The 135,926-nt window shown below is 49.1% G+C and overlaps 11 protein-coding genes and 3 non-coding genes across 17 annotated transcripts in view; 5 read left to right on the plus strand and 9 right to left on the minus strand.

Moving 5' to 3' along the window:
* Positions 1–1,198: 1,198 nt before the first annotated feature.
* On the plus strand, positions 1,199–38,378 carry LPCAT3 (lysophosphatidylcholine acyltransferase 3). Its single transcript, XM_054591472.1, has 13 exons — positions 1,199–1,406; positions 32,247–32,354; positions 32,840–32,946; positions 33,537–33,630; positions 33,790–33,827; positions 34,244–34,422; positions 35,190–35,298; positions 35,994–36,080; positions 36,171–36,337; positions 36,913–37,060; positions 37,139–37,297; positions 37,713–37,849; positions 38,048–38,378. The coding sequence occupies exons 1-12, from the start codon at positions 1,256–1,258 to the stop codon at positions 37,827–37,829; spliced, it is 1,464 nt and encodes a 487-aa protein (XP_054447447.1). The 5' UTR covers positions 1,199–1,255; the 3' UTR covers positions 37,830–37,849; positions 38,048–38,378.
* On the plus strand, positions 25,229–25,363 carry LOC129085169 (small nucleolar RNA SNORA70). The gene has a single exon (XR_008530669.1). It is a non-coding gene; the product is annotated as a small nucleolar RNA SNORA70 (small nucleolar RNA).
* A 12-nt stretch (positions 38,379–38,390) lies between the features above and the next one.
* On the minus strand, positions 38,391–44,238 carry EMG1 (EMG1 N1-specific pseudouridine methyltransferase). The gene is made up of 6 exons (XM_054591473.1): positions 44,066–44,238; positions 40,121–40,222; positions 39,868–40,009; positions 39,484–39,542; positions 39,257–39,406; positions 38,391–38,931 (listed from the first exon to the last, which is right to left on the minus strand). The coding sequence occupies exons 1-6, from the start codon at positions 44,231–44,233 to the stop codon at positions 38,818–38,820; spliced, it is 735 nt and encodes a 244-aa protein (XP_054447448.1). The 5' UTR covers positions 44,234–44,238; the 3' UTR covers positions 38,391–38,817.
* A 218-nt stretch (positions 44,239–44,456) lies between these two features.
* PHB2 (prohibitin 2) lies at positions 44,457–48,058 on the plus strand. Its single transcript, XM_054591475.1, has 8 exons — positions 44,457–44,753; positions 44,889–44,973; positions 45,242–45,321; positions 46,228–46,412; positions 46,730–46,859; positions 46,961–47,064; positions 47,508–47,585; positions 47,959–48,058. The coding sequence occupies exons 1-8, from the start codon at positions 44,627–44,629 to the stop codon at positions 48,037–48,039; spliced, it is 870 nt and encodes a 289-aa protein (XP_054447450.1). The 5' UTR covers positions 44,457–44,626; the 3' UTR covers positions 48,040–48,058.
* Positions 47,143–47,414, plus strand: LOC129085141 (small nucleolar RNA U89). The gene has a single exon (XR_008530647.1). It is a non-coding gene; the product is annotated as a small nucleolar RNA U89 (small nucleolar RNA).
* Positions 48,059–53,575: 5,517 nt separating the features above from the next.
* PTPN6 (protein tyrosine phosphatase non-receptor type 6) lies at positions 53,576–68,318 on the minus strand. Of its 2 annotated transcripts, none has more exons than XM_054591476.1 (16): positions 68,263–68,318; positions 63,331–63,453; positions 62,911–63,105; positions 60,228–60,417; positions 59,952–60,068; positions 59,732–59,845; positions 59,272–59,368; positions 58,802–58,881; positions 58,444–58,593; positions 57,064–57,195; positions 56,788–56,942; positions 54,956–55,023; positions 54,704–54,855; positions 54,514–54,605; positions 53,989–54,130; positions 53,576–53,753 (listed from the first exon to the last, which is right to left on the minus strand). In XM_054591476.1, the coding sequence occupies exons 1-15, from the start codon at positions 68,274–68,276 to the stop codon at positions 54,016–54,018; spliced, it is 1,794 nt and encodes a 597-aa protein (XP_054447451.1). In that variant the 5' UTR covers positions 68,277–68,318; the 3' UTR covers positions 53,576–53,753; positions 53,989–54,015. The 2 variants fall into 2 exon arrangements, with proteins under 2 accessions (XP_054447451.1, XP_054447452.1); XM_054591477.1 differs by lacking the exon at positions 68,263–68,318 and adding an exon at positions 63,542–63,672.
* A 645-nt stretch (positions 68,319–68,963) lies between these two features.
* On the minus strand, positions 68,964–70,838 carry CUNH12orf57 (chromosome unknown C12orf57 homolog). 3 transcript variants are annotated; one of them, XM_054590971.1, is made up of 3 exons: positions 70,740–70,838; positions 69,972–70,148; positions 68,964–69,189 (listed from the first exon to the last, which is right to left on the minus strand). In XM_054590971.1, the coding sequence occupies exons 2-3, from the start codon at positions 70,093–70,095 to the stop codon at positions 69,038–69,040; spliced, it is 276 nt and encodes a 91-aa protein (XP_054446946.1). In that variant the 5' UTR covers positions 70,096–70,148; positions 70,740–70,838; the 3' UTR covers positions 68,964–69,037. The 3 variants fall into 3 exon arrangements, with proteins under 3 accessions (XP_054446946.1, XP_054446944.1, XP_054446945.1); XM_054590969.1 differs by lacking the exon at positions 70,740–70,838 and adding an exon at positions 70,450–70,696; XM_054590970.1 differs by lacking the exon at positions 70,740–70,838 and adding an exon at positions 70,450–70,708 and having other exon boundaries at positions 69,166–69,305.
* On the minus strand, positions 70,783–70,845 carry LOC129085166 (U7 small nuclear RNA). The gene has a single exon (XR_008530666.1). It is a non-coding gene; the product is annotated as a U7 small nuclear RNA (small nuclear RNA).
* A 792-nt stretch (positions 70,846–71,637) lies between these two features.
* On the minus strand, positions 71,638–83,340 carry ATN1 (atrophin 1). The gene is given in 13 exon segments (XM_054591478.1): positions 71,638–72,186; positions 72,367–72,547; positions 72,873–73,016; positions 73,837–74,533; positions 74,877–75,099; positions 75,331–76,103; positions 76,105–76,126; positions 76,128–76,507; positions 76,509–77,339; positions 78,249–78,362; positions 78,514–78,651; positions 78,802–78,996; positions 83,173–83,340. Coding segments are annotated over 12 exon segments (3,564 nt in total). The 5' UTR covers positions 78,829–78,996; positions 83,173–83,340; the 3' UTR covers positions 71,638–72,152.
* A 5,058-nt stretch (positions 83,341–88,398) lies between these two features.
* On the minus strand, positions 88,399–95,537 carry ENO2 (enolase 2). Its single transcript, XM_054591479.1, has 12 exons — positions 95,451–95,537; positions 94,304–94,403; positions 93,224–93,319; positions 93,012–93,070; positions 92,636–92,705; positions 92,061–92,194; positions 91,614–91,836; positions 90,570–90,767; positions 89,666–89,867; positions 89,013–89,121; positions 88,791–88,849; positions 88,399–88,517 (listed from the first exon to the last, which is right to left on the minus strand). The coding sequence occupies exons 2-12, from the start codon at positions 94,386–94,388 to the stop codon at positions 88,448–88,450; spliced, it is 1,305 nt and encodes a 434-aa protein (XP_054447454.1). The 5' UTR covers positions 94,389–94,403; positions 95,451–95,537; the 3' UTR covers positions 88,399–88,447.
* A 1,104-nt stretch (positions 95,538–96,641) lies between these two features.
* Positions 96,642–101,233, minus strand: LRRC23 (leucine rich repeat containing 23). Its single transcript, XM_054590972.1, has 6 exons — positions 101,056–101,233; positions 100,862–100,971; positions 100,162–100,415; positions 99,505–99,635; positions 98,683–98,819; positions 96,642–97,070 (listed from the first exon to the last, which is right to left on the minus strand). Exons 1-6 carry the CDS (start codon positions 101,179–101,181, stop codon positions 96,803–96,805), a joined length of 1,026 nt encoding a protein of 341 aa, XP_054446947.1. The 5' UTR covers positions 101,182–101,233; the 3' UTR covers positions 96,642–96,802.
* A 17,002-nt stretch (positions 101,234–118,235) lies between these two features.
* On the plus strand, positions 118,236–120,511 carry SPSB2 (splA/ryanodine receptor domain and SOCS box containing 2). Its single transcript, XM_054590973.1, has 3 exons — positions 118,236–118,351; positions 118,490–119,237; positions 120,165–120,511. Exons 2-3 carry the CDS (start codon positions 118,574–118,576, stop codon positions 120,290–120,292), a joined length of 792 nt encoding a protein of 263 aa, XP_054446948.1. The 5' UTR covers positions 118,236–118,351; positions 118,490–118,573; the 3' UTR covers positions 120,293–120,511.
* Positions 120,512–120,652: 141 nt separating this feature from the next.
* On the minus strand, positions 120,653–124,067 carry TPI1 (triosephosphate isomerase 1). Its single transcript, XM_054591480.1, has 7 exons — positions 123,845–124,067; positions 122,579–122,702; positions 122,381–122,465; positions 122,174–122,306; positions 121,802–121,887; positions 121,404–121,491; positions 120,653–121,275 (listed from the first exon to the last, which is right to left on the minus strand). Exons 1-7 carry the CDS (start codon positions 124,059–124,061, stop codon positions 121,157–121,159), a joined length of 852 nt encoding a protein of 283 aa, XP_054447455.1. The 5' UTR covers positions 124,062–124,067; the 3' UTR covers positions 120,653–121,156.
* A 911-nt stretch (positions 124,068–124,978) lies between these two features.
* USP5 (ubiquitin specific peptidase 5) overlaps positions 124,979–135,926 on the minus strand; it is a 12,700-nt gene continuing 1,752 nt past the window's right edge. The window contains exons 2-20 of the mRNA XM_054591481.1: positions 134,738–134,863; positions 134,426–134,492; positions 134,102–134,235; positions 133,802–133,947; positions 133,351–133,535; positions 132,823–132,917; positions 131,956–132,149; positions 131,122–131,193; positions 130,723–130,810; positions 130,469–130,594; positions 129,812–129,965; positions 129,317–129,491; positions 128,613–128,701; positions 127,864–127,986; positions 127,154–127,297; positions 126,932–127,077; positions 126,561–126,714; positions 126,216–126,300; positions 124,979–125,615 (exon numbers count right to left, since the gene is read on the minus strand). Of these exons, the coding sequence (XP_054447456.1) occupies positions 125,522–125,615; positions 126,216–126,300; positions 126,561–126,714; positions 126,932–127,077; positions 127,154–127,297; positions 127,864–127,986; positions 128,613–128,701; positions 129,317–129,491; positions 129,812–129,965; positions 130,469–130,594; positions 130,723–130,810; positions 131,122–131,193; positions 131,956–132,149; positions 132,823–132,917; positions 133,351–133,535; positions 133,802–133,947; positions 134,102–134,235; positions 134,426–134,492; positions 134,738–134,836 (2,370 nt within the window). The 5' untranslated portion in view covers positions 134,837–134,863 and the 3' untranslated portion in view covers positions 124,979–125,521. The remainder of the gene's footprint in view (positions 125,616–126,215; positions 126,301–126,560; positions 126,715–126,931; positions 127,078–127,153; positions 127,298–127,863; positions 127,987–128,612; positions 128,702–129,316; positions 129,492–129,811; positions 129,966–130,468; positions 130,595–130,722; positions 130,811–131,121; positions 131,194–131,955; positions 132,150–132,822; positions 132,918–133,350; positions 133,536–133,801; positions 133,948–134,101; positions 134,236–134,425; positions 134,493–134,737; positions 134,864–135,926) is intronic.

The raw sequence follows: 135,926 nt of genomic DNA on the forward strand, positions 1-135,926 counted from the left end.
CTTCTTTTTTTAAGGCCTGCTAGTATCCCATTGTGTAAACATACCACAGCTCTTTTATACACTCATCTACTGATGGACACCTGGGCTGTTTCCAAATCTTTGCTATTGTAAATAACATTGCAATGAATACAGGGATGCATATATTCTTTTGAATTGGTGGTTTGGGTTTCTTCGGATATATTCCCAGAAGCAGAATCGCTGGGTCATAAGCCAGTTCCATTTTTAGTTTTTTGAGGTAACTCCATACTGCTTTCCACCGTGGCTGCACCAATCTGTGTTCCTACCAACAATGCACAGGGGTTCCCCTTTCTCCACAGCCTCGCCAACACTTTTGTTAGTGTACTCTGAGCAGTGATTACCTGTAGGAAATAAGGATGAGAAGCAGTGTGGGAAAGAAGGACTTTTATTTTCTGTTTTATAAACTCCTCTACTGCTTGAACTTTTATGATAAACCTGTATTAGCGACAAAAGTGATTTAATTTTTAATGTCAATCAACGATTAAATCGACCTATCTTACTTTCATTGCCTCTCAGGGGAAGGTAACGTTTTAATATAGGAAATTACATGAAAAGAGGGTGGATGAAATAAAAGCAGCAGGCAAACAGTGTTCTGGGGCGCTAGGCTCTCCCGAGAAGCTTTAGGAGTACAGGCGGCTTGACTAACGGTTTAAGAACGACCCGGAGATACCGTTAGGAGGCGCTCGCGAAGTTGCAGCAGGATTTCCCGCCCTCTCCGTTACTTGCCCCAGTAACCCCGGCGCGCCAGCGACCGACGGTAACCTCGCGGTCTGGGGAAGGACACCCCCCTCCCGCCCCGACTCTCGCCTGCTCCTTCTCAGCCAATGGGAAGGCACCGCACGAGCCAGACGGCCACTTGCCCTCACCGACTCCTCCCCTAAACAATTAAGACCAGTGTACAATCACCTTGCCGAGGGCTTTAGACTTTTCCAATCACAACTCTAGTTCCTGATTCCAGGCCCAGCCCTCCCTGGCAGCCCCTCGTTTTTTCTCGGCGGGAGTCACCTTTGCATTACAAACGTTCCGCCCCGCCCTCTGCCTACCTTGCTGCGTTAGACCCCGCCCTCTAATAGGACCGACCAATAATCGGGAGCGCCTGGAGCCCCTGGGCGGGTCTGCAGCCAATACGCACGCCGTGGGCGGGCTTCGGGCCGGAATTGGGGGTTAAGCTGTAGCGCTGTGCCCACATTCGGGGCGCAGGGAGTTGAGGGGTTCCCTGGGGGCACCCGGAGCTAAGATGGCGTCCGCTGCTGAGGGGCACATGGGAACGGTGGCAGAGCTGGCAAGGGTGCTGCGGTGGGGTTTCGAGGATCTGAGCCTTAACAAGTTGGCGACGTCCCTGGGCGCGTCAGAACAGGCGCTGCGGCTCATCATCTCCATCTTCCTGGGTAAGGACCCTCGTGCCTCCTTCCGCCTTCTCGTGGAGTCCGCGGGGAATGGGAATTTGACCTCCTTCTCTATCCAGAGCCAGCCAGGAGGGCTTTGTGGGGTGCGGATGTGAATGCTAAAACACGCCATCCAGCTATTGAAAGACAAGTCTTGTTTCGAGTCTGGGGGTACTGTGCCCTCTGAACCTCTTCACCTTTTCACCTTTCTTCGATCCCTGTTGTACCCTTCATTTGACGGCACCACCCTCCTCTCAACATGCCTTGAGCTACCCCATGTCCCCATGACCTGTCCTTATTTGTCTCTCTTGAGTTCTACTCTTTGGCCATGTGCACTGCTGTCTGTTATTAATACAGGGGTAGGCAAAAGTAGTGAGTATGTGAAACAGTTTGTTATTATTTATTAATTATTGTATTATTTTCCATACAACCACCTGTAAACCTACTTCTGTTCACCTCTGTACCTGACCTCACAGACACCCTTCTTACTGGTAGCATAGGCCCCCTAACTTAAGTATTTTAGCCCTGTGGGCTTCTGCAGCCCCACATTGAGTGTCTGTTTTGTTCATTGTCAGCTTATATTATACTTTCATCTCTTTTTCATCTCATTTCTAATATTTTATTCTTATACCATATGGCTTTTTTTTTTAAGCACCCACCTGTCGTTTACACTGAAAATCGTTTAATACTGGGCTTGGGAAACAGGACTGACAACCTCCTTGTAAATTATCCATGCTACCCCACGCATTCATTACCTGTATGCTTCAAAGGATGTGGTGTATGTGAATTTGTGTCATAACAATCTGTGTTATAAATGGTTTATAGGCTTTTTTACTGCCTCCTTCCTGCATGGTTTTTTTAAATTTTTTAGTATGTGGAAGCAGCATGCTGCTTAGAAACTGAGACCCTGGGCAAGCCACTTAACCTCTGTAGACCCCAGTTTTCTTAAATATGGCATGAAAACAATACTGTCTATCTGACAGGATTGCTGTAAAGTGCTGTATGAATTCAAAGGTCAAGAACGGAAATATAACTATTTGAGTAGTTGGAAGATTTTATGAAGGTTATGGGACTTCAGGTAGGAGAGTGGGGCGGGGAGGATTAAGCAAACAGGACTGGGACAGAGCAAAGGCTGAGAGAACAGAACAGTAGGAAGTTGCAAATAAAGTTGGGCAGTTGTGGAGGTCCTAAATACCTGAAAGAAGTTTGGAATTTATCCAGTTGTCAGTAGAGACATTGACATGTAATATCATCCAAGAATGTTAACCAGATCTCGATAATGGGAGAGGCATTAATTCATATTTAAACGACCTTTGCTAATATCATTGCCATTTGCCTATCACATATCAAACCAAGATGATCTTTCTTCCAAGTAAAGGTTGCCTTTTCCCTCCTGTGTAGAACTGTAAAATGTTAGAGGTGGAAGGGACCTTACGTTATGTGACTTCCTCAGTATCACCCAGATCTAACCCAAATGTATCAGCACCCCCATCTAGGGTTATTTGCACCACATTAGCTTTCAACTTCCCACTCCTTCAACTGCTGTTTCTGACCCACTTACTTGCTGGGCTTGTGATTGACAATTAGGAATGTTTACATTAGTTAGGAAGCTCACCATTGATTTCTCAACTATAAATTAAGAATGTAACACAAGTAGCAACAGTTTATAATGGGAAGCTTGTTAAATGGAACCAGGGCTGGAATTAAGATTTAAAATTCATCCTTTTTGTGCTGCCAGTAAAATACTACCTGTGCGGTACTGATGGGTAACTACTATGTACTGTCATAGGGCATACAACTGACCGGGAGATTGTTCTCTTTATATCCTCCCCTCTTGAGTCCTCTTGCCCATTCTACTGTTTCTGATATTTCCCCTTCCTATCTCACATGTGCCACTGCCTTAAGTAACTCATAGCATTTCTCATTTTTAAATCAACTTAGGTCTTCGTGTTGCCTCATATCAGGCATAGCTCTTCCGTGTGAATACGGAGGATTGTATTTTTTTAGGAATAGTTAAATACATACAGACAGACATAAATTGATAACCCTGACATGGGCATGGAAGATGGACTGCATTCTGTTTGTAAATCTGTTTCATATTATCATTTCTGTATGTTGTAATCTAGAGACCAGTACCTTTCAGCAATGGAGTTCCTGGTTCCAGAACTCAACTCTCTTGGGGAACTCCTTGCTATAGGTATCAGGAAGACCTGTAGTCCAAAGTTATTTCTGGCTCACTTTCTTTGACTTCAATATTAATTTGGGTTAAAAGCACCTAAACGCAGATGCCCTGAGGGAAGAGTTAGGTATATCAGACATTCACATTTTAAGGTGTGAATAGTTTTGAATTAGATAGTCTCCTAACTATGTCCTTAGCATCTTACTTCCCTGCTTGAATTCTGTGTGCTGATGTTGGGGTGAGCTGGAGAACATTAAAGCACTAGCTTTCAAAACTTTTTGACTGGGACTGACGGTAAGAAATATGTTTTACGTTATGACCTAGTGCATACATATGTGTAGACACATACTTTCAACAAAAGTTTCAGGGAACACTACTTATCCTTACTGTAGACAGTGTGCTTACATATTTTCTATTTTATTTTTAGTATTGTTTATGACCCACTAATTGATTTCATGACCCATTAATGGGTTACAACTAGTAGCTTGAAAAATTCCGAGTTAGCGGCTGTTATTTTTAATATTCAGTATCTCAAGAAACAAGTAAGCTTATGAGGACTGCTACATTGGAATATTGTGAATAGCCAGAAAACTGTTAAAGGAGGGTGTGTACATCTTGTGTATGATTGCAGGAAATTTGGTGGAAGATGAATTTTGCCATGAGCTCTGGGGCTGGCAAGTGCTACTGGAAAACCTCTCCTCTTCCACAGCTCGGGTTTTGTCACTCCTTAGTATAACAACATGAATCGATCCAAATAAATTGAATAAAATGCACCTACAGCGAGTAAAGCCTTATGCTTGACCCTGCAAGGGCAAGGGCAGAGGTGCAGTAGGAGTAGCAGAGCTATGCACTCAAAGCTACTCTGTACAGTCTATTAGGGGGTAGGGAATGGGCATGAGACAAGTACTCTAATAACCACAATAAAAGGCAGTTATCTGAGGGCCATAGAGAATTACTAAGCTTTATGAGATTTAAAAATTGGATCTTTAATGAACTTTGAAAGTTGTGTAAGGTTTCAGCAGATTGCGCTGATAAGACAGAAGCAATAGCATGAGCAAAAGCAGTGAGGTAGTAATGTGTGGTGACACTTTCGAGGAGCAGTGAGTAGTCCAGTTTGACTCAAACAGGACTTAAGTAGAGAAGTGGTAGAAAATGAAACTGAAAAGGTAGGTTACAGAGCCTTGAAAGCCAAGGTAAGGAGTTTGTACTTAATTAAGTAGATGATAGGGAGCCATTGGAAATATTTGAAAGGGGAATAATGTGACCACAGCTGTAATAGGAATATAATACCATGAAGGGTAATTTGAAGCGGACATAGACAAGAGGGAGGAAATCTAATGAGAGGGAACATAACCTGAATAGTTATAATTACTTGGAAGCAAGGTGGTTGCACCAAGAGGGCGAACGAGGGATCTTGTGTGAGGTATATTTGGAATACAGAATATTCTGAAAGGTAGATTCTGTAAACAGTTCCCCCTGCACAGTCCTCATGCCAGAAACCCAAGAGTCAGACTTGTCATCTCCCCACCTCCCAGTCACCAAGCCCAATCAATATTACCTCCAAATTGTGTCTCAGTTTTTCCCCATCCCTTTTTCTCCATCACCACAGCCACTGACCATCTGTCCCCAGAACCACCCAAGTAGCCTCCTGACTGGTCTCTAATTCTGTTCTTGTCCCCTCCAGTCCATTCTCCAAAAGCAGCCAGAGTGGCCCGATGCTGTGCCTCTCCCGCTCTGAGCCCTGCGGGGGCTTTCACACCCGGCTGGGAAGCCCCTGCCCGCTGCCCCAGCCTCCTCTCAAGCAAGGTCACAACCTTTCAGCCCCGTGGCCTTTTTTCAGTTTCTCAGAAAAAAACATCAAGCCCTTTCCTATCTCAAAGCCTTTGGACCTGCTCATCCTCATGGCACTGCCTAGAATGCTTTTCACTTGTTATTCACCTGACAGACTCCTTTTTGCCTTTCAAGTCTTAGTGCAAATCATCACTTCCTCAGAAAGTTCTTTCCTGATACCCTCTTCTTACAGTATGTTCTTTGTTGTACTTCCTCATACTTACTGAAATTTCCTTACAAGCATATATTCTAATTTTTAATTATATATTTGTAGATAAGGGCAGAAACAATGTAAGTTTTGTTTACCACAGTATACCTAGAGTTTAACATGGTACCTGGCTTACAGAAGAGGCATAATAAATATTTGTTGAAAAAGTCAATGTGTGAATGAATGACTTGGCAGCTGATTAAATGGAGAATAAAAAGTAGTTTAAGTCCTGGCTGGTGTGACTCAGTGAATTTAGTGCTGGCCTGCTAACAGAAAGGTTGCCAGTTCGATTCCCAGGCAGGGCACATGCCCAGGTTGTGAGCCAGGTCCCCAGTTAGGGGCATGCAAGAAGCAATCAGTTGATATATCTCTCACACATCAGTGTTTCTCTTCCCTCTCTTTCTCCCTCCCTTCCCCTCTCTCTAAAAATAAATAAATAAAATCTTTTTTTTTTTTAAGTACTAGTTTAAAAATAAAACTCAGCCCATCTTCCTGGATAGGTGAAAAGGTGACAGTGTCGTTCACAAATGCAGAGTCAAGAAGGAAGTTAGATATTTTTCAGTTTCCAGGTAATGATCTAGTTTTGGATTTGCTTTAGGTTCCAAGGACACCTTTAGGTGTCTCGAGAGTTATGAAGCCATTAGGCTTAAGCTCAGGAAAGAAGTTGAGCTAAAGATACAGCTTTAGGAGTCCATATTGATATCATAATTGAATCAGGGAGGGAGTGAAATGCCATGGAAAGGCTTATAGGAGAGACTAGAGCCTACTTCGTGTTGGAGTATGTTGCTACCCCCTTGTTGATAATAATAGCTGGCATTCACTAAGTATTTGCTATGTACCAGACATTGTTAAAAGTGCTCAACAATACCCCAGCTAAACCTGTCAGTTGCCCTTAAGATAATTACAGTACTGTTCTCTCTCTTGCCTAAGGTCACACCCTTGTCTACCTCACTCTGGAGTCCTTGCTTTTTACCTACTGCAAATTGGGAGGAGCGTGTGGTGGGGTGGAGATAAATGCCCTTGATATCCTTTTCTCTCTTCACTCTGTGTTTAAACCCAGACGTAATCAGCATCTGAGATATCTCTCAGCTTCCAAAGCTGGAGGCGGCCAAATGGAGCAGATGGCCACGCTGCGTAGGATGCTTGTTCTCCAGCCTGGGCCATGGCTGTGGTTAGACTGGTCAAAAGTGTACTTGGGAGTAAAGGTTCATTCCTCAGAGGTTAAAAATTAGCCTCACGGTGGTTATTAGCAACCTTTAAAATCAAAAAAGGTTCTGCAATTTAAATCCCTTTGAACCAAAGTCAGGTCTGGCCCTTCAGCACTAAATCCATTTTTTCAATGCAAAAAGCTTTCTTCAGGTAGCATTGCAATGAAAATATAAAGTATTTATTTTTAAAGAGAGGGGAAGGGAGGAAGAAAGAGAGGGGGAGAAACACCAATGTGAGAAACATCAATCAGTTGCCTCTAGTTCTCCACCCAACGAGGGACCAAACCCGCAACCTTTCACTTGACAAGACAACGCCCAACCGAGCCACACCGGTCAGGGCTGGGGATTTCTTTTTCATATAGTTTTCCAGTTACCTATCTGTACTCCAGTATCTTACATTGCACAAAATTTCATGTTTTGAGTGCCAGTTTAACTTTAATGTCAAATAGAATCATTTCTTTGCAGAGCCGTGAGTGAATTAAAGCCCATGAGATTATATGCACAGGCTAATTTAACAAATATAATTACATACCCACTGACATTAAATCTGTCTGGGCAGCGATGGGAACTCACTGGAGGTGTTCTGTCCAACAAACTTTAAAACATGGGATTTGGTCTTTAGAAAGAAAATAGCATTTCCACTGAGCCTTAACGAGAATGAAGGTTCTGGTCAGGTAGAGATAAAAAGGGGAGCTTTACAGCTGCAGAGAACAGTGAGCATATGTGTGAAGATCAGGAAAAGTGAGACACATCTGAGGAACAGCAAGCAGTCCATTTTGGCTAGAACAATAAAGGATCCATAAAGGAGTAGTAGAGAAAACCTCAGCAGACCTTTCAGGTGTGGGGAAGTAGGGGACAGTGTAAGGTAGGATGTGCATTGCCTTTAGAGACCTTCAGGCCTAGATATCTAGGTGCACATTCTGGATTAAATATTTTTACCACGTGTTTCACCTTAGGTAATTACTAAATTTCAGCTGTTCATTTCTTAATATTCCCAAAGACCAAACTTGCTAAAACATTGAGGTCAAGAATTAGACAATTTATCATGATAAATAATTTTTAAATTACCTTTAATTTGTAACAAGCAGCAATATTTTGAAACAATGCAAAATTTACATGATTTTTTAAAAATCATATAGTTATCAAAGAAATTTCTTTATTTCTAGAGAACCACATTCTTTAAGCAGATATGTTCATTCTCCTCTGCCCTGGAAAAGTTTGAGAAGCATTTCAGTGCTCATTGGGATGCTGGGAGGACTCGATGAGATAAACTGTGTAAACTGTTGACCAAGCCTGACCCAAGGTAGTTTTAAATAATTGTCCTCTCCTTTCCCTCAATAAGTATTTGTCTCCTTCCTTTCCAAGGAGACTCAAAGTGTGGTCTTGGCACCAGCAGCATCAGCATCTCCTAGGAACTTGTTAGAAATTCAAATTCTCAAGTCTACCCCAGACCGACTGAATGAGACACTCTGAGGATGGGGCCCAGGGATCTGTTCTAACAGGCCTTCCCGGTTATACTGATTACCCTGAAGTCTGAGGATCACTGGTTCAGTACACAGTCATGCGCCGCGCAACAATGTTTTGGTCAAGGCAGACTGCACATACAACAGTGGTGGTCCCAAGAGATTATAATGGAGCCGAAAAATTCCTAACAATGTTGTAGCCCTCATAACATTACTGGCACGTCTGCGGTGATGCTGGTGTAAACAAACTACTGCACGGCCATCATAAAAAAGTATAGCACATGTAGTTAGGTACAGTACAGAATACTTGATAATACACAACTATGTTACTAGTTTATGTATTTACTATACTATACTTATTATTTTAGAGTGTACTTTTTCTACTTACAAAAATAGTTTTCTGTGAAACAGTATGTTGTGTGACGCGGCCAGCCTCCTGATACTCTGCTGTTTACCATGTTTACTTTGTCTCATGATTGTATCATTGTCTTGTGCTTGATTTAATCATGTGTTATTTTGTGCAGCAATAAACTGTACCATCTGGGTTTGTGTACGTACGTGGTGCTCTCCCAGTGAGGAATTGCATCATAATGTATTTTTTAGAACGTATTCCTGTCATTAAATACCACATGACTGTATTTCTTCAAGTATCTGTTTTGTAAAATTTGATGTCTTAATAGTACCATAAACTTTTTGAAATGTCATTATATCTTGTGATTCTTAGAATAAACAAAATGCTCTCAGGTTCTTTATACCTTAGTTTTTCCCATTTGCTAGCATACCTTGCTATTCTTCAAATATTATTATTACTGAATCATTAATATCATTATAGCATTATTACATCATCATTTTATTATCATAACTATCATGATTACCTACACCACTTGTTTCACACTTTCTGTGTTAAGATTTTATTTTTTTATTTTTAGAGAGAGAGAAAGGGAGGGAGAAAGACAGGAAGAGAAACATCGATAAATTGCCTTTCGCACATACCCTAACCAGGAACCAAGCCCGGACTCCGGCACATTCCCTGACCAGAAGTCAGACCACAGCCTTTCACTTTGTGGGTTGGCACACGTCTGAGCCACACTAGTCAGGGCAAAAATGCCTCTATATTTAATCTTCTCATCAAATGTGTGAAACAAGCCCTGACTGGTATGACTCAGTTGGCTGGGCAGAGTCCTGCAAAGTGAAAGGTTGCAGGTTCGATTCCTGGTTATGGCACGTGCCTAGCAGGCAGGTTTGGTCCCCAGTTGGGCTACAAACTAGAGACAACTGATCAATGTTTCTCTGACAGCATCAATGTTTCTCTCCCTCTCTTTCTCCTTCCCTTTCCCTCTCTCTAAAAATAAATAAAATCTTGAAAGTGACCAACTTAAAAAATATAGAGAGGCATTTTTTTCATAAGGTTGTTGGACAAATGGCTCCGTCTTTCCTTTTCTGTTCTGCATCAGTCACCTTGAGCAATATAGAATTCTTCTAATTGATGACCTCACATTTCTTAATATAGTTAATAAATTGAGACTAGTAGCTTTAACAAAAATTAGGTGCCCTAGTTAAGGCTGCCAGGGAGAACTGTTCTAAGCAAACTGTCCTCCTTGTAGAGTTTTTAAGGTATGGTTGTGTATGTGTGTTGATGTTTTTTTCCAGCAGTTGCTGAAGTCAAGGGCCAGAAGATTTAGGGCCCACTTGGAGTTCTCTTGGTGAAGCAGTGATAGCTTCTTGAAGCACTGCAAAGCCTATCTATAATTTGAGTAACCCATAAGATGTTATATACATCTTTATTTCTCCCTATTTTCAAAATGAGAAGGCAGTAGGGAGGGGCGTTGGTCAAGTAAGACACTAAAAATAAGACTAAATAATTGCTGGATAAGAGCTTCCCTGTGGCCTAAAATGGACTGGTTTCAAATCTAAGTTCCTCCCTATTCAAACAGTGGTTATGAAGGTAAGTGAGGTTCATGAAACTCTGGACACCTTAAATGGAAGAGTCTGCCTAAGAACCACGTACCACAATTCTTAGCAATTGAGGCTTCTAACAGATATGCCATTGCATAGTAACATAGGGACAGCTTGTCAGAAAGTGAGTAGAAGATCAGGCCAAAAATAATCAAACCCAGGCTTTGTTCTTGACTCACATGAAGTCATCAAGTAAACTATTAAAATGACCCACTCTAACCATAGGCTAAGTTTAAAAATAAAAAGCTCTTTAGCCCTGCCTGACGTGGCTCAGTGGGCTGAGTGCTGGCCTGCAAGCCAGAGGGTCGCCAGCCCTATTCCCGGCCAGGGCACAGGCCTGGGTTGCGGACCAGGTCCTCAGTGGGGGGCATGTGAGAGGCAACCACACATTGATGTTTCTCTCCCTCTTTCTCCTTCCCTTTCTCTCTCTTTAAAAATAGATGAGTAAAAATCTTTTTAAAAAATAAAAACTTTTGTCAATTAAAGTTGCTTTCAGTACAAGTATCCATGTTGCTATGACATTTTCGTAAGAAAAGCATACATAGTCGTATCTGCTATATAACATTACTAATGTAAGATAGTAATTTTGCAGGCAATTAAGAATTCACTATAAAAAAATGAGGATTTATGTGCATATATTGTATAAAGAACTGAGGTCCCAGGAGGTTAAAGTTTTAATTGCTATATATTTGTTTATGCTCTAATGAGAAGTGACATCCATATAGACATGGAAAATAGCTTCTAGCTCTCGAGGTTTTCAGTTTCTGCTATGATAGCAATTCTAAACTTAGGGACTTGGACACCACTCTGGATTACTGTCCATAAAAATAAAACTTCTGTTTGCAAGCCAGCAAGAAAAGGCCAGCTGGAACAGTGTGCTTTAAGGCTCCGATAGCCTATACCTCAGGTAAAAGTGAAAAGACTGGTTATAATTGGAGTACAAATATACAGGGCCCCTGACTGAAAATATTGAACCACAATGGCTAACTAGAAATCCTCAGTCTTTAGCTAAAGAGTAATCTAACTCCACTTCTTAATTTTTCGTTGGCCCTTCTGAAAAACTAGACAACAAAAGCTAAACATAGGAACTCCTAGAAAGCATGCATTTCTATTACTTACACCAAGAGCCTAACAGAGTAATTATGGGACCCTAGGTCATCATCTCACCAAAAGCTCCAGATTTCTCCAAGTCTTACCCTTTTGTTTTGTATTTTAAAGTGTTCATATTTTTATTTTATATTAAAATATATTTTTTTAAATATTCTTGAAGATTATTCCCAAGTCTTAAAGTAATAGTGAGGTATTGATACAGAAAGGAGATTATTTCCAGTTTCAAAGTCAGGGATAAATTAGACTTCATCAAAATTAAAGACTTTTGTGCATCAAAGGATACTGTCAAGAAAGTAAAAAGATAACCCTCAGAATGAAAAATTATTTGTAAGTTATATATCTGATAAGGGTCTAGTGTCCAGACTATATCAAGAATTCTCATAACTCGATAATAAAAAGACAAATGATCCAATTTTAAAGTGGCTGAAAGATATAAATAGACATTTTTCTGAAGGAGACATACAAATGCCAATACGCCCATGGAAAGATGCAGATAAACAAACATTGGTAAAGGTGTGGAGAAACTGGAACCCTCATGTGTTGCTGGTGGTAACGTAAAATGGTGCAGCCACTGTGGAAACAGTTTGGCAGTTTCTTAAAATTAAACAGTTTAGAGTATGACCTAGCAAGTCCACTCCTGGTCATATAGTATATGTAAATAAATTGAAAGCATATGCTAACCACAAAAACTTCCACATAGTGTTCCTAGCATTATTATATTAATTAAAAAGTGGAAACAACCCAATTGTGCCCCAGCTAGTGAATGCATAAACAAAATGTTATATTCCTACAATGGAATATTATGCAGCCATAAAAAAGAATGAAATACTGATACATGCTACAACATGAATGAACTTTGAAAACATTAAGCAGAGTGAAAGAAGCCAGACACAAATGACCACATACCGTATGATTCCATTTTTATGAAATGCCCAGAATAAGTAAATCCAGAAAGTGGATTGATGGTTGCCAGGAGATGAGAGGAGGGTTGAATTGGGAGCGGACTGCTAGGAGGTATGGGGTTTCTTATTAAGGTAATAGAAGTGTTCTGATACTAGATAGTGTGGATGGTTGCACAGCACTGTGGATATGCTAAAATCCACAGAATTGTACACTTAAAAAAAAAAAATGAAGGGGGACTGTGTATGATCACAGAGGTAGAGAGGAAGAGCGATTCCGAACAGACAATTAGAGGATATGATGCTGTTATCTTTTCTCTTAGTATCTTAACTGGGTGAGAATGAGTTTATTCTTTTATTTGCTGAAATACCTGCTAAGAAAAAGAGGTCTTAGCTACCTTGTGTGTATGTACAAAGGTTAAATTTGCAACTCTAAAGAAAGTTATCAGGACAAGTATTTGGGCAGCAGGGGTTGGAGCAAGAGCAGCTCATTAGTCACTTGGCAGTGCGACAGGGCAACCATTGGGCTGGGACAGATCTGCCCTCGGACAGATCAAGTCACAACAGGATCAAAGAACCAAAGAACCATTTTTTCCACTGGGAATTCTGAGAGTAACAGAATTTTCTGGCATATGCCTACTTTTGTTGTAGTGGTTGATTTTACTTTATTTTTTTTTTAATAATGATTTGTAGGACCTGAGGTTTATATAATCTTGGGGACCTTCTTTAAGGGGAGGGGGGAGCCTTACAAGTTTTACAAAAATATAAGTTGTGAACATGTTGCTCTCTCCCACCTCCACCTTCATCCCTGCCCCCATGACTTGAAAAGGGGCCTATGTAAATAAAGGGCCTTGAAACTAAAGCTTTAGTAGCTTCTTGGAAAATCAGCTTCCTGGGAGTACAGGATGCAACTCACAGGCCTTTATTTTTGAAAGTTGCTGTAGGCTTGATTTAGCTAAATCAGATTGAGGTGGGCAAAGGCCAAAATTTCCCACCCCTGGATTAGAGGCTTGAGCCTGGGACTTTAGATTTTAAAACCAGGTAAAAGAATACTCAGATTTTAAGAAATCAGGTATAGAAGGGCTTATATAAAATATTTGCCCACACATGGGATAAATATTTTTAAAGTGACCTAAAAGAAGTACATGTATGATGCTTTTACAAATATTTTCTCTTCTAATATGTGCAGTGGCCTATGAGATGGCTGGTATTTTCCCAGTTTCACTGATGAAGAAATTGAGGTACAAAGAATCTTAAGTAATTAGCCAAAGCTGCCGAACTGAATTTCTTTCTATTTTTTAAAGGTTTGTTTGGGTGTTTTTTTTTAATTCTCACCCAAGGACGTTTGTTGATTTTTAAAGAGTGAGAGAGAATGGGGTGGGTTGCGGGGAGAGGAACATTGATGTGAGCAATAAAATCATTCATTTGTCTCCCTTACACACCCCAAATGGGGATTGAACCTGCAAGATCTGTGCCCTGACCAGGAATCTAATCTGCAGCCTTTTGATGGACAGCGCGACACTCCAACCAACTGACCCATCTGGTGTGGGCCAGAACTGAACTGCTCAACTAGATTACTCTTGAGCTGAGCCCAGGAGTGTTCTATAGGTATATCTTGGAGATATTGCAGATATCTCCAAGTTCCAGACCACTGCAATAAAGCAAGTTGCAATCTTTTTGCTGGTGGAGGGTCTTTCCTTCAGTTTATTAAAAAACACAACACCCGTGAAGTGCAATTAAGCGAAGTGCAATAAAATGAGGTCTCTTATACTCCATCAGATAATCTAACTAGAAGTTGCTAACATGTGGTTTACTAACTTAAAAAGAATAAAAGTATGATAAAATGCACTGAATATAGGCAACAAGGGTGTCATTTTATGCCTAGTAAAGGCATGTAAGTGTCTTAAAGCACCTCAAAGTCAGTCTGGATATCTCTTATCCCTGTTCCACTAAAATGAAGACATGCCAGTCATTAGCCTCTTTTAGCTTTAACATTCTTTCGATCTATAAATTTTTGTAGAATTTTTTACAAAAAAAAAATTATCTAAAATAACTATGTGACCATTTGAACAAACTCTAGTTATATAGAAAAATATAATCCAGGTGTTCAAACATAAGGATAATATTCTCGATGTCCCTTTTGCCCCTTCATCAGACTTGAAATACTCCGGCAGGGTTGCCACTGATGGATGACTAACTTTTCCTGGGCTAAGAAGCTAGTAAGAACCTATTAGTTCTGATAGTGAGTGTCTGATTCCTGTGGCATGACAATAAAGGGGATTGGTGACACCAAAGTCAGTCTGGTTGTGTCTTAACCTTTTAGCTTTTGCAGCAGGTTTCACCAGTCAACATGTGTATATATCAGTCACTAGCACTAAGCTTAAGAAGGCCTTGTTTATTAAGAGCACTTGGCTGAAATGGAGCAAAGAATATTTTTTACTGATTTATTTGAGAGAGAGTAAAACATTAATTTGTTATTCCACTTTTTTATGCATTTATTGGTTGTTTCTTCTATGTGCCTTGACCGGGGATCAAACCCACAACCTTGGTATATTGGGACGACACCAACCGACTGAGCTACCCAGCCAGGACTAAGAAATACTTTGGTAGGACTGTGGGGCAGTTTAAATTTAGGTTGTTTGGTTGGGTTAAATGACTAAAAACTATTATTTCTTAACATTCATAACAACCCTTTCTCACAACTAACATACACTACGTTTTTGTTTTTTGGGGTTTGTTTTTTTTTTTAAGATTTTATTTATTTATTTATCTTTAGAGAAGGGGAGGGAAGGAGAAAGAGAGGTCAAGAAACATCAATGTGTGGTTACCTCTCGAGCACCTCCTACTGGGTACCTGGCCAGCAACCCAGCATGTGCCCTGACTGGGAATCGAACCAGTGACCCTTCAGTTCGCAGGCCAGTGCTCAGTCCACTGAGCCACACCAGTCAGGGCTACTCGTATGCCTGTAAAATGTCCTCTCTCTCCTTTTATTCTCAGGTCATTTTTATTCATTATTTATTTATTTATTTTTAGGGAGGGAGGGATAGAAACATCGATGTGCAATTGGTTGCTTCCCCAACTGGGGACCTGGCCTGCAACCCATGCATGTGCTCTGACCAGGAATCGAACTGGTAACCATTTGGTTTGCAGGACAACACCCAACCACTGAGCCACACCAACCAGGGCTATTCTCAGGTCATTTTGATCACTTATTTCAGTTATCCTAAATTTTATACCACAATTGCCTAAATGTTTGAGACACTCAGCTGGACTTAACTTTGAGAAGTAAACTGCTACATTCTTACTACACAGTATGAAGTTAGGACATGGTTTCCCCCAAGGATTAGATTAACAAAGAAAGCATGGGAAAGCACCTGTATTTAACATTAAAATGAAGTCTTTAAATGCTTTTAGGTAGGAAGATAGGCAAACATAAACATGGGTGTGCACATATCTGTACGCAGGTGCTGGAGTATACAGATGGTTATTAAGAAATCAAAAGAATAATACAGCTGTGGTTTTAAAAGTACATAGCTTGTTAATACTGATTCACTCGCAGGTACTTGCCAAGTGCTAAGGCATGTGGCAAGAATATCAGTGGAAATCCAGTGATGTGGATTCTAATTTAAGTTGTGCTCTATTAACCTTGGGTTAACCAGTTACCCCCTTTGGGCCTTAGTTTCTTATCTATCTCATAAAGGGTTTGGAGTCTGTGATTTCTAAGGTTTGTTTCTTCAGTTCTAAAAATCGGCATATCTAGTAAATAACCATTCAGCATATGACTCAGCTCTAGCTAGAGAGGATTGTCAGAATGTAAAAGGTGTATTGGCCTGTTAAGTGCCTAATTTGTTACTTATCACTTAAATAGTATTAAGCAGGGCCTATTTGTCTTTGTCCTTTTCTCTGTATAGGTTTTGAACACAAGGAATTTCCACATTGGTGAAAGAGGAGAAAAAAATTGAGTGACAGATTTTCAAAGTAGAAATAATAAGAAAATTATCATGTGAAAATTTTAACTACAAAGAACTACAAAAAATCCATGTTCAAAACATCAGCAAGCAGTCCTATTTTACATTCTAGTCTGTGATTCTTGGAAAAACTTAACTGAAATTTGATAAAAGAGCAGACAGACCCTGAATGTGGCCTTCTAATATTGCCCAAAGCAAATACTCATTATCTATGGTAACATTCCACAGTCTAGAAAAATCACAACCTCCAGGTGAGACTCTTTTAACTAGAAATTCCGTAGAGTGGCTTTACTCTTATCAGTAAACAATTCCTAAAACAGTGACAGGCATAACCTCTTTTTGAGATTCTGTGTCTTCAATCCTTTATGCCCAACTATAAGCATAAATTTTGAGTTTGAGATGAGTTTCAGTTGCTCTCCTTTAAGGAGACCATTGGCCATCTAAACCAGGTCTTCTCACAAGAAGTGAAGGTGAAGTTCAGGGAGGTGACGTGGGCCACATAGCTGAAGGCTAAGGAAGAAATGAGCAGACAAGAAATAGAGGTGATGGGTTAGACCAAGATTCTAGGAGACTGACTGCAAAAGGAATAAGTGAAAATGAGCCGTAGCCAGAAGCAGCAGCAGAGGGGCGGGGGGCGGGGCGGGCTGGAGGGGTAACACGCAGGGCCCGTGCGGAGCCAAAGGGAGAAGAGGTCCTGTGCTGAGGGGCCAAGTCACGGACTTAGAGGTGAGAATACGCGTTAGAGTCCAGCTTCATCAACTACTAGCTAATCAGCACAGGTTAGAGAACTACTTTGATATGTTTGCTCATTCATAAACTGAAGAAGAATATTTATTATTTACCTCATATAGTGGTTATGAAGATTAAGTGGGATAACATGTAAAGTATATTAATTCAATGCATGACTTGTAAGTGTTCAATAAAGGTTAGTTTCTGATATTGAGGATAATGATAGTTATTATTGAAAAGAAAAGAATAAGGAAGTTAGCAAGGAAGATCATAAAAGAAGTTCCCAAGTATGACTGGTATGGGTAGAATTCAGAGGATTGGGATCAAAGGGAAGGAGGAAGTGTTTAAAAACAAGGGAGGAACATCTTCCTTTGAATCTGGGGGAAGGGATAAAAATACGGATTTTGAGCAGAGTTTCTTAAGTTTTCTCATGGACAGTTCCCTATTTAGTTCTCCACGGTAGGAGACTAAATAAATGTATAGTCTCAGGGGCTCCAGGTTCTTTAGCATAAAGTGGCTGTGAAAATACAAAGTCTTGAAGTCTCCTGTTATATCTTTAAAATGCAGGGGAACTTTGCATTCCATTTTGTATCATCTGTTTTAATACAATTAAGTTACTGACCAGTTGAATTACTTAAATTTTTCCCTCAAAACATCTAGTAGATATGCTATGTTTGATCTTGCAGCCTCCATCAACTGCCCCAGTTTGAGCTGCTCATATTTGATGTCCGTAAATCGACAGTGATGTTTTAAATCAAAAGTCAGGGCTCTCTGCTATGTTCCTATATAATGCTAACTAATGAAGAAAGAAGAATGAATAATGTCCCATAGCTCAGGAATTGCCCGCTTATATTTTTGGTGACTTTTGCAAAAAGAGAGCATTATCCCTGGTTGATTAATTCTCTGAGGTCCAGCTGCGTGACCCCGCAAGCCCCCGTCTCATTCCGCTTCCCCCACACTGCCCTTCTTCCCGAGAGATGGCCCACCGTGCCCGTTCACTGAGGAAATTAAGGGTCTTCCTGTCAGCCTCCTCATCTGCCTTTCACGTTTCTGTACCAGCCTCCTTGCCTTGCCCTCCAGGCTCAAGGAGAGCCAGGTGTTCCTTCCCCCTGAGGAGAATCCCCCTTCCTGTGGTGCAGATACAGTCCTTTTCCTCTCTACCACTTTTCTTACATAAAACAGATATGGATAGGACATCTCTGTCTTAGAGATTTTCACTACACACCCTGTCCAAAGGCTTACCTCCCAACTCCTTGAACGAATCGTCTTCATACCCGGCCTACAATTTCCTCTTTATCCACTCCCTCCCTTGCGCTGCTCCCCTGCCCCTTTTCTGGTACCCATATTCGTCATGCTCTGCTGTTTCCGATTACTGATGACTTCATTTTGAAGTTCAGTGTTGCTGTCCTCTTCCTCGCCCTTCGTGGCTTCTGTAACACTCTATAACTCCTTTCCTGCTGAAATATTCTTCTTCCTTTCTCACATGTGTACTATCCTGATTTACCTTCCTGGGGGGGTTTTTGTTTGTTTGTTTTATCTCAGCTTCTTTTGCTTACACTTCCTTAAATACAGGCATTTTTCCAAGACAGCCCTGGCCTGCCCTTTTGTGGCCTGTCCCAATGAGAGCTTATCTTCTTTCCTGGCTTCAGCTGTCACGGGCAACCCCGCCATTCACACGAGCTTTCTCCTCCAGTCCCTGAGTCTCTGCAGTGACACCACCTTCTTTCTGACCTCGGAGCCGTGGAACCTTGAAGTCCATGGTCTTCACATTGGGGTCCATGTACCCTAGGGGTACACAAAGACTTCCAAGGGATACATAGGCATGGATAAGGGAATCAGTTTCCAGATTTTCAACTTCTAGATGTACTGCTTTCTAAAATTGATATGCTTGAAACTGTCTGCTCCAAAGGTTCTTTCCCAGTTTTCTTATAGTCACCTTTTACCAGCCTGAAAAGGGAAAAAAGATGTCATGGGTTGTTGCAGGGTATAAAAATTCCACAGGACACCAGAGAAGTAAAGCAAAGAGGAGCAGCCACTTGTTTTATTTAAACAACAAACTCATGGCAACCCTCTGCATATCTATCCATCTTAAAAGTAGAATTCAGAAATAAGATAGCTGTCATGAGGGAGAAGTATTAACATACTTATTTGAGTTTAAAAATGAAGTTAGCCCTTGGCCAGGTTGGCTCACTTGGTTGGAGCATCGTCCTGTTACTGAAAAGTTGCAGGTTCGGTTCTCGGTCAGGGCACATACCCAGGTTGTCAGTTCAATTCCCAGTCTGGGTGTGTACAAGGAGGTGACCCATCAGTGTCTCTCTCTATCTCTCTCTCTCTCTCTCTCCCACTCTCTAAATGCAATGAAAAAAATGTCCTCAAGTGAGGATTAAAAAAAAAAAGTGAAATTAGACCTTCTTTGACAGAAAGTAAGACTGATCAGACTGGTTGGTTTGCCATTTGGATTACATGACAGACATTTTCAGTATGTACTTAAAGCACATCTTCCATATACTTAGCAAAAGCACACATCATTTGCTATTGTTTATACTTACAACTGTTAGGTGGCAACCTAACAATGTGAAAGGGGATTATATGGTTTTCCAGAATTCTTTTAGGGGCTATTTCAGGGAAAAAAAAAAGTTTGAAAACCATTGCAGTGGCTTAACCACCTTTAATTCATCCTTTTCCATCATCCCCACATCTAGTCAGTCCTACTGAATTTTTCCTGTTAGATCAGTTTCAGACTCTGCCTATTTTTCCAAACCATTTAGTTCATTTTTGTTACTATTTCCCTGGGGGGGAAATAGTCTTGAGGTGACTATTCCATGCTCTTTCCTGCCCCTGTTTCTTTTACTACATTATTCCCCTCCCTCGGAATAAAATGCCCTTTTCTTCTGTCTTCTCTGTTTATTCTAAATGCTTTGGTCAGAATTGATTTCAGTCTTCTCTAACCACTCTAATCTTGGTTATTCTGTGCAGTTAGCACTTAGAGAACACCATTGTTTGATATTTCTTCTCTATCTAAAAAGCTCCTTAAGAGTTAAGCATCTCTTACAATTTCTAACATATCCCCCTTTTTGCCTAATGCAGTGCTGACCACATAATGGATGCTTAATAAATATTTTATTGGCTGTCTATAATATTAATTTATTAATTCTTTCATCCATTCAACAAACAGTTTTTGTACCAAAAACTATACTAGGTACTGGGGCACTAAGGAGGGAAATAGGCAAAAACCCCTGCTTTCAAAGACTGATAAATAAGTAAAATATATAGTATATGAAAGAGTAATAAGTGCTGAGAGGAAAGCCTCGCAGGAAAAAAACAGGAAGTGTGATTGGTGGCAGGTGGGGAGAACATGTGCAATTTTAGATCAGATGGTCAGGGAAGGTCTCACTGATACGGTGACTTTTTAGTAAAGATTTAAAGTGAGAGAGGCTATAAGGAGTGACTTGAGCACATCTGTGGAAAGAGCATTTCAGGCAAGGAACCTGTTACGTGAAGGCTACACACCTGGACCTGCTTGATGTTCTAGGAAGGGCCAGCTTTATGGCTGGGGTGAAGCAGAGATTAAAAGATGAGCCAGAGAAAGGTGGGGTGGGGAAGGGATGAACAGATTAGATTCTGGTCAGACTTTAGCTTTTGTTGAGTGAGACTGAAGGCGACCTGAGGGTTTTGAGCAGAGGAATGAGCAGATCAGACTTATGTTATAATAGATTCCCCCCAGGGTCCTGCGTTAAGGATAGACAGAAGGGAGGCAAGAGCAGGGGCAGGGAGACTGGTCAGGAGGCAACTCGAACTATACAGGCTAGAGGTGGTATTGACTTGCACACATGGGAAGAAGTGATTAGACTCTGGGTTTATTTTTGAAGGTAGAACAAGCAGGATTTGCTTACTGATTGGGTTGAGGGTGGAGGGAAGGGAGGTCAAGAAGGATGGCAAGGTTGCAGGGTTTCAGCCCAGAGAGAACAGAAGGGTAAGTTGCTGTTTGCTGAAATGGAGAAGACTAAGGGAGGGGAGGGTTTCTTGAGGGACATATGTCTGTGGGTCAGTTTGGGATTTGTTAAAGTTGTGATATCCACTAGGCAGTTACCAGAGTCAAGTGGGCTATACAAGTGTGGAATTCAAGGAAAGGTTTAGGCTAAAGATGAAAGTTTGGGAGGCATCAGCAAACAGATGGTATATATTTGAAGCCATGTGACTGGATGAAATCACTGGGTACTTCACTGTTAAAGCAGAGGTGAAGCAATCTCACATTTATTGAGCGTCTAATATGTACTAGGCTTAATATACAAATCCTAACGTAGTTTTTTATTTTACCGATGAAACTGAGGCCCAAAAAGGTTAACTAATCAACCAACCTGAGGTGACAGCTAGTAAGTAACAGAACCAGGCATTCAAACTGAGATCTGTCTTAACACCAAACTCATGTTCTTTTAACCTTCCAGTGCCTTAATTTAGTAATGCATTGCATTTTAGAAAAAGCGCTCTTGTCATGCCATAATCAATACCCTTATTTTTTTAAATATGATATGAATCCTCTTTTGAAAAACAGATGAAAGGAAAATCCCTTAGTCATTTGATTGTCACACAGAACGAAGATTAGATTCAGAAGCTTCGATATCGACTTGCCCCAGAATTTCTCAGAGGCCTGCTTTATCTCCCTCTAATTTTAGGTGAATGTGTGTTTGTATAATTTTGTGAAACTTAGAACATTTTGGACCCTGTGCTAATTACTTCACATGCCTTATCCCCTCTGGTCCTTACAGCCATTCACTGAGTCAGGTACTAGTAATAATCCCCATTTCACAGGTGAGGAAACAGACAGCCAGGATCACACAGCTATTATGTGTCAATTACTACTAGTCAGTCTGTCACAAAAGGTGTACAGGATATATCGTGCTGTGGGAAATCCAAAGATATTAGTGGGCCTACAGGAAAGGGGACTGTAAACATGAAAATTTTAATGCAAAACAAAAACGTACAGAATGACATATTGTGTAGTAAATAATAATTGGCCAAATGAGAGTCTTAGTCCTAAATGCCATTCATTTAAAGTATAATACACAGGATTATGAGTTCATTGTGGTCAGAGGCAGCCTTAGGGAAGGAGACACTTGAATTGGGTTTTGAGGAATGGGTAGCATTTCACTTGGTAGAGGTGTGGAGGAAGTATTTCACCCAAAGTAATTGGCATGAGCTAAAGTTTAGGGACAAAAGTACAAGACATGTTTGGGCAAAAACACAATCAGTTTTAGTCAAAGTGGAGAAATGGAAGCTTTAACTAGAACTGTAGTTTAGAAGGTAGACCTTGAATCTTAAGCTTCGGAATTGGTACTCTGTTGAGTAGTCAGTTGGGAGTCAGTGATGGTTTCTGAGCAGGAACTGAAGAAGAGTTCTCTGGTGGAGGATTACTGGGAGTATGAGGCTGCAGGCAGAGATCAAGGAGGAGGCAACTGCAAGAGTTTAAAGGTCAGTGCTTGAGGGCCTTAAATGCACATGTAGCACAGGAAAATGGGGGTGATGGTGGTGAGAGACATTGCAAAGGAAGAATCAGCAGGATTTGATGACAAGATACAGAGGACCAAAGAAACAGAAGAAGCAAGACAACTTCAAGCTTCTGAATGTGGTTGAATTACACAGAGAATGCTAACGCTATTTCATAAACAAAGAAGCCAAGAGAAGGCTGATTTAGGGGGAAAGTCATGTTTTATAGAGTATAAGATTGTATGAGATAGTAAACTAAAAATGTCCAGCCAGGAAGTAGGAAATGTGGAACTGAAACTTGAGAAGTTAGGATTAAAGATGTGGATTTGTTTTTGGCATAAAGATTGCATTGAGTTACATGACAGTAGATGTAGTTTCCAAAGCAGCAGCATAGCAATAGTAATTAAGGCCAGGAATGAATACAGGAAGTCAGCCATATTTAAGAGCCAGAAACAAGCCTTCACTGAAAGAGGCAAAGAAAGATATAGATTGGTACAACCTATTGAAATTGCAGTTGGCCACCATTTGCCAGTGAAAGTAAACACAGAAAGTAAGAGTAAACATTTAGGAACTTCTATAGCAATTTGACAGTGTCGCATCATCCAAGCCTGTGACTTTGTATTTTACAAAAGTATTGGTCCATCCTGACCAGGTAGCTCAGTTGGTTGGAGCATCAGCCTGATGTGCCAGGGTTGCAGGTTTGATCACCAGTTAGGTCACATGCAGAAGTCAACCAATAAAAGCATAAATGAGTAGAACAAAAAAAAAAAAAAATCAATGTTTCTCTCCCCCTCTTCCTTCCTCTCTCTCTCTAAAATCAATAAACATATTAAAATAAAAAAATAAATAAGATTAAAAAGTATTGGTCCACAATGGATGGGAAATTTTTTAAACTGTCTATACCACTGAGAAGTGCTGGGTTAGAGAACAAAAGAATAATCAAGGAGTGGCATACTAGGGGAGACAAAAAAAAAGAAACAACTGGAATTATCTTCTGCAGGGCAGGCCCCTTGTAGAAGCTTCCCTGGCTTGGTGAGTTTTCTAGGAACCCATCTGTAACAGTGTACCAGCTGGTGCCCTGAGAGGCTTCAGTCAGCTTCAGTGAAAATTTTTTTTGAAGACTCTTTCAATGTGTTTACTCATTTCATGATGGGTAATTTACAAGCACACCTGCTGAATGTTCATCAGTTTTTGACCAAAAAATGACATGACCCCCATGCCCCACCCTCCCTATTCATTTGATCTCTCCCCAAGCCTCTTTTTTTTATTTTTATTTTTGTTTCTCCGGGTGAAAAAAGTCCTCAAACGGAAATGTTCTGCCAGTGTGGAAGAGGTGAAACAAAAAACGGGAGAAGCACTGAAAGGCATCGAAATCAGCGAGTTCAGAAACTGTTTTGAGCAGTGAAAAAAAAGTCTCGATAGGTCTATTGCATCAAATGGAGAATACTTTGAAGATGACTGAAGTTTAAACATGTAAGAATAAATATAAAATTTTTAATAAGTAAATTCCGATTTTTGGGGGGTCCCCCCTAGTATATCCAAGAGAACTCAAGATATATGTTCACACAAAAACTTGTACACAAATATTCATAGCAGTCTCCTTCGTAATACCCAAAAAGTAGAAACCACCCAAGTATCCATCAACCAATAATGTCGTTTGTCCACTTTGGAATATTATTCAGCCATTAAAAAGAAGGAAGAATCGGACTTCCAGTCAAGATGGAGGTGTATGTAGACACGCTTTGCCTCCTCACACAACCACAAAAAGAATTACAACTAAATCTCAAAACAATACCCAGAACTGTCAGGAAACTGAACTGTATGGAAGTCTGACAACCAAGGATTTAGAGAAGCCACATTCATCCAGTCAGGGAGAAGGGGCAGAGACTCAGAGATGGCTGAAAAGATAAGGAAACAATGTGGCACGGAGAGGCGGCAGCATAAGAACAGGCACAAGGAGTCCCACATTCACATGTGGTAGATAAAAATTGGGAAGGATACCTTGGGAGTGCGCAATCCCAGCTGAGGGCCAGACTGCACAGCCCAGGGTTCTAGCACCAGGAAGATAAATACCCATAACTTCTGGCTATAAGAACTAGCTGGAGTTTGGGTGCCAGAAGAAATTGCTGGATTTTCAGGAAACTCTGCTTAAAAAGCCTGCACAATCTTAAAACGTAAGCAAACCCACCCACTCTGGCATTCACCAGCAGGGCACAGCTGGAAGGGAGCCAGCTGCATACGGGGAGGAGGTAAAGTGACTGAAACGGGGAGTGCCAGACAAACCTCCAGAAGCCAGGCAGCAGCACAGTCCCCTCACCAAGGCCTCCCTACACACAGAGCCACAGCTCTGTGTGGGTTGTCCCACCCTGGTAATTACCAAAGGCTCTGCCCCACACAGTTTACATGTGCTTTTTCAACAGTAGACCAAACTACTAAGGCAGGGAGTCAAAGCATCTCTACCTAATACACAGAAACAAACAGGGAGGCTGCCAAATTGAGGAGACAAAGAAATAAGGCCCAAATGAAAGAACAGAACAAAACTCCAGAAAAAGTACTAAACAAAACGGAGCTAGCCAACATATGAGATGCAGAGTTCAAAACACTGGTAACAGGGATGCTCAAAGAACTCATTGAGTATAGCAGCAACATAAAGTAAGAAATGAAAGTCACACTAAGAGAAATAAAGAAAAATTTACAGGGAACCAACAGTGACGGGAAGGAAGCTGGCATCTGAATCAACAACTTGGAACATAAGGAAGGAAAAAACATTCAATCAGAACAGCAGGAAGAACTGCAGCCAATTAAGCCGACCAAGCTCTTTTACCCATGAGGGCCTGGTGTGCAATGTCTGCAGACAGTAGCATCCTTGGTAGTGTACGCAGCCTATTGCTAGTATGGGTTGCCTTAAGGGACCTTGGATACAGCCCTCTCTGGGGGGGAGAAAAAAAAAAGCAGCAGGAAGAAAAAAGAATTCAAAAAAGCAAGGAGAGGCTTAGGAGCCTCTGGGACAACTTTAAACGTGTCAACATCTGAATCATAGGGGTTCCAGAAGAAGAGAAAGGGCAAGAAATTGAAAACTTATTTGAGAAAATAATGAAAGAAAACTTACCTAACTTGATGAAGGAAATAGGCATACAAGTCCAGGAAGCACAGAGAGTCCCAAACAAGTTGGACCCAAAGAGGACCACACCAAGACACATCATAATTAAAATGCCAAAGCTTAAAGATAAAGAGAGAATCTTAAAAGCAGCAAGAGAAAAGCAGAGAGTTACCTACAAAGGAGCGCCCATAAGACTATCAGTTGTTTCTCAAAAGAAACTTTGCAGGTAAGAAGGGAATGGCAAAAAGTATTCAAAGTGATGAAAAGCAAGGACATACAACATAGATTACTCTATCCAGCAAAGCTATCATTTAGAATGAAAGGACAGATAAAGTGCTCCCCAGACAAGGTAAAGCTAAAAGTGTTCGTCATCATCAAGCCATTATTACATGAAATGTTAAAGGGACTTTCTAAGAAAGAGAAGAAGGTCAAAACTATCAACATTAAAAAGGCAACAAATTCACAACTATCAACAACTGAATCTTTAAAAAAAACACTAAGCAAACAACAGGAACAAAGTCATAGGTATGGAGATCATTTGGAGGGTTATCAGGTGGGGGGGAAGAGGGAGAATGAGGGGAAAGGTGCAGAGATTAAGAAGCATAATTGGTAGGTACAAAATAGACAGGGAGGTGTTAAGGATAGTATAGAAAATGGAGAAGCCAAAGAACTATGCACTACCCATGGACATGAATGAAGGCAGGGGGGACTACTGGAGAGAAAGTGGGTGCCAGGTGGAAGGAGGCAAAGGGGGAAAAATTGGGACAACTATAATAACATAAAAATATATTTTTTAAAATGAATAACTGATATGTGCTATAACATAAATGAACCTTGAAAACATTATGCTAACTGAAAGACACAGACACAACAGGCCCACATACCCAGCATAGGCCTATCCATAGAGACAAAAGAGAGATTGATAGTTGCCGGGGTAGGAGAGAATGGAGAGTGGCTACGAACAGATATGCAGTTTCTCTGGGGGGGATGAAAACATTCTGGAATTAGTGGGGATGGTTGCACAACCTTGTGAATATACCAAAAACCACTGAACTCTATACTTTGAAATGGTGAAGAGTATGTAAATTATCTCAATAGAAAAATAAAAGGAACAGGGACACTGTATTTCTCAAAACCAATGAGAGAGAATCTTTAAAAAAAAAAATCAAGCAAGGCAGTTGAGGAAACTAGGGAGGAAGACAATACTGTAGGACTTGGGCATTATAAGAAGGCAGATGGAGGCAAAACATCAATCCATGTATCAGCAGTTCTCAAAGTGGAGTCTATGAATTCCTAGGGGAGTCCCTTAGAACCCCTTAGGGGATCCATGGGACAAAAATTATTTTCATAGTAATACGAAGATGTTTTCTGCCTTTGTTACTGTGCTGATGTTTGCACTGATGGTGCAAAAGCAATGGTGTGTAAAGCGGCTGGGGCCTTAGCACCGATGAAGGCAAGGGAACAAAAGTGCACTAGCAGTCACTGCCATGCACTCACGGGCAAAAAACAAGCCGGTGTCACTAAGGAATGTCTTTGATGAATCACTAAATATTATGAATTTTATTAAATCTCAACCCTTGAGTACACATCTTTTTAACATTCTGAAGAAATGAGGAATACGCCCAAATCACTTCTGCATTCTGAAGTACAGGGCTGTCTGGAGGCAGAGTTTTGCTCTTTTGCTTGAGTTGCATGTTGAATTAACAGCTTCTTTTTTCATGGAACACCATTTTTACTTGGAAAAAAAATGACTTACAAACTTAGACACAGATTATTTAGACATGCGCATTTGGTGGATAGTTTCTTAAAAATGTACAGTGTGAGCCTGTCACGTCAAGGAAAATAATTGACAGTATTTGTAGTCAATGATAAAACTCCAACTTTTAAGTGAAAATTAGAATTTTGGAAAACTTGTATCCACTGCCATCAGTTTGACAACTTCCCAATACACAATGACTTTTCTGCTGAAAAGCAATGGTAATATTAAAAGATGTGATTTTTTTTGATACTGTATTGTAATGATGTATTGTCAGTATTTGGAAGATCTGCCTAAAAAACACAACCAATATTTTCTAGATGACCAGTGCATGATGTTACAAAAGTCATGCCTGGGTAAAAAATCCATTCAGAGCACATGACAGACCACTGGATTTTAACCTAAGAGTATGAAAAGCTCATTGCTATGGTTGCTGCAGATTCTACCTCACAACTAACCTTTAAAAACTACTTAACTTTCGAGTTTTGCTATAGTATCAAAGAAGAATACCCAAACTTATCTGAAAAGACTATTGATTCACTTTCCAACTATATATCTGTGTAAAGCCAGATTTTTGTCATATATTTTAACCAAAACAATATATTACAACAGATTAAATACAGAAGCAAGTTTGAGAATCCAGCTATCTTCTAAATATTTAGCTACAGAAAGGCCAGAAATTTGTACAAATATAAAACAGTGCCACTCTTTGCATTAAATGATCTTGTTTGTTTTGGAAAATATAGTTGTTTTCATTAAAAGCGTGGTATTTATATTAACATATAATAGTTTTTTAATGAATTAGTAATTAAATATTTTAAAGTTTTCTTAGTTTATTTTTGAATACAGTAGACATTGATAGATAGTACCCACACTGACAAAGGTGTTTGAGGTCCTCAGTAATTCCTAAGAGTGTAAGATGACCCTGAGACCACAAAGTTTGGAAACCACTATATATGCTGTGGATGTTATATCAACGCTTTGAATGGTGTTTGAGGTGGTTTTCTTTCCTGTAAAACCGGTACCAATATCCTGCTAAGCCCACATATAGCAGTTCTGATTCCATATTCTCCTTCACACTTGCCAAAACATGATCTATTTTCCCTTTTTTTTTTTTTTTAATGTATTGATTTTAGAGAGAGAGAATCATTGATTTGTTGTTCCACTTATTTATGCATTCATTGGTTGATTCTTGTATGTGTCTTGACCCAGGATCAAACCTGCAACTTCGGCATCTCAGGACACTGCTCTAATCTGCTGGGCTACCTGGCCAGGGCCAAAGCATGCTCTATTTTCTTTCCACCAGTCTTATAAATCACTGACTAATCAAATGAGGTCATATCCTATTCCTACAGAGCCCAGAAATAGTTCTACTGGATGAAAAGGCAAATTTACCAGACTTTAATGAAAACAGCTCATTTCTATTTCTTCAAATGAAACCTCAGAACCTCTAAGATTAATAAGTAATTTCACAACGATTATACAGAGAATAAGAAGTTCCACTAGCAACCAGGTTGTGGTAGATCCTAATCCCTGACTGCAGCAGCACTCTGACCTTAGTAGATGTCTAGTATCTGACTGGAAAACACAGTGGGATACGCTCCATGTGCTCGGAGACCTGAACCCCTGAACGGAGCCAGTTTCCATGTGTCCCAGCCGTCTGCTTTATGATCACAGCATTTGAAATGCCCCAAGTGTTGCTCTTGAAATGCTCCCATCCTAGTGTGTGATCCTCAGGTTTAGGAGATAGGTTAGATCATCATTGTACATGTGCTAATAAGTTTCTGAGGACCTTCCTTTAAACAAACAAAAAAGAAAGAGTTACAGTACTGCCAGACAAGCTCTTAAAGACCTCCCGACCAGGTTTATAAAACAAACCGATGCCCATTAGGTTGCTATTAAAGGAAAGATAGCAACTCTCAGTCATCAAGCTGGGAATTTTATTCTCAGGACCTAGTAAGTACCACTGCCTTCCACTAGGATTTGAGTAAGGCTGTGCTGCTTAGCCCTGGCTTCACGTCAGATCCCTCAGACCTACTGAATCACACTCTGACTGGTGGGGAGGAGAGGGAGGACGTACTTCTGTTGTTTTTCCAAGATTCTTCAGGTGACTATGGCCACCATATTAAGCATTGACTCCCACAAAATAGCATTAACACTGAGAAACACCTTGTGGGACAACACTCTTCCCCGCCGCGCCCCCCGCAGCAAAAAACCCCAGCATATCCCTAAAGGAGTGGCTGGGCAGCCAGGCTCCAAAGCCTGCTGAGCTGAGCAGCAGCCAAGAGCAAGGTTTGGTGTTTACACACTCAAAATCAGCACTGGTTGTCACAGCAACTCACCCCAGCACAGTTCCTTCCTCTTTGTGGCGTCAGTCCAGGCTTTGCTGTTCTCTGTTATGATCTTAATGTTCTTGGTAACCTGAATGGCCTGCTGAATTCTTTTTCTTTTTCTGCCAATTGCTCCTCCTTATCATGTGTTTGCTAGCGTGCAGTAATACTTCACCTGCCTGTGTGGACCTCAACAACCTCCACTCCCCCAAAATACACCTGAAAACAGGAAATTCCACAAAGGGCCTTGAGTGGCCAGAACAGATGTTACCAGACTAAGCAGTAAGTCTAAGGAAAGCACCCAAGACCCTTGCTCTTGTCTTATATCTTTTTTAAACATGTAAAGCAAAGTTATGGTTTCTAAGGCCTGCAGTAAATTAGAAGTAGGGAAAACAACTTTTCTTGGCTGGCATACTGAAAGCTCAAGAATTGACTACTGATCCCTGAATAGGAAGGAAAGGGGCAGAAAAGCCATAAAAAATGGATACAAAAACTCAGAATGCAAGACAGTGTAGGCCCTAGTAGAATCAGAGCAGTTTTACACACCTCAGCAGCTCATAAAACCATCATGACTTTTAGAATAATTATGACCCAGATCACCCAGTGAGTGTTAAATTATACTCAGTTTAAAGGGGCAGAGTAATGTGTGTTGAGTTTTTTAATTTCAAGTATTCCAAATGTTTCAGGGTTTTGGTGATTCCAATTGGTTAAAGGTTTTACTCCTTAAAAAGGTTAACTCTGAGCTCTCCAAGATTTATTTATGAGTACTCTAGCAAATTAAGATATACCCTATTTATTACTTCTATTCATGTATACCCCAACTTCTAAAACATTAATAATAAAAAGCAAAAGATTTAAAGCAGTCAGATCTTATTCCATGTGTTTTCTAATACTTGGCTCTGGCGTTCAGTACTGCTTGCTGGTAATGCGGCGCCCTGTCCCTGCCAGACTTGATACGTGATGTGCATGAGACTTGATCCTACGTCTTTGCTCATTCATCTGACTGTGAAAGGGTCATAGCTATCTCTCTCTCCCTTGTGCTAGTAATCCTATATCACTTCACCTTAGTTAGCTAGAAAATAAACCATTACATGCCACCTTGTCCCTCATTATGTGATCTATAAACAAAATACCTGGCACAGAGTAGGCATTTAATAAGCATTTGTTGAATGAATGAATGAATGAATGAATGAATGAACCAGTAATTCACAGGACATCTATAAAATTAGCCACTTGCATGAAGCTATAAATTTGATGAAGAATCTAGCCCATTATGAGAAAAGCAGTCCAAAAAAACACTGGCAAATCCTGGCCGGGATACACTGTAATTTGAAAAACTAGGTTGCATAAGTACATAGGCTGATCATAAGCTTTTTTAAAAAGTATGGGGCCCTGGCTGGTATGGTTCAGAGAATTGAGTGCCAGCCCGCAGGCTGAAGGGTTGACCATTTGATTACCGGTCAGGGCACATGCCTGGGTGGCAGGCCAGGTCCCTGGCTGTGGGCATGCGAGAGGCAACAGATGGACGTCTCTCACACATGGCTGTTTCTCTCCTCTCTTTCTCCCTCCCTTCTCCTCTCTCTAAAAGTAAATAAATAAAATCTTTTTAAAAAATAAAAATAAACTATGTGGGGGGGAGACTATAACATAAACCAATTATACAACAGGATTATCCATTTACTTAATAAATAATTGAGCACTTTGTGCATGACACTCTTCAAAGCAGAATGCAGAGTTAACCAAACTCGCAACTATATTGCCAGTGATAAAATAACTGCAACTTATCATTTAAAAGCAAGAACTGCAGTAACTATAAACCATGAGTGCTAGGCTCTAGAAGACATTTTGCCATCATACCTAATGGAGGTATAACTCCATAGATGCCCAGGCCTCAGTATGAGGAGCATCCACGCATATCCTGTAGGTGCTATGCAGCCATATATGCAGTCAGCAATCCCAGTTTGTAACCTTGTGTTCATTTATATTTTTCCTCTTTAAAAATCTGACTGATTAAAGCCCTGGATGGTGTGGCTCCGTCGACTGAGCACCAGACTGCGAACCAAAGGGGCGCAGGTCCAGTTCCCAGCCAGGGCACAGACCTGGGTTGCAGGCCAGGTCCCCAGCAGGGGGTGTGCAAGAGGCAACCACACATTGATGTTTCTCTCTTTCTCTTTCTCCCTCCCTTTCCCTCTCTCTAAAAATAAATAAAATCTTTTTTTAAAAAATCTGACTGATAATACTTTACTAGCAGGACAGGGGCTAAAATTATAATAGATCATAAAAGTGTAAAATAGTGTTTCTGAGCACAGTTGGGTACCCTCAGTTCTTTCTATCATTAAAGAAAAATGCAAGAGAAAATTCCTAGCAATATTTAATAGGCTATGAGAGAAACCTAGCCTTAGGACCCAGGTTTGTATTGACTCTATAAAACCACTATCTTCAGTTTTAAATGTGTTTTTACAGAGACTTTGGATTCTTGGGGATATTATTATCATCTCTGTTGACATCCATATAATGTATGTTTTTTTTCCTCTCTGGGCTGAGTTTCATGCCAAAGAAACTTCCAAAACAAAACTGGGAGAAAGCACCAGCCACAAATAACCCTCTTCTGATCTCTCCTCAGGTTACCCTTTGGCTTTGTTTTATCGGCATTACCTTTTCTACAAGGACAGCTACCTCATCCATCTCTTCCACACCTTTACAGGCCTCTCAATTGCTTATTTTAACTTTGGTGAGTAAACTGAGTTAGAAGTGGCACTGTGATTAGAGGGAACCTGGGAAGGAACAGACTTGAACAAAACTTCAGGAGAGAATTTGATGGATAGGGAAATTATAATGCTCTGCTTGCAAAGGGAGGTTTGTACGGAGAAGGACACAGCTTAAATTCTTTTATGTACAATCATCTTCCAGATAAAACAGTTTGAGAGCGGTTACCTTTGCCAGACCCCCTTAACAAGGAAGCATCAGTTTCTCTCTGCTGCGGCTCTCACTGGGTGACAGAGCCAAGCACTCTCCTCAGGAGCAGCCTTCTATTTATACAATTAATTTACTTTCCTTCCTCCAGAACATGAGGCTCTTTTGACAAAAATATCCAAATACATACCAAAATAGTTCTTTCTTTATGTATTCTCTTTGTGTTTAGAAGTCTCAGAATGGGTGAAACTGGGGGGCAGGGCGGGGGGACACAGTCTAAAATTTGATCTCTTCTCCACCCAGGAAACCAGCTCTATCACTCCCTGCTATGTATCATCCTCCAGTTCCTCATCCTGCGACTAATGGGCCGAACCATCACTGCCGTGCTCACTACCTTTTGTTTCCAGATGGTAAACATCTTTCCCTTGGCAGCTCAGGTCACAGCTGACAGCAGTTCAGGGCTGGGGACAGGTCAGGGCTGTGGTGTAGAAAAAGCAGTGAACTGGGAGATCCAATTTCTAATCCTTTCTCCCGATAACACTTAGCAGTATGACTTTACGTAGGTCACTTTACACAGGCCCCAGGTGTTTCGTGTGCAGGCGGCAATGACAACACTTTACCTGCCTCAAGGGAGGGGTGCCAGCTAGTCCTTTGCACAGGATTGTGCATTAGTTTCTTTGGTTCTGACCAGGATTAGCCCAGCTACCCATGCAGGGAGTCACTTGAAGGCAAGGCAGAAAATAACTTAGAATGAGCTATAGAACCTAAGCTTCTAAATTCTCAATTTAGCCCTCATTTTGCTGAGAAACCTGAGGCAAGTCTCTTCCCCTTTACAGTTTAAGTGTCTCCCCCTATAGGAACTTCTTAAGGCCTTTAATGATGAGAACAGGAGAAAGGAAAAATGAAAAATACATTGGGGAAAAAAAAAGAATACATTAGATTTCAGAACAAGGAGAAAATAAATCATAGCGATAATAGAATAAATACTTCCCTCTCCTAGGCCTACCTTCTTGCCGGGTATTATTACACAGCCACTGGCAACTACGATATCAAGTGGACAATGCCTCATTGTGTTCTGACCTTGAAGCTGATTGGTAAGTGATGGGTCGCTGCCTTACCCTTTACATCTAGGCTCCTCCCCTTCTGACCATAAACTCACTCTGTGCTGTCCCCCAACACTCCTGCTACCCTCAGTCTGCAGGTCACATCCTCAGTGTCCTCTCCCTCTACCCACACCTTCTCTCTCTGCTCAGGTTTGGCTGTTGACTACTTTGATGGAGGGAAAGATCAGGTAAGAATGATTCCTCCACAGAGAGGTTAAGGAACTAAACCAGAAGGAAGGAGAAAGGCTGTTGTTACCAAAAGACTGAACCCAGATGCCAGGGGCAGAGCCCCTCCCTCATCCCTACCCTGTGTGACCTCCGTTTCAGTAGCACTGAGCAAGGATCAACAAACCTAATTTCCCTGTCCAGCTCTTGCACAAAGTCCAGAGATCAATGCCAACGAGGCATTGAAAAAGCAACAGCAGCCAACTGTTGCTACACACGCTCGTTTCCACGTGAAGCAGCTGCTTTTCTCCATGTCATCCCCTGAGAGATGGCTATTTGAAGAACCAGTTCAGTGGGCCAAAGGGTGGGGAACACACAAACCGGCTCTTGCAGGGAGATTCACGCCTATCCTGAACCGTTCGTTCTCTTCTCGGCATAGAATTCCTTGTCCTCTGAGCAACAGAAATATGCCATACGGGGTGTCCCTTCCCTGCTGGAAGTTGCTGGTTTCTCCTACTTCTATGGGGCCTTCTTGGTAGGGCCCCAGTTCTCAATGAACCACTACATGAAGCTGGTGCGGAGACAGCTGACTGACGTACCAGGGAAGATACCAAACAGGTAACTGCCCCTCTTGGTTAAGACCTCTGTGTAGGTGTCCCAGCCACCCTAAAGCCACTTCTGAAGTGACCTCCCCAAAGACCCGCCCTGGCTCCCAGGCCCATGCCACACAGGCCCCGGACTGCCAGAACAGGGAACTCTGCGCCTGCTCACTGCGGGCAGCGGGCCCTTTTCACCTTAGGTCACTTCCAGCCATCCATTCTGACGCTGTAGTACCAAGACAAATTCACTTCCATGCCACGGGATTTTGCCTGAACCAGTCATGTCCCTGCCTTTAAAACCCATTTTCACAGTTTAAAAAAGATCTTAAATACATATAAAAACATATCATAGTAGAAAATTTTAAAGTCACCAGAGAAATCCCTACACTGAGAATGTGTCCTGCTTGTGTTTGAACATCAACTCAACCAGGAGAGGAGGGAGTGGATTCAGAGCTGGCCGTTACCGTCCGTGCATTGGGTTTTCAGTCCCACTGTAGACTGCGAACACTGGCGAGACCTTGTGACCGGCAGTATTCCTGAGGGGACGCACCGGACGCAGGCACACCACCCCTCCCCGGCTGCCCTCCCTCCCCTGGGGCTCACAGGGGTTTACATTCCCCATTCTCACATCCAGGCATGTAGAGAGTCTTTCCCTGAGACTGAGGATGACTTTGGGCAGTGGAGCTATACTTCCCATCCCAGATGGATAGCTCCCCTCCATGATTTAAGGTCAGAGGGTGAAGGGAGTGGCGCCTGCGCATTGTGACCCCATCTGTTTCTTTCCAGCACCATACCTGCTCTCAAGCGCCTCAGTCTGGGCCTCATCTACCTGGTGGGCTACGTTCTGCTCAGCCCGTACATCACAGAAAGCTATCTCCTCACCGAAGACTATGAAGTGAGTGGCTACTAAAGCTAAAGCAGTGTGATTGCATCCGAGATAGAAAATACACAGGCAAGGATCCCTGTAGATAGCCAAGGAGTATACCATCGACAAATGCGTGTTGGTTTTGCTCTAGATCTGTGACAGTTGGTGTCAATGCCAGCCGGGCCTGGACATGTTCATCAGCCGGCACTGAACGACCTCCGCGGGCACAGGGCTGTGCCAGGTGCACTTTCAGCACCCCTTACCTTCCTCAGGAGCAGCTCTGAGCTTGCTGTGTTACAGCCCAGCACAGCAGCTTCTGGTCCTCTCCAGCCTGTTTCTTCTCTTGATAGACTGGGGGCTTCTAGGGTATTCAGAACCCGAGGGAGGGGGGAAGTGCTGGCTTTTGCTCCTGCCCACCTGAGGGGCTTACAACAGTTCCACACCCACCCTAGGTAGGCTGTCTCCTTAAATTGAGGTGAATACATAGAAGTCCCTCAGTACTCAGTGTCCCCAGTGCTCAATACTTCAGAAGAGGAGTTAAGGACAATGCTGTTTCTGGGACTCTCCAAGGGAAAGGAGGTGAATGGATGTTCACTGGCCTCCCTGCTCATCCTCTCAGCCTGTTGTAGGGACAGTCAGGCAGACCTGAAGCAGGCAGCCACAAGTGCGGAGAGGAAGGACATTAGGGAAGTTCACCTGGCCTAATGCGCATTTCTTCTCTCAAGAACCACCTTTTCTGGTTCCGCTGCATGTACATGCTGATCTGGGGCAAGTTTGTGCTGTACAAATACGTCACCTGTTGGCTGGTCACAGTAAGTAGAAAAGATGAAATAGGGTATAGACAAGCTGTGGGGGACCTGGGGAGGAGAGTGGCAAGAGCCCTGAGTCGACCCTTCCCTCAGGAAGGAGTGTGCATATTGACGGGGCTGGGCTTCAATGACTTCGATGAAAATGGAAAAGCAAAGTGGGACGCCTGCGCGAACATGAAGGTGTGGCTCTTTGAAACCACCCCCCGCTTCACCGGCACCATTGCCTCTTTCAACATCAACACCAATGCCTGGGTGGCCCGGTAAGCAGCAGCGAGGGGAGGCCTGGCCCTGAACTTCCGCCTCCCACACTTGCAGATCGAAGGGCAGAGGTGTGTCGTCTCCTCTGCATTTTCTCACTTTGAGTAGAACTTAATGCCCCTACCTGTTCCCCCACAAACCATTCCTGTCATTAACTGAAAAACAAGAGCAAGATATGTAAGCACCTTGAGCCCTGGGATTTAACCCAACCCAGCCACAGGTTTTATGTTCACCACTGCCCTGTTTACAGACATCTTTATCCCACCATGAGAGTGTTAGCAGCATGAGTAGAAAACTGGTCTGCCCTGTTCACTGCAGTTCAACACCACGCACTTGGTAGGCACAAGGCAGCTAGTGGCTTGCCCAAGTTCACCCAGCTAAGCCGTAGGTCTGTGTTGTCTCTTAACTGAGACAACTTCACTGTCTTTCATCTCCAAAGCTGACCAGACACCACTGTCCCCCTTACCCCAGGTGGCCCCAAGAGGGAGCCATAACCACCACGACTGCACTCCTCAGGGCACCGAGAACCCCAAGGCAGGATAGTGGGAGTGAGGCTTATCCTTACCCTTTTCTCTAGTTACTTCTTCAAACGACTCAAGTTCCTTGGAAATAAAGAACTATCCCAGGGTCTCTCATTGCTATTCCTGGCCCTCTGGCACGGCCTACACTCAGGATACCTGGTCTGCTTCCAGATGGAATTCCTCATTGTTATTGTGGAAAGACAGGTAGGCCCTAAGCATGGTGGGTGAGAGGGGACTAGGAGAAGAGGCAAGACACTGATTACCTCTGCCCTTCCTCTCCAGGTTGCCAGCCTAATTCAGAACAGCCCAACCCTGAGCAGCCTGGCTTCCATCACTGTCCTGCAACCCTTCTACTATTTGGTGCAACAGACCATCCACTGGCTCTTCATGGGTTACTCAATGACTGCCTTCTGCCTCTTCACATGGGACAAGTGGCTTAAGGTAAGTGAGGGTCTGCCCTCAAAGATGGGAAGGGACCACTGACACCTCAGATAGTAAAGGATATACCATATTTTGCCACGTATAATGTGCACTTTTTTGCCCAAATTTTTGAGGGGGGAAATAAGGATGTGCATTATACATGGGTCATATGAAATACCTTGTATCTCTTCCTGTTTTGTAATTATGTTACATAAAATTTCTTGTACTACAGTATGTTCAAAAATAAATGCTAAAATTCCTTTATAATATAAAAAACAAGTATCTAAATATAAATGAATTTTAAAAATTAAAGATTTTTTCCTGAAAGTTTGGGCCAAAAACGTGGATACGTCTCACCCATGGGAGTGCATCACACAGAGCAAACTACGGTATGCCGTGCCCTTGGGCTGCCTCAGTGGCCTGTCTCTCCCCACAGGTGTACAAATCTGTCTATTTCCTTGGCCACGTCTTCTTCCTGAGCCTACTATTCATATTGCCTTATCTTCGCAAAGCAATGGTGCCAAGGAAAGAGAAATTAAAGAAAATGGAATAATCTATTAATGTATTTCCCTGGTAAGTTAACATCCCTACAGCTAAACTGAAACTATCAGGTTACAGAACTGAGCAATAGATTGGGGGGGGTGAGTCTCAAGGTAGCCTGGCTTCTAGGAGACACAGTATGGGACACCAACTTAACAAGAAGCTGGAAGGGCTGCAGATCAGGGACTGGGAGTCACTCGGACCAACCTTCCCATCCAATTTCTTCCGCAGGTGGCCTAGAGCAAGACTGCTGCAGGACCAACCGGTCTCCCTTTCTACACTCCCTCACCGCAGAGCACACGGTGGCCAGGGAGCAGGAACACAGGGCGCTCCCAGCTGTGCCTCCGCTGGCAGCCAAGTCTTCATTTGGGCCAAAGGGGAAACTCCTGTGGGCGGAGTACAGGGGCCCATGTCGCCCTCTGGGCTCCCCCATGCACGTTGCCTTATCTCTCCCCCTCTAGCCAGGAATGGTTGTGTTTTTCTTCTGCCAATTTACTATGATTGTATACGTGCCGCTGCTGCCACTCCCCCCATGGGGGGGTGGGGAGGGGCATTAGGCCCTGCCTGCTCCACTTTTTCTACCTTGGAACTGTACCAGATAAAATCACTTGTTTGTTCAATTTTTCACTGCTAGCCCTCCTGGCTCTCTTTCAGGCACATTCTCTGTGCTTGCCATTGCCCCAGTGATCAGGGACCTCTTCAGACCACAGTGACCACACACGTCTGGAGCTACAGCCCAGAACCAAACTGCCAACACTGTAACCTCACACCTTTCCCTGACGTTTAAGGAGAATCAACAGTTTACACCATTAGAGACTAAGCGTACAAATCCCCAAAGAACAACCAGGTTTGCAAGAACAGTGTGTATCAAATAAACAAATAGCAAGTGTACAGCCTTGGCATCCACTAGCTCTACGATCTGGTGCAGGGAGGTCATCTTCAGCAGTGAGTTGGCAGAGTCAAGGGATGCAATGTCAACAGTTCAAAACAGGGTCCTATTGTCAAATGACCCTCCACACTTCTTCAAAGGCTGTGGTAAGTTTCGCACAGGTGAGGGCAGCAGAAAGGGGGTAATTGCTGATGGACACCATCTTCTCTGTATACTCCACACTGACCTGAGGAGAGAGCAGTTCTGTCAGCCAACTCTATCGCTCTAACAGGTTCAGTCCTCCTTTAGGGCAGGAATATTGGGCTGAGCTCATATTTCACAGTGCTATTCAATATCAGATTCATAGAGAGGATGCTGAAGCTTCTAGGTTTGACTATTAGAGTCCTCCAGGGACATGTCCTGGGGCCGGTTAGGGAACCTATGCTTATCTTCCAGCTTTGTTCTCACCCTCTCTTTCCTAACAGGTAAGAACAGGGATCATGGAAATGCTCTTGGAATTCTGTACTAAGCTTCAGGTCTACAAAGGATCTAAGAGTTGAGCCCAGCCTTACCTTGCCATGAGCAAAGGCCCCCACCACAAAAACAATAGGGTCACTGCTGGGCACCAACTCTCGCACATCACTGACGACTGGGATGGAAAAAGAAGTGCCAATTTTCATACATCCAACCGGGAAGTGATCTGATACTGGATTCTTAATTACCTAAAGTAAAAGAGAAAAATGAGCCCCCAAAACATTCTCAGAACCCTACCTCCAACCAGTAGGTGTCAACACCTCACCTTCAAGAGCTTCTGGGGGCCATCAGCTGCTCGTACACTGAGTTTGTGTAAAAGCTGAACTAAGGCAAAAAAAAAGAAAGTTCAGAGCTAGGTGGAGACTGCCCAGTAATCTAACCAGAAAAACCCACAGGGAAGGTGGGCTCCCCATGTCCTTTAGAACTAATACTGCTAAAATGTTATGAACAAGCAGTTGTCAAGCTCATGCCTAGCTGGGTACTGATGGGTTCACATTCCCTTTTCACTCAGCTAGAACTCATGCAGGCTTCACCCCTACATGTGGAAAATAAGGGAGAGTCTTCATTCTGGGCATCAGCTGTGCTCCCTCTCTCCCCCTTCCTTACTCCTGCGAAGTTTATTCTGAACTTTAAGTCCTAAAGATCTCACCCATGAGGCCACAAAAACGGTCAAAGGTTCTGGGAATTCGAGTCTGGGGGTTCACTTCAATCAGAACGTTCTTCTGTGTGTGGATATAAACCTGCAGCAGGCCGGCACGGTTCAGGGGGCTGTCCATCAGCATCAGTAAACTCTGAGGGAGGCAGATACCGAGGCACAGTTAAGACGGAAGAGAAGTAGCATGCTGCTGCTGCGCCTTCCACGGAAAGGCTCGAGGTGTTCTGAGCTCTGTCCCTGGAGTTACCTGGTGAGCTATGTCTGGTCTCACTTCCCCAGGGTCCCGTCCATTCTTCAACAACATAGACTTGTGTTTGTCACAGTTTAGTAGCTCATATGTCTTCCCTACCTGAAGAAGAAAACACGACAGAGAACAACATAAGCTGCTTTTACCTAGCCCAGCAGTTCTCAAAGTATGGTCCCCAAACCAGCAGCAGCAGCATCTGGAAACCTGTCAAATTCTCAGGTTCGCTCTAGATTTCCTGAACCAGAAACTACGGGGGTGGGGCCCAGCAAGCCCCTCAGGGGTTCACTGTGTGGCCACATTTATCCCCCCTTCCCTTCCCCCAACCCTCCCATCATAACTGATTTTAGAGGGAAAAGGAAAAAAGGCACAACCTGTGATTTCAGATTATTTTAAGCTGGATTTACTTTTAAACCCTGTGGCTATTAGACAAAGCTGGTGAGGGATTCTGGAACCAGGTGGAGTAAGGTTAATGAGCAAGGCTGAACGTTTGTTTATCACAGGAGCGCTGTGATACACCAGGCAAAATATACATGTCACTACCCTCAGTGTACTTACAGCAAATGTGCACTTGGTGAAGAACTGCAAATCTGAATGAGAAGGGTGAAAATTCTAAAGATGCAGGAGATAGTTTGATCACGGAATACTTGTCAGAAGTAAAACAAGTAAGAAGGGTTTTGCTAGGTTTAAGACATGTAGGCAAAGGTATAGATGGAATAAAGAAAAAGCAGAAATGTGAAGAAAACTGAAAAAGTGGGAACTGAAACAGTGAAGGGCAGTGATTACACGTGAAACTTCTCTGTAAACTGCAGAATCTCCAAGTATCCAGCACAAAGAAATAATTCTGCAATAACAGACATAAGAATGACTGAGGAATGTTATCCTGGCAACGCTGTGTATACTGGAAAATAAACCAGGTAGACGTTCGACACTAAAGATCTGTCTGGATCCATCTGTAGCAGCTAAAAGAAATAGGTGCAAATTGCAACGTGGAGTCCTAATGAGCATGAGGTGGTCAGTAAAAAGTGTAAAAACATACTATTAAGTACAAATACAGATTTTGAAAGGCTAAGTTTTTATGTACCAATAGAACGTTTTATGTCTGAGAATACGTTAAGACCTACAACTCCAAAAAGTGGGGAAAGAGGCATGTGGACTTTGAAATTAAGTAACTGAAATAACAAGAATGTCACAAAGTAAGCACAGAGAAAGAACAAAGGCCGAGAATTAAGAACATGGGACACTCTCAGTTGTAGAAGAAAAAGAATCTCTTCAATAAAAGGACCCAATTTTAACCCATTAGTAAGTTATAACCAGAGTTTTTAATGAAATACAATATAAAACATCAGAGTACTTCACATGTAGTAATGGTAACTGATGGTTTATGAAACTTGATTTCATACAGTTGAGTGTGGGTATTAGCTCACAGTGTAATTTTTTATTGTGGGTTGTGGTTAAGCTTGAAAACCACTAACTAGAATAATCAGGATGAATATCATGTGCATTCACTTTCTATAATAAGTATTGAAGAGAGAAGAATTTTTAAAAGTTGGTTCTCTACCCCCATAGAGCCAACTAGTGGAAGAGACAAATAGTAGACAACCACATGACTAATTACCTCAAATTGTGATAAAAATTATGAAGGAAAAGTAAGTGGTTCATTAAAAGAATATAACAGGAGGACTTGATTTATACAGAGTCATTTCTATGAGGAATTAACATTTAACCTATTAAAGAATGAGCAGCATAATCGACTCAATAACTGCTAAATAAATGAACATAAAGTAGGGATTAACGAAGCAAAGAGCTGAATAAAGAGAGCTTCCAGTTAGAGAACATTATGTGCAATGGCTTTAAGATATAAAAGAACCTCATGCCTTCAAAGAGTTTAAAGAAGGCCAGTGAGCCTGGAATATAAAGAATAAAATGGATGAGGGGGAATATGCTGAGGTGCCTGCCACGCACTGTCTGCGCCCCACAGCCATGCCTCACGAAATTAAGGATTCAAGGATTTCCTGCTCACAGCCAGGAGAAAGGATGCCAAATCTGTCAAGATCAAGAAATATAAAGACAATGTGAAGTTTAAAGTTCGATGGGCAGATACCTTTATCCTTTGGTCATTACAAAGAGAAGGCCGAGAAGCCGAAGCAGTCCCTGCCCCCAGGTTTGGCAGGAAAGGAGCGGAAATGAACCAGACACACTTATCTGTATTAAAATGTTAAAAATTCAAAAAAAAAATAAAAATAAAAAAATAAACAGCAGGCCCAGAGAAGGCTGGCACAAGCAAGAGGTACCGGCACAAGGACGGCATAAGATAACAGTAGAGAAGATTTCAACCATCTATGAATTCTCTCACCCTTGGAGTACCATTAATGACAAGTTGGCCTAAATTTTTCCAGAGCATTGTCCAGGGATTTTAATTTGGCCATGAGCTGTTAAACTTCCATATTTTGCCACGTATAATGCACTCCCATGTATATTGCACACCCACGTTTTTGGCCCAAACTTTCAGGAAAAAAGTATTTAATTTTAATTCTTTAATTCAATTTTTACTTATTTGTATTTAGAAACAAAACCAATTATCATATTCCAGGGTAGTATTTTGCATACGAATATCATTATTGCTTTCTAGAGTTACACTTTTAACGCATAAGCAAGAATAAAAGAATTAAAAACATTTATATAGATATGGAATAAGTACTACCCATGTATAATGCGAATCCTTATTTTTCCCTCAAAAATTTGGGCAAAAAAGTGCACATTATACACAGGTAAAATGTGGTACTTAATAGATAACATGGAATCAGTAACAGTAATAACCAATTCCAAGTGGCAGACATTATTCTAAACCCTTTACACATATTAACTCCTTTAATCTTCCCAACAATCCAGTAATGTAGGCACTACTATCATCCCCAAGGAACACAGGAAGAAATGGAGTGGTTAAATAACATTCAGAATTAACAGGCTGGAAAGATAGCAGGCAGTTAAGTGAGGGATGAATGTAAGAACCTGTAATTAGGTTAGAAATATCAATCACAGGAGAAAACCAAAAAAGATGGAGCGGGTGTGAAGTTTCTAGCTTGCAAGCTTAACGAAGTGCCATACTGGCTCTTGGAGAAAACATGAAAAAGAATCACACAGATTACTATGGAAATGTACTCCTTTTAAATGTCCTTTTTTTTTCTTTTCTTTTTCATTACATTCTCCCTGTAAAGTATTACTAACCTCCGCTTTTCAACAAACTAAGAACAAATTGTTCTCAAGATCACACAGTTAAGATAAGAACCAAGATTAAAATCCAGGTGTGACTCCTAAACCAGTGCTATTTATTCTGGGCCTACTCATTGAACAAATTTAGTTCTAAATGGTAAGAGCAACAAGAAAGTCAGAGGAAATGAGAACACAGCTCAAAGTTTTAAGCCAGAACGCCTAGATAATTCTGGAAAAGAGCCAAATGATAGGTAAAAATAAAAATATTAAAGTATTAAATGATAATCTGATCCAGTGTTTCTAAGTGGATACTAACACGGGGGAAGGTGACAGTAGACACCTTTTATAAAACACTAAGTCCCTACGAATAAAACGATGGGTCAACTGAGCTACAATACCCATCTTTCTCCTTTCTTAGTAACTTGGCGTGCGATGATGTGGGACACAGCCGTGGACGAAACTCCCTTCCCTTTAAACGACTTAACACCACAGATTTCTGGTAAGTCAACTGGAAGCAAGGACATGACGGTTGCAATGGGATTCAAGAAGGTCCGGGGAAAAACGAGTACTGCCAACCCAGGACGTTAAACTAAAGGATATGTCAACAAAGCCACTCTTCCTCCAAAAGCATGTTTCACCTCTTGGCTTTCTCCATCCACTCTGAGCCACTCATCCTCATCCCATGAGATCTCGTTCTATCGCTTTACTAGATCTCCACTTTCTTGTCCACATTACCTTCACTGTCTCCAGACTGGCCCCTTCCAGCACCACAATGAGCCTACGGCCCCCCATCTTGCTCCCCGCCCCAAATCGGGGCCGCTTGGGCTCCACAACATCCCAGTCCTGTTCCTGGTCCTCACGCCGACGCTCACGAGGTTGAAATCCATCACTGGGCGCAGCCATCTTGCAACCGGAAATTATGCTAATATCCTGAAATTAGAAACTGACGCTTTTCTTAATCGCAAACGTACTTCCGGCTACCATTTTGAAAGTGGGCGCTTGGAAATGGCGATAGCTTGCTGTCTGGCACTACCAAAGTCTATCTGGGAGGACAGGGTTTCAGAGAGAGGCGGGACTTCCGTATGCGCAATTCCTGTGCGCGAAATTCAGGTCCTCCGTGGAGCTGGGGGGTGTAGGGGGAGGGTTTACAAGAGAGCGCACTTCCGGTGCCCTTTCTCCTGCGAGCACCTGGGCCACGGACCCTCGTGTGAAGGGTGCGGTTTCTAAACTGGAGTGGGGTAGAGGCGGGCCGGCACCCCCTCCTGACCTTTGGTGCTGCCGGCCTCGGGATCGGACATGGCCCAGAACTTGAAGGATTTAGCGGGGCGGCTGCCCTCAGGGCCCCGGGGCATGGGCACGGCGTTGAAGCTGCTCCTGGGTGCCGGCGCCGTGGCTTACGGGGTCCGCGAGTCCGTGTTTACCGGTGAGCACCCTCCGCCCGCTCCCGGACTCCTCCTGTCCCGCCGGGCCCCCGAGTGCACTCAGCCCCTCGCCCCACCAGTGGCTAACCCGTACTCTGAGCAGTGACCTGGCCTGATCCCCACCCCTCTCCCCACAGTGGAAGGCGGGCACCGAGCCATCTTCTTTAATCGGATCGGTGGCGTGCAGCAGGACACCATTCTCGCCGAGGGCCTTCACTTCAGGTAATGGCGGGCAGAGCGGATTGACCCTGACCCTTCACCCTTGAACGCCAACCCACCAATGGCCGTAGTGGGACGTTCAACGGATCCAGCTCTGGGCCTTCTCTCGTCTCCTAGGACAGTGGGTTCTTCCCATAAGTGCCGTGGCACATAAATGTTCGCTAAAGAAAGAGAATTTCTCCTAGTCTCTGGTCGTTAGGAGAAGGAAACACGTGAGGAAAAACTAGTGAAACTGAAGTCTCCCAATAACTATCCGTTCCCTCTCCTCCAGGATCCCCTGGTTCCAATATCCCATCATCTATGACATTCGGGCCAGACCACGAAAAATTTCCTCCCCAACAGGCTCCAAAGGTAGGTTTGGACATTTGGAAGCCACCAACACATGGGCTACCTGAAGTTGATAAGGGCGCCTGGCCAGACCCCTGGGGAAAGTGGTTGTGTCACAGCTCTTGGGCCTTGGTTTTCACATCTGCAAAAGAGATGGAATAAAAATACCTGCTTCTGGGGTTGAAGTAGAACAACTGGACACACTGTGTGTTTGCACTTTTTTTGTTAACCTTTTTTACCTTCTAAAGTAAATTCAATGAGAGTGCTGTTTGCCCCTTGTCTTACTGCCTGGAGCAAAGCATTATTTTAGAGCCTTTTTTTTTTTTTTCTTTTAACTGTTTGTCTTATTAATGCTATCCAGTAGTACACCCTGTCCAGGGGACACTTGGCCCGTCTCCCTGGTGCTCCTGGTTCCTCCTAGACCGTATCTAGAAACTGCCTTCGAGATTCCCCAGACCCCTTCTTCTCACTGGCACACACAGGCACATGCACACTGAGGCAAGTAGCTCACCTGTATCGTGTTTTTTATACTAAATTTTTTGTGTATGGCACTTAACATTCTCTAAATAATTGGTCCTGAGAATAAAGAATACATAAAACAGAGTCCTCATCCTCCAGTCCTGATAGTCTAGTAAAGAAGACAGGTGATTATTTGAAAAGCCCCCTGTAGAGTTTGCACACAGTGCAGTGGCAAATAGGAAAAGAGAATTTAGCTTTATTGGTGGAGGGTTTGCGGATAGAGAAGACATCACGGTGGACAAGGTTGCATGTGGCCTGTGCCAGGTCACATCTGATCGGCCTGATTACTCTCCTCCCTCCAGGGGAGTTCCAGGCTGAACGACATAACATGGAGGAGACAGTGCTTGGGGAAGGGTATTGGGCCATGAGACCCCCATGGCCTTGCCCAGCCGCTGCTGACCTCACTCTTAGACCTGCAGATGGTGAACATTTCCCTGCGAGTGTTGTCTCGACCCAATGCCCTGGAGCTTCCCAGCATGTACCAGCGCCTAGGACTAGACTACGAGGAGCGAGTGTTGCCGTCCATTGTCAACGAGGTTCTCAAGAGTGTGGTGGCCAAGTTCAACGCCTCACAGCTGATCACCCAACGGGCCCAGGTCGGACCCAGCTCCCATTACCATCTGCATAATGGCAGCATTTTCCTCCTAGGCCCAGGGCACTGGGTATTAGGAAAGGCAGCTTATTAGAAAAGGGTTATGACCCCAGTTCCACTTGTGCCTAAATGCTGCACTAATGGCCACTGTGCAAAACGAGAGCCAAGACTAGAGCTCGATAGGCACTAAGAAAGGGTTGGTGAATTTCTTGCCTTTTTCAAAAGATCTAGTATTCAGATACTCACAGCAACACAACTTCCTTTCAGTGCTCCAGTCCCCTCAACCCACCTCTCCCTTCCCCTCCTCCCCCCTCCCCCCAGGTGTCCCTGTTGATCCGAAGGGAGCTGACGGAGAGGGCCAAGGACTTCAGCCTTATCCTGGATGACGTAGCCATCACAGAGCTAAGCTTCAGTCGAGAGTACACAGCTGCTGTAGAAGCCAAACAAGTGGGTGAGTTACCAGGAGAGTAAGTCAAGGGTTTCTGAGAATGCAGGAGCAGTTTGGGGTTCCTGGCACCTCCCATTTGTGACCTCTTGACTGTCCCACCACAGCACAGCAGGAGGCCCAGCGGGCCCAGTTCTTGGTGGAAAAAGCGAAGCAAGAGCAGCGGCAGAAGATCGTGCAAGCAGAGGGTGAGGCCGAGGCCGCCAAGATGATATCCTTCTGCTGGAGACATCTCAGCTCACCCCTGGGGCACATTGCTTTCCTCTCCTCCCTTGTCCTCCCTCACAGGCTGGCTGATGAGACAAAGGCGAATGCGATTCCGTGCTCTGACTCTTAGCTCTCGCCGGGGGGCGGGGGGTGGAGGTTTCTAATGGGATCTGAAATCTTAGTGGGGTTCCTGAGCTTGGCTCCTCACTGTAAGGCAGATCAATAGCACTGCTGGCCTTGCCTCTGTTCCTGCTGCTACCTCCAGTTCCTGGCAGCTGCCTGCAGGGGGGCCCACAGGTGAGGACCAAAGTAAGACTAGGCACGAGCTACCTGAGCGCAACCTTGGATCTGACAGCCCTGAGGAGGGCTGGTGTGACGGGAGTAGCGAGGATGGGTCCAGGGACTGAGACCTGGCCTTGTGTGGACCCTTAACCCCACCCTGCTCACCTTGGCGAAGCACTGAGCAAGAACCCGGGCTACATCAAGCTGCGAAAGATCCGAGCGGCTCAGAACATCTCCAAGACGGTGAGTGTAAGAGCCCAGTATTCCTCACAGGGCTTCCTGGAGAGTGAGAGCGTCTTCAGCTAAGGCACACTCAAGTGAAGTCCTTAAAACTGTGCTCGTTCAAGTTTCTATACAAACTGGCTTCTCTGACACTACCTTTCATCAAAAAACAATTCCATGGGTTCCCTTAAACTTATCTTCACGCTTCTGTTATGATACTAACTCAATTACAGTTTACTGCTCTGGATCATTCTGTGAGGACCAAAAGTGCGTCTTTCACATTTGGATCCCTGTTCCTAACCCCTATGTGTTCCGTCGGTGGTTATTGAATGAGAGGATAGAAATTGAGGTCTTTTGCCTAATACGAGCATCTGTCTTGTTTCTTTCCCTGTAGATCGCCACATCACAGAATCGTATCTATCTCACTGCTGACAACCTTGTGCTGAACCTACAGGATGAAAGTTTCACCCGGTGAGAGATGTGACCTACACAATGCGGTGTGACAAAGCGTGGGATCTGAGTCTGGTGGCTTGGGCTCTGCAGCCAGTTAGTAGCTTATTCATGTGACCCTTGAAAGACACTGTTTCTCTGAACCAAAAGATAGAAAAGCATAGGTAACTTGAACATCATGACTGGTTTTATGAGAACAGGATTATTCACGTGAAAAGCACTTTAAACATAAAATTTTGTCTCACTGAAAAGTGGTGAAAGATGATACCGAGCAGTCTTACCTAGGAACCCTGTCGTTGCTGCTGTGGGCACGGAAGGGTGCCAGGCGAGGAGAGGGGAGGAATGGCCGTGACCGGGAGAACAGGAGACCAGAGCGCAGCCTCCTTTCCAGAGCCTGAGACTCCTGGCTTCCAGCCTGGAGCCTGTTTGTCTTTTTCCCTTGGGAGCAAAGGAGGGTTTGGAGCTGGGTGGGGACTGAACTGTAAGTCACCCCTGCGTTTTTCTTCTTTCTATGTTTCCTATTCGTCTGGTGACCTGGTGTCCACAGGGGAAGGTAAGTTGCTGGCGCATCCATCCTTTTTGCTGTGGGATCTTGCAGCTCGCCTCTCAGTGCCTCCTTTTTCCCCCACCAGTAACCTTTCTCACCTCCCTACACATTCTTAATCAGAAGGGAGCGCTGTTGAGAAGGGAGTGGGCGTTATGTTCCTCTCACATTCATGTCCCCTAATGTCATTCATCTGTTTCCTTTTTCCATCTCCTTTCCACAGTGACAGCCTCATCAAGGCCAAGAAATGAGCCTAATGACCAAGACCTCCACCCCCAGAGGAGAAGTGGATCTGTTTCTGCCCTGGTGTTTGAGGAGCCAGCTCGGGGATCCAGCACACCCCCACCCCGCCCCCACTATCATGTGAAGCTCCCCTCTGCATCTGTCCCCCTAGCCCTTCTCAGATGAATGAAGACTGACTCATTTTCAAGGGAATGACTTTCCTCCCCTGTGTTGGCCAGGGTTGTAGGGACAGTGTGTGATTTCTTAGTGATTTCCTGCAGTGTTGGTTCCTCTCTCAAGGTTGGGAGGTGATAAACACCATCCCAGGAATTCTCAATAAATTTTTATTACTTAAGCAGAAGTCAAGGCTTCACGTGTCTGAGCTGGGTTGGGGAGGTACGCATGCGCGTGCTCACATAACACGCCTGAGTCCTCATCTTCGCCAGCAGGGGGCGCGCAGACTCTGGCCTGGGCCCTGCTGCTCTCACCCTGGAAGCCCGGCGGAGTCAGAAAACAGGACCCAAACTGGAAATAGGCCCAGCTGCGCTTTCTGCCCCATCCTCCATTTAAGGCTGGAACAGCTGTGGCTTTGCTGAGCTAGGCCAGAAATGTGATGACCCCAGCAGGAGCTGCTTCCTCAGCAACAGGGTTCCGTGCAGCTGTGGTGGGGACCGCACGTGCCTACCAAGGGGCTTAGGCCCTGTGGGTCATGCTGCCTCCTGTGAGCTGCCCACGTGGCCACTTTCACAATCCTCAGGTGTAAAGGAACCAATGCAACACAGGGCTCTACCTACAGAGATGAGCTCTTCACTCCTGCAGCTCGAGCCCCCCAACAAAACAAGTGCCAGTTTTCAGTCCCTACTTAAGCCGCCTCATCTTCCCAAGACAGCCCTTGCTGAATCTCAAACACCAGGGAAATCAAGCCACTGCTGCACCACCTGATGCCACTACGGCCCGACTCCCATCCCTTGTCCTTACAGGAAGGCAAGGAACATTGGGAACCAAAAGCGCTGGGGGCAAAGGCATGTACAGGGATTACAAAGTGTGGTAGGGGAGGAGGTGAGTCTTACAGGGTGAGGGACTGGGTTCATCTTCAGCTTAGATTTTTGAAGAAGGTAGGTTGATTTTCCCCTGCTCTGCAGGTTGACTGTCGTAAAAGGGACAGGGAGGTGAAGCAGATGGGGCAGCCCCACTCAGGAGCTGGGAGCCTATGACAAGATTGATAATTAGACCAAAAAAATAAAACGAGTCCAGCGACCTGAATCAGTCCGCGACAAGGTCCCATTCACACTTTATTTTGTTCGTTTCCCAAGGCGGGAAGGGAGTGAAGGTGCCTGGAGAGCAAGTATGTTTTCAAATCCTGCTATGGCCCTAGAGGCAGCCATTTTGTCTCTTCCCCATTGTTCCCCTTGTCCTAGTGATTTATACCACCAGCCACAGGGTAACGGTTAGAGGTTGCTGGTCAGAAGGGCTCCACGGTCTTCAGGGCTCCCTGAAGGTCACTGCAGAGGGAACCGGCCCGGGGGCCATCTTTACCAGACAGTGTTAGGAGCTTCACAATTAGACCATCCAACACTGTACTGGAAGATGGACCCAGAGCCGGCCAACACGCAGCTCCAGGCTAGAGCTGACCAGTTGCTACAGGGACCCTGGCTGCAGGCCAGGTGAGGTCTCTTGAGAGTACCTGAGCCAATCCCAAGCTCAAGGTCTGCTGTAGGTTCTGGATCCACCAGATGACAAATCACTCCAGGTTGGGGGAGGGGCTCGGAACCATTGTGGTCAACTCACCAACCAAGAGCCACTTCGTTTGCAGCACCCTCCACTCAAGATGAAGGGGATTCCAGGGGGCATGGGGGGGGTTCAAGAAAGGGGGGTGGGTGGTGGCTGCAGCCTGCTGGGGGCCTGAAGCAAAGGATGGCGCTGACACAGGGATAGGGGCCTCCATCTTTACCCGGCAGTATTAGAGACTCCCAACCAGCACCCAAACACTGCTGGGTAAGACGGGGGCCCCCACCCAACCTGCCTATCTCCAGGTCAGGCGGTCCTAGGCCCAGGCTCCCTGTGGAGAGGCTGCAGAACCCTGGCTCCCTTCCCCCAACCACCCGAGTCCCTGAGGACACTTCCGGGTGAGCCCTGCAGCCCGCCACCAGCTCCACCCCGAGTAGTTGAGCCACTGAGGTGCAGGCAGCCCCCTGCCCACCTGTTCTCTGCCTCTGAGCCCCTTTCCTCACCACCCACATAGCCTGTCCCAGCCCCCACATACCAATTCACGGGCCCTTATCATCGCCCCTCTGCAGCCTCCAGCTCAGCCCCAGGACCCCTCTCCCGATGGCCTTTACCAGGTCAGCAGGCCACCTGCCCCACAGAGAGTGAGTGCTGAGGAGAGGAAGCGGAGTCAGGCCCAGGATTCAACCGCCGCCCTAGCCTCCACTCTTCCTTCTTCCTTCTCCACCGGCAGGCAGCGCAGGCTCCTCACCTGGGCCCCGCCCGCCGCCCCTGCCTGCGTACAGGTGTGTCCTCCTGCCATAGGCTGCCCCCCCACTGCCTTAACCCCTTGCCTCCCAGCGCCAGCCCGTGCGCCTCCTCTGACTCCCAGCCACCTTAGTAGGCCTCCCACCATTCCTAGCGGTGTCCTCTCTCTTCCCTGCCACCTCTGCCCCCCAGGCCTAGATCAGGGAGACTGGTCGGTCTCCGGAGGAACAAAAGAAAGAGCTTGTCTTTGGGCCCCTTTGCCTTCCTCCTTGGCCTCTCGCAGCAGCCACTCCTGCTCCCAACTACCTTCTTCTTCTGAGGCCTCTGACCCTGCCCACGGCCAGACCTGGAGGGCCAGAGATCTCTGAGGTTAGCTTGGTAGGGTTGTTGGGTTGTTTCCAGGCCTACTGCCCAACCTGTGCCGGGCATCCCTGCCTGTGGAGGGCAGACAGGCCCCAGCATGGCCCCTCCCTGTCCTTGCCCGGCCCTAGTGTTGGGGGGCCTGCCTCTGACGAGAGGCCCGAGCTGGCCAGGAACATCAGTACTGACCTAGACGACTAAAGACCCGAGCTGCTCTCCTTCGGCCCTCACAGGCTCAGCTCCTGCGGTTGTCGTTCAGGAAGGGGTGACACTGGACTGTGCTCTGTTCTCCAGAGGGACCCAAGTCAGGCAGAGCTGCTCCTGGACCCACCTCATAGCCCTGGGTCCAAGTCCCAGTCCACAGGCAGCTAGCCCAAGGGCGGTTAGAGGGTGTGGAGCCTACCTTTCTATTGTGCAGCTCTAGCTGGGACAGAAAGGGCGTTGCTGGGAGAGGGACCCTGAGGCCCACAGGTGATGGCCCCACCCACCCACCCCCTGGAGAGCCTTAGCTCCAGGGAGCTTATTGTGTTGCCCAATCTGAGGCCTTTCTCTCTTCCTCTCCTGCTCTGTCTCCCTCTTTTCCCTTCCTTCTCTCCCTCCCTCCCTCCCTCCTTCTCTGTCTCCCTCCCTCCTTTGTTTTCTTTGCATCCTTCTTAATACCTGTTGTTCTGTTTGTGAACTGTCTCTGGGTCTGTCTCCCCTATCACTCTCCTAAATTCACCATCACGCCCCCAGCACAACTCCAGTGCCTCTGATTCAGTGGACGCTCAAAAGAGAGAGTATATGCTGAATGAAGGACAGCCAACATTGCATCAGGACTATGCCTGTTTCTGAGTCTGCCCAGCAGGGTGGACTCTCACAGGCTTACCTCCCCAGGAGTTAAAATAAAGCCACATGGCCTGACTGGTGTGGCTCAGAGGATTGAGTGCCAGCCTGCAAACCAAAGGGTCATCAGATCGACTCCCAGTCTATGGCACACGCCTGGGTTGCAGGCCAGGTCCCCGTGCGGGGTGCTTGAGAGGCAACCACACATTGATGTTTCTCCCCCTCTCTTTCTCCCATCCCTTCTCCCTATCTCTAAAAATGAATAAATAAAATTTTTTTAAAAATAAAGCCTTACTACAAAAAGAAAATCACTGGTAGCCCACTCTGGAGACATGGGAAGAAAGAAGGGACAAAAACAAAACCTGATCAGGAGCACGTGGGTGGCAGCAGCCACAGAGGAAGGGAGGGACAAGGGTCCCCTGTGAGCACCACGAACCCGGAGAGCAGAGGAAAAACCAGGGAGGCCCTGTGCTTCCTGGACTTTATTATCTTCTCAGCTCTTTGACCTAGAAGTCAGCACCAGGAGCATGTGTCTGTGTCCCACTCAGGAGTCTCCAACTGCATCTCCAGGGTGTGGGTTCTCAGGCCAGAAGGCCTGAGTTAAAATCTGAGCTTCGCCTCCCGATAGTCCTGTGACCTTGAGCAAGTTATTGAATCTGTGCCTCAGTTTTCCCCAATGTAAAATGGGAATGATAGCTACCTAGACCGAATGAATAGGTGTAGTCTTTTAAACAAGGCCTGACAGGAGCTTTTGAGATCTTGCTTGCTGGTATATGTGGTCAGTTTGGCTCAAATAAACTTATAAAAAAATAAATAAAATTTTAAAAAATAGTGCCCGGCACATGGCAAGTGCGTATTGAGTTGTTGTTGCCCTCACAATCATCATGTCTTATCTCAGTGATCTTCACAGCCACCCTGTTAGGATCATCCTCCACTTTCCAGGAAAGAGGCTGAGGAACCTGGCCCACGGTCACGCTCTCAGTGTGTTAAGCAGAGTCCAGAACCAGTTCTGTCTGACTGCGAGGAGTGAGTTTTATTCGTGGCCACACACACACACACACTCCCTGCCTGCCTCTCCCTCCACCCTCTTCAGCCCTTCCCACCAAGCAGCACAGAGTTAGAGACCCACACACAGTGATCCTGGTGTCTTTATTTACAAGAGTAGAAGGGTTTAGCCCCACCTGGAGCCTATATACAGGGTCTGGGAGAGGGAGGTGGGAACGTGACCATTTAAATTACAGTAGAGTTGGGCTGGCAGCTCCTAGGTGCTGGCAGTGGATGTTCACTGGAGGCTTCTATGTGGATCAGGGCTGAGGCTGCAGAGAGAAAGGAATAAGGGAGTGAGGACGTGGCTGGAACCTGGAGATGGGGAACAAGAACAGGCTTGGGAGGACTGGGAAGGGCAGAGTGAGGCTGCAGCCACCCAGCCATCCAGGGTAAGCAAACTCCAGAGCCAGTGGACCCTGGGGGCAGGGCAGGGCAGAGCCCTGGGAGAGGGGCCCGGGGACCCTGGGGGCAGGGCAGGGCAGAGCCCTGGGAGAGGGGCCGCACCATGGCTGTCTCAGGACGGTGCCCAGCTCACTTCCTCTTGAGGGAGCCCTTGCTCTTGTCCTTGTCCGCTGACCGCTGCTTCTTCACCTTCTCCTCCCTCTTGTTTTTACTCTGCAGGTTCTCGTACACATCCTCCTTGTGTCTGTGTAGGTGGGGTGGGCCAGTGTGGGCAGCTGGCCCAGGTCAGGAGACAGCGCAGCATTGCCCAGCACCAGCAGCCCCTTCTGGGCTGCTCTACCTCCCAGGTGAGAAACTGAGGCCAGGAAATCGAGGAGATCTGGTCACTGTCCTTACACTCGACTCAGGTGCAGAGGCTCCATCTCATACATTAATTTATTACCAGTACCCAGCACAGGCCCCACAGAGAGGGACGGCACTCAGGAAATACTAGACACAGGTTCCAGCTTGAACTTGAACCCAGGACTCCTCAACAACTGCAGTTGTCCTCTCCGGAAAGAGAGGATCAAGCTGGGGAGGAGAAAGGGGTGAATGCAGGGAGGTGGCAGGCAGGGAGGGGCCACTCACTTGGAAGAGGTGCGAAAGGCCTTGGCATGGGCGTTCTTCATGGCGGGGGGGTAGGAGATGTTTCCGTACTCTGACTCCTGGCCCTTCTGGGACTGTAGGCAGAAGCGTGGTGGGAGGGCAGTGGTCTCAAGCAGAACCGGGTGATGCCCACTGCCCTCCGCAGCCCTACCAGGCCCTGCTTGGCACGCACCTGCATGACCTCCAGCTTCTTCTTGGTGGTTTCAATGAACTGGGCGATGGCCACGTAGATGAACTTGTACTGCGCCTCCGTCTGCACCATGCCCGAGCGCTGTGCCCGCACCATCTGGATTGTCTTCTGGATGTCAATGTCACAGTCCAGCCCTGGGCAGGGATGACAGGTGGACCTCAGGCCCAGGTGGCAGGGGACACGGGGAGATGCTCTCCCCTCGCTGTTACCTGCACACCCCCAGGCAGCCCTCACCTTTGGTGGAGATGCTCTCCATGAGCATGTCGATGACAATGATGGTGCCTGTGCGGCCGATGCCCGCGCTGGGGAGGGAAGGAGGTGGCGTCAGAGGCCGGGTCCACCCCTCCCCAGGAAGGGCACCCAGAGCTCATCTCCAGGCACTCTCTTTCCACGTCCTCCATTCCCTGCCACAACTCATTTCTGGCCAGTGGCTGCTGCCGACACCGGAAGATCCAGGACCCCCAGTCCCACCACCATCCTGCCCACCCCCCTTCCTGGGACCTTCTCTGAAACCCTTGGCCTGAGGGAGGCTTTCCCCTTCTCCCTTCCTAAGTAATATTTGGAGCTTCTCTCTTCAGGGCTTCATTTCCCTTTTTCTTCAGACCCTAATGGCAGGAAAAGGGCAGCCCTCAGACAGTGGGTACAGGGGACACAGAGGTCAGGAGACATGGAGGAGCAGCGCAGCAAGAAGTCTCTCTCCCTCCTTCCCCCACCCCTGGGCAAACAGAGCCCAGGAACCTCAGGACCCCACATGGACCTCAGCCCCGCCCCTTACCTGGGCCTGTCAGGCTGGTGCCCTCAGTCGCGCTAATTTCAAACCCAGATTGTCAAAAATAACCCCCCCTCACCCACTTCCTTCCTGTAACGTCTAAATAAAGGCCATGGGGATTTCAAGAATTGAGTGAGAGTGTGGGGGTGGGAGGCCGCAGGAGGGTCTTTCCTGGGGGTGGGCCTCCCCCTGGAAGCAGAGCGTGGGCCCCCTCCAAATCCAGGCCGCCCAGCCCTGCCCAGGGAAAGCAGCTGCTGGGGGGAAGAAAGAAGTCGAGGGCCTCACAGCCTGGCTCACATGGAGGGCGCGGGAAAAGAAGAGCACAGAGCGTGTTTCTATTCCCCGGTGCCCTGAGAGCTCCCACTTCTTGAGGGTTTACTGTATTCCAGACACAGTGATAGAATCTCATGTAATCCTCACCACAGCCCTGTGACATCCTGATTTTAAGATGAGGAAGCTGTGGGTCAGAGAAGTGAAGTAATTTATCCAAGGTCACCCGGCCAGTGAGTGGAGGAGCTCGAATTTAAACCAGCTGTCTGTCCCAGACCCTGTGCCCACTGCACCACCCCGAGCCCCCCACCCAGGCCAGGCCCGCCGGGTCAGCCATCTGTGCGACTCTCCTCCTCAGACCTGGTGGGTCTCTGCTCCCCTTTGCTGTCTCCTCCCCTCCCCACAGCAATGGGATCCCCTGATCGTGAACACGAGGGTCTCCACGGGGGCGAGTGATGTCTATGCCCCTCCTAAAGAGATCGCCTGTCCCTACACACTCAGGCCAAGTTAGAGGAGGGCTCTGGCTGTGGGGAGCAACAAAGAAAAAGCCCGCCAGTCCCAGGGCGACAAGTGGAAAAACAGAAAGGGGGGGAGCCCCACGGACGCTACATCGGGGGCACTGGGGCCAGGGAGAAAAGGCTGCGTGGGCCAGTACGAGAAAATGGCAACCAGGACCTCGGGCTACTGTGAGGACCCACCCAGGCTCTCCCTGACCAGCTGGTGACCTGGCAAGGGTCTAGGCCTGTTTCTCCATCTGTCTTTGGCAGGGTTGGACAAGATGGTACGTCCAGGGAGGTCTCTGAGAAAGCCACCCCCAGGCACAGAATAAGGCAGTGGGTTTGGTTCAAGCTAAGTGTCACCCCTGGATCTGGAGCCACCAAGGAACCCAGAACAAGCTGGGGGCAAGGGGAAGGCAGCAAAGGAGCTAATATGTAAACTGCTTACAATAGTGCATGGCACTCAGCAATATTTACTTGGCAGCTACTATTTTTATGATCACTACTGATACAGTTATTGTCATTCTCACCTGCAGTGCACGATGATGGGCCCTGCATGAGGCAGACTTTCCTGCCGCTGATTGACCTGGTCCAGGAAGCTGAGGACGCCCCCAGGCTCGCTGGGGACGCCGTGGTCGGGCCAGCTCAGGTACTGGTAGTGCCAGATCTCCCGCACCAGGTTCGCCTGGACAGAGTACATAGAGTCAGTGCCCCCTGCTCCCACACATTGCTCCATCCCCACCCCAACCAAACAAGAGAACAGGTCCGAGGAGGACCCAAATGGGGCAGTGGTGGGGGACGCTCACATTGTCCAGTGGGGAGACCTGTAAGGTGCGGAGTTTGTACTCGGCTGTGTCGTGTTCCCCACAGTTGGTTACAGTGTAAGATCCATACACGCGCTGAGTGCCCACCTCTGGCCAGTATGGGACACATTTGTTCTGGAAGGGAAGGTGGAGATGGAGAATGAGACAGAGAAGCAGGCATGAGGCTGGGCGCTAGGCCCTGTTCTAGAGCCCGGTTCTGAGTCCTGGGGCTGGCCTCATCAACATCTCTTAGATGAATGGATGAACTAGCCAAGAGTCAGAATCTTAGGATCCAGTGCTGGGGCTGGAAAAGCCACCTAACCTTTCAAGTCATTCAATACACGTTGGTTGACACACACGCTGCACCTGAAGCTGTGCAGACAAGGCAGGGGTTACAAACACAAATAAGATGCAGTCTGCACCCCGTGCCTGCAGGAGCTCACAGAGAAACAGGCAGACAGGGGAAACGTGGAGCATGGTGGAGAGAGACTAATTCTCCCTCTAGGTTATGGAGGAAATCAGAGATGGATTCACGGAGGAGGGAGCATTTGAACTGGGTCTTCACAAATGAGGAGTCTGTCAGGCAGAGATAGTGCTGAGAGAGGAAGTCATTTCCTAGCAGCAAATGAGCTTGTGCAAAGGCACAGAAACCTGTAAGAGCCTGGCCCACTGGAGACACTGGATGTCATGGAGAAGCCGCCAGGCCTTCAATGCCAAGTCTTAGAATCTAACTTTATCCTGAAGGCAACTGGGAGCCGTTGAAGGGTCTTCATCAGTGGAGCCATGTGACACAGCTCGTGATTTGGATGGGATCACTTTGCCTACAGTACAGAGGGTTCTGCAGGGCAGGGGTGAGAGTGAGGGGCCAATTCCAGAGACTTATAAGGCAGAGGGGACAAGAGGAGCTCTTAGAGGAACGGGACAGGTGGAGGAGGGGCAGGCAGAATGTTTGCTTCAGGATACCTTAAGGCAGAAACCGCATTTAATACCTGGATCTCGCCCTGGCTGGGTAGCTCAGTCGGTTAGAGCATTGTCCTGATACGCCAAGGTTGTGGGTCGGATCCCCAGTCAAGGTACATACGAGAATCAACCAGTGAATGCACATATAACTAGAACAACAAATGAATGTTTCTCTCCCCCTACCTCTTTAAAATCAATAAATAAGTGTTTTCAAAATTAAAAAAAAAAAAACTGGGTCTGATAATCAGAAGAGCCCAAGGCTGGAAGCAGGGATCTGGGAGTCAGAGTGTATCCAAGACTTTGTCTCTGTGCCTACGTTTCCCAAGAAGGGTTGAACCCTTGCCCGCTGAGGTGCCTTTCTGCCCTGGCATTCTTTGGTTAATGGTAGCGGACAATGAGGACCGGGGAGGGGTGTGGTCCTACCCGGCCTTTCTCCACCTCTCGGGTGGTCATGACGATGACACGCGAGTTCTCCTGCCATATCATCTGCCAGAAGTCATTGACCGTGGCGTCCAGGCAGCCCTGGCTGGCGATGTAGGTCTTGGCATTCTCCTCAGGGCCTAGCAGCTGGTTCTGGATGCAAGCACAGAGGGACGTACGCCAGGACCGTGAGCCTCTCGGCTCAGGACACGCCCTGCGCCCCCACCACCCTCAGCCACACAAGTCACCAGCTTTGACTTTGCCCACGCACCTTTGACTCAGGGGGACCTGGTACCCCACTGAGATGGGGAGTCCCTGGGGCCCCGGCTCTCCTCCCGTATGGCTGGTGGGCAGCACTGACCTTGATGTAGTTGGCGTTGATGTAGTCAGACCCAGGGATGTTACTGTCCCGTCCCTGCAGGATCACTCGGCTGTGGTCGACTGGGAGCAAGCAGGGAGGAGGCAAGAAGGGCACGGGTCAGCAGGAATTCACCAGCCCCCGGGCCAGACCCTTCCGAAACTCACAAGCTACTCTTGTCTGAGAAGCCACAAGGCCCTCAGAGCACTGAGGGTGGGCAGGAGATCTACACATGCTGGGGTGGAGGTTTCAAAGGAAGGACAGTGGGGAGGGTGGTAAGCGCGGGAAGCTCTGCTGGGAGGAGCAGAGGTTTTTTGAAGGAGAGGAGGTTGTGTTGTGTGGGTGGGAAGCAGACCCTTCCTGAGATGGGGGTAGAGACCCTGTGATGGGGGAGGTTGGCTGAGGGAAGGAGAATCTCCTGGGTGAAAGGATGCTGCTTGGGAGCGGGAGAGATGGAGCCTGGGGGTGCTCACATGGCAGAATGTTCTTATAACGGTTCTTGCTCTTGTTCTCTGGCCGCTGCCCTTCCAGCCGCTCATGCAGGTTCTTCACCTCCTGCTTCTGCAGGCTCTGAGGGGCGAGAAGGGGCAATGGAGCACCAGTCCCCAAGAGGGGCATCCATGGAGGGAGATAACATGGGGCAGATCAGCCCTGGCCGGGTAGCTCAGCTGGTTAGAGCATCATCCCTGGACACTAAGGTTACTGGTTTTTCCCTGTCAGAGCACAGAGAAGGAACAAACAATGAATGCGTAAATAAGTGGAACAACAAATCAATGTTTCTCTCTCTCCCTTCCTCTCTCTCTTTAAAATCAATCAATACATTTTTTTTTAATGGGGCAAATTAGTGTCGCCTCTTTGGAGACCCCTCTGGAGAGGAGGAGACCACTCTCTCTCCACCCCATGCTAGACACCTTGATGGTCCCCATCACGCACCTCAAACTCCTCCCAGAAGCCGGCCTTGGCTGTGTCCTCCGACTCTTGCTTCTTGTTCAGTTCCAAGACCCGGTTCTCAATGTCAGCCGCATTCACCCGTGTGGCATAGTACGGCTGGGGTGGGTGAGGGTGAGAAGTCAGCAACTTCCAGATCTCAGAGGCTCACAGGGCAGAGGGGCTGCTCAGGGGGAGGAAGGAGGCAGCCAGGGCCCCCCCTCACCTGCCGCAGGTAGACAAAGGCGCCCGAGGCCTCCTCAATCCCCGTCTTCTTGAAATGCTCCACCAGGTCCGTGAGGCTGTCAAAGGTCTCTGAACCACCCACCGTGTAGCGTCCACTCTGAGGGATACCAAGTCAAGCCACCCCATGGGGCCTGAGTCTCCCTCCCTTACCCCCAACTTCGGACTGGCTGGACACCCCCCCCCACCTACTGCCCACGATATGAACACAGATGGGAGCCCCAGCAAGATTCCTCCCCCCACTGCCTGGCCGCCTTACCTCACACATGACCTTGATATGTGTGACTTTGAGTGGGGAGCCTGGACCAGCCTTGGGTTGGTCGTTGAGCACGGACAGCACAAAATCTCCAGGCTGGCTGAGGCTCTCACGCACGAGAAAGGTCCAGGGCTCACCCTTGGCCTGCAGCAGTGTCTCCGCCTGCCCCCCAGACATGTGGCCATGGTACCATCTAGAAAAGGCAGCATCAGCAAAGGTGAGGCTTGGGCCAAGGGGCAGGTACTGAGCAGAGATGCTCACAGAGAGGGACAGGGAAACTGAGTATCTGTGATATGCCAGGCACCGTGCTGGATGCTTTCAAATCCACCATCGTGTTTAGGTCTGCTACTTACAAAAACACTGAAGAGGTAGGTACCATCGCCATTTTACAGATGGGGAAACTGAGGCTGGCAATTGCACACTGGCCCAAGGCCCTTGCTGATTCATGGCAAGCCTCCGCAGTGCTAACCAGGCCCACCTCTGGAAGTTTAAGACAAAAGCAGAAAGGCAGGCCATATCCAGGATGTCTGGAGGGGAGAAACCCAGAAAGAGTCTCCACCAAAGACAGGGCTCAAGCTAGGGAAAGAGAACAGAGAATAAGAGAAATGCAAAGGTCAGACCACAGGCAGCGGTGGAGCTGGGAGAGAAGGAAGTTGCCAGGGAGGCCTGCTGGGGAGAACTCCCCCAGGGAGGTGGGGAAGACAGACAACCCGCTGGGGAGAGTGGTTTTAAGGGGCTCTGGGGTGACCAGGGATGATGCCTTTGAAAGGCAAGCTGAGGTTCAAAGGGGCTCAAAGGAGCTCAAAGGGGCAAAAAGCAGAACTAGGACCTTTCCCTCAAGCACACCCCCTTCCCAGGAGGAAACTGTAGCCCCACAATGCCCAGCCCCACAGGAAACCACGTGATGGAAAAAACATAAAACTCCTTCTGGGGAGAGAGTGAGAAGTGAGGTTGTGAGGTTTCCTCAGCCCAGGGACCTCGGGAGGGGGGGCATTTTCCAACCGCAAGGAAGGGGGGAAAGAGGGCGGGCACCCATCTGTCTCACCCATCTCACTCCAGCCCAGAGAAGACCACAGCTCCGAGACCTCCAGAGTCCCCTGGACCACCCTGGGCCACCGTGTCCCACTATTTAAGGACAAGCTAGGGTCCCAGGGCAATGAGGAGGGGTCTAGCCCTCTTCCCCCAGGCCCCAGGATGAGGAAGTTTCCATGCAAATGTCAGGCTGACCACAGGCACAGAGCTAGCCATCAAGGGGACAAATGCAAATTCCTGTGGAGGGGGAGGGGCAGCAGTCGAGGCAGAGACACAGACAGAGGTTTTGAGAAAGAGCCTCCCACGCACTTCCAGGGTCAGGGGTGAGCCCAGGCGTTCAAGCATGGTGACCAGACGGGCTCTCAGAGTCAACTCTCCTGGACCTAACTACCCCCAGCCCCAGCTCTGCTGTTCCCCTGCTTCTCCCAAGTGATTTGAACCCAGGCCTCAGCCTCCTCCCCGCAGGGGGCTGTCTATTCAGCTCCTTTTTCTCTCTCCCAGACCAATACCCAACCTACTGCTTCTCTATGGTCTGGTCACCCCATTCTCCTCTGGCAGGGCAGAAACTGGCTGTGAGTATGGTGGAGAGAGGACATGAGGACTTCAGAGGGTGTGGGTGACAAATCCCCATGCGTGTTGCAGGTGAGACGTAGGGAAAGGGTGAGCAAGTACTGAGGAGGGCAAGGAGAGCAAGAACATCGAGGCTGGGGATTCACTCCTAGAAGACGGGGCTTCAAAGGAAGTGGTTCAGTAGCTTCATGTTGCCTGGAGAGAGGTCTCTTAATGGTGGGACACGGGGCCTTCCCCTCACCTCATCCAATTCTAAGTTTTAATCAGTGACTCAAACAGAAATATTGATACAGTTTGGGAGGCATGCATCTCAGAAACACTGAAAACTGACAGAATCAAGTTCAGAATCATTTCAACAGTCAATACACAAATACAGGACAAGGACAAGTTGGCTCGGTCCAAGGAGTGTAGGGGTAAAAAAAATATCCCTAGAGTTTTCCAGCTGCCCTTCGCCTTAACAGGAGCTGTCATTGAGATAGCTGCTAAAATGAGCTACCAGGGATGCTGAGTGTTCAGGTGCCCCCACCTCCCACCCAGACTTTAGGGAGACCACCTGGGGAGTGGCCAGCCCAGCTCTGGGGCCACATCATTGGAGCCAAAGGGAAAGAAGGGAAATGCCTCAAGTATTACCCTGTGCCTGGGTACTAGGCCCTTACACATGTGACTACATCTCACAGTGATGCCTACTCAGCCCTGGTTTACTGAGATAAGGCAGTGAGTGTCCTCATAAACGTTAGCCCCTACGCTCCTTCTCAAGATCCACCTCTCCCTGTATTAACCTGTCCTGAAGGAGGGAATAGTTATAGGAAGTCAGATCCAGTCCCAGAGAAGGAAGAAGAGCTTTCTAACAACAAAGCTGGCCGCAGGGAGTAGCCCCTCTGTCACCAGTAATGCCTGGCTTTTCAGCTGACAGGGACCCTGAAGAAGGACAAGGTGACCTCTTGCATCCTCAGGGGTTGATGGAAAGGGGTGGGAGGTTAGTCCCCTGAGACACAGCCCCAGGGTCACATGGAAGAAAGAGAGCCACAGAGGAGCCAGGATGGGGAAGGCACTGACAGCTACGGGTGGCAGCAGAGCCCCTCACCTCTCGCTGGTAGGGTCGGAGCAGTTAAGCGGGTACTTGAGGTGGATGATGGTGCCATCGCGGTCCTGGAGGACGCCGTGCTGCTGCGTGTAGTACTCCACCAGCTCCGTCAGTGTTGCAAACTTCTCCCCTCCATATAGGTCGTAGAAATCCCCTGAGTTCTGGATCCGAATATGGGTCACTTGATCCCCTACCCTGCAGGACACCAGGCAGTGAGGCCAGTGGGTGCGGGAACAGAGGTGGAGGGGGTAGAGGAGGGGTGGGGGATGGGCTGAATATGGGGCGCACACACAGGATGGGGTGGACAAATACAGGGACAGGGACATGCCGGAGCTGGGGGTTGGGGAATTGGCACTGCCATGAGGGAACCGGAATAAAATGCCAAAATGCTGGTCCTGCATGGAGTTGAGGGCCACCTACCTGACGGAAAGGGAGAAGTCACCCTGGTTCTTACGACTGGGCCGAGCCAGGAAACTCCCGTGGACACCTCGGCCCTTGAGCAGGGTCTCTGCATCCAGCCCACTGAGGTCTCGGTGAAACCACCTGGGAGGCCCAGGAGGACAGTGAGGAGAAGTCGCATGGGCTCCAGGGCACCCATGCCTCCTGCCTCCCGTGGGTCCCAGGCCCTTACCTCACCATCCTGGGGGCTCCCCAAGAGGAAAGGGGCGCGGGGAATGAGGTGGTGCCGGGAGTCCGGGCAAGTGGAGAACGCCGGGGTAAGCCTCCACCGGGGCCCTCGGCGCCCAGGCCACCTCAGCACCCCCACAGTCCTGGTTCTGGGGCTGCCACTCCAATGACTTAGGGCTGCCGGCAGGGCGGGGACAGGAAGGGGCGCGGCCCCCTTGGGGGAACTCACTGTACTTCTCATTTTAGAGCAGAGGGAAGAGAAGCAGAGCCAGTGGAGATGGGGGTGGGGATGGGGCCACTTCCCACGTCTGCCACCAAAGACCTTAGGAGCATGGTATTGCACAAATAAGGACACATGTGTGCCTTGCACCCCCCGAGCAAAAGTCATGCTTCATACATGCAAAGCCACACAGTCACATGCCATCTCTCGCTGCTCCACACAGCCTTCCCTGGTCCGAACTAATAGTAATGGTCATGGTGATCACTACCATTTAATGGAATCTTACCATATGCCGGGCACTGTGCCTTAGGAATCCCACCTGATTCACTCCTCACACAGTAGCCCTATGAGGCAGGGACCATCTCTATCCCTATTTTATAGACAAGGAACCTGAGGCTCAGGGAGTCTAGGGAACTTGCCCAAGGTCATCCAGCTGGTGAGCCAGCTCTCTGCGCTTCACAAAACAGAGGGTGGGAGCCTCTTCTTCCATGGAGGCTGCCACAGGAGGGGGAGAGTCCCTAACAGGCAAGACATGCAGAGGCTCACAAAGGGAGCGGTGCCCTTGCCTTCCCGGCATACACATCTGAATCGGTGCAGCGGGGGCAGAGGGATGGACACAATGGCCCCTGCGCAGCCTGTCAAGCTTGCACCTTTCCTAGTTCTTGTCCTCAGGCCTTTGCCCCTGCCCTGCCTCAGCGATGTGGTCGGAGTCCAGAAACAAAATGGGGTGATGTGCAGAGTGGGGGAAGCAGGCGGGGACAGAGTTGCCAGGCCCCTTGGGCCCAACCACCCCACGCCTGAGTCATAGCTTCTTGCCAAGTGGGTCTGGTGTGAATGAGCCGGAGCTCCAGACAATCAGGGGCCTGCCTCCTGGGGCTGGGGCCCAGGTCCCTGCCGGGGCTGATACTCCCAGGGCTGGCTGACCTTGAACGGCCATAAACACGAAAAGCCCACGATGCCCTCTGTGTAATTCTAATACAAACACAAACACCGCCCAACCAAAAGGAGGTGAAAGAAGCCCAACAAAGAATATACAAGAAACTCATGTTGGTGGCCTCCCCGAGGGAGGAGCCTGGGCTGGCCGAAAGAGAGGGCTGGGAGGGACATTGACTTCTCCCTTACACCTTTTTGAAAGTTGCAGCATGGTCAGGCATTACCTTCAAAAAAATAAATTCACGGGGAGAATGCAATTTTCAGGAAAGTTCTGCAGTGTTGGTAATGCCCTGCATCTTGATCTGGGTGGCGCATACATGAGCGTGTGTTAATGTGATATTCATCAGGCTCTATGCTTAATATTCATGCACATTATGTATATCATACCTCAATAAAAAATAAGGAAAAATAAATAACAATGTTAAAGCCCAACAACAGTCTATTTTCCCTATGATGACTACTATGTCATTTTTTTTGAAACATCAATTTCCACTTGAGGGCTTTTTATCCCCCTTTCTGGTACCTGGGGAACTCGCTCAGCCTGTTTACTGCACGGTCTAACACTGACGGTCCCTTCAGCCTGGAACAACCACACTGGAAGATCATGAGCTCTCTCTCACAGCAAGGGCAAGAGCAGCTGCATGGTCCGCTCTACCACAGGGGGCCCACGGCCAGTGTTGCTCACCTGCAAGTGCTCAAAGCTGAGCACAATGCCTTGCACAGGGTACATGTCCAAAAACCAAGCTCATCAATACCCATACACCTATATGGCCACAGGTCCAGCTCCTGGTCCTACAAATATACACCCCTGGCTTGTCATATACAGACATGCACACACACACACACACACACACACACACACACAATCATCCGTGTATGTACACACAGTCCCACTACATGCACCTCGTCCCCCATGTCCATCTACACACATACTTGGTCCGGTGCAAATACCCACTTGGAGTTGTGTTGGTGGTATAGTAGGGAGTATAGCTGCCTTCCAAACCATCCTGACTCCACACAAAGTTGCAGGTCCATGCTCAGCACTGAACACCTGCTGCATCCCAGCCCCAGGCCACTGTCCTTCTGGGGCTTAAACCCACTGGGTAGGAAGAAACTAGCTAGGCTTTGACCCATGGAAGAGGCAGGAATTTTTCTGAAGGGTGTCAAGCTAGAAGACAGACACTAAGGTAAGACGTACAGTCTCTGATGTCCCTTTAACAGGAAAATGACTACCAGGCACCTTCCTTACCCTGGCGTAAGCACCCTGGTGTTTGCAGAGCACTTGCACACACGCAGTTCCACCTGGGCCTCACAGAGCACCTTTGCAGCAGCCGGGCGCTCTCTCACACCCAGCCCTGCTCAAGTGGGTCCTGTGCATCCCTGTGATGTAGGAATTATTTTCCCCATTTTTTAAAGGGAGGAAAACAGGCTCAATGAGACTGAGAGTTACAAAAGTAAGTGTCTAATAGTTCGGAAGAAAAAATTATTCACTTGGGAAGCAGGGAGATAAAGGTAGAGACACAGAGATCAGTGGTGATGCAAAAAGACAGTCTAGAAGAGCAAACAAGGCAAAATAATCTCAAAAAAGTTATTGAGCTTCCTCGAGCCTCAGCCTCCGCACCTGATAAATGGGCTTAACAATACTTCCCACATACTGATACAAAAAACTGATATGTAGTAGGGTTTTACATTACAAATTAATCCATATGCCAACCCTGTTTAGTAGGTCTCATTAGCCCAATTTGAGGAACAAAGATGAAGGCTCAGAGAAGTTAAACAACTTGCCCAAGGTCACAAGCTCATGAGCGAGAAGGCAGACACACCAAGGCCGTCTGACACCAGAGCCTGCCGTCCTTGCCGGCACGCTGCCCGCACTGCTGGAGTGAGCTTCACTGGGGAGTGGGAGAGCGCTGGCCTGGCCCACGGGGGAAGCCAGAAGGCTGGTGCTCCCAGGAGGCAGCACCCAGGTGGCAGGCGCAGGACCCACTTGAGCAGGGCTGGGTGTGAGAGAGCACCCCGCTGCTGCAAAGCTGCTCTGAGAGGCTGGGCCTGTTGCAGAGGATCCTTCAACAGGCTGAGGAACCAAGGAAGGATTCTGCACCAGGAGAGACTTTACCAGCCATTTAGTAGGAAAATGACCATGGCAGGCATATAAAAGGGAGCAGGGTAGCCCTGGCTGGTGTGGCTCAGTGGGCAGAGCGCCAGCCTAGGAACCGAAAGGTCGCAGGTTGGACTGCTGGTCAGACCACAGGCCTGAGTTGAGGGCCAGGTCCCCTGTTGAGGGGCAACCAATCGATGGATTTCAAAAAACTAAATAAAATAAAAGGGAGACCAGAAGGCTGGATAAGAACCCTGTATCTCAAAAACTAAAATAAAATAAAAGGGAGCAGGGAAACCAATAGGTTGGCTAAGAACCCGCTGGCAGTGACAAGCTGTGCACTGGGGCAGGCAGCACGAATGGAAAAGAAGGGGGTGACCAACACGCCAAGCAGGCCCACACTCCAAGCAGGTCTTCACTGTAAGATCCAGGCTCGAACAGGCCTGCCTCGGCCCTGCCCTCCTCTGCTAGTTTACTTAGGGTATTCTGTCCTTGTGTCATTGTCCCCACAGCAACACCATTCCCTCTGCCCAGGGTGCTGGGCTGGGGCTGGCTCTTCTAGGTCCCAGCTCGTCCCCTCCTCAGGAAAGCCCTCCCTGACTCCTCAAGCTACTCCTCAAGCGGCAGCCCCAGTCACCTGTTGTTCATGTCACTCTGAGAATCTGAAATGACCCTATTTATTGGGTTCTTTGTGCAGTCTATTGCCTCCCACTGAAGTGGAGCTCTGTGAGAGCAGGGACATGTACACCAGAGCGCCACAAGAATTTTTAAAACATGCAATGCCTGACTACATAGTCAGGGGCTCTGACCTCTTTTCCCTTAGATTGTCATATTTTTCTAAAAATGACAACAGCCAACACAACAATAACTGTCCAGTATGAATGAATCAAAACTATATCTTTTCTTTTTTTGGCCAGATCGGCAAAAACATGTTTTTTCAGTGTGCCGCAGAATTTTAGTAATCAGTTCATATATGCCATGAGGCGAAAAAGGTTGAAAATCACTGCGCTACAGTATGGCCAGCACCTTAAGAAGCACCGGGCACATAACAGATGCTCACATCTGCTGAATGAATGATGCAGGGGAAGGGAAGTGAAGGGGAACTGAAAGAAAGTGGGATGAAGGCAAGCTTTCTCAGGTTCGTTGTTAAGACACATTGTTACGGGTGATGTGGGCTACCCAGCCGGACAGGCCTTGAGCAGAGAGCAGAAGCAGGAGACCAGAAGGTAGAGAGAGAAATGCAATCGTGAGAACACACATCTGCCAGGGAAAAAGTGCTAGAGAAAGGGGGAGCCTCCCACCCAGGAGCATGAATGAGCCTGGAGTTCCTCAAAACTTGGTGCAGGCCCAGGGCAGGGAGCTGTGACAAACTGCATTCATGGTCACACACCTGTCAGGAATGAGCATGAATTTTGCCCCTTCCTTCCTTAAATTAACAGGAGACTGTAGCACCCAGGTGGAACAGGAGACTTACCCACGAGACAGCATCTCCCCCAAGGGGTGGGGGTGTCACACGCAGCAGACCACAAAGGGTGGGGCTGAACCCAAGGTGCAGCTGTGTAGTGGCCCAAACCTGGTGAAAAATGCTCTGAACTCAGCCACTTCCTCCTCAATTGCTGTCCACCAGGCCAATGGTACAGCAGGAACAAGCCTCTGGACCAATGATCCCCAGAAAAGGGACAGGTAGGGTGGGGCTGGCCTCAGACCACCCACAGCAGCCTGCTTTTCCCTCCAGCTCTACTCCTTGGTCGGGAGTCCAGGGCTGCCGCCTGCCTGTCCAGGGCCTCCTTCCCTTGGGAGGGGAGGAGCCACCTGGAGCTCCACCTGGAGCTCCAGCTGGCAGGGCAGCAGGAGGGCGGGTGGGGGCAAAGACCAGGAAGTAACCCTGGCCAATGGAACACCAACCAATGGGGAGCCTCTTGGTCCACAGCCACCAAGGAGCCTCAGGAAAAGCCCAGAAAGCCCCACTCCTCAGCAGAGGTGCTGCCTGTGCAGGCCTACCCACCCAGGATGTGGAGGAGCCGGCCCACTCTCCAACCCTGCCTTGTAACAGGGTTGGGCCCAGCAAGAGTACAAGAAAGATCTGGACAGGAAGATGAGTAGCTAGAATGACAGAAGGAATCTGCGGCTGGGAGGTGGGGTTGTCAGATCACAAAAGACTGACGCTGAGGCTGTCACAGGCATGTTTATTATCCTCTAGGACATCAAGATTTTCCCTTCCCAGAAAGTGTCACAGGGAAGGCCAACCCTCAGGAGGCAGCGACGCTACCACCCGAAGCAGGCCCGTGGGGCGGCAGTGTCATGGGTGGCAGGAACAGCGCCTTCAGCTTGCCGGACAGGCTGGCAATCTCGGGATCCTGGGCTTCATAAGACTTGACCAAGCGGGCAAACTTAAGAACACCTGCAAGGGGGATCAAGCATCAACCCATATCCCCAGGGAATGGAGGTGCCCAAGGCAAGGAGGCGGGTAGCTTGAATAGGAGTCACTGGCTGCTCCCCTTCTGGCCAGATAGCTGCCTGCAAAACAAGGCACATGCAAGGTCTCTGTCCTGTGAGGTTTGGATCAACCACTTCCTGGTCTATACAGGGCACCTTCCTGGTCTATACAGCTAAATGGCATGCAGTGAATGGAAATATGCCAAAGCAATGTACTTCTCAATACCAGGTGAACAATTTTAGCAATTTAGTATCAGAAACACAAAGTATGAACACCCAGGAGATCCGATGTCTATAACCACAACACAGGAGGGCCATGGGCCACCTGGCCTAAATCAGATCTCATCGAAGAAAATGAACTTCCAACCCTCAAGGACAGATAAACTGAAACACGTTGGAGGTGTTGAAGAAGCCTTCTGTCCTCAAGCAGACATGTCATTAAAAGCTTCCAGAACAGGGTTCAGGTCCACCTCTGCTTTGACCTCTGGCACTTAGTTTACTACAAGAGTCTGTTTCGTCATCTTAAAGTGGAGTAATAGTATAATTAATGTTAACTACAAAATGCACTTCGGACTTCACCTGGTAGAGTTCAGTAAAGACCCCAGGTCCTCAGTGCCAATACTGTTAATCAGATTGTGGCTGCCGCCGTGTGGCCAGAATGGGGACGACAGCTCAGCGACCAAACTGATTCAGCACCGTTTCTCCCAGGTTCACTCCACCACCCACCCCATCCCCTGTCCGGCCCACCTTCCCCGTCGCAGCTGAAGCCGTAGGCTTTGATAACCTCCTGCTGAATCTGTGTGGCCACCGGCAGCACGAATTGCAGCATCTTGCCCATGTCGTTGCATGCATTGTCTCGAGCCTCGTCCATGCGTACGGCGTTCTCAGGAGCCGAAAACGCCTGGATCACCTCGGCCAGGACCACTGTGTGGCAGATGCAACCCAGGGTGGCGTCCCGGGCGGGACGGGGGTGAGGGCATCGGAGCATTGCCAGCAGACCCAGTCGACAAAGCAAGGAAGAGGTCAGGGAATTAATTAGTGGACCGAAGCCGTAGTAGCCCGACAAACACGGCCCGGAATCCCTCGCTCTAGATTCTCCTTCTTGGAGGAAGAAAAAACGATGGTAACCCCCGCTCCCCGATTCCCAGCAGCGAAAGTCTCTGTTATCCCCCACCCGCACCGTCCTCCCGCATGCAGCCCCCTAGATGGGGAGAACGGTTCTCACCCTTGGCCTGTTCGGCGCTCAGGGCCGCAGGTTGGGCCGAAGCAGCCGCCATGGTGCAACAATGGTCGCACGTACAGCAGAACCAAAGAAACGACCAGGGAGGGGGAGCGTCCCGGGGGGGGGGGGCGAAAACCAGAACCGTCCCTAAAGTAGAGTATCCACGCTGCTTAAGGACGGAAAGCGGTATTACTCGCAACCGGAAGTCCGGTCACTGTAACTTCACTGCAATTTATTCTCTTACGTACCTCCACTATAAGCTAAAAAAAATACATAAACAAAAGTAAACATACCCTGTTAAACCACATTCTATTGTTTAGTCTAACTCATATAATAGTGGGTCTTCCGGTAAAGACAGGAAGACCTACTAGACAAATTCAAAAAGAGCTGTAAGCACTACAGGAAGTGGTCTGGAGAGAACATGGAATATCCATGAACTCCACTATTGGTGAGGGTGAGCTCAGAGCGGCCTTCTCTAATTCTTATTGCTGTATAAGCGACGAGGTGCACTGTAACATTCACAAGGAAAAACAGTAGTCTGAGGAACTTATATCATTCATCCCTAGAGTTTCTTAATATTTGAAGCGAGTTTATGCAAATTAGATCGATGCTGATTGGCTAAAAGAAGCTAGTCACACCCTTTAGTTTTTTAAGAACGGAGACGGTGATTCGTAGCAGTAAAAGCTTGGAACTGAAAGAGCTATCGCAGTTTCCTAAAAGGGCCTATTTAGAAACGTATGCTAGTGTAACGCCCTCTAATTTCTCTTCTCTAGGCGTTTAAAATTGTCAGCTGCTCTTCTCAAACCATAGGGTAAAGACTCTTAGATTTTTATCTAGTTGATCTGTTGAAACCCTAGCCCCTTCGCCTCCGCTTCATAACCGTGTCTCAAATGATTGTATGGAAGATTCAGACTGGTGGCTCCTAGCTGTCAGACCAGTAGCAGAACCGCCTCAAGTCTTGAGCATTTCCTAGAACTGACCTTGGCAGCGGCGTGCCTGTCCCAGGCCTCCAGCATCCTGACTTCCCAGCCTTGGGAGGAAGGAGGGGACTACCTTCAGGGGTCCCCTCTCCAGCTGTCCAGGGTCCCTCCACCCAGTTTTGGAAGGCCCATCCCTTCCAACTTCCCAGCTGGTCTCTCTTGAGGCCCCGCCCCCATAGCCCGCAAATAAAGAGTCACAGCCATCTTCCTGGGGAGTTGTGAGGATGTTTTGTTTGGTTGGTTTTGGTTGGGATGTTTTTAAAGAGCGTCATATAGATATTTATATATAAATTATTAATGTGGGGCAGGGGCAAGGAGCATACATTGCAGAGGGGGCGCGCACACAGGGACTGGGGAGAGGCAGGGGTGGCACACAATGCTACGCAAAAACAGCCACATCTAACAGATGAAATAATCACACCAACGAGGTTGGGGAGGGCATGGTGGCCACAGGGATTGGGCACGGGAGAGGAAGAAAGCCGGGGGACAAGGAAGAAGGACCTGGTCCAAGATACTGTGCGCTTTCTGCCCCCACCCCTGCCACCTCCCCACCTCTGCACACCACAGGAGCCTTGGCCTTCCATCTGTCCCTTCCTCCCTCCCTCTGCCCAGCTGCCGAGGCCCTGCAACTGAGCAGCACCCCTCCTTGCTCTGGGTGGCAGGCCAGGAGGGAGACCTCCAAGGTCCAGATGCATACTCGGGCCATGGCTGCTCTTGACTGCAGGTTTACAGCGGCTTGTCACTTTCCTTTTTCAGGTGACTGGGGAGAGACAAGGTGCAGAACAGAGATGAGAGACTGAATTCAAACCTGACCTGATCCCTCTCACAGAAGATGGTGGAGGAGGGGATCCCTCCCCGACGAGCCTGGCCCACGTGCACACCCACACCCCATCCCAGGCTTACACCCCTTCACCCCTGGACCAGGGGTGCCCAGTAGTACCTGTAGTAGTCCTCCTGGGCGGGTAGCGGCACACTGTGCAGCGGGTGATGGGCGTGCAACCACTGCTGCTGCTCTAGCGCCAAGCGCTGCAGCTCAGCGGACTGCGCGTGCATGGCCTGCAGCTGGTGAGCTGCTGACATTGGGGCAGAGAGGGAAGCTGGCAGGTCCCGGTAAGGAGCAGCTGCGGGCAAGAAGGGTAGGGGGGTGCATAACTGATGGGGTACTGATGACCTACTCCAAGCCAGGAGACAGCCAACCGTTTTACATACAGAGGAAACTAGACTAGAAAAGTTGGCTAATAGCCAGTCCTGCAAAATGTCAGTGGTGGAGTTAGGATTCAAACTTCTTAGCCTGGCACTAAAACCTATGTCTCTCTTGGGCAGGGTCTACTCCCATTCCCAGCTCCTCTGGGTGCCTCCTTACCTTTCCCAAACCCCACTAGGCCAATCTCACCACCCAAATTCCTCCTTTCTGCCCTTCCCTCATTAGACCTTCCCCATCCTTACCAAAGAGCTGGTGACGAAGAACTTCGTTCTCGTGCAGAGGGTGAGGAAGAAGGGGGTTCGGAAGGGTCCCAGCTGGGTAGGGTATCCGGGTAAGGTGAGACCCTGAGGCCAAGGGGTCAATGAGAGGGTGCACCGAGGCAGAGGCTGGAGGGTAGAGAAGAGGAAGGTGTCACCAGAAGGCAGGTTTGGGGAAAACCATGCATGTAGGTGAAGGGATCCAAGCCTAGGAAGAGAGATGGAAAATCAAACACAGGGAGATCCAGAGTGGAACGAGGAGGCACAAGAGACAGTATATACGAAGACATCACTAGATCAGGGACACACTGACGGCAGAGGGCAGATTACAGTTGTCAGAGGGATCTGAGGAAAAGGAAAGAGAGAAGTGGACTGTTTAGAGGAGATGGAAGAGGATAGAAAGTTTAGAAAATGAGACAGGAAGAAAATGGAGGTTAAGAGAGAAAGCCTAAGAAGACACTTGGATGAACATGAGTATAAATATAGTGAAGGAATAGTAAGCTAAGCTCATTATCACCTAGGATGCCCACAACCACAGTTACAAGGCTCTTTCTGAAAAGGCACAGAAATGGGGGAGGAACATAAAAGACCTCCAACTGGGGGAAGCTGGCAAGAAGCCATGACAGAGCTGAATCCAGAGGAACAAGACAGGTGTGTGAGAGGCTGTAATGGTAGAAAGGTGGTGCTCTTTCAGTTTTCCAGCTCGTGGCTCTATCATGGTTGAGATGCGTGACTCTGAAGATGGGGGTGTAAGGAAGTCTCTGTGGCAAGGGTAGGGTATGAGGTGATAGGCTGACGGGTGACAGGGAGGCAAAGATCAGGGCAGCACTCAATAGAGAGGCTCATGGCAGACAGAGAAGTCCTGGTTTGAGGAACAGAGGAGCCCAATCACTTGCTGGGGGGGCGCAAGGTGGCCCCAATGGGTCAAGGAAGGAAGTAGGAGTCTCACCTGCATGGATGGCATCCTGCTGGTGGAGGTGCAGGTGAGAGTGGATGTGGGAGTGCTGGTGGTGATGGGGGGTCACATTGAGCATCTGCAGCCGGGCCAGCGGGTCATTGCCCAAGGCTGCCACCCTTTCTGCATGCTGCCTCTCAGCTGCCAGACGCTCTGCGTAGGACATGTCAGGCCGCAGGGCTGGCCCAGCGGCCAGCGCCAGACGTTCCCTCTCAAGGGGCCCCAGGCTTGGATGAAACGGGAAAGGGTGCAGGCCGGGTGGGCCAGGCTGCAGAGCCAGGCCCCCATGCCGGGGGAAGGGATCCAGGCCTGGCCCAGGGACCCCATGTAGGGGTTCCAGCTCACTGGGCTTCACCTCAAAGCCAGGCTTGAGGCGGTCACGGAGGTCTCGTTCTCGGGCTTCCCGCTCCCTCTCCCGGGCGGCTGGATCACTGCTGTACAGGGCTGGGACATTGTAACCCAGGAGCCCCGGGTCCACTGCCCCCAGGGGCACGTAGAACGGGTGGTTGCGATTGCCAGGAGACATGACGTGGGGCCGGGCATATTCACTGAGAGTACGCAGGGCTGGAGTGTCAGGACCCAGGTAGGGGGGCACTGTAGCCACAGCACTGCCCGGCTCAAACGGAGGGCGATGGGGCACAGGGCCGAGAGATGGACACTCCACTGGAGCACGTCCCTCCTGAGCCAACTTCTGTGGGGTATAGAGAAGAGTCAGAAAAGCAGTTCTGTAAAAGGCAGCCAGTCCTAAACTACTCATTTACCTCAACAGCTTAATGCAGCCTACCAGGAACTTCCCTAACTCCTTCTCCTAAGTAGTGGTTGTTCTTACAATCCACATGTAATCTGACCTGGGCTGTCCTTCAGCCAACCCAGGCAGGCAGTCCTTTCGCAGGAATCCTTCGGTCTCCATTTCCTAGGATGCAGTGCTTCCTCCTCCCCAAGAGGTGGCGCAATGACGTCCCGCCCCTCGAGCCTCCCAGCGCGGCCCAAATGGAGAGCCGTAAGGCGGGAAGCGCACGTGATGACGCACTTACCATGCTCCGTTCAAGCTCGCGCTCCTTCTCGCGCTCTCGCTCTTTCTCGCGTTCCCGCTCGCGCTCGCGCTCCTTTTCTTCGCGCGCGCGCTGCTCGGCCTCGCGCCGCACCTTCTCCACGAGGTCGGCTCGCTTCTTGGCCAGCTTGGAGCCCTCCAGTGGCACAAAGTACAAGTCGCTGCGCGCGCACGAGTTAAAGCCGCGATCCAGGTGTTTGTTGAACCTACCGGGGTGCGGAGGCAGCGCGCGCGCGCTTAGCCCCTGAGTGTGGCCCAGGGGTGACTCCCGCCCAAAGTCGGCCCCCGGCGGCTGGGAAGGAGGGTCGAAGGTCTGCAGTAGTTTTAAAAGCGCCGCACAAACGCAAGCACTCCTCCTCCTGTGCCGCCTCCCTATCTCCGTCACCCCTTTGCTGTTCCCCATCCCAGGCCTGCCCATTCACCCGCGCCCCACTCACCTGGCTGACTGACTGGCGTGGCTGGGGACATCCACCACCTTGGGAGGGGGCGAGGGGCTGCGGACCGTGGGCACTGGGCTGTCGGGGGTCTCATATTCCTCAGCCGGCTCCTGCTTGATCTGCGTGGCATTCAGGGGCGGCCCTGAGGCAGGGCCAGCAGGCGGTGGTGGCAAGGATGACAGGCCCGAGGGCCCTGCCGGCGGCAGGGGTGGCCCAGGCCCCACGGTGGGCGAGCCTGGCTTGAAGGTCCCTGGGCCTGCGGGCGGCGAGGCGCCTCGGTAGCCTGGTGGGGTCCCCGTTCGGAAGGAGGGTGGTGACCCCGGCTTGTATCCTGGTGGGGTGGCTGTCTTGTATGCCCCTGGGGACTGGGCTCTTTTGCCATACGGTGGGGGCCCAGGTGGGGAGGCTGTTTTGTAGCCTGCTGGCGAGGAAGCCACTGTGGCAATGACTGTGGAAAGTGTAGCCGAGGAGGTGGTGACCGGCGGCACCGGTGGGAAGGAGTAGGGCGCCCCTTGGGGGCCCTGGGAAGGGGAGGGGTGTGAACATGGATAGGACCCTTGAGAGGAAGAAGAGTTGGAAGAGGAGGAAGAGGCTGGGGGGGCATTGGGGCCTGCTTGGCTGTAGGACACCTGGTTGTGAGGTGGGGGCAGGTGTGCTGGCCCTGGTGGGTATGGTCTCAGAGAGCCCAGGGAGGGGGACATGGCATAGGGGTGTGCATGGTGGGAATTACTGCTCTCTAGGGGATGGGGATATGCTCCAGGTGGAGGGGGGCCCAGAGCTCCCATGATGTTGCTGTCTGCTGCTGCTGCTGCTGCTGCTGCTGCTGCTGCTGGTGGTGATGGTGATGTGCTGGGGCTGGTGGGTGGGCAGTGGACTGTCCTCCAGTAGAAGGAGGGAAGGGGCCTGGGTGGGCATTGCTGTTGGTTAAGAGGCGGCCATAAGGAGGAGGTGGTGGGGGACCCTGACTCCACACAGCCTGGGATGGGAGAGAAGGCTGAGTATACTTAGGAGGCTGATTAGAGACAGAGAGGCTTGTCGGGGGAGGGAAGGAGTGGGGATAACTGGGCAGTGCCTGGGACGCTGGGTATTGGGAGGCAGAGGCAGAGGATGAAGAACTGGAAGAGGAGGCTGCTGCAGAGCTACTACTAGAGGATGAATAAGGATACCTCATTGGGGGGAGCTGGGGCAGAAGAGGAAGAAGCAGGGGGCAAGGGGTGGGGTGAGGGAGCAAGAGTGGGGCCCTTCTCTGGTCCAGGAGGAAGTCCACCCATACCCTGCCCCATGGCATGGGGAGAGGGCAGATGCCCAGGTAGTGGCTGAGCCCCCAGCCCAGGAGGAGAGGCTGATGCATTGTTAAGGGGTCTCAGAGCAGGTGGGGGAGGCAGGTTTGGTGTCACATGGGGGAAAGTGGCTGGTGGTGGAGCAGAGGGTAGGTTTCCACCTCCCACTGGAGTGTTAGGCGGCTTTGTTGGGGGAACACCACCAGCCCCAGAGCTTGATATTGAAATGGGGGTGGTGGGTGGGGGGTGCTGCTTACCCCCACTAGGGGCCCCCACTGAAGAGGCAGCCCCAGCCCCCTTGGGACCCATTGGGGGTCCAGATAAAACCCCTCCACCAGCACCCCCAGGATAGAGCTGTGGATGAGGAGGAGGGGCCCCAGGAGGAGCCTGGAACATCCGAGATGTAGGGGGTTCCATGGGAACATGATATCCAGTGGGTGTCACAGAAGAATGGGGTTCAAAACCAGGCTCTGGCTGTCGAGGGTTGTTGTCTGGCGGTGGAGGGGAGGGAGGAAAGAGTGGAGGTGGGTGGTAGGGGCGGGCTGGGCCCTGCGACAAGCCAGAAGATGAATCGGAGTCATTCTCAACACTTCCAGGACTGTAGATGCTGGGGGACGTGCTTCGGTTATCCTGGTCTATATCTCTCGGGTCACTGCTGCCATCATCATTGAGGCTCCGCCCATCTAAGCTGTCCAGATCGGAGGGAGACTGTGGCCGAGGGAGCTCCTGCTGCAGAAAAGGGAGGGCTGTTTTCTCCTTTTCCTTTCCTTTCTTGCCTCCCCTAGATTTGGAGCCTCCCTGGCACAAAATCATTTCCCCCTCACAGCACACCATTGTGCCACAATGGGATGAATATTCTTACTCAAGCCCACTTCCCTACCATCTCTGGATTCCACCACTCACCCCACATTCTCAGTTGCCCTCTAGCAGTTAGTGTTGTTTCCATCCTTGCAAAACCCTAGTCCTTCAAATGTCTATCTCAAGCACCTTCTCCCTATCCACAGCTGAACCCAAATCCATCTTCAACCAGCTTATGTCCACCCTCCTCAACCCCCTTACCCCTTTAACAACCCAGAAACCCTTGGTTCTTAAAAAGACCACCTCTGTATTATCCTTAAGATTTATCTGTTCCTTCAGGTAAGACTTCTCACCCTTAACTTCCTCCCCAACCCCTTCCTGAAAACCAAGACCTAGGAAAGGAAAGGCTAGACTCCTCCACACTTCCAGTCCCCTTTGACCCTGCCTAACCAAAGCCCTAAAGATCTGTCTGAGGTATGATAGAACTACTTTAATAAGCACTAGGATATGACTTTTCTTTTCTATCGCAGGTGAGATTAAAATAGTAATCCTGCCCTGGCTGGTGTGGCTCAGTGGACTGAGCGCTGGCCTGTCAATCAAAGGGTCACCAGTTCAACTCCCATGCCTGGCTTGGGAGCTGGGTCCCTGGCTGGGGGCGAGTCAGAGGCAACTGATTAATGGTTCTCTCCCTCTCTTCCCCCTCTCTAAAAATGAATAAATAAAGTATTTTTTAAAAAATAGTAAGATGATAAAAAAATAGGAATTCTGAATGAAAGAAAGTGGGGGGAGGGGGAAAAAATAGTCAGAAAATCAGTCAGGATGGCTGCAAGCGTCTCCCACCTCGGTTTTAGTCTTTTTTGGTGCATTGGTCTCCTCACTTTCACTTTCTGAGATCTCCTCACTCCGGCCCTGCTTGCTGACCTTTGGGGTGGAGGCTTCCTCTACTCGTGCCTTCTGTTAGAGAGAATGAGAAAATTCTTGTCATATACCTCCCAAGCCTCTACCACTACCCTGTGCCAGACAGGAAGTTCCCCCACAACACATACACATAAAACCTCAGCCCCAGTGCCTGAGCATCCTGTGGGAGGACCTCAGGACAGAATACCTTGGCTGTCTGCCTAGACTTCTCGGCTTTGCCATCACTACTAGATGTGCTGACCCCTCCAGGGGAGGCCCGGCCCCTCGATCTCAGTTCTTCCCGGGGCCCAGGGGCCTCTTTCTTCCGTCCACTCCTCATTGACATCTGAGGGGGAAGAAAGAAAACAATAAAAAGGTTTTTCTACATTTCACCTAACTTTAGGATGTGCCTTATTTCTATTCTTTCTCTCCAGGCCCTTCTCCCTAGCCTCCCTGCCTCTAATCTTTCATGTCCCTCAATTAAGCTATCACTCACTGAGTCTTTATTCTGTCGTGTCTTCATTCTTCAGGCTGTGGAGACCCCATTCTCCTCTGCCTGGGCAGCTGAATACAGAAACTTCTCTGCTTCACCTCAAGTTCCCCACAGCTGTGGCCTGGGAAGCAGGAAGCAGGATCTCCAAGTTTCCAGTTGTAGGCACCTGGAACTTGCAGGATCTGTTTTCAGTGAAGCCTGTTGGAAAAGACCATCAAAGTCTCCAAATCAGGGAACAGAGTCTGAAAGGTATACCACTGTGCTTGTCAAGGGCTGAGCAAGTGGCCCAGCACTAGGCCTTTTGGTCAAGAGGTACTGGTCCCATAACACTTCGCTGGCTTGTCCCATAACACTTCGCTGGCTTGTCCCATGGGCTGCCTAGCTATCTATAAACGAAGAAGACTACTCACAATAGCATCTTCTTCATCCCTAGGGAGGGCAATAAGACTCAGATGTATCTATGAGGCCCAGTTCTAGAGATGACACTATTTTTCCCTTCACGACCCTAGGAAATATCTGTGCACACACGAATTCCATAGGGCCTTACAAAGGAGCATAAAGAAATATAGCTAAAGTATTAACGTATTTATTGAGTAACTTCTTTATGTCAAACCCTTACATACACAATGTAATATTTACAACCAACCCTGAAAAGCAGGTGTTTTTATTACCCCGATTACATAGGTGAGGAAACAGGCTCAGAGATTGTGATTCTGACTTGCCAACTTCAAGTGAAAATACACAGTGAGGGACGAGCGACAGCACCAGAATCAAGCCCACCTCTCCCTGGTTTCAAGCCCATGTTCTTTCTTCTATACTTTGCTATATTCTCATCAGAAGTTGGTGCAATTAATCCTCAGAAGACCTCAATCAGCCCCAAAGATACAAAAAGAATGTTTTTTCACATCAGAGTAGGTGGGGGAAGGCTGTCCCATTCTACAGTGCAAAGGCACACAACCCTCCCAATCCCAAGACCAAATCCAGGTATCCCCAAAGAGCAGAACTTCACTTCTGAGAGCCTCATAAAGCCCCCCTTCTCTAGTGCATGGGTTCCTGAAAAGGCAGGACTTCTCACTTTGCCAACCAAATCAGTGAGTATCAGTGCGCACACAATACAAATTTACAAGCTTGTGAGCCTCTCTCTCACTTGGCTTAGGAGGGGACACGTACCTCACAGCTGATCTACATATATATTTTTTTCCCTCCAGCTATTTTTCATTCGCACTGGTTTGTATTTCTTGCTAAGTGTCCTATCTTTCCATACTACTGACCATATGGTCTTTTGGGAGCAAAAATGCTACCTTATTACTGTTCTCTTCCTTCCTCTATCCCCCACTGATGTCATGTATATATGGGTGTTCTGTTCTTGTTTTTGACCTTTAAACCCACTAACTTTGCAGGTTTTCTTGGATGAAGCGCTGGTAGCCTCAGTGGGAACAGAGTAAGCTTCCCTGCCTGTTCTGAGTTAGGGGGGCCTGGCTAGGCAAATGCATTTCCACAACCTAGATCATATTTTCCCCAAGAAATACAAAGTAATTACTTCTCACTCACCTCCACTGAAACATACTGAGGCAGGTAGTGAGGAGTGAGCCTAACCTTTCTAGGAAACTTAGTAAGAATTTACTTAAGAGTAACAAAATGGCTGGGACAGAGCCCCAGGTCTTTGGAACTTACAGCTGATGCTCTGCCCAGTAAACCAGCCATTTTTTCCTCAACTACAATTATTACCACATTTTTGTTGTGTAGATTTGAAAATAGTGTCAACCCCAAAAAATCTGAAGAATAAATGCCAAATAACAAAAGGGGAAAACAATCTTAAGTGTAACAATGATGACTATTTGTGACTGGTGTATCTTTGCCATCCCCTCTAGCAGAGGGTCCATCTCTCCTCATCTCCAAACCAGACTCAGTCAGACCCAGGTCAGAGAAATGCAGGAATGTACCTGAGCAATCCTAGCGCGCCCCTCCCCCTACCTCAACTTCTGAAATCAGCCAAAATCTGATCAAATAACCAACCAGTAGTTTTGAAAGATAAAAGCAGTCAAAAAAAGGCAGGTAATCCTGGGGCAAGAAGGGGCAGGATGGGAGCAGTTAGGGTTGTATCTGAATCAGGGGCATTTAGCACCAGCAAGTGAAGCTACACTCCATCTTGCCCTAGTAGCCAGTCACTACAACTAACATTTACAGAGCACCTACTATGTTATCTGGCAACACACTAAGCTAACCCACCTTCGCTGCCTTACTGCAAAAGGAAAATGATAAAGACCCAACTGGGGAAGTGGAAAAGTAAAAACTAGAGGAAGAGTCTCCAAGGAAGAACAGAGAAAGAAATTAAGGGAGAATTATGAGAGGGGTGCCAGAAGGAATACAATACAAGCACAAGGCTTTTCTGGGAAGGACTTGCAGAGGGAATTTCAGGATCACTGGCCCAGCCCGCACCCCCACTCTGGATCTGCCAGACTAACAAACCAGTTCAAAGTGACTAGATAACAAAGTGACTGGGCTAGATAACAATGCAGCCCAGACCAGCAAACAACAATGCACTGGCCTAAGCCTTCAGAGAATCCAGGATTGTCAGAGGGACCTCAGAAATCATCTTATCATAACCCCTTCATCTTACAGTGAAGCCGAGCCTCAAAGAAACAAGTGACTTGCCCAAGGTCACAGAAGTACAGTCAGGACTAGACCCAGATCTTCTGGGCCCAGTTCCAGAGTATTTCCACTGCACCAGGCCGTTCTATGGCCCTTACCCCTGGGCCACCCTCACCTGAGATGGGCATGGAAAGCCAAGCCAGTCCTATGAGGTCAGAGAAATAGGTCAAAGGTTAGCTGAGGGAAGGGGTCACTGTGTCCAAAAAGGAAAAGGTTGATTGGGGAAGGCAGACTCAAGTTTAAGAAAATGAAAGAATATCAGTGCGAAGAAGCAAAAAGATTACTGTATACAAAAACTCCCTAATAATAGTCGGAAAGAACTACCAAAAGATGGGAAAATGAAGAGAGCATTTCCATGCTCCCACCTTGCCTAGGGGGAGAGACTTGAAGAAACATGTGACTGTCAAGTAACATATCTACCTGTGTCCAACAGACTGCTAGGTGGAAGCAGGTGGACCCCCTGTTAAACCTATCCACCAGCAATATCAGAAACATTCTCCAGAACGCCAACAACAGTCCTAAGGATATAGCCAAAGGCTGGGGTCCAATCAACATTCTGAACCCTATTAGACAGACACTGGATCATTGCCATGGCAACGAAATGGCAGAACCTGAACCTCAAGAGTCCATCCCAGGGGTCCATCTGCCAGCCACTCCCCTTACAGTTGCTAAAGCAACTCCTACTCTCCTATGGTACCCTCGGGGAAGAGAGCTTAAGACTACCTACCCCAGTAGAAATAAGCCCATGCACAAAGGGAAATCTCTGAGCTCAAAATAGTAACGAAGACACTCCCCCTTTCCCGCCCCAAACCACAGCTAGAGGGGCTGAGGGATGCCCTAGGAATCTGAAGGTGTAGGTGACAACTCGTCTGAAGTACCTACAAGATGGCCCAATTCGCTCCTCTGTTTCCACCCTCCCAGAAAGCCTTTCCCCTCGAACTCTCCCGGCAGTGTTCCTCCCTCCAGTAGTTTTAGGATGGCCCACACTTCTGGGCCCCCCGTGTGCCCCTCTCCAAGAAGTAACTGTCTGAAATTGGAAGGCAAAAACAAAAAACAAAAAAACGACCAGAGGTGACCTGCAGTAGGAGAAAGAAAATTGAATCACAAAAGCATTGCCTTCCCAATTCCACTCCGGAACACCTCGGGGTCCTCTGATAGGTGGGCCCCTCCTTGACCCTTTCCCCAGGTTCCATTCTCCTCTCTCATCAGCTACAATCCCTCTCTTTCCACCTACCACACCCCTTCCCCATTTCCCACTTCCCTTCCATACCACCCCCAACCCCAGGCTCGGAAACCCGGGTTCCTGGGCCTTTGGGGTTTTTCCTGGAGACCTTCTGCCCCACCTTGCTGCCATCCCTCGAATTTCTTTTTGCCTTCGCCCCAAAGCCCCTTCACGGGTATCCCCCGTTTATCCCCCGTCAATCCTCCACCTCGGGGTCCTGGCTAGCCTCTTTTGCCCCATCAGCCCTCCTCCTGAGACCCTCCCACTTCCCCCACCTGCCTGATCCTCCGAGTGCCCTGGCCCCCACCTTCCCTCCTCGGGGGGCCGGCCAGACTCCGAGCCCCCGGTTCAGGCCAGGCAGTGCCCGCAGTGGGGGGACCCGATTGGGAAAATAACAAATGGAGGCGGCGGCGGCGGGAGGGGGAAGTAGGAGGGTGGGGGTGGGGAACCGCGGGCCCGAACCCGGGCGTGCCCCAGGCCGGAGTGGCGGCGGATCTTACCTGGTCGTAGCTCGGGACGGCTGGCTGGCTCCGAGCGGGATTCGGGGATCCGGCGCCTCCGGGGGGCGGCGGCGGCCGCTCCCCCGCCCCCCTCTCCTCTTCCCGCTTCAGTCGCCGCCGCGACGCCGGCGGCGGCGGCCCCGACCCGCTCGGAGGGCGGCCCCCATCCCCCTCTCCCCTACTCAGCCCCGATCGCTCGCCGGGCCCGGAGCAAACCCCGACCCGGGTTCCCGCTCAGCCCCTCCCCAGGCCCGCCGCGCCCCCCGCGGCCCCCGGAACGCCCGGGCCGCGCCGCCCGCCCGACCGCGCCGCTCCGCTCCGCTCGCCCCCGCGGCCCTCCGCGCCACTCTGCCCCGCTGCCTCCCGCCCGCCGCCCGCGCCTGCCTTGCGCGGCCCGCACTCCGCTACCCTCGGCCCCCTGGGCGGCCTCCGCCCGCGGCCCCCGCCCCTTCCCGGGCGGCCGTCTCCCTCGCCCACTCCTAGTCCCTCCCGGCGGCAGCGGCGCCCCCCCCCCCCTTTTGGTCCCCGGTCCTGGCCCCTGGCCCCCGGTCCCGGCCCGGCGCGGGGCTGCGGGCGGGCTGGGCTGCGCGTCCGGCGACTCGCACAGGAAAGCGGCCGGCGAAGGGAGGGAGCTTAGGAGAGGGGGATGGGAGAAGGGAGGAAGAGGGAGAAGGAGGGAGCGCTGAGGAACGGGGAGCGAGGGGCCAGGAGGGAGACGCGAGGGAGGGAGCGCCAGGCGAGCCGCGAGGGGGAGGGGGATTGGAGGGGGAGGCGCTGTGCGAGTTGGCCGAGGCCGAGGCCGAGGGGCCCGGGGCGCGGGGAGGGGTTCGCCGCGGCGGAACGCGGGGAGCCCGCGGGCCTGGCACGGGAGAGGGCTACGACGGGAGGGGCTGTGGGCTATAAGGGTAGGTGTGGAGGAGGCAGAAGTTTGAGGGCAAAGGGGTCTATGGCAGAGGTGGGGTGGGAGGTTGTGGGTATGGGGCAGAGATGGGGGCAATGGGGTGAGATTGGGAGGACGGAGCTGCATGGGGGCTTTCGGGGCAATGAGGTGTGTGATAGGAGATGAAGGAAGCTTGGGTGACAGCGTCTGTGGCAGGCATGTGGGGGGAGAAGGTTGGGAGGCAGTTATGACAGAATGGGATGGAAGTTTGGGGTCGTAAGAAAGGGAAGAAACTGAAAAAAAATGGAGACATATTTAGGAGGCTGAGGTTTCTGGAAGACAGTAGAATTTGAGGGTGCCTCGTGCTGGGAAAAGAATAGGAAATATAAGAATTTGGGGATGATGAAGGTAAGCTGGAGAGAGACCAGTTCAGAGATGTCAGCTGGGAGAAAGGAAAGCGTGAGGAATCTTTAGAAGGAATGACAGGGGTGGGGCCAGGTGCATTTTCTAGGGGTCCTGGGGTTCTGGGTAGGACTGGGGTGGAAGACACAGGGATAGCAGGGCTCTGGAGGTGGGGGGTTTTCAAGAAAGCTGAGGAGGATTTTGATAGGTAAGACAAGCTAGTCAGAATGGAGTGGGTGTGGAGGGGTTGGGGATGGGTAAGGAAGATTGGCAGGAAACGTAAGATAATCACGGTCTTTGGTGGCAATATGGAAGGGGGAAGGTCCGTGATGCAGAAGACAAGAGGGGAAGGGAAAGCAGGAGAAGGAAATGATAGAAATGGGGGAGGGCAAGCTCCAGTGTAGGGGAAGATTAACTTATAGGAGTGGGGCACCATTCTCAGGCCCTCTGTCTGGTGGTCTCCTCTGAAGTCGTCACTGATGGGGATTTGGGCCTCAGGGAAGTGGTGAGGTGGGGATTAGGCTCAAAACATAACCAAATCCCTAGGTGCCCTGGTTCCCCAACCCCAATCATTCCAAGACAGAGGAGTCCCGCCACAGGCCTAAGGCTCCTCCTTCTCCCACTGCTCCCCCCGGCAGCCTCTGACGCTCAGTCGGCCAGCCGCCCCCAGTCCTCAGCCCTGAAGCCAGCACCCCAGCAGCCCACCACCAGGGTCTTCTGGGCTGGCTCCCTGGCCCCACACTAAACAGCAGCATCTCCCAGGACAAAGGACGCCAAGACACTGGTTGGTTTTTGGCAGCGGAGAGTGGGAAGGCCAGAGAATGGGAGGGAGGCAGGCTGGGAAATAGGAAGAGCTGGAGCTGGAGTCTGGATTGGGAGCCCTAATAGCTCTCCAGATTTGGGGTGGGGGTGGGGTAGGGTATGTGTGAGGCCAGGACAGCCAGAGGCCAAGGGTGGACCCTGAATGGCAGTATCCCCCCAACCTTCTGGAAAGGAAGGAGGTTGGGTCTGTAGCAGCTCGGAAGATTTTGCCTCAGATTTCCTTGGGCCTGGCTCAGCCAAGTTCTAGAAATACCCAAAAGCTCTAAAAAGATTCTAAAGCTCTGGGGACCCTGAACAAGAAGGCTTCCTTGGCCTAGGAAGGAGTCACCACTCTCTAATCTCTTGAGTTGGTTGGCACTTTACCACCCCTTGCCCACATTCCTTATTCTTTAGGGCCTTCAAGAGACCAGGCCAGCCCCCTATCTCCCCCCACCCCACAAAGCCCTCCCCCATCCCAGTGTCCTAGGATAGCTCCTGCTCCTAGTCCCCACCTCCCAACTCTGCCCCGAGACTCCTCCTACCCCCTCATTCCCCTCCCTATTACATTTCTCTCTCTCTCTCTCTCTCTCTCTCTCTCTCCCCCCCCTCCTCCTCTCCCCCCTTCTCATTTCAGTCTCCTGCTGGGCCCTGGCCCAGCCCCTTTCCAACTCCCTTCCAGGTTTGGGGTTGGTTTTTTTTTTACTGTCACTGGTTTTTGGGTTTTGGTTTTTTGTTTTTCACTACTAAGAGATGGATTAGGATGATGACATATCTGAGCCCAAAAGAAAAATGTAGGCATAGGTAAGAACAGAAGATGGGAGAGTCAGAAGAAAAGCCAGGGCCTACCCTTTCCAATTCCTCTCCTACCTGAGGGCCAGGCTGACAGTTCAGCTTCAGGAAGCATCACACACACCCCACCACCACCACCACCACCACCTCTGGCCCCAGCCCCCCACCACCCACTGGTCTCCAGGCAACGGCACAAAGGGAAAGTGGAGAGAAGGGCCTAGGAAGCCCTGGCAGAACTAGCTGTAACCCAATCCACCCAGTACCTGGGTGGTGGTGGTGGAGGGAGGAGCATGGCTGCCAGAGAAGGTGACTTCGTAAGGAGGGAGAAAAGGGCAGAGGTTAGGAAATGTGCCTCCAACCAGAATAGGCCTGGTCAGTCCAGGAGTTCCTAAAAAAGATGAATATAAGGTACCCTAGAGAAAACCAAGAGGTATGGAGAAAAATACAGTGCGCCCCAAAGGAAGCAGAAAAGGTGCCAGGAGAGAAGGGAAAGATGAGATGCCTGTACTGAAGCACCGAAATGAAGAGGCACTGAGGGCAGGGCAAGAAGTTCTTTGAACTGAAAATGGAGGAGGTGTCATCAATACAGGAAGGACAGGACAGAGAAATAGGTCCTTCCCAAGCAGACCTGGAATCTTCTTCTAGTCCTGGAGCTGGGTAGGATGGCAGAGGGAGCCCAGGACCAGAACTCCAAGCAGAAACAGAGTGGGAGGCCCACAAAGGGAACAACCTTGAAATCCCTCCCACCGCCTTTAGCCGGGCTCCAGTATGGTGTCCTGCAGACCTTGACTCCCTCTAGTGGCCACAGCTTCCCACAGCCCCTAGAATGCAAAGCACCGAAGCGGGTAGACCCCCCTCGTGGGTTTCTGGGTTCCCATCTCAATTCTGGGGCTCCACTGGAGCTGAAGAGCTGTAGTGTGTCTCCAGCCGCACACTGGCACCCTCCTCGAAGGCTGAGCCAACTGTGGGGAGGGGAGCCTGTTGAGTAGTTCAGGTCCTGAATCTTCAGTTTACTGGAGGGCTACTTCCTCAGGCCCTCCTCTACAACCCCTAGTACCATTCTCTGTCCCTGGTTTCCCACCTTGCAGGGAGTGACAGCCACGCAATGCTGTTCCATCTCAGAAGAGACAGGAGTTGGTTTGGGAGAAGCCTGGTATGGGAGCTGCTCTAGTTCACAGCGCCATCCCTTCTTTGGTCAAGGCCCTTTGGGAATCTGAAAACACTTTGGACACCTTTCCCTCAAAGCACACATAAACACAACACGGTTTATAATTTTAGGAGTTCTTGCACCAAGGTAAGAACTCCTAATTCACCTGGGTCCTGGGGCCAAGCATGCCGCTGAGAAGGCAGAGGCAAGCTGAACCTCACCTGGCCGCGGCGGGGCAGGCAATGTCATCATCTTGCCATCTGTGTTCTCATTGTTGTCCTCCACCTGTGCGTGTGCCCTCCCCAGCTCTGCTCTCCAGTTTCTCCAACTGCCTTCCTGGTGCTCCATCCTCTCCCCCCTCATGTGGACTATAGTAAGACTCCTCCGACACAATAATGCACTGTGATTCAGACTTTTTAATGGCGGTGCTTGTTTCAGTGCCACAGAGGCGGTGGCAATTGTGGAACATGGCACAGGGAGTGAGACATTGCTCTGGTGCAGCTGGAGGAAGAACAGGGAAGGAAGAGCTGGGAAGAGCTCTGGGGAAGAGCCCCCAGGTGCACAGCCCCACCTCTGGCCCCACCAGGTGTCAGCGAAGGGTTGGCGCACACAAAGGAGCGCAGCAGGGCCCTTGTCCGTTACCCTTAGCATTCCAGCAAGACTTCCCATCCCAGGCCATCTCGGGATCTACAGCCACATGAAATACAGACACTAGTGCTCCCACCTCCAGTCAGGCCAGTTTTTAGCCCTGGAGTTATGAGGGAATGATTAATTAATTAATAGGATGAATGAATGAATAAATGAATAAATAAATAAATAAATAAATAAATAACATAGTAAAACCTTAGGCCAGGCATGACCAGCAGCCAGCACCTCCCTCCACCTCAGCACCATGCAGTGCCTGGCTCATATGCAACATGGAAAACACATGGAACCAACACAAAGCACAAGTGACACATGGCCCCTCTCTAAACATCTCAGCGACCAACCCTGATGCTCCCATCACAGACCCTGGTCATCCTTCCATGGACCCCCTTTTGATCCTCAGTCCTGTGGCCAGTCTTTGAGGAGAGAGAGCGGGAAGGAAGAAGTGAAGAGCGTGGAACCCAGAGCGGGAAAGCGGGTCAAGCCCAGGAGCAGTGCAGCAGGTCAGCCGGGGTGTCTGAGGTGAAATATCACAGAGCAGGACAGGAAGGGGTTCCAGGACGGTGGGGGGGGGGGGGGGGGCGGTCCAAGTCTCCAGGCAAGTAGAGGGCTCACAGCACACTGGGATTGCGGAAATTGTGTCCTGCGAAGCGAGCTTCATCTCCCAGCTCTTCCTCAATTCTGAGAGAGATGAGCCAGAAAGGACATGTCAAGTAAGCATTTCCAGGAGGCCCTCAGTCTCTAGGCACCTCAGACCACCTGCTCCCATGTCCTGGCCCAAGTGTGGGCATCCCTGGTTTTCCCATGTGACCTATAGGAGTCACCATCAGGCCATCGGTCAACCCACCCTTCAGTCTTTTCTGGATGTCTGCTGGCCAGGGAACTGGAGATGGAAAGGTGAGCAAACAGCTTTTACCCCCGAGCCCTGGGTTTCCGTTCCCCAGGTTCCCTCACCTCATGAGCTGGTTGTACTTAGCCAGACGCTCAGAACGGCACGGGGCACCAGTCTTGATCTGAAACATCCAGAAAGATAAGGAGCTCAGTGGCTGCCCCTTCGTTGCTTGAAAGGAAACTTATACTCCCTTGAAGTTCCCCTGACACCCTCAAACACCTGGAAAGAGAGGCCCACCTGAGCCTAGAACGCACCAACTGCACAAAGCTCTCCTTTGCACTCACCTGACCTGTGCACAGCCCCACCACCAGGTCCGCGATGAACGTGTCCTCAGTCTCTCCTGAGCGATGGCTCACCATGACCCCCCAGCCATTCTCCTGGGCCAGCTTGCACCTGCATCCATAGGTCAGCACTGACCTCCAGCCCCTCACACTGGGCACTCTCCTCCCAGCCCCAACATCGATCTGTGTGAAGAAATATCTGGCCCTGGCGAGTGTGGCTCAGCGGACTGAGCGCTGGCCTGAGAACTGAAAGGTCATCTGTTCGAGTCTCAGTCAGGGCACACGCCTGGGTTGTGGCCAGGTCCCCGGTTGGGGGACAAGAGATAACCAATCGATGCACCTCTCACACACTGAAGTTTCTTTCCCTCTCTTTCTCCCTCCCTTCCCTGCTCTCTAAAAATAAACAAATAAATAAATAAATGAAATGAAGAGGCTTGGGCCCAGCCCCTCTCTTGAAAAAAAAGAAATCTCTGGAGGGAAGCTGTCTGGGCAGGGAGCAGAGAAGCAGTGGCGGAAAGAGCAGAGCTGAGGGCTATGAACGTGACTCCAGGTTCCCTGTTCTCTTCAGCCTCTATGGACAGGATTAGGCTTAGATCCCTTGCAAGAGGGGCCCTGAGAAACAGGGGCTGAGCAGGAGAGAACCAGGAGGCACTCACGCTTGGATGGCTTCAGTGACCGAACCGATCTGGTTGACCTTGAGCAGCAGGCAGTTGCAGGCCTTTTCTTCCACTGCCCGCTCGATCCGCTTCGGATTGGTCACTGTCAGGTCATCGCCCACAATCTGTATGCCTACATTGGCTGTGAACTTTGACCAGGCGGCCCAATCATCCTGGTCGAAGGGGTCCTCAATGGAGACCACTGCAGGGAGAGGGGGAGCGGCTCTGCACCAGGCAGGCATGACGCCCTGAAATGGCCAGATCCCCCGGCTAACTGAGCCTGCCCATCTTGCTTCCCCTGTCCCTAAATAAGCCTGCCCTGATTCTTACCTTGATTCACTTATAAACCTTTCAAAAAACAAAGGTTCAGAATCTTCCTCACAACCTATCTGCATTTTCCTATTTTTACAACTAGGTAGCCCTTCCTCATTACTAACCAAAATCCTTCAGTCAGCAACTTATATCTAGAGCCTTTAGTAGACCTGAAGGATAATTCACTTCCTCATCAGCCTTCTGTTCACATATCACTGCCAGCTCCATCTAGCATCCACAATTTTATCCATCAAAAATACTGAAATGTGCTTGTTCCCTGTCAGGTCCAGTCACCCTCTCAGCATTCCTAGTCTCTTCCAAAGCCTTCCGCATGACCCCAGGAGCTTCAGAGCCCATGACTTTAGTCAGGGCCCAAAGCAGATGGAACAGATTCACCACCGGCACCTGCACGCTTACACTACATACAAAGCGTAGGCTCTGCAGGAGGCTTCTTCATCCCATCCCTGGTTCTTAGGACCCCTCCGCCTGGCACCTGAATCAGCACCCCATAGGGTCCAGAGTTGGCCCAGCACATCCCTGCTGGCCGCCTGCCCTCCCCCGCCCTCTCTCCCACACCCCGCCTTGCTCTCACCAGGATAGTCCCTGACAAAGTCCTGGTAGAGGGACCCCAGCTGGTCCCCAGTGATGTAGCGGGAAGGGTCAGCAGGAGACTTGAAATCCAAGTCATATTTGCCGTCGCGATAGAACTCTGAGGCGGCGACATCCATGCCGATGACGATCTTTTCCGTGTAGCCAGCCTTGTCAATGGCTTCCTTCACCAGTTCCAAGGCTGGAGACGAAACCCAGTGAGGTTATGAGCAGGAAGGGCACACAGAGAGGAATGAGGGAAAGGAAGAAATGAAGGGCAGTGGCAGAGGACTCGCTGTGGAGAAGTCTGGCTAAGGTTCTCGTTGGGTTATTCCGGCTCTGGAAACAGCAGGCCACCTTCCAGGGAGGCAGAGGATGGACTTGTTAATGACAATGTTTCTTTAATAGCTGTCATTTGTTGAGGTCTAAGTATGTCACCTAAGTACTTCACATGTATGATCTCATTTAATCTCCACAATAGTGCTATGAAGTAGATACTGTTACGAGTATTCCCATGTTACAGATAGGAAAGACAAAGCATGGAGAAAATAAGGAAGATCACCAGCCAGTACGTTTTCAAGTCAAGATTCAAATGCAGGCAGTTAGCCACTACAGGTCATTGTTCCTATTCACTAAGCAGTTTCTCCCAGAGCAGAGAAAAGTTAGGGATCATCAAGGCCTAAGAAGTCAAGATAAGAATGGGATAGATTTGAAATAGATTACCTGCGGTTTGGTGGGTCTCATCAAACGGAGAACCCTATGGAGTTAAAGGTTCCGGTGGATCCCACAGGGGACCTAGATCACCTTCCTGCTCTCCCAGAAGCTCCAGTGAGAACTTACACTTGCCAACGAACCTGGCTGGGCAGGTGAGGACTGTTCTCCTAGGCCTGCACGTGAATTTGGCAGACTCTCTGGAAGCCACTCCAAGAAGTGGCACCTCTGAACTCTAGCAGGAGTCAAAGACCATCCACCCTCACTCCTCAGGGCTTGGCGAAGTGTGTGGCCCCTCCCAATGGTCTGGAGCTGGGAGCGGGGCTCCTGGTCTCACCTTCACTGTTCTCCAGGATATTGGGGGCAAAGCCACCCTCATCTCCCACATTGGTGGCATCCTTGCCGTACTTGTCCTTGATGACCCCTTTTAGGGTGTGGTAGACCTCCGCGCCAAGTCGCATGGCATCACGAAAGCTCTCGGCACCCACTGGAAGGATCATAAACTCCTGCATGGCCAGCTTGTTGCCAGCATGAGAGCCACCATTGATCACATTGAAGGCCTGGGAGCCACAGGACAGAAAAGTCACTGAGCATTTTCCTTTCCACCCCAGGAATATTCGCCCAAGACCCCAAACTTCCCCCAGCTTCCCAGACTCTCAGCCTCATGTCCCCATCCTTTCTCTTTAGTTGCTCCAATTCCCTTGCATTCCATTAGCCTTCACAAGGTTTCATGCTCCCCCAGCCCCCACCCCTGGGAGAGGCACAGACATGGCACGGTGCTCACCGGCACAGGCAGGATGAGGTCTGAGTTCCCAGCCAGCTGAGCAATGTGGCGATATAGGGGCAATTCCCGCTCAGCTGCCCCTGCCTTACACACGGCCAGGGACACACCCAGGATGGCATTGGCCCCAAACTTGGCTGGGAGATTACAGAGAAAGGCACTGAGCAAAAATGTCCCCTTCCCCCTCTAGCTCTTGCCTCCACCTATACTCCGCAAAGGAGCCAGTGAAGGAGACCCCTTCCTCCCTCCTCTCCTGCAATATCTCATCCATGCTCTCCTGAAATAGGGCAGGTGGGGAGAAGGTGACAGGAAAGGGCAGAGAACTGCACATATTTCTAAACACCCCAAGACCAGGCTGTCTCCTGGCAACTCCCTTCTCTTTATGCTGCAGAGTGTTTCCTCTGCCTAATGTTACTCTCCCCGCCACTGCAGTTAAACTCATCTTCTTCTGATTTTGGGGGGAGGATGGAAGAAGTCCTTCCTCAAGAAGCCCCCACTGCACTTGCCCCTTCAGCTCTCTGTCTGCTCCACACATGCCCGCCCTCAGCCTCCCCACTTTTTCCCCAGCCCCCGCTTACACTTGTTCTCAGTCCCATCCAACTCCAACATCAGGTTGTCCAGCTTCTCCTGCTCCACTACGGAGAGACCCTGTGGGCAGAGCCACCATCAATCACCCGGGGCCAGAATGGAGCTGGGCGCTAAGACACAGGGCCCCCTTCACACAGGCTCACATCCGCCAGGGTCCAGCCAAGTTCCTGTGACAGTGGCCCATCTGGATCAGGGGACCTAAGCCCCCATGGGAGCAGAGGGCAGTAAGGGGTCATCTTCCCGCCCTTCCCTTGGTAACCATGATTCCCAAGGGGTGGGCCTTCCTCCCTCCTCTTCCTCCTCCCCTGACCCAGGATTCCTTCCAGGACCCTGGTTCTGCCACCCCGAGCAAAGAGTGAGCCTCACTGAGCTGATGAGGGCTGGCGCGATGGTGGTGTTGATGTGGTCCACTGCCTTCAGGACACCTAGGAAGAGGCAAAGAGGCCAGGCTGGGGCAGGTCAGAAGGGCGAGGAGGGAAAAGGGGTAGAAGGGGTGCAAGCAGAGGCTTGGGGACTGGTGTGAGGTAGGAGTGTGAAGCTGAGGGGTGAGAGAGCTTGGAAAAGAGAGAGGGCCTCACCTTTGCCTAAGTAACGCTGTTTGTCCCCATCCCTTAGCTCCAAGGCCTCATAGATCCCAGTGGAGGCTCCACTGGGTACCGCAGCCCTGAAAAGACCTGGGAGGGGAACATGGAGTAAGGAAGAAGAGCGAAAGACACTACGGGGACCAGGGGTCCCTTTAGCACTCCAGGTCTAAACTCCGGCATGCCACATCCAGCCTTCTCCCCACACTGCTCCCTAATACACACACATACAGACACACACAGCTCCCAAATACACAACTACTCCCTCACAGACACAAACTGCTCACTAACAAACACACGCTGCTCCCCAATAAACATACGCAGCTCCCTAATACACAACTACTCCCTCATAGACACAAACTGCTCCCTAATACACACACATACAGACATACTGCTTCCTAACACACCCACAGCTCCCTAATACACAACTACTCCCTAATACACACACATACACTACTCCCTAATACACACACATACAGACACACACTGCTCCCCAACACACACACATATACTGCTTCCTAACACACGCATGCACACACATGCAGCTTCCAATACACAACTATTCTCTAATACACACTACACACGTTGCTCCCTAATACTGCACTGCTCCCTAACACACACATGCACATAGTTCCCTAATACACAACTACTCCCTCATACACACAAAGACACATACTTCTCCCTAAGACACACACAATGCTCCCTGACACACACACACACACACACACACACACACACACACAAAGGCAGATTCACAAGCAAAGGCCTCCTTATTCACCCCACTGAGGTCAACTGAAGTTACCTATTCATGCGCACGCACACACAGGTGCATCGACAAACATGCAAAGGCAGAGCATGCATCATGCGCTAAACTAGAGCACGGAGGCCTGCGTATCCTAGCTCTCCTGGACAACGGGATCCAACCCCCGCAATCCAGGCTATGAGCCTGGCGCAGCACCCCATCCCTGCTGGAAATCAAGGAAACTCCCCATCCCTGGCCAGGGCAAACCCAGCACTGGGGTGTGGGGTTGCGGTGGGCGTTGAGGGACTGTGTTTTGGTCCAGGCCCTCTCAGTACCTCTGGCAGTGTAGAGATCCACCTCCACCGTGGGGTTTCCACGGGAGTCCAAGATCTCCCGTGCCCAGATCTTCTCTATCGACATGATGGCTGGGATCTCCTTGGGTGGAAGGAAGTGAGGAGAAAGGTAAGAGGCTTAGAGGGGTGGAGCCTGAGATCAATGGGAGGGGCCAGAGGCTAGGAAGGATGGGAAAGAGGTTACTGCAGTGGGTAGGGGGTGGGGAGGAGCAGGTTGCCGCCGCCGGCCGTAAAGGCTGTAGAGGCTGTAGAAGGGGTTCCCCCAACCCCTCCCATGGGGAGAGAAGGCTAATGCAGTGAGGAGGGGGAGGCCACTGCAGTGGGAGGCGGGGTTAGAGCCAACACTGAGGTCGGGGGGACACCGCAGTGAGAAGTAGAGGGGCCGGGAAGGGGTTCCCTCATCCCCTCAGCAGCTTCGGCAGCCAGCTGGTGGGGTTCCCCCAGATCTCCTCTGAGCAGAATGGCTGCCAGGTTTGCCTTTCTCCTCGGAGCCAAGAAGAGGATGAGTAGTCTAAACACCGACGCCTTTCCTGCAGGGCCCCCATTCCACCCAACTCAACACCCAGCCCCCACGCCAAGGTCCCAGCCCCTCTCCCCACAGATGCACAGTAAAGAAGTCTGGGGAGAGGATCCTGGGAAAGGCGCGCCGTCCCTGGGGGCTGCCGCGGAAAGGGAGGAGGGGGCGGCAGGGCTGGGCCCGTCCTCCAGCCGCCCCGGGAGGGGCGACGTTGCGGGGAGTGGGAGAGGGGCGCTCCGGAGGAGTCCGGGGACGCTGCGGAGGGGTGGGGGAAGCCATCTCCCCAGATGCAAATCAAGGAGGACGTGCCAGGATCAAAACGCACAGCCGGGAGCGACCCCGAACTTCATGTCGATGGAACCCGAGGCGAAGCGGGGCGCGGGGAGAAGGGAAGGCCCGGGTGCAGGGCTGGCGCCCAAATGGGGAGGGGGCGGCAGCCAGAACCCGAGAGGAGCGGTCTGGGAAGGCGGGGAAGGCGGGCGCGGGGGAGACGCGCTGACAGCTGGTGCGCAGCGCCCGGGGGAGAGCTGCACGCGGGCCCAGGGCGCGGGGCGGGGGCGTGGCGGCCAGGGGCTGGGCCGGAGGGGTGAAGGGGCCCGACCGGGGCTTCACCTCGGGGCTGCAGACTCTAGCGGCGGCGGCGGCGGCAGTGGCGGCGGCGCAGAGAGAGCGGGAGTGGCGGCGGCGACTGCGGCTCCCGGGCGGGCGGCGGGCGGCGGGCGGGGGAGGCGCGGATAGGGCCGGGCGGGCGCATGTGACCCGGAGCCCCCGATGAGTCAGGAGCCGCGGGTGGAGGCGCACGTCGGAGCGCGGGTGGAGGGCCGGCGGAGGTGTTGGGGGAGGGCTGGGGGCGAACCAGAGCCTGCCTCTCCCGGCGCCCTCGCGAGCTCCTGCCCACGCCTCGACCCCCTTGGGAGATAATTGGCACAGCCTTACCGAGGAATCTGCGTCCCGAGGCCTCCACGGCCAGGAAAGCCCGAGACAGACTCCGTATCTCATAAACCCGGTCTGGCCCAAGAGTATCAAAATGTCTCTTTATTCGAAAACAGAGCTGTTCTTGACACCCTAGCCCGCCTCCGCAGCCCCTCTGCAGCCAACTCTCCCCGCATCCCTTGGGCCCGTCCAGGCTTGGCTCCCACCAGACCGGCCTGAAGGATGCCGGCTACTAGGCTCGGGCAGAGCTCAGGCCCTCCCACCCCTGCTGCCTAGGTGCCCGCCGGGCCTGGGCCGCAGGCGGTGACAAATCCCCAGGTCGAGGGCGAGAGAAGGTGTGCTCTGTCTTGGATTAGGATGTGCGCGGGGATGACCACTGCTAACGCAGCTCTCGCAGGTCTTGGGGCCAGTATCTTTGATCCCCTGGAAGAAGAGGACGGAAGTAAACTCTCTGGACCCTACTGCGTTCTCACTGCTGCCTCTGCCCCCATCTCAAGTGTCCAGCTGCTATACTTTCCTGGGCTCATCTCCGCAGTCTCTTTCTGCCTCACCCTGCCCTCCTGTCTTCCCCCAGTCCCTGTCCTGTTATTTTCAGCTTCATATTTTTAGTGCAGGATCTTTCTCTTCTGCCTTCTCTGCTAGGCTCAGCTGCATCCCTCATATGCCACCGACCACCTCTCTCCCACCACCACTATCTTGCCCTAGACCTGGCCTTTTCCAGCTGATCTTCACTCTAGGTCAGGTTTGGCTGCCCGCCCCACACCAGCATCTCTGTCTGCCACCCCAATTATTTTCCCTTATTCTCTGATGTATCTCCTAAGCCTTTTCTCAGCTTCTCTTAGGTCCTGCTGGTTCTTCCTCCTCGCTGCGAGACACCCTTTTCCCTTCTCCTTGCCTTTTCCCTTCCTCACCCATCTCCTCCTATAGCAACTCCTCTCTCCGCCTATATACCAGGCCCTTGACCTCCTCTTCCTGCCTCCCTGCCTCCCTGCCAGCTTCCTTACTATCCTTGAAGGCTAGAAGGACTGCTTCTACATCTGTGGCTGCTCCAGTTCCTCATAGTGCTCAGGCTCAGCCTCCTGCTCCTCCTTCATCCTCTGGCGCATCTCATTGGCCTCAGCCCGATCCTCTTCCTCGAAGAACTCCTTGTCCAGACGTTCCAGTTGTGGCATCTGCACCAGGGCTTCCTGGCGGTAGTCATTCTCATCTGTACATGGGTTGTCCAGCAGCACCAAGGCCCGAAGTTTGGGCAGGTCCCGAAGCTTGGCAAGCTCCCGCAGGTTGGTTATCATATTGCCCCTGCCAGTACCGTCAGGAAGGGTTCACTGGATTTTGGAGGCCAGCTGCTAGGAATGGGGTCTCTAGGGGAATCTTCTGTGGGCTCCACTTTCCCTAGAAACACTGCCTCTATCGATTGGCCTGCTTAGCATGGCCCGACTTGCTGCAGAGGTGCTGTCCAGCTCCACTCCTGCCCTGCTTCTGCCCTTCAAGGAATCCCTAAGTACCATATTCTTTTTCTGTAATGTGTCATATTTATCCTTTTGGAGCAGCCAACCTAGGTCACAGCCCTGTCTTGTAGTTAGGGAGCGAGGGGAAAATCTTCTGTGTCAATGACACCTAATCAGAGGTTGGAAGATAGGACATGGGCCAGTGGAGAAGGAACTGGGATTGAAGCTCAAGGTGGTGGGTGCTATATCAGTTCCCCGCTGAACGGAACCAAGAGGTAGGGATAGACTGGGACCTCCCAGGCTGATGAACAAGTTTCATTAGGAACAAGTTCCTAATATGCCTCATTATACAGTATTCTGTGTTTATTTTTGTGTTTTTGCTCCAAGCCTTTAAAAAATCAGGTTTAAATATTTCCACCTTATTTAAGTGGAGGCACTGAACCTCATGCCGTGTTTCTCACTGGGAGCACTGCGTGCACTTTCCTGTCCTGTGCATTGCAGGAAGTTTAGCATCTTTGGCCCCAGAAGCACCTCCTAGCCAGTGAGACAACGCGTCTCCACTGCACTTACTTCCAAGCGTCCCTAGTGAACAGTCACTGAGAAGGAAGGGTCCACTATCCCTGTTTAGACTATTAACAGGAAAACAGAAGTCTCTCCACCCTACCAGACCAATGTGGCAGAGCTAATTAGCAAGAGATTGCTCCACGAATTAAGGTTGGAGTTGGGGTTCAAGATGACACCACCTCTCCATCAACTTGGAGATTCTGTTTCCATTGCCAGCCTTGACTGGGGCCCTGTTGACTAAGGAGACAGTTCCCTTACATCTTTGCTTAATCAACACACATAAAATCTTCCATCACACAAGAGTGGCTGAAAGAAAATGCCCCTGATCCCTAATGCTTTTCTATCTAGAGATTTCCTTTCAAATATTTTTCTCTGCTCACATCTCAGCACATTTTGTGTTCTGTTTTGTTTTGGTTTTTTATCAGTAAGGGGGACTTAGAGGTGGGGCTCAGGATAAGAGAGGCAGGAAATGGGAAGGTAATTAGGATCCAGAAGAAGGATAAGTAGAGTAGAAACTTTTATAAGGGAGAGGCCCGCAAAAATAGAGTTGGAGCCAGACTGAGTCCCTTGAGAACAGGGACCATCTTTGATTCCTTTCAATATTCCTGAAGCACAGCACAAGGCCTGGTACATAGCACATTCTCAATAACCATGGATTGAATGCATAAGGATTGGGGGTCTCAGACTATAAAGATCTCAGTGTGCAATTAGGACTGAACACAGAGGAAAGTAAGGAAAGGAGGGATGAGGATCAGGATGGAGGATGAGGTGGGACTCTTGGAGTGGGCTAGGATTGGGGGATTGGGGCCAAGGGAGAATGCAGGGTGTTCTGGAGTCAGGGTCAAAAGCTGCTCCTGCTCAGGGGTAGGAGCAAGGTGGGGCCTGGAGGGGGTGCATACCTCACGTTGAGGTACTGCAGTGATTTCATTTCCTTGGAGAAGCCACTCAGAGTTTCAATCTGGTTGTCTCGAAGGTGCAAGGTAGTGAGATTACTTAGGTTCTCTAAGCCTTCCACCTTCTTCAACAGGTTCTGCGCCTAGACTCCAGGATACAATAGACACATTGGGAGGGGAGAGAGGGATGAGGAAGGAAGAAAAGTTGGAAAGAGATGCAATGAAAGAGATACAGTTAAAGAGGAAGTCTAAGAGATCAATAGGGAGGGGTGTGGGAGGGGAGTGGAAGGAGGTAGAGGTCGGTAATGCAAATAAAGAAATCGAAAAGAAGAAGCTGCCAGTCCAGAGAAAGGTCAGCAGTAACCCCCTACTGACTGCTCATCCATTAAAGCCACCTCTGATTAAGGAGGTCATGCTTCAACAAATCCCCCCCACCCCTGCCCAGGTCTAAGAGCCTCACTGCTCTACTGAGGAGAAATGACTTCAGCAACATCCTGGAAGGAGGAAGCTCAAGGATCTAAATGATTAAACATTTAAATGGCCTCCTTAGCCTAATGCCTGTACCTAAGTTATGGCACATTATGCAAAACAATTTCTGTATTACCCTGTATTATGTATTATCAGCCCTGGTAGGTGATCAGCAGCTCGTCTGTTTTAACTTTGCATTGCCACAGCATCTGGCATCAAGTAAGGGCTCAATAAATTATACCAATTATCATTATGATCATAGAGTTCGTAGCTGAGCCTACTAGAAGCCAGGCATCCAGGCCCCACGCTAGTGCCATGCCCTCTTCCCTGCACCAACCACCCGCTGACCCAGTGAGCTACCAGGAAGAGGTTCTTCAGCTTAGGAAGGTTGATTCCCAGTGTACTTTCCAGTTGGTTCCCTCGAAGCTCCAGTGTGTGCAGACTCATCAGTTTTTGGGGGTCCAGACCTGTCACCATGTTGATATTGTTCCCTAAGGAGCAGGAGGGTGTCAAGAGCTCAAATGGCCACTCCAAAATGTTTAGCAGCAGAGCCTGAGTTTTGGGAGACTCTGCATCCTTCTCTCTAATGTCAGGTGAATATGAGAAGAGACAGGTCCAGATTTAACACCTTCCACAAGGCTTTGCTCAAATATCAGCTTTTCAATGATGCTTGCCCACCTGTTTGAAATTGTCACCTGTGCCTGCCCACTCATTTCTTTTACCCTGATCTATTCTTTCCATAGCACATATCTCCTTTTAACTTAGCATATAAATTTACTTAATTGTGTTCTTTGTCTGTCACCCCCACCTGGATTGTAAGCTGCAAGAGAATAGGACTACGTTTTGTTCATTTCTTTCTCCAGTACATACAACTGCCATAATGAATCATAATGTGTCTGAATGAATAGCTGAATGAATGTAAATTGCTGTGTGGCACAGCCAAGGACCACATTGCCCACCTCTGTCAGCCCCAGGCTAGGAAGGAAAGAATCTGTGTAGCCCATCCTAAGGGCCTACCTTTGAGATTCAGGATGCCCAGATGAGGATGAGAGATGCCCTCCGTGTCAGTGATCTGGTTATAGGCAAAACTGGCAATCTGCAGGTAGGGCAGTTCGTTCAGCCGGGCACTCCGCAGCCGGTTGCCATCAGCCTTGAGCCAGAGCAGGTGAGTGAGGTGATTGAGTGGAGACAAGTCTGTCAGATGGTTCTCAGAAACATCCACATAGCGCAGATGGATGTAGGAGCGCAGCAAGGAGATGTCTGTCAGATCTCTAGGAGATGGCAGAGGCCACAGTTAAGGTGAGAACCCAGCAAGGGCTGACAGAAGTGCTAAAGCAGGAGGCAACATGGAGGTGGCTTATCATGGGGAGAGAAACGGGTGACAGATAGGAGAGGTGAGGGGGAGAAGAGAAGGTAGGGGGGTTCTTACTAGTAGGCGAGGACCTTGTGTCTGTGAAGGGCTGAGACCTTACACTCTGAAGGTCAAATGAGGGAGTCCAGCAGGAAGCCCCACATCCCATCTCCCAGCCTCCAGTCCCTCGGCCAGCCCCGACACAGGGAGTCTCAGAGCTCCTGAAAAGTAAATTCTATCCTTCCCTCCCATGGGGCCAGGATGAGAGAGATCCAAACTTTCAGCCAAAACACCCAGGAATGAGGATGAGAAAGGAGGCTGGGCCCCACAACCTCAGCCCTCTCCTGCATCCCTCCCCAAACGCACCTCTCTTTAACCTCCAGCTTGGCATAAGCATGGGCCAGTCCATTACCAGTCTTACAGAGCAAAGAAAGCCCTTCCTTCATCATGTCCTCCGTGAGCGGGGTGGGCATCCACTGCTGAAGGAAGTGGAGTCAGGCACCCCTTTCCAGCCCAACCCCATCCTTAGCCCTGGGACCCCTTCATTTCTGTGCTCTCACTTCCTCAGACAAGGCTTCCTCCTCTTTCCTCTCATCCTCCCCCTCTTCCGTCTCCTTCTCATCGTCTTCCCTTTCCAGATCATCCTGGTCTAGCTCAAAATCTTCCAGATCCTCTTCATCGGACATCTTTCTTCCCTGCTGAAGGCTCTGGAGTCTGATCAAGCCAGGCCCTGGTCCTGAGAAAGAAGGTGGTCTCAGCGTCAGCCCACCCTCCGCTCCCTCACCTCCATTGACAGGGACGGGAGTATTACCCCTTCTGTCACCTCTCATCTCTTCCCAGCTATGCTTCTTTCCTCACCCCTAGGAACATCTCATCTTGATTCCCAACCTCCACGCTTCCCACCAAGGGCCCCTTTCTTTTCAGGATGCCTTTCCAGACCCCTGAGGCCTTTCCTGCCCTTCACAGCGGCTCCAGCTCTCCTCCAGCAGCTTCGTCTCCCTGCTTCCTGGACTCCCCCTTCCCAGTTCTTCCCACCTCCCTTCCCGATCTCTCCCCTTGCCTTTCATCCCTAACCCCTGCCCCATTCATTTCTTCTAACTCGCCCATCCTGCTTAGCCCCATTTCGCTGTCCCCACGGGGAAGGGGACAGCAGCCTGACGTAGTCTCCACTCCTCCCACCCGATCCTCCTTCGCAGAAGGGCGCAGACTCTTATTCCGTTCAGTTACAAGCAGTTCTGGAGAGGGTCTTGGCCGCAGGTGTGGGATTGTTTTGGAAGAGGGGGAAGGGCGAAGGAGGTGCTGTGTACTGTGGTTATGGCAACGGAGGGCGGAGCACTGGACGTCCGCAGTGGACAGCCGTTGAGAGGAGAGCCGTCAGTAACTGAATGGGATCAGTAGTTGACAGGTTCCAAACTCATTTTTTCAAACCCAGGAGCCCGGACGAGGAGCGTTAATTGGCTGAGGGTACAAAACAGGGGGCAGGGCTTAGAACCTGAGAAGGGTAGGGCGAGGGGGCGGGGCTGTTCATTTCTTTACCTGAGACCTTAAAGGGACCGGAGATCCTCGAGGAAAAGTACTGTGAATTCAAAAGAGACACATTCCCTGAAGCAAAAGGCCGGGAAAGAGCAGAAAAAATACCAAGGTTAGTTCCCGCCCCCCCCCCCCACTTCCTCACCTCCCCCGGCAGGTCCTGTCCGTTCGTTATTTTCAGATAGACCTTTGGAATGCAAGAAGCCCAAGCCCAGCAAGACCTGAGTTGGAGTCCTGACAAATCTGTAGTTTACTAGCAATTTACCTAAGACTCCACTTTCTCATCTGTGAAATAGGCTTAACTATACCAACTGCCAGGGGTAGAGTATGAGCCTAATCTATGCTAAAGCACTGCACAGATTCCTAAACCCCGCTTGGGAGCATTTCACTCCTCCTCATATCCTGGACTGGTTTGATGCAAAACTTTTGAGGAGAAAATCCAGCATGTGCCCACTAAAATTCTCCTCACACAACGTTGTTATATAAATAATCAACAAGAACTGATATAGCCAAACCCTGGTATGCAGGCCTGTGACTTGTTGAAGGAGATAAAAACAGAGAAGTTGAGATGCAACAAATATTTTGTGCCGGACATCATGTGAGATGCCTTTATAAGTGATATTTAATCTCCACACCTGTCCTGTGAGAGAATATTTGAAAGAGGAAACTAAGACCCAGGGTGGTTAATAATTATGATACAATTCCTGCCTAGGGAAATGGGGAGATTACCAATCTTGTAGAACCTAATATAAATAAAACAATTAGGCAACAAGGTAAGATATCATGTGATTAATTGTGAAATCATGTGTTACAAAGTAGTCCAATGGAAGATGTGGTGGGCTGGAAATCAGGAAATATTACCTCCTGCCCTGTCCAGCTTGGGTAATATAGTTCACAGATAAATATGTTTTAAAATACTTTTGTTAAGCACTACATGCCAGGCTGTGCCTGCTGGGCACTCAACGCCAGTAAAACACGGTCCCTGTTTGCAGGGGCCTTACAGTCCAGGGACAGGGTTAGGTAAACAAGTAATTCATACAATGAGTGGTCATAATAATGACACCCAACACTTAGAGAGCTTTTACTTAGTGCCAGGGGATAATCTGATAGAATATGGGTATACATAGTATCATATATTCAGCAGCATTGAGTCCAGACAAAGGAAGCACCTTTGGTAAGGCCTGGAGGAGAAAGAGCTCAATGGCTGTGCAAAGAAAGCAGGTAATTCTGCTGACTGGAACAGTAGCTGTACGTAGGGGAGTGAGGGAGAATCAGCAAACAGAGCTGGATCACACTAAGGAATGTGGACTTTATCCTGCAAACTGTGAGGAGCAATTGGAGGTATTATTTTGTGTTTTGTTGAAGGACTGAAGCTGTACTTTATAATGAGAGTCGATAGTCCATTCTCCTTGATAACACCCTTCCGCCCGGGAGCTGGTCTAAATAGAATCTCCTTCGATTATAAAAGTAAGAGTTAAAATAAAAGCAAATAATAGAGAAGTGTATAAGAGGAACATAAAAGTCCACGATCTCCTTCAGCACCACTCTCATTTTTTTAATGAAGTTAATTTATTAATGAAGATGTTTAAAAAACAAAAGTGGTATCAATCATACATACTGTTCATCGATTGGATTACTGTCATTTAAAAATATGTTTTGGGCCCAGGATGGTGTGGCTCAGTAGACTGAGTGCCAGCCTGTGAACCGAAAGGTCGCCAGTTTAATTCCCAGTCCAGGCACATGCCAGTTGGGGACATATGAGAGGCAACTGAACAACATTCCTCTCCCACTCTTTCTCCCTCCTTTCCCCTCTAAAAAAAATAAATAAAATCATTATTTAAAAATCTATAAAAATATATTTTGGACAACTCTCATATCACTAAACACAGATCTACCTCTTTCTTTTTTACAGTTACCTAGCCTTCCATTATGCGGATATATGGTAATTATTAAACTGTGTCCTATTGATGGATATTAGCATTAAAAATCGCCCACATTATAAACAATGCTGCCACAAAAATCCCCATAGATATATCCTTACTAATCTGCATTAGTACTCTGTAGCAGTACTTCTGAAATTGTAATGTGCATAGGAATTGCCTGAGGATCAGATTAAAATGGAGCTCCTGACCCCCCAAGTGATGCCAGCGCTGCTTGTCCACAGACCACACTTTGAGTAACACGGCTCTGTAGGATACAGTCTTAGAAGATGCAACTTCTGGTTCGAGGATATGTACTTACCTTTGCCAATCATAATAGGCTGAAAAAATAGAATGTCATTATTTGAGTTTGCATTTTTAATTTTTGGTGAGGTTTCTTTTTCTATGTTCATGTACTTGTATTTGTTTGCATTTATTTTACAAATTGTCTTTTCAGATTCTTTCTCATGTTCTTGCTATGTCATTAATTTTTAAAACTGATGTGTAGACGCTCTTTTTGATTTGAATATTAACTGTGGCAGAAACTGCCAATTGCCTGACATTCCTTTTTCCCTTTTTCTTCTTAACAGAGTTGTTTTTTAAAAAGTTTTATTAACATATAACTAACACAGCATAAAATTCACCCACTTAAAGTGTACAATTCAATGGCTTTTAGTATGTTCAGAATTGTGCTACCATCACTACAATTAAATTTAGAACATTTTCATCACCCCCAAAAGAAGCCCTCTACCCCTTAGCCCCTACGTCTCAATCCTTCCTCCACTCCTGCCCCTGGCAACCACTGATCCCCTTTCTGTCTTTATAAATTTTCCTGTTTTTGTACACTTTATTTAAATGAAACCATACAACATGTGGTCCTTTATGATTGGATTCTTTCTCTTGGCATAATGTTTTTAAGATTCATTCATGTTGTAGTCCATATCAGTACTTCATCTCTTTTAATTGCTGAACAATATGTCATTGTATGGTTTTTAGTCTTAAAGTCATCTGAAATAATTTTTGTGTATAACGTGAGGTAGGGATTTAACATTTTGCCAAAAGGGAGCTGATCCTCCTCAACGCCATTTGTTGATTAATCCCATTCTTCCCTACTGATTTAAAATGCCATCTTTATCATTACACACACACACACACACACACACACAGTTTCTGAACTATTATTTTCCATTGATCTATATATGTCTACCTACTTCTGCTTTAGTACCTCACTGTTTTAGCTGTTGATTTTTCTGTATATATCATGTACCCTGCTACCTTATTATTTCTAATAATAGAGTAGATAGTCTATCTATCCCACAGAAAGAAGTGAAAGAATTCAGTAAAGCTTAAGATGCTAAGTTCTTAAACTATATGAGCGGAGACAAAAAAACAAACTCAGAATTTATTTATAAAAAATTGGGTATTGCCCTGGCTGGGTAGTTCAGTTGATTGGAGCATCATCCCAATACACCAAGGCTGTGGGTTCAATCCTCAGTCAGGGCACTTACAGGAGACAACCAGAGAATGCATCAATAAGTAGAATAACAAAGTGATGTTTCTCTCTCTCTGCCTCCCCCTCTTTCCTCTCTCTCTCTAAAATAAATTTTTTAAAAAATTGGGTATATATTCTTACATGTTTACTTTCAGTCACTTTCAAAATACTCTGCATTTGATACAACACGCTATCAAGGTGTTTTTTCCACTGCTCAAAACGGTTTTTGAATTTGTTGATTTTGATGTCTTTTTAGCGCTTCTGCCATTTTTCATTTCACCTCTTCCACATTGGCAAACATTTCCCTTTGAGGACTTTTTTCATCTGGGGAAACAAAAAAAGTCGCTCAGGTGAGATCAGGAGTCTAGGGAGGGTGGGGCATGGGGGTCATGCCATTTTTTGGTCAAAAACTGCTAAACACGCAGCATGGTGTGAGCAGGTGCATTCGTAAATCACCCATCATGAAATGGGCAGATGCACTGAATCTTCAAAAAAAATTCACTGAAGAGGAACACAGTGTCTCACAACAACGCCAGCTGGTACACTGATATAGATGGGTTCCTAGAATACTCACTGAATGGGGGAAAGCCTGTACTACAAGGGGCCCACCCTCTAAAAGATAATTCCAGGTTTTTGTGGGTCCGTCCTCATATAAGAAATGCAGATTAAATACATATATGGTATATGATTCATTGAAGGTGAAAAATCTTGAAGCAGAAAGAATGGGAAACTGAGGATGATAAGGGCTTGAAGTAAGAAGGTGGGCTAGAGAGGAAAGATCAACAGGGCTCCATAAGTAAAAAGACACATGGTATAGAGAAGAGGAATATATCCAAGGTTTGGCTGAATCTAGGATTCCTGGAAAAATAGTATTGGCAGTGAATGGAATGGAGAGGTTTGAACTCAGAGCTGCGGAAAATGATCACTTTCTTGTAGACTTACTGAGATTGCAATGGTAGTGGAACATCCATATGGAGGTGTCCATTATACCACTGGAGACAGGGGGCTAGAGCTGAGCCTCAAGGGGGCTGATCCTTTTGCTCCACTATGCCCTCCAGGACTGCCGCCCACAGTACTGCTTTTCCCATGCCTGAGCTTTCCCACTGCCGTGTGATGACTGTAGGTGACAACCAGGACCCAACTGAAGCCGGAGTTCCTTTTTGCTGCTTTCTCATAAGAGCAAGCTTCTTTTCCAGAATTCCCTGCGAGCTCAGGATTTATTTTTATGTGAAATAATAAATGTCCTTATGAAATGTCCTTTAATACCATTTGGTCAGTTTTTGTGACTCAATGGAAAGCATCTTGATAATACCTGTATTTTCTTTTGTGTCTCTACCAGCCATAGTTGGCAACACTTCAACAAAAGGTATGTGTGCACATTTCCCATTTTTCACATTCAGATAATACTCAAAAGATTAAATAACATCTATAGCTGAGATGTGTTGGTAAATGTTTAATAGGCTCTCCAGGGAGAAATAAAGCCCTAATTTTTAGCATTTGCTTATTTCTATGCTGTAAATACTCCTACCATGGCTGATTTCAAGCTAGCAACTCATAATGTGGTGTTTCCATACATGACCATACAGACATGATAGAGGTAAATAACTTCAAGAGCATAGATAATAGTAAAATTATTACAGGCTGAATTGTGTCTTCCTATAATTCCTGGGTTGAACCTCTAAACCACACCCAAACCTCAGAATGACTGTATTTGGAGAGTGGGCCTTTAAAGAGATGATTAAGTTAAGACTATTTAAGAGGGCCCAAATCCAACATGACTGGTGTCCATATAAGAAGGGGAAATTTGGACACAGGGTACACATGCACAAAGAAAAAGGCTGTGTGAGGACATAAAAAGGCAGCCATCTGCAAGCCAAGGACAGGAGCCTCCGAAGAAACCAGAGACCTTGCTCTTAAACTTCTTGCCTCCAGAACTGTGAGAAAATGAATTTCTGTTTAAACTATGTAGTATTTAGTTATGGAAGTTCTAGGAAACTAATACCAAAATGTAATAAAATAATGAGAAAGTGATGAGTTTTGAGTACTTTGTTATGTTTATACAATTTAATTTTAATTTTTTAGAAGTACAGCATCAGAGCTGGCTGCTGTGGTCCAGTGGACTGAACACTGGACTGCGAACCAGAGGGTTGCTGGTTCAATTCCCAGTCAGGACATATGCCTGGGTTGTGGGCCAGATCCCTGGTGGGGAGTGCTCAAGAGGCAGCCACACATTGATGTTTCTCTCCCTCTTTCTCCCTCCCTTCCCCTCTCTCTAAAAATAAATAAATAAAATCTTTATTTAAAAAAAAGAATTACAGCATCAAATTTTAACTCCTGAATTTTACAGTTCAGGATTAATATCACCACATACATACAAATGGTGTAAAACAAGTACAGCGGTATTTTCAGTACAAAATAAACACTTGTTTTAGAAAAACTCTACTTTATATCTACACAGTCTAGCTTTTCCAAACAGTAGCCAAAATTAAAATTATAAAATTAACTGTAAAAAAAAAAATTGGGACAACTGTAATAGAATAAACAATAAAAAAGAAAATAATTTCTGCCAGGAAAAAAAAAAAAGGAAAAGGAAAATAGAGCCAGAGACATGGAAACATAGAACAGACTGCTATCTGTGTGTGGTGGGGTGGGGGTTGGGGGGAACGGTGGAAAGTAGGGGAAGGCATTAGTCAAAGAACATGTATGAATGATGTATGGACACGGACAACGAAGAGTGAATTGACTGTGGGCTAGAGGGGTGGGCTGAGTGGAGAGAGGCAAGAGAGGGAAAAATGGGACAACTGTAATAGAATAAATCATAAAAAAGAAAGAAAATAATTTTTTCCAGGAAAAAAAGTAAATTAAATTAACCATACGCCTTGGCTAGTGTGGCTCAGTAGACTGAGTGCTGGCCTGCGAACCTAAAGTTGGCAGGTTCAATTCCCAGTCAGGGCACATGCCTGGGCTGCAGACCAGATTCTGGGTAGGGGGCGCTCAAGAGGCAACCAATCAATGTTTTTCTCCCTCCCTCCCTTTCCCTGTCTCTAAAAATAAATAAATAAAATCTTTTTAAAAAATTACATTAACTGTAAAATCTCCAAAACAGGGACAACTGTTTCGGTTTAAGCGATTCCAACAAAAATGGACCCATAACATATTACAAGGGTGATTTAAAGATTATAGCTGGAATTATTATTTTTAGGGTTTTTTCTCCCAATGCATTAATACACAATTTAAGTTTCAACAATGGCTGTGTTTAAAATCAGCTCACAGAATTCATGAAAAATTAACAATCAGCCCTCACAAGCCAGCTTCAGCACACCATTGCATATTCCATTGAGGCCAAAATTTTTACTTACAACCAAGGACTCTTTTCTCAGTCCCAAGCTTATACAGCTAACCTCCTACATCTCTGCTTCTAAGACTCACAGACATCTCAAACTTAACATTTCCAAAAACAAATTCTGTATCTGTTCCCTTAACTGCTCCCCACCCCAGCATTCCTTATATCACCGTTCATATGTTCAGACCAGAAACCCAGGATCATCCTTGTCATTTTTTCTCCCTCAGTAACACCTTTCCCACTAGCCCCCACTGAATCTACCACTAAGTGTGGCCGGTTTTCCCTCCAGATGTATCTTGAATCCATCCACTTCTCTCCATCTTCTGTGACACGTTTCTGGCCCAAACTACTATCACTCCCTGGACCTACTACAGTAGTCTCCTAAGTGTTACGATCCCCGCAAGTATGAGCTCAGAAATTAGAGTTTGATCACACACTCTTTATTATTTGGCCAAGTTTTTACCTGCGCAGGGGCCACCTTTCCCTCGAAAGGAAAAAGGCGCGCTGCTGTTAGATTACATGGATTTTTATAAGCAGAGCAAGCAAGCAGGATACAAGGGCAAGAGGTGGCGGTTAGCTATTGGCTGTTTGGTTTTTCTACATTGTTACTGGGGGTGTCACAATTCTTCCATCATCTTGGGGTATTGTTTGTTCTAGTGTGGGTCAACTTGTTCCCCTTAGTCTGCCCATATCCGTATTGTTCTTGCCCTATGCCTCCTCCTTATTCTTGTCGACTCTGGCCCAGCTGCATGGGGGCTGCACCCTGATATGTCTTTCTTGGTATTAGTTCCTCCCTTATCCTCAGCTCTGACCCTGCTTTTACGGGCTGTTTATCTGAGTCAAGGCTCAGCCATTATCCTATCTTGTTACTAAGGGGGGCTCTAATTCTTCCCTTCATAAAGTTTGGCCCCTTCACTAAGTAGTCTTCCTGATTCTACGCTTTCTCTCATCCAATTATCTTCCATAAGCAGCAATAGTGAGCTTTTTCAGTTGTAAAGAGAACCTTCTATTTTATTTTATTTTAATTTTTAAAAGATTTTATTTACTTTGTAGGGAGAAAGGGTTCTCCCTAAAAGGGAGGGAGAAAGAGAGGGAGAGAAACCTCAATGTGTGGTTGCCTCTCACGTGCCCCCCCACTGGGGACCTGGCCTACAACCCAGGTATGTGTTCTGACTGGGAATCGAATCAGCGACCCCTAGGTCCACAGGCTGGCGCTCAATCCACTGAGCTACACCTCTCAGGACAGAACCCTCTATTTTAATTCCCTCAGGCTTTCCTGTTTTTCTGAGGATGAAATACCTACTCATCACCATGGTCTATACGCAAAGTCCAGCGAGGTGTGTCATAACCTTTGCTATTGGGCTTGAGCCACACTTGGGCCACACAGCCGTGTGTTTTCAGTTCCTCGGACCTCGGCTCCCTCCCTCTCCTGGGCTCTCTACATGTGGAACTCAGCTAACTCCTGCTCACCCTCTAGGCCTCAGATTAAATGGGTCCTCCTTCGAAAGGCCTTTCCTGACATCTAATCCAAGTTAGGATCCCCCGTTACAATTCCCTGCTTTTCCTTGATAGCAGTAAACACAATTTGTCTTTATATATAAATTTGTGGGTCAAGTTTGTTCCCTCCTAGATGTCATCAAGGACTTCTGCGTTGGCTTCCTCTAACTCCAATAGACCTTGTGTTTCACGCCACATTCTACTGCCTGGCACAGTGCCTGCTACATAGTAAGGGCTCAGTAAATGCTTGCTGAATGAAAATTAAACATATTTCCTAAAAGTAATCAAAGATACCCTCCCTCATTGTGGATTTGTCCTTGCGGAGATGAATTGTGCCTACCTTCTCCCTCTACTTCGAGAATCACAGATGAGTGAAGAAAGCACAAGCCAGGGAGATATACTCGGTGAGGTTTCAGTAGGAGGAAGTGGAGACCCTGAAAGATAGAACTCAAAATAGGCTGAGGTAGTATTTTAAAAATTAGCAAGGATATGCCCTGGGCAGGTGGTTCAGTCGGTTGGGGCATCTTCCCCTACACCAAACAACTGCGGGTTCAAGCCGTGCCCGGTCGGGGCACGTGTGGGAGGCGGCACGTGGGTGTTTCTCCTTCTCCTTCCCTCTCTCCAAAGCCAATGACAGAAAACGTACCCTCAGGTGAAGTTTTGTTTTGTTTTGTTTTAATTAGCAAGGATAAACAAAAGGGTATAAGATATGGCAAGTAAGATTTTGGAGGTCCGACCGACTTAATCCAGGTAGGGCTGGCAGAGCTGAGGAGGCATCGGTTATTGCAGTACGCGTGCGCCTTCCTGCTGCAGTTTCTGACATAACCTGTGTCTACTTCCGGCCTCCATCTGCCAAATGAACGAAAAGATTCTCTCCCGTAGAAGGTCCCTAGATATAATTACCTTGATACAGAAAGGAGATAAGAAAGAAATTAAAGAATGTTAGAAGGGAGCCCTTTAAACGTAAAGAAACTCGGGGTGCAGAAACCCTAATCCCTTCCACTCCCCTTTGGAGACCGGAGCTAGAGCTGCCCATTAGGAGCCCGCTTTGCGGGTAGCGCTTCCGTCCTGGCGCCTTTGTTCCGGGACAGAACTTTCCAGACGCGAACGCTGGCGCCGGAAGGAGGCCGGCGGGGCGGAAGCGGCGGTCCAGAGCCGGGCCCTGGGTACAGGGCTCCTGGCATCGCCGCAGCTGTCAGGAGAAGCGGGCAGGGCGTAGACCCCAGCAACGAGTGTGGTCGTGATCGGGCGCGCGAGCCGCTCGGGCCGCCGCCCGCCCGCTCTCTTGATCGCCGCCGGTTGTGAGGCGGCCGCCCCGCCCACGCGGCTTTGCTGCGGTTACGTAACTGGCGCTCCCGGCGGCGGTGCCGGCTCGGCCTCCCGGCTGCGGCTGACATTTTCTGCAGTTGCCAGCTGGTCATCATTGGGTTTTGCAGAATGGCTGGTCGTTTAAACTTTCCAAGCCACGGTTTACGAATCTGTCAAAATCGTCGTATCTTTGTTGTGAGGTTTAACTGAGAAGCAGTGTGGTGGTGGTTCATCATACACACATTTAATGTGAACTAAGCAATGCTCAGGGTAAATAGGGAAGGGCGCCAGCCACCGTTCTGCACGAGTGTGAGATGGGAGACTGGACTATGTATGTTTTCCTGGCACCAGTTCTGGACCTATAAGTGTGTGTATCTTGTGAAGCTCACTGCGATTCTTGTGCTTTGTTTTTAAAACTAAATTCTGTGCTTTAAAATGCGTTTTTTCCATATAATAGTGTCATCTGAAGGCAATCCAGCCATTTCATTGGGCGCGCAACCAAATTTACAGTAATCTTTTTTCCATGCTGGAAAAATTTTTGTAAAAATAACCAGCTTACTTACCGAGGTGTGGTATGTCTATCTCCACTGTGGCACATAAATACAATATGACCTCAAATCTCCATGTGCAATCAAGATTCAACAAATTTGTGAAGCCAGGTCATCAAGTTCTCCTATAATTACTCCAGTGATAGCCACGTTCAGATGATAACTCTTTTAAAAAACATACTTATTTTAGAGAGAGGAAGGGAGGGAGAGAAACTTCGATGCCAGAAAGAAACACTGATCAGTTACCAACGGTGACCCTTCGCTTAATGGGAGGATGGCCGGCCAACCGAATGACATGGGTCAGGGCTCATGCGGTAACTCTTTAATGAAGACTGAAAGAACACTAAATTTATGCCTGGAAGAAATGAACCAGCAATCTGTTACTAACAATGGCAATATGTGACAAAAAGAAAAAAGAAAAGCTCTTAGTCTCAAGTCACAGTTCAAACCTCCTGCCAGAGAAGACAGCCTTTGGATGGGAGGATTTCAAAACCAGCCACAGATGGCATAACAGTTTTAGAAACCACTTTAACCTCAAAAACATGCAAACTAACTGTTTGCAAGGCTGTATCTGCCCAGGAATAGGCAGCAAAACCCATCCCGAGCTACTGAAAAGAATTACTGGGCTCTCTGCCAGAATATAATGAGGCTGGTATCTTCTGGGGGCCGTGGTGGCTGGGGGGGCGAGGGTAGCAGGAAATGCCCAACTGCTTTTGTATTTCCAAACTAGATACACAAGGCAACTAATGACCTTATGACCTCCCCTCCCTCCCTCTCATGGTGGCAGTGTAGCTCTGTATTTAATAAAGCCAGCCATGCTCTACAGGGATACAGATCTCAGTGCCGTCAAGCAAAAAAAAAAAAAAATTTTTTTTTTTGCTTGTACTTTAGCAATCAAATGCAAAGGCCTGGGTGACTGCAGCACTTTTCCTGATTTGGTTCTAGAAGTTGAGTAGGACCTCCAAGAGAATGGCCTTGGCTTTACTGTTGCTGATTGCAGGCAACAATACCATGCTAAGGTACCACACACTTTATGAATGTACTGATAAAGCCATTGAAGTCTCCCTCCCCCTAGCATCACCCCTATCCTTCACTCTGCTGATCTAAGCATGATTTGCTCTTTCAAAGCCACATACGTGAGGCTGAGATTCCTTGTGGACTCCCAGAGCCATGAATGCTGACCCTAATGTTAATGCGGTAATGAGCTGGAAGAGTTGGGAGTTCTTCAGTATTGTCAATTGCATCATTTCTATCAGAGAGGGAAATAATCAAGCCTAAACCAATCCATGCATATTGGGAAGAATGTATTTAGGATTTTAAGGGGTTTTTTTTATTAACAAAGAAATGAAACTCGTTGTGTAAGTGGCCTAGCAAGTGGCTTGTGAAAGAAATTGAAGGGTTTCTTGAGAGCCACAGAGAAACACTAATAAAATGTTTGAGGAACTGATAAAATCCCCAGAAGATAAAGATATAATGAACAGGAAAAAAAGATCAATTCAAATCTTCATGGCTATGTTGAAGTGTTCCATACTGCAAAATACCTGAATGATTTAATTTCTGAATAAAAGTGCTCTATGGAGAGAAACCTGAAAATTACATGTATAGTTAAATCTATACATTGTAAACTTTTTATAAACCAGCAATTGTTTATATAAGTATGCACCCATAACAATGAGTGCAAAACAACTTGTACAATAATGTACATAGTATCTTTTTCTATAATAGTTAAAAACTGGAAACAATTCAAATGTCCATCAGTAGATCCATTGTAGTATATACATACAATGGAATACTGTAAAACAATTAAAACAATGAGTTACTATTTTATGCAGTAATATGGATGACTCACAGACATAATGTTGAGAAGAATAAGTCAGACACAAAATACGTACTAGCCCTGGCTGGTGTGGCTCAGTGGTTGGAGCAGTTGTCTTAGAAACTGAAAGGCTACAGGTTCTATTCCTGGTCAGGGCACATGCCTGGGCTATGGGTTTGGTCCCTGGTGGGAACACATACAAGAGGCAGAGGATCCTCAGGTGAGAATTAAAAATATATATACATACAGTACACTCTGGCGGGCGTGGCTCAATGGACTGAGTGCCAGCTTCTGAACTGAAAGGTCATGGGTTTGATTCCCAGTCAGGGTATATGCCTGGGTTGCTGCCCAGGTCCCCAGTTGGGGGTGTGCAAGAGGCAACCGACTGATACATCTCTTGCACATCAGTGTTTCCCTCTCTTTCTCCATCTCCTCTCTTCTCTCTAAAAATAAAATCTTGAAAAATAAGGTTTAAAAAATAAAAAATTGCAATACATACTATACGGTTTTATTTATATGAAATTGAAGAAGAATAGAAAATTAATCTATATTGATAGGAGTCAAAGAGTAGTGACTTTTAGGGGTGTAGTGTTAGGGAAGAGGCAAAAGGAGCCTTTTGGGATGCTGGAGATATACTTGATCTTAATGCTAGAAATGGTGGTCGCATAGCATAAAAATACAGTCATACCTCGGTACTTGCCAGCTTCAGAACTTGTCATACCCTGTACTCGTTTCATTTTGATGAGGGAAAAAAAAAAGTTTCAGCACTCAGCGCCTGCCTGGGACTCGTCGCACTTAGAACTTGTATAAGTCACAACACTGCACCACAAGAGAAAGTTCTTCATCTTCTGGTGCTCGTTGGTTTCAGCACTTGTCTTGAGTTCCAGAATGAATTAATGAAGAGTACCAAGAGGTACCGCTATATGCAAAAATTCATTGAGCAATTTAAGATTAGTGTACTTTATGTATATTACATATCAATAAAAAAGTAAAAAGTTAAAATTACTTGTACCAGTATGGAATATTTGAGCTATTATCAATAAATGTTCGAGCGGTTCAAGATCCAGTGGCAACAATTGGTAAATACCATGTTTTGAACAATCAGCAACTTCTCAAGCTGAACTGGAGTTGGCTATGGCTTAGGCTTGCCTTTCTGTTCCCCAAGTTTTCATCAGCTTGGTTATCACACAGATCCTCCACTGATAGTCAACATAGGCCATTATCCACAGTCATGATGTCATTATTTCTGTTGTCACACTGGCAAGAATATCCAGGTTGGATGTATGACAAGTATTCAGGTTTACATTTCTTTTTAATATACTTTTTCCTGTCTCTTTAATTAAAATATTATAAAATTTTATTCTGTACATCATTGTACAGGGTGGAGCAAAAGTAGGTTTAAAGTTGTTCGTGTGGAAAATAATATAATAAATAATACAAGAATAAACTCTGTGTTTCATGTACTTACAACTGTAAATCTACTTATGCCCCACTCTGTACATGTGCTGCCACATATTGTATTTGACTCAAAACTAACATATGCTGTACCTAATAGGAGTTAGAGATTTTCAAGGGTAATTTTGACTACAAGGCATAATTGTCCCCATTCCTCTCCTGACTCTATCCTCCCAAAATGGGAAGCTTGTAGCCCAGTGTTTGACACACAGTACCAGTTCAGCCCCCTCAGCCTGGGCTCCCACCTCCCATACCCCACAGGAGCTGTCTAACCACACCAGCCAATGACCTAAACAATCTCAGTAGTCAAACCTGAATTCTCTGCTACATTGTATTCTCCTTGACCCTTTTCTCACTCTACACACTCCCCATTTCCCCTCACTGATTCTCGTAGTTCAATTCCTGAATAAAGGCTGACACATCTCCCAAGTTTATTTCTCTTTCCCAGGTCTCTACCTCCTCCTCCATACCTGTCATTCTCAAGTGTGTTCTGAATGGTTCCTTCTGCTTGTTGCCCAGGAACCCATGACCTAAACCAGACTCACCATCTCTCTTTCCCACCTTCTTGCACCTGCCCCCGGCTGCTCCTCTTCCTGTCATCTCCATCTTCATTGGTGGCACCACCATCCAACAAACTCTTCCAGGCTAGAAACCTCCCTTTGTCTCTTTCCTTTCCCTGGCCTCAGCATCTAATCAGTCACCAAACCTTCAATTTTATCAGGGTTTTATTTTTTAAAGAAATGTTTACTTATTGATTTTAGAGAGACGAGCGGAGAGAGAAACATTGATTTGTTTCCACTTTATTTGTGCATTCATAGGTTGATTCTTGTATGTGCCTTGACTGGGTATCAAACCTGCAACCTTGGCATATCAGGATGATGCTCCAACCAACTGAGTTACATGGCCAGGGTCCTCTCAGTATTTCTTAAATTCTTTTCATCCTTATTTCTACTGCCTTATTTCAGTCTTTTGACACTTGTCAGCGGGGCTGCTGGAACCAGTCTTGGTGCTTCATGCCCTATTTCCTTTGAAGCCTCCTCAGTATGGCTGCCAGGTAGGGTTTTTTTTTTCTTCTTCTTTTTTTCTTTCTTTCTTTCCTGTTTTAAAACATATACTTTTAAAATATATATATAATCTTTCTTATCTATTTTCCATTACCATTTAGTCTCCTTATACGCCCACCCCACCCCGCCACCCATCCCCACAGTGTTGTCCATGTCCGTGAGGCCTTTCAGGGTGGTTTTTCTAAAATGAGCATCTGACCTTGTTCTTCTCTTGCTTCTCTCCTACTTGGCTCCCCTCTCCACAGGCTAACACTTGCATTCTTTAACTTGGCTTACAAGGCCTCCTTGATCTGGCACTGATGCCTCTAGGTTTGTCTCCATGCTGCCTTTGTGGCTGTAGCAACCCTGAAGTCTTTGAACTTCCCCAAGGGCAACTACTGCTTCTGGCCTTTTTAATGCCAGCTCTGCCCGGACTGCCTTCTACGTGCAGCAACCCTCAGCTCACCCCGCTCCTGCAGAAACACCTCTCAGGCCAATTCCTAGACACTCCTTAAGATTCAGCCACCTGTTGTCTCCTTTCCTAACTGCCTGATCCCTGATTAGCTGTCCCATCCTTTTTACTCCCCTATACTTTCATTATATCTCCGTAATTTCATCTACTACATGATAAACTTTTTATAAGTGTCCTTGTAAACTGTTTGAGGATTCACTGCTTGATCTTCAGTGCTTTCCACACATGATCACATTTGAACCAGAAACTGTTCCAAGTGCTTTGCGTGTATAATACCTCACTGAATTCTCATCAGTATCTCAGGCAGTAGCTACCAAGAGCATTTCCGTTTTACAGAAAAAGAAACAGCATGAGGGAGGTTAAGAAATTTTCCCAAGGTCTCCTGCATACTGGCCTTCAGGTATTCACACCCAGTCAGTCTAGCTCCACAGCGTGCATCCTTCACCGCTATATTATATTGCCTCTCTACAGCGTGGGTGCTTCGTAAGTGTTAGGTAAATAATAGAGCTATGCTTAGTGAGTGCATGCTAAGTACCTGACTCCATACTAAGTGCTTTAACTGGATTACTTTAACTCTACACCAACCTGTGAGGTAACTGACATCATTATTCCCCATTTTGCACAAGAAAAAAAAAGGTTCAGAAAAGTGTGGTAACCTCCCCAAGGTCGCACAGCTAATTAGTAGCATAGTTTCACTCACAGCCAAGTTCTTAATCATTACTCTCTCCCAAATGAGACCCACACTTTAGGAACGGATGGACATCCAGGATCAAGACTAGAACAGCATGGAGACCTATGCCACTGTCAGTGCTCAGGGCCGGGAATACAGAACCTTAGACAGAACGGGCTGACTCACAACCCCGTCAGAAAGAGACCTACCCTCAGAACCTCAGACATAGAACGGGCTGACTCACAACCCGATCAGAAAGAGACCTACCCAGAAACAGTGCCCCTGAATCACAAGATCAAGGAAACGGAGGTCAGCACAACGGAAGAACCCCCTTGACTCCACGCCCCTCGTATCCAGCGGCTCAGGAGTTGGTTGCCCAGGTGGCTCAAAGGTACTGACAGTGCAGAACAGACCTCCAGAGATCCCAAAGCGAGGCAGGAGAGGGATTAACCGCGCGGAACGGTCTCCTCGGCGGGGGCGTGGCCTCAGCGCGGGGAGCGACAGGGAGCGGCAATGAGAGGGTTAACCGCCCGGAGGGCCGGTTTGCGCCCGGGCGGGGCAGAGCCTGGAGGAGAAGCTGGAAGCGGAAGCGGCAGGCGTTCTGCGGCCGGGGCTCCGCGGAACCGGCGACCTCCCGGCACGGGGCGCCAAGCGATGCTGGGGAGCCACCAGCGGCGCGGTCACTGGGCAGGCGAGGGGGACGGCGCTGGAGAGGCCCGAAGGGGGTGAACTCGAGAGAACCACGGGAGACCGGGACAGATGGGTGAGGACAAGTTGCTGGGGGAGCAAAGAGGGCGGAGCAGCGCAGTGGGCAAACAAGTGAAAGGATGGCACGCGTGGGCGAGGAGCCCCCGCCAGGTCCCCGCACTTTACATCCTCTTTTCTCCCAACTCCTCTCCAGGTCAGTCCCGAACGGGAGCGCAGCTTGCAGAAGAGAGGCGCCCCAGCAAGACTCTTTCGGGGAATCCTCCAGTTCCTCATCTCCATGGGCCAGACGGCCTTGGCAGGGGGCAGCAGCAGCACCCCCACCCCACAGGCTCTGTACCCGGACCACTCTTCTCCCGAAGGCTTGGAGGAACTGCTTTCTGCTCCGCTTCCAGACCTGGAGACTCAACGGCGCCACGGCTGGAACCCCAAAGACTGCTCAGAGAACATCGTGGTCAAGGAAGGGGGATTGTGCTTTGAACGGCGGCCCGTAGCCCAGAGCACTGATGGGGCCCGGGGTAAGAGGGGCTACTCGAGGGGCCTGCACGCCTGGGAAATCAGCTGGCCCCCGGAGCAGCGGGGCACCCATGCCGTGGTGGGTGTGGCCACGGCCAACGCCCCGCTGCAGGCCGACCACTACGCGGCGCTGCTGGGCAGCAACAGCGAGTCGTGGGGCTGGGACATTGGACGAGGAAAGCTGTACCATCAGAGTAAGGGGATAGGGGCCCCCCAATATCCAGCCGGACCTCAGGGTGAGCAGCTGGAGGTGCCGGAGAGGCTGCTGGTGGTTCTGGACATGGAGGAGGGAACTCTGGGCTACGCTACTGGGGGCACCTACCTGGGACCAGCCTTCCGCGGACTGAAGGGCAGGACCCTCTATCCGGCGGTAAGCGCTGTCTGGGGCCAGTGCCAGGTCCGCATCAGCTACCTCGGCGAAAGGAGAGGTGAGGCCTGGGGTAGGTGTGGGACAGCGTTCTTTCACTGGTGGCTGTGGTTTGGGTTGGAAACCCAACGCCTTTACAAGAGTAGAGGGAACAAGTCTTCATCTGACCTGCCTCCCTAACCCCTTATTCAGTGCCAGAAATGGCTAAGGGTCTTCACAGCTGTTACCTAATTTAATCCTCCCAGCAGTAGAGGTAAAGGTGAGGCTTGGGAATGCAACTTGCTGTAAGTGGTGAGTGCCAGATTGGAGGGAGGCCCTCCAGGGATTAGGGCTTTACAGGAGCTATCAGCTCCTGGAGCAGAGGTGCAAAGGGTTAAATGGGTGCAGGGCTAGGTGTACAAGTTTCAAAGGAAGAGGACAGGCAGTGCCAGGCATCCAGGGTGTGACACAGGCATACCTACTTCCTCAAACCCCAGGAAGGAGCCATTGAGGCCCCCTCCCCCTACCACTCCTGGAAGGAGAGCTGTAGAGGCAGTTTGGGGTGGGACTGCAGGGGAGGGGCCTCCTTGGGGAGCCAGTGGAGCCAGGACTTGGGATTAATGCAGTTGTAGTCTTAGCAGAGGCCGGATACCTCTCCTATCACCCTCAGGTCAGCTGCTGTGGAGTGGAGGACCATCCTTCCTTTCACCCCATCAGCCCCTTTCCCAAGGCCTCTCCGGAATGGAAGCCTGGGCCAGCTCCACCCCTGTGATACCTACCTTGCCCTGTTGCTTAGAGGCCTAAGCTAGAGCTTCACCCACAGCTCTGGCTGGGAGCATGTGACACCTCCCACCCTAAGAGCAGATACAGAGCTTCAGGGTGCCTTAGATCTCTCTCAACCAAGGCAGGAGCAGGTTCAGAGCAGGAGTGTGGAAGGGAATCCTGTAGTTTGAGGATGTCTGGTTGGTGGCTGCACTCCTACTTACCTTCCCCTCCTTCTCTCCCCCAGCGGAGCCGCACTCCCTTCTGCACCTGAGCCGCCTGTCTGTATGCCAGGCACTGGGGGCTGCCCGACTGGGCCAGGTATCTGCTCTGCCCTTGCCCCCTGCGATGAAGCGCTACCTGCTCTACCAGTGACCCTGTGATGCCACAGATTGCAGGGCCTTGATGCCATCCCTCCCAAGAATGGGAGGGGAGGCACTGCTGGCTTAGACCAGCTACTTAAATCCAGGGAGCCTGGCAGGGAGGCGAGGCTGGGCCCCTACCCCCAACCCAGTCTGTGGGGAGCTCAACAGCCCCGGAGCCACCCAGGGGTGAAGAGAAAGAGCTGTTATTCAAGGCTTTGGTGCCCTGGTACGCAAGACATTTTTTTCAAGTAAAAATAATAAGAAATAAGTTGTTGTAAAAACCTCTCCATGGTATTTTTTGGTACAAGAGTTCTGTGGCTGCCTCAAAAAAAAAAAAAAAAAGAAAAAAAAGAAATGATGTGGAAACAAGTACAATGAAGGGTGAACCACAAGGCTTAGTGGCAGGTGTTTATTTCCCCTGCTCCAAGTGGGACTGCTCACGTACACAACACACACAGGCGTTGGCACCAGGGGTGAGAACAGAACCCCTGGCCTCTGAGGGGAAGATAGGGCTCTCTCTCAGCCCTGGCCCCGTGGTGCGAGATGGAAGAGGAGGGTGGCTTCTCTGTCCTGTCTACACTGGGGACTGAAGGGACCCGGGAACAAACTACCCCTTCCACCTCTCAGCCAAGGAGAAGCCACCTTGATGACGTTTCGTTCCAATTATTATAGTAAGTGGAGAAGGGATTGGCCTGGTCCCAAACATTACAAGGTAAGATGGAAATGGTAAAGGAGAGGCACAGTTTGGATTAGGCCATGAGAAGGGGCAAGTGATACCATCAGAAGCATGTGTGTCGGGGGGAGGAGCAGTTTCTGGGCTTCTGTGCTCTGTTGCCCTTGGCATAGCAGGAAGGACAGGGGAGACGGATGGGGCTTATTGTTTGGCATTGATGATGTCCACGAATTCAGGCTTGAGGGACGCTCCACCCACGAGGAATCCATCCACATCAGGCTGGCTTGCCAGCTCCTTGCAGGTTGCCCCAGTCACAGAACCTGGGAAGAGAGAAGAGAATGGTCAGAGCTGGGATGGGCATACTCCATCCCTACCTCCATGTCTAACTAAGGAGGGCTCAGTCTATTCTCAGCCCACCCCACATCAAGCTGGAGCCCAACCCACTCACCTCCATAAATGATGCGGGTGCTCTGGGCCACTGCATCAGAGACATTGGACTTAAGCCATCCCCGGAGCTTTTCATGTACTTCCTGGGCCTAGAACAAGAAGTCAGACTAGGTTAAGAATCTTTCTGCCTTTCCCAGAAAGGGGATAAACCCCTGGGCACCAGCAGCGAGGCAGTGGGGCTTCAGGGAATGCCAGAACCTGGATCCCAGTCAGAACACCAGGGCTCTGACACCCACACACCCCCCAGGCCATGGAATGGATGTCTTTGGACAAATCATTCTCCCCTTCTCTGGGCTTGGGGGCTCCTGCCTTTAAAAGGAGGGGTTGGCCCAGATAGTCTCTGCTATCCAGTTCTACTAAGGCAAGGCAGGATGAGGGTGGGGTCCTGGGCTTGTTTACCTGTTGGGGTGTTGCAGTCTTGCCTGTACCAATTGCCCACACGGGTTCATAGGCCAGAACAACCTTGCTCCAGTCCTTCACGTTATCTGTGGGACAGAGATCACAGATGGAAGGGTGAACAAGAAGGAGCTATCCAGCTTGGTACCCAGGAATAACGAAGAGGGTGACATGCTGCCCCCTGGTGGCTATTTAGGGAACTCTAAGAGGCATCAATACCAAGGGGTGGGAGCAGAAGTGACAGAAACGATGCAAGGGCTCCCATCTTCCCCTTTCCTGTAGCAGTATGGGGATCAAGTCATGCTGCGGAGCATCTGACCCGACCCTCTGTGCCTCCATAACCTTGGCTAGGCTCAGAGGTCCCTTCAGAGATACCTGCGATGACCTTGGTTTGTTCGAAAACGACCTTCTCAGTGATGCCAGCTTCCCTCTCATCTAGCTTCTCCCCAATGCAGGCGATCACTCCAAGTCCCTCCGACAGGGCATGGGCCACTTTCTGCCCAATCAGCTGTTGAGGAACAGAGCTGGTGAGACACTACTCTTGGAATAAGGCATCACTTATCTTTTCTCCTGGTTACTAACCTCATCTGACTCTCCAAAGACGTGCCTTCTCTCCGAGTGCCCCAGGACTACCCACGTGGCTCCACAGTCTTTGATCATGCCAGGGCTATAGGACGAGATGAAGCCACAGTTCCACAGGGAGCCCACCTGTGGCTTTCCACTCAATAAAGGGAAGTAAGGGAAGGGTCCCCACACACCCCTCTCCCACTTGCATCTCACCTGATCTCCCCAGTAAAGGCCCCATTAGTCACTTTGTAACAGTTCTGGGCAGCCACAGCAATCTTGGGATCTAGCTTCTGCCTGGCGAAGTCAATGTAGGCGGTGGGGGGTGCACAAACCACTTCTGTGGATGAGATCACATTTTCCAGGCTCCATCCAGTGCTCCGAAGCCCCCTAGCCTTCACCAATTGCCTTAGTTCTCTTTTCCGCCCCTTTTCACCCCAGCAAGATGATCTTTGTGCACCTCCCAGAGTGGGTCTGCTTCCAACTCCTAGAGCCTTCCAGGTGCCCCTGAGAGGCCATGGCCCTGCCCTTTGCTCTTTTAACAGCTGAGGCTCTGATTTCCCCGGGGCTATTCTGGGCCTGGGCGCCTCCTAGACTCAGCATTCCCTGGGGGCCAACACCACCTCCCTTCTAAAATAGCTCATCCCTATCTCCCACAGGCAAGGCACGGATTTTCAGCAAAGACTTAAGGAGCCAACTCCTGGGGTTGGAATTGGGGTCTCCGGCGAATAAACCAGAAGAGGATGCCTCTTCTGATCAGGCCGGTGATTCTGTGTTTCAGGTGGATGGGAAGGCCTGAGCGCTCTGCCGGTGGGTGGCAGGGAGCTACCGGCTCGTGGAGGCCTTGCGCTTTCCCGGTTCCAGGTTGGAGAAAGCCGTAGGACCGCTCCTCATTCCCAAATTGCTCAGCCTGTTTGGCATATGCTCAGCCCCTTTCTGCAGAAGGCAGGGCTTGTCCAGGCAGCGGAGAGTAAAGGATTAGAGCGGGGAGTTCTGGAGGCCGGGGCAGCGCGGCAGGAGCACTCAGCCCGCCAGGCAAGGCGCTGGGAGGAGTCTCGGGCTACGTGCGGCGGCGCACGGAGCCCGGCCTAGCCGCAGGTGACCAGAGGCCCGCACACCCACTCAGCCGCCTCCACTACCCCCCATCCTCTAACTCCAGGGCGGTCGCCAGCCTCTCCCGATCGCGCAACGGTGCTAGTCTCCACTCCCACGCCCGGCTCCCGATGGTGCAGCCCCGTCCGCGCCCTGGGGCCATCTTCCTCTCCAAGACTAGAAAGTCCTTTCTCTCCCCACTGTCCGAGCGCACCGTTAAACGTGGCCCCGATTTCCCCCTCGACACAACCCAGCACTGTGGCTGGGGGGGTCAGTGTCCGGGTCCCCAGCAGCCCTCCTTCTCAGCCTGCATCCAAGTCTACGAGCACACCCGGTAGCTCGGAGGAGGGCGTTTCCCGCCCTTCCTCACCCTACCCCGATGAGGCTCACCGGTGTCGGCGGGCACCTTGGCCGCGTTCAGGGTGTTGATGAGTTCCCCCAGATTTGCCTTCCGCCCATTCATCTTCCAGTTCCCCCCCACGAAAAACTTCCTGGAGGGCGCCATGGCGCTGGAGCCGACACACTGAAGGTCAGGATCACCGCGCAGCCGCGGCCACTGCCCGCTTATATAGAGCGCGGTGAGACAGAACCCCGCCTCCTCGGCCATGGTTAGCCCGGCCCCTGCCTGCAAGTCCTACCCCCCGCCCCGCCCGCCGCCCTTGTGGCAATGTTCTGACGTTACCCCCTTTCTTGTAGCAACGTTCTAGGGTCACCGAGTCTCAGTCGCTTCAGCCTTAGACGTCTGACTCGGGAGAAGGCGAGAACTTTGAGCCTTTGCGCTCGGGGAACCAGCGCTTCAAGACTGCCACCCTCTAGGGAGCCAGAAGTGGTTCCCAGGGGAACTAGCTGGCAAGCGCGACCACTCCGACTGCTTGGCCTAGACCACATTACTCAGGGTACTGAGCCGGGGGTGGGGTGGGGGCGTCTGAGGGGCATGTTTCCAACTTCGGGGAGAGGAACTCCCTTCCCTCATCCAAGTATTTAGCTATATCCCAGATTGCTGAGCAGGCACCTTTGACCCCGGCAGGGAGAGTTTGGCCGGCCCACAGTTACGTGGCAAGTGACAGGGTTCAGAGGGAGCGATGGCCCCCGCTGGCACAGAAGCTGCACAGCTAAGGACGAGGCAGTTCAGAGCTCCTCCCCGAGGAGCAGCCCACTCCTTGCTCCAGTTGGCCAAGACGGGACAAGTGACTGCAGGGCCAGGGGCCTAGGCCCGGGGCTTCCTAGCCACTAGGGACCTTCGGGAAACACCCACTGGAGCCCCCTGCTGGAAGTGTGTGACTTCTGGAAGGAAAGAAGGGCTTTTCACCCCGCCCCTCGCTCTGTCACCCCACTCCACTTCCCCTGATCAGTGAGCCCCTAGTCCTCCCTTCATCCTCCATTTCCCAAGAGCTATAGACAACTGAGAAGTAGAAAACTGGCTATGGAAGGGGCAGGGCTGGGAGTTTTCAGTAGCCGGCCCTCCTGCCAGCCCCAGGGAAGATATGTGTCCACAAGGTATCAAACAGGGCACGATATAGCCATTGTACTTTTATTCACATCGTGTATTTTGGCATTTTCCAGAGAAGAACAGGAAAGAGACAGGGTGGGGGAAAGACTGAGGCAGGAGGGTGAGGGGGTCCCCATTTCCCTCATATCCCTCCTGGCTTGACCACACAGGGAACAAACAAAGGGGGAGGGGAGCAGAAACACCCCGTCCTGTGGAAGAGGCTGCACAAAGCGACACCCACACACACACACAAACAAGCCCCCTCCACACCAGGAGCTGGGGGGATTAGAGAAGCAGAGGAACAGGGGTTCAGGGGGAGGGGAAGCAACATAGTCTCCTCACAGACAGGCGGCCACCCTCCCGTCCCCTTCCTGCTCTAATCCCAAAGTCTCTTGAGCGCCTCTCCACTTTGCTTGGCCATTCTCCTAGGGCCTCTAGCTTCTTCCCTGCTGTGGGGGAGGGAGGGGCAGAAAGAAAAAGGGTACAGAGCAGGCGGGCTCAGTCCATCCCCCAGCCCCTCTCCCTCATGCCAGGTGGTCTATCCCCTGCCCTCCGTGGTAAGGGGTCGGGGCAGGCTCTTAACTGGCCACTCTCTGGTAGAAGTAGATGTAGCCCAGGTCCTTGGGCGGCTTCTCAGAGGCACACACTTTCTGGTCATTGTAGATCACCCATCTGGGGAAGGTGGGGAGGGGTGGAAGAGGATGGACCAACTGGGCAGGCCACAGTGCTTCAACCAGGCTCCTCTGCCACAGCCTCTGGGCTCAATCCTGGAGACTCTGGGGAAAGGCCCCCAAACCTACAGTCTAGTGCTACCTGTCTGAAGAGAGCGTCCCAATCTCGCCAAAGTCATTAGACACCTTGCTCAGTGTCTGCAGATCCTCCAGTATCTTTACAGCCATCCCCCCACCCATTCCTGTAAGGCGGGGGGGCGGCAAAGTTTTTCTGTAAAGGGCCAGATGGTAAATCCTTCAGGTCTGGTAGGCCACCGGGCCTCTGATACTCAGCTTTCCTGCTGCAGCATGAAGACAGCCACAGACAATACATAAATGCCTAAGCCTGGCTTTGCTCGTTAAAACTGCTTACAAAAGCAAGTGGCCCGATTCAGCCCTCAGGCCGTAGTTTGCCGACTGCGCTGTCAGGCATTCCCTCGGCCCTCTGGGGCTTCTGGGGCTCCCACCAGGCAGCCCTTCACCTTCCCCAGGATTCCCAGGATGTCCCCCCGCATCCCCAGCAGCACTCCCCCATTCCAAAGGCACACTGCCAGGCTCTCACCTGCCTTCCTTCTTGATGTGGCAGACATAGTGACCACACATGGTGGAGGTGCCCATGTGACTAATGAAGGCAAAGAGCTGATACTCTAGGGGAGGAGAGAGAGAGAAAGCAGAGAAGACGATGGGAGAGGGATCCGTGAGTGATGGCCCAAAGATCTAACAGCTCACACTCAGGGAATGTAGGCACCTCCTAGAATGCCACCTTCAGAAGTCCTGTCACTGGGAGGAAGCCTCTGCCCGCTCTGCCCCGTGAGGGAAGCAGAGCAGAGCTGCCTCGGAATGAGGAGCTGGCATAGCAGGCTGGCTAGATTCTACCAGGCCTGTCCTCTTTCCCTGCAACACTCACTTCCAGAGCCATCCCGGACTTTAGGTCCCACTGGCACAGACTCAGAGATGGAGTCGGCAGCTGAGCGACCCTCCGAGATGTCCATGGCAGCTTCTGCGTCTAGGTCGTCAATGTGACTGAAGATCCAGTCCACAGCCCGTTCTAAACTATTGTTCTTGGGGAGGAGAAAAGCATTACATTTCCAACAAGTTCAGAGGCAAGAAAACCACCAGCGAAAGCTTCAGCTCCTTCATCACAGCCACAAAAGGGCGGAGACCAGCCATGGCCATACCGCACCGATGTCCTTGGTCGTGCTCACGAAGGATGGAACCTCACTCCCACCCTCTTCTCTACCCCAGAGGCTCCAGTCCTAAGCTGGGGACAGCGCCTACCGTGGCCCGCAGAGCTTTGAGGGCCTGGTCCCGGGAGAAGCCCATGGAGACAATGGTGGTCACGCAGTCCTCTGGTGGGGGGTCTGCAGCTGCACTTGTGGAGCCAGGCCCGCTGGAGCCAGGCAGGATGAGGGGGTTCGCAAAATCTGCAGATGGGAAGGGGTTGCCATGTGTTGGGGAGCGTGGTGACCCTGCCCGGCCCTGCCACCCAGCACTGCCTACCTGGATCATCCATGTGCGACATGACCCAGTTCATGGCGGCTTCGGCCCCGCTGTTGCCCGTGTAGTAGACGGCTTTGCGGCAGGCATCCATGGGGAAGCCCATCTCCACCAGCTGGATGATGACCGACTCATCCAGCATGGGGGCTATCGTGAGAGAAGGGCGGGCACAGTGACCGAGTCCTTGGGACCCTCTTTGCTCCTCCTCCTTCCCCCCCGGCCCTCTCCCAACCATTCCATTCCATGCATTTTCCTTTCACAGCCTGGCACCTTATCCCAAAACGAAAACGACAGACAATACAATGTGGGTCCAGTATCCTAAAGGCACAGAACTGAGGCTAAAGAACCCCCATGGATCCCCTTCCTTGTCCATTCTCACAGAATGGGCCCTATTTCTGGAATATGATTCCCAGCCCCTGCCCCCAACCAACGAGGTGACAAGAATGGAGAGGCAATTAGCCAGTGCTACTGCCATCCACACAGAGAATGTGGCTGGCAGTGCTCCTCACATCCACCAAAAGAGGGCAGAGGAAACCTGAAAGGGAGGACAGGAGAAACACAAAGGACAGGGTCATGGGGAGGCAGGCAGAAAAGACCCCCCCATCAGCAAGGGAGAGAGACAGGCAGGAAAAAGAGTCACTAACATGTTGGAGAGGAGAAGTGAGGGGAGCAGAAGGAGTCTTCGTCTTCGTTGCCATAGAAACCAAGGCTACCTTTGGGCTCATCCGGAGTGACCAGGGGTGGGGCAATGTCAGGCAGCTCCTCCTCTCCAGGCTGCAGCCCTGTACCCCTCAGCTGGGAGATGTCCAGCTCCTCCGGCATCTCAATGGACACATCTGTAATTGGAATGGCGGAAGAGGTCACCCTCAGGAGTTCCAAGGCCCTCCTGAGAAAGCACCTGGGGCATCTCAGGCCCCTGCACCGCATTTCGGCACTGCTCTGTAATAAGGAACTGTTCCGAGTACTCATCTTAGGGCTCCCAGTGTGATCAACGTAATCGTGGCCTGGGAGTCAAGGGACCTGGATTCTAGTCCTAGACGACAACAAATGAGCTGTAGGCAAGGAAGGGGGCCTCCAACTTGTGGGACAGAATGACTTTATACTTGTGTGGGTCCCAACTCATCTAAGAAATGAAGTTAAATCAGCAGTTCTCAAAGTCATCAGGGACCTGTAAGACCCACAGGAGCTAATTATTTCAAGATTATCAAAATAAAAATAACATCAGTTATAAAAATTAAACTATGGAAATCACTTTTGGTTGTGAATCGTAACTATAAAATCAAAGTAGTCTTTTAATAATTTTTGGTCAGTGCTTTTCAAACTAGACATATTTTGAAACATCTAAGGTAACGTTTTCCTCTTTCAGAGGGAAGTTAGAGAAACATTAGTTTACATGTATTAAAGGCCCCTTCCTTCTTAGCATTTTCTGCTTAACCTCCCTTGCTTGTCCCAGCCATCATACCCAGTTTCTTGGGCACCCAGTCTAAGCCGAAGGTGAACTTCTTGATCTGGATGACCAGGTAGTCAGGGAATGAGGCAAATCGTGTGGTCCTAGGGAAGAGAGAATGTCCTGGTAGCCAGACAATCCCAAGTTCTCCTATCCTGAAACTCCCCACCGTGGGGTTCAGCCTCTCATGGGTAGAACACCTGACAGCCCAGAAGATACTTTGTATTCTTATCTTGCCCTGGGCAGGCATCAGAGTGTCTGCAAACAAGGAGTAGCAGAAGCCCGGGGAAGGGCTGTCTCATTGACAGAAGCAGCAAAGCGGTGGATGGTTGAACTCCCTTGAGACCAAGCACTCTTACAGGTCTCCAGCTCTGGCCAACATCTGAGCAAAAAGCAAACCCATTTTCTGGAAATTCACAGTCTGTTCTCTACTAAGAGTCTGTGCTCTGCCACGATTGAGGGAGTGGAGATGCTGCACTAAAAAGTGGCCCTGTGCCATGAGAGAAGAGGGAGTGGTTTGGGCAGGACAAGGTAACACATGAGTCTGCTCCTGCAAGGGATTCTTGGTTCCCACTGGGGCCAGGTTACAGGCCTCAACTGATACAGTCCTGAGATTCCACCCAAAAAAGGAATGGCAGAACGAGAAAGAGGCACACGGCATCTTTGGGATGACCCTGACACAGGCCCCAAACCTTCCGGCCCGGACCAACAGGACTTACTTGACAGCTACTGACTTGGCCTGCAGAGCGGTGCTCCAGAAGTCATCCACCTGCTCGGGGGCCCCGTAAGCCTCCAGGCAGGAGCTGAAGGGCACCTGGGCCCGGACCAGCTCTGGCAGTGGCAGCTTCTCCTCTTCGGCTTGCCGCTTCTTCTCCTCGTACTCTAGAAGCTCCTCTGGGGACAGAATTGGTGGATGGATCCCTCAGAGGGTGCCGCCTCTTTCCCTCCTTAGCCTGGCCCTGCTGGCGCTCTGTCCTTGACTACTTCAACTCCTCCAGCCCCACCCAACATGTATTCCTATGATTCTGCTTTTCTCAACACAGCTCTGCTGATGAGCTATGGGCAAGGTTAATCCAACCTCTCTCTGCTGGCTTAGCTTTAGACTTCTGGCTGAGGAAGCAGATATACTGTGGGCTCCACTCTTATAAGGGTCCAAGCATTCTTCACAGCCCTCAGACTGCACCCATACGCAGGCCCAGCGGAGAGCCACCTACCTTTGTTCAGGGCTGCGTCCATGGGCACAGGGAGCTGCATGATGTAGTCCACTCGCTGGGTATACTTCACCTTCTCTGTAGCCAGGCACTTGATCTTTTCTTCCACCAGGAAGCGGAACACTTCATTAGGATTTTCAGAACTCCGGCAATTCCTCTATGGAAAAGAGGCAGGTGGAGAGATCTGGGCAGCCAGGGACTGGAATGGGGGCCTAAAAGGGTCCCTGGTGGTCAAGGAGGGAGAGGAGAGAAGGGGAAGGGAGCCTACCCCTGAGAGCGCAGGGGTGCAGGAAGAGAGCAGAAGCCTTCCCCAATTACCCACGCCCTCCCTGATTCTGGCCTGCTCACAGCACTGTGGGACTGTGCTGGAATGTGCCTGTAGTTCTCTTGATAAGTAGTAAGTATCCTGAGCATTTTCTTTGGGTGTATCCTTCATGAGGCAGCAAGCCCGTCAAGTGTAAGGACCACTGCTTGGCTCTGCTGTTCTTGCGTGTATTCGCTACCCCAGGGAAGGCGCAGTGCATGCAGACTGCCAGGTACAGGGGTGGGGCTGGGTGGGGCTGACAGAGGCAAGAAGGGGCGGGAGGGAGCGGGAGTGAATTGCAGGTGGATGGAAAGACTGCAAAGAGAGCCCTCCCTTGCCATCCTCTCAGGCCTTACTTCTACCATGTTGATGAGGTGAAGGAAGAACTCTTGGGCATCCTGCTGCCGGTTGGTAGAGAACTCAGGGTGACCCTTGCCAACGAGGGCCTTGAACATCCGAGGGGCAATGCCATCCTGAACTTCCTAGGCAGAGCCAGGGCAGTGAGTGAGCTGGGGCTCAAGAGATCACCAAGTGGCCTTCTTGAGACGTTTCCCAAACCTCAGTTTCCCCACAATCCCAGAGCCTGAAAAGGATAGAGTACCAGGCTCACCTTTGGTTCTGACACCTGCTCCCCATCGCCTGACTCCGGTGCTGGCTTGGAATACTCTCCGGAGAGAAGGCCATGGCCCAGCTTGGCCCTGTGTTAACATCCAAGGGAACCACTTGGCTTTAGCCAACTAATGATGGTCTCATTTTTGTCTATACCTCCTCCTCCCCAACTCAATCCTGACTCAGGGCCCTCCTTTGACAACTCTCTAAAATGTGGAAAATCTCAGGTTCCACAGGAACCGATCTCAAGGGAGAGCGCATGCCCAGAAGGCAATCATCTGAAAGCTTCTAACGGGCCAGGGCTAAACTGCTGCCCCCTCCGGGTGGCCACAGAGGAGAGAGGAGGCATATGGGCAGCAAGGCTCTCAACAGCCTTCAGACACAGGACCTGGGTACATACACCTGGGTGCTGAAGTCCTGGGTCGGGTCTGCCGGGGCGTTCTGGAAGATCTTCTCCAGCTTTTCCACATACCTAAGAGCCAAGGGAAGGAGGGTTGGAGGGGCTTTGGTTTGGGCTCAGCAGAACAGTGATGGGAGAAATTATCTACCAGCTCAGTGAAGAGACTCCCTCCAGAGTGGGGAGTTACGTGGTTGAAACGTGGAGTCCATTTCTTTCCAGCAACCTGCCCTTCTTCCCTTCTCAACTATGTCAGCACGCAGTGCACCAAGGCAGTCTTTCCCAGCCTGCTTCCTCCCCAAGAAAGCCAGGAGAAGGGAGAAGACAGCCTGGGAAAAAGATAACTACAGTTCATAAAGTCTTTTGAATGGAACCTCTCGATACATTTTAAGTTTTCAGATATGCATCAGGCCCTCTCCCAATTAGGTGGTAAAGTCTCTTATGTTAAGAATTTGCCTTTCTTCTATCTCAGTATCCCAAGTCCTCCCTCTCCCCCAGGCGTTATGCGGCCATGTTAGGTGCTTATCTGATGTCACTGGCCTAAAATAAAGACCACCTGCTCCCCCTTGAGTCAGTCAGGAGGCCTCAGAGTGCCCTGGGATTTGCTGTTCTGCTCTATCAGCGGCGTTTGCGTGTGACTCAGTGACGGCGGTGCAACCCTACATCTGGCTCCCCTCACAGCGCACCAGGCACCGTGTCACAGGGACTAAAACTGCGCTGGAACAGGGGCCTGAGGGCAGCTGATGGAGGAGTGTGCCTCGAGGCCAATGGCCAGGAGAGGGACGGGGTGTCAGGTGCGCAGAGCCCGGGGCCAGCAGTGGGGAGGGCACCACTCACTTCCTCTGGAAGTCGGGGATGCTGAAGAGCACCTGGACCACCGAGTTGAGGTAGCAGCTGTTACCCAAGTTTCGGATGCCTGTGTAGCCGGGCCCGAACAGGGGCTTCAGTGGCACACTCGACTCCTGGATCAGCTCCCATTCGCCAATCTGCTGGTTCATATCAATCTCCAACTCGGTCATCGTCTTGTCCGTCTGCAGGGAAGGGGCACTTTAGACGGGGAAAGAGACTCAGCTCTGGATTTTTTTACATTGGTCTCTCTCACAGGATCTAGCATGATACCCAGCTGGAGCCTAGAATTTGCTGAATTATGGAGGCATGCTGGACATCGTCCAGTCCAAGTTCTAGACGGCCACAAGCAACTGTCCCAGAGCAGGTGGTTGTGAGGCTTGAATGAGGGTATGAAATGAAGGCAATTCCCTCTACCTGAACTGTCTTTGCCATTCCAAAGCTACCCCTCCTCACCCCTCAGGTCTCCACTCAAGTAACACTTCCTCAGAGAAACTTCCCTGATGCCCTAGACTAGGCCAAGCCCCCCCCCCCCGCCATTAACTACTGCAGCACCCTCCGCATCTCTTTCATAGTACCCTTTACAGTTCGTAGTTATTTGTGTGAGCATGTGATTAATGCCTGCCTTTCCAAATAGCATACAAAGCAAGGACCACACCTGCTTTATTAGCGACTAACAGAGTAGGTACTCAGGAGTATTCAATGAATGAACAAATGATTCTAGAAAGTTCTTCAAAGCCCACATATCTTGGGGACTGGAATAAGTGTGGCAACTCTCTCCAGTACTCTGCCTCAGGCAAGGAACAAGGGCCCAACAGGAGCAGGAATGAGAAGAATCTGAAGCTGAATGGGTCTCACCTTTTGCATCTTCAGCATGTCGATGCCAAAGTGGGACAGGTGCTCAGCCAGGTTGGGGTCCAGGACCATGTCATCTTCATCATATGAGTACACATCTAGGACAGTGGGCAGGAGCAGTATCAGAAGGGGTCCTGGCCTGGCCACCAATGCCACCCCCTGCCTTGAGAGGCCTTGGTGGGACAGAAGGATGAGCCTGTAGGGTAACCCTCTCAGCTCCCTTGAACCTTCTGGGGATGGCTGTAAGGGAAGATGGGGTAACAGAGGGTAAGAATTGGAATTCACTGTGACTCTACTCCACAGGATAAGTTTCTAGAGTCAAATGGATTGGGAAGGATGCTTACTGATCAGATATACTGGTAACTTCTAGGAAGGGGACTAAGGTTTGAAGGATAATGAAAGATTTAGTCTCATCTGCAATATTTTCATTGTTTATCAAGAGAACACGCTCATGTTTCATTCGTGCCATATAAGATGAGTAACAGTTAAGACACGTCTAGGCATGGAGGTGGCCAAGGAGGGGAGGAATACCAGCTCCGTCAGGTGTGATGGTGCCCAGTTTGACAGCTAACGGGTAGCCTGTCTCCCTGAAGTGCTCCACAGCATGGTTGTTGCCCCCACTGCCATCGAAGTAGCGTCGGCCACAGAGGATGGAGCCATCTGTCAGGTTGAGCCATAGGTTCTCTCTCATGTCACACTTGGAGCACTTCCAGCCACTGACCCAAGGGGAAAAAAAACTGAGCTGAAATATGGGTCAGGGGTATCTGGGAGTGGTAGAGGGAAAGTGGACTCCATGGGCCCCCGCCAATCCAATCTCTCCCTCTTCTCCTCTTCTCTGGACGTCCCCCTGCTCAGTTCTTCCCTTCCAAGTCTCCCTAATTGTCGTGCTGCCGGCCCTCTCTCCCAGCAGATCTCCCAGGAGGGTGGCCTCTTCACCCCGGCTCTGGCGGTTGTGCCCCGAGGTAGAGGGGCCAGGCCTCACCAGGGAGGGATTCGAGCAGGGTTGTCCAGCTGCTTGAGGTTGAAGGCATGCTTAGACACCTGCCGTACTTCCCCATCCCAGGCCTGCACTTCCTGCTTGCGGGAGGCTGAGTCGGCCGACAGTAGTGCCTCCACCGCACTGGTCACCTGGGGGAAGCAGAGGGTCAGAGACAGAATCCAAACCCCATCCCCACATGCCCCTCTAGCACTTATCTTTAGATTTCTCAGTACTTGCCCAAGACATCATTGCCTTGGCCCTGCTTGCCCTAAAGTCTTGGGGAGGGCAGGAAAATCTTCATACCCGATCTCTGACAAAGTCAGGCAGTCCCCCCAACCCATCTCGCGCAATCTCCAGGTAATCCGGCAAAATGACAATCTTTACGTCCTCATCGTATTCAAACTTCTCATCGCTAAGGTCAAACCCGCCTTCGACACCTGATGAGACAGGAAAGAAGAGGGAGAGTAGGACCACGACCACAGGTAAATGTCCTTCCTCTGATACAGTACTTTGTCCCCTCCAGATCCCTAGTGCCACTGATCAGGCCCATTTTTGAGGCTTTCCTAATACTTCTGAGAGCGGGAAAGCCCAGCTTGGGTGGAAGACTGGGACTACGGTAGTACTCACCAATAGCCAGACGGGTGGGCTTCTTTCGTGGAGGGTCTCCAGTGCCTGAGGTAGCATCCTCCTCTTTCTGCAACAAGGCAGAAAGGACAGGATCAGCAATGAACACCAGGTAAGGAAGAAACGGGGAAGACAGGCAGGATGAAACGAGTTAACCTCAGAAGACAATGGAGCTGAGATTCTCCATTCTCAAACACGTGTGCTGAGTTTTAATGTCACTGACAGAAACAAATGAGAAGTCAGGATGGAACAGATTCAAAATGGAAACCTAGTGGGATGTGCCAGAATGTCCCCAGGCCCAGCCCCTCTCCCTACCAAGCGCCGGGTCCGCCGGAGGTGCAAGTAGACTCGCTGGCCCGTCTTGTTAAAATGTCTCTCCACATACTGCTTCCCGAAGCCCAGGAATGTGTTCATGCAGATGTAGAGGCCACCCTCAGATTCCTGCAGGACAAGAGGCGGGGCGGAAACACAGGGAGGATGAAATCTGGTTCGGTGGGGAAACTAAGACCTGGGCTCCAAAACTCCTGGTTTCCAGAAGAAAGGTTCTGTTTTCTAACACACTATGGCCCTTGGCAGGTCACTTACCTCTTTAGGACATAGTACCTGGCTAAGATTCTCCCCATTCTCCTATGACTTTGATAATCAACAAAGACACCAGGAGATGAATAACACCTATCAGTCACCATTCTTCCTCCTTCTCCTCCTTTGGGTTTTGGAGCCCTCCAATCAATTGCAGAGAACTCCTTCTACCTCTTCTCTGGAGCCAAGAGACCCAGGAAGTAAACCATGGACTTCCGGTGCCAGAAATTACAGAGGCGAAAAGAGTCCTTTCCTTGGAGAGGAAAGATCTGCATGTCAGGCGCTGAACCTAAACCAAGGACACCATGACAAACCCCACCTCATCTCCAGGACTACGAAAACCTACAAGACTGGAGAAGCAGAGATTCTTCTAGTACACCTAACCCCAGAGTTTGCCAGCAAGACCAGACCTTTCCTTTACATACTCTGCTAGGTAGTTAAATCCTGGTCCACACTGAGTCTTCTCCCTCCTCTCCTGCTGAAATCTGGCTCCAGCAGAACAATGCCTTGTGTGCAGCTCACAGCTAAACTTGGACCCACTGTGGCAGGGACATGAGGTCTGGCATTCTCCAGCCATCACTCTGTCACCTCCCTTCTCACCAATAACTAAATTCCCACTAAAGTCCCAACTACCTCCAACCTCAAAGCCATCCCCTTTCTAGAACAATCTAGCAACACTTGCAGAGACAGGCAGAACACATATAACCCAGATAGAAAACAGGGAAAGACAAGTGTCCACTCTAAATCACAGCTGACGGGAGAGGATGGGCATGTCTATCAGTGCCTTTGTGAATAAAGTGATGGAGTAGGAGGAGAAGGAAATTGGGGACAACAGAGGCTTCCCTCAGATCCCTTACATCCAGATTTTTGAGCAAGAGCAGCCATCTTCTTCCTGTAATATAAGCCTCAGTGGCCTTGAAAAATT

The sequence above is a fragment of the Pteronotus mesoamericanus genome, unplaced genomic scaffold, assembly GCF_021234165.1.
Source record: "Pteronotus mesoamericanus isolate MK-2021 breed Mesoamerican mustached bat unplaced genomic scaffold, CSHL_Meso_final scaffold_21, whole genome shotgun sequence".
NCBI lineage: Eukaryota > Metazoa > Chordata > Mammalia > Chiroptera > Mormoopidae > Pteronotus > Pteronotus mesoamericanus.

Bases quoted from the DNA above. Each gene is read 5' to 3' on its own strand.
- EMG1 (XM_054591473.1), bottom strand. From the start codon at position 44,233: ATGGCTGCGCCCAGTGATGGATTTCAACCTCGTGAGCGTCGGCGTGAG. The intron at 39,543-39,867 runs GTGAGATCTTTA...TTTTTGCCTTAG, and splicing joins CCGTTTTTGTGGCCTCATGG to TTCAGCTTTTACACAAACTC. The intron at 38,932-39,256 runs GTAAGGCTGGGC...CTCTCTCCTCAG, and splicing joins GGGCCTTTGCTCATGGCAAG to GTCAGTGTGGAGTATACAGA.
- CUNH12orf57 (XM_054590969.1), bottom strand. From the start codon at position 70,501: ATGGCGGCTGCTTCGGCCCAACCTGCGGCCCTGAGCGCCGAACAGGCC. The intron at 70,149-70,449 runs GTGAGAACCGTT...TCTGCCACACAG, and splicing joins GAGCGCCGAACAGGCCAAGG to TGGTCCTGGCCGAGGTGATC. The intron at 69,190-69,971 runs GTGGGCCGGACA...TCCCCCTTGCAG, and splicing joins CTTCAGCTGCGACGGGGAAG to GTGTTCTTAAGTTTGCCCGC.
- SPSB2 (XM_054590973.1), top strand. From the start codon at position 118,574: ATGGGCCAGACGGCCTTGGCAGGGGGCAGCAGCAGCACCCCCACCCCA. The intron at 119,238-120,164 runs GTGAGGCCTGGG...TCTCTCCCCCAG, and splicing joins CTACCTCGGCGAAAGGAGAG to CGGAGCCGCACTCCCTTCTG.
- PTPN6 (XM_054591476.1), bottom strand. The intron at 59,846-59,951 runs GTGAGGGGGGGC...CACCCACCCCAG, and splicing joins CCTTTGTCTACCTGCGGCAG to CCGTACTATGCCACACGGGT. The intron at 56,943-57,063 runs GTGAGCGTCCCC...TACTCTGTCCAG, and splicing joins AGGTCTCCCCACTGGACAAT to GCGAACCTGGTGCGGGAGAT.
- PHB2 (XM_054591475.1), top strand. From the start codon at position 44,627: ATGGCCCAGAACTTGAAGGATTTAGCGGGGCGGCTGCCCTCAGGGCCC. The intron at 45,322-46,227 runs GTAGGTTTGGAC...CCTCACTCTTAG, and splicing joins CTCCCCAACAGGCTCCAAAG to ACCTGCAGATGGTGAACATT. The intron at 47,065-47,507 runs ATATCCTTCTGC...CACCCTGCTCAC, and splicing joins AGGCCGAGGCCGCCAAGATG to CTTGGCGAAGCACTGAGCAA.
- LRRC23 (XM_054590972.1), bottom strand. From the start codon at position 101,181: ATGTCCGATGAAGAGGATCTGGAAGATTTTGAGCTAGACCAGGATGAT. The intron at 100,416-100,861 runs GTGCGTTTGGGG...GCCATCTCCTAG, and splicing joins AAGCTGGAGGTTAAAGAGAG to AGATCTGACAGACATCTCCT. The intron at 98,820-99,504 runs GTAGCTCACTGG...CCTGGAGTCTAG, and splicing joins AGCTGAAGAACCTCTTCCTG to GCGCAGAACCTGTTGAAGAA.
- ENO2 (XM_054591479.1), bottom strand. From the start codon at position 94,388: ATGTCGATAGAGAAGATCTGGGCACGGGAGATCTTGGACTCCCGTGGA. The intron at 93,071-93,223 runs GTGAGGCCCTCT...GCCTCTTCCTAG, and splicing joins ACAGCGTTACTTAGGCAAAG to GTGTCCTGAAGGCAGTGGAC. The intron at 88,518-88,790 runs GTGAGGGAACCT...CATCTCTCTCAG, and splicing joins AAGTACAACCAGCTCATGAG to AATTGAGGAAGAGCTGGGAG.
- LPCAT3 (XM_054591472.1), top strand. From the start codon at position 1,256: ATGGCGTCCGCTGCTGAGGGGCACATGGGAACGGTGGCAGAGCTGGCA. The intron at 33,631-33,789 runs GTAAGTGATGGG...CTCTCTGCTCAG, and splicing joins TCTGACCTTGAAGCTGATTG to GTTTGGCTGTTGACTACTTT. The intron at 37,061-37,138 runs GTAGGCCCTAAG...CTTCCTCTCCAG, and splicing joins TTGTTATTGTGGAAAGACAG to GTTGCCAGCCTAATTCAGAA.
- TPI1 (XM_054591480.1), bottom strand. From the start codon at position 124,061: ATGGCCGAGGAGGCGGGGTTCTGTCTCACCGCGCTCTATATAAGCGGG. The intron at 122,466-122,578 runs GTGAGATGCAAG...CTCGTCCTATAG, and splicing joins GCCTTTACTGGGGAGATCAG to CCCTGGCATGATCAAAGACT. The intron at 122,307-122,380 runs GTTAGTAACCAG...GTTCCTCAACAG, and splicing joins TCTTTGGAGAGTCAGATGAG to CTGATTGGGCAGAAAGTGGC.